General features: G+C 35.2%; 3 protein-coding genes and 1 long non-coding RNA gene across 18 annotated transcripts; 3 read left to right on the forward strand and 1 right to left on the reverse strand.

Moving 5' to 3' along the window:
- Positions 1-21,872: 21,872 nt before the first annotated feature.
- On the forward strand, positions 21,873-87,449 carry LOC110622548 (CASP-like protein 2B1). 3 transcript variants are annotated; one of them, XM_021767098.2, is made up of 4 exons: positions 21,873-22,609; positions 22,697-22,829; positions 77,509-77,756; positions 87,397-87,449. In XM_021767098.2, coding segments are annotated over exons 1-4 (606 nt in total). In that variant the 5' UTR covers positions 21,873-22,385; the 3' UTR covers positions 87,398-87,449. The 3 variants fall into 3 exon arrangements, with proteins under 3 accessions (XP_021622790.2, XP_021622791.1, XP_021622789.1); XM_021767099.2 differs by lacking the exons at positions 77,509-77,756; positions 87,397-87,449 and adding an exon at positions 24,255-25,685; XM_021767097.2 differs by lacking the exons at positions 77,509-77,756; positions 87,397-87,449 and adding an exon at positions 27,419-27,670 and having other exon boundaries at positions 21,875-22,609.
- Positions 35,290-38,734, reverse strand: LOC110622551. 3 transcript variants are annotated; one of them, XR_006352044.1, is made up of 2 exons: positions 38,326-38,734; positions 35,290-38,074 (listed from the first exon to the last, which is right to left on the reverse strand). It is a non-coding gene; the product is annotated as an uncharacterized LOC110622551 (long non-coding RNA). The 3 variants fall into 3 exon arrangements; XR_006352045.1 differs by having other exon boundaries at positions 35,290-38,169; XR_006352046.1 differs by having other exon boundaries at positions 38,149-38,734.
- On the forward strand, positions 39,475-75,026 carry LOC110622546 (probable serine/threonine-protein kinase PBL24). 8 transcript variants are annotated; one of them, XM_021767092.2, is made up of 17 exons: positions 39,502-41,649; positions 41,781-41,910; positions 42,146-42,597; positions 43,271-43,354; positions 43,469-43,539; positions 43,730-43,812; positions 52,760-52,895; positions 58,977-59,138; positions 59,905-59,977; positions 60,967-61,323; positions 61,442-61,531; positions 61,609-61,679; positions 62,468-62,544; positions 62,612-62,737; positions 64,362-64,506; positions 74,192-74,353; positions 74,591-75,026. In XM_021767092.2, exons 2-17 carry the CDS (start codon positions 41,864-41,866, stop codon positions 74,678-74,680), a joined length of 2,226 nt encoding a protein of 741 aa, XP_021622784.1. In that variant the 5' UTR covers positions 39,502-41,649; positions 41,781-41,863; the 3' UTR covers positions 74,681-75,026. The 8 variants fall into 8 exon arrangements, 7 of the variants coding, with proteins under 7 accessions (XP_043815874.1, XP_021622784.1, XP_021622783.1 ...); XM_021767091.2 differs by having other exon boundaries at positions 39,528-41,649; positions 41,781-41,921; positions 42,148-42,597; positions 61,448-61,531; XM_021767087.2 differs by having other exon boundaries at positions 40,093-41,649; positions 41,781-41,921; positions 42,148-42,597.
- Positions 87,450-88,912: 1,463 nt separating the features above from the next.
- Positions 88,913-115,985, forward strand: LOC110608280 (proline-rich receptor-like protein kinase PERK15). 4 transcript variants are annotated; one of them, XM_043959940.1, is made up of 14 exons: positions 88,916-89,650; positions 89,874-90,290; positions 90,890-90,973; positions 91,354-91,429; positions 92,420-92,555; positions 100,334-100,495; positions 101,263-101,335; positions 102,470-102,826; positions 102,945-103,034; positions 103,112-103,182; positions 103,515-103,591; positions 103,674-103,818; positions 115,183-115,344; positions 115,584-115,985. In XM_043959940.1, the coding sequence occupies exons 1-14, from the start codon at positions 89,593-89,595 to the stop codon at positions 115,671-115,673; spliced, it is 1,998 nt and encodes a 665-aa protein (XP_043815875.1). In that variant the 5' UTR covers positions 88,916-89,592; the 3' UTR covers positions 115,674-115,985. The 4 variants fall into 4 exon arrangements, with proteins under 4 accessions (XP_043815877.1, XP_043815875.1, XP_043815876.1 ...); XM_043959941.1 differs by having other exon boundaries at positions 102,951-103,034; XM_043959942.1 differs by lacking the exon at positions 100,334-100,495 and having other exon boundaries at positions 88,913-89,650.
- Positions 115,986-144,179: the final 28,194 nt, after the last annotated feature.

Genomic DNA, 144,179 nt, shown 5'->3' on the forward strand with positions numbered 1-144,179 from the left:
CAATAATCTTCTCCATATAGTCAGAAAAAATACTCATCATGCAACGTTGGAAGGTGGCTGGTTCGTTGCAAAGGCCGAAGGGCATCCTCCTGAATGCGAATGTACTAAATGGATAGGTGAAAATTGTGTTTTCTTGATCTTTAGGGGCAATAGGAATTTGATAGAATCCCGAATATCCATCTAGTCAGCAGTAATGGCTTTTTCCTGCAAGTCTCTCAAGCATTTGGTCCATGAAGGGCAAGGGAAAGTGGTCATTTCTTATGGCTGCATTGAGCTTCCTATAATCCATGCACACTCTCCACCCATTTTGCACACGAGTAGGTACTAGCTCTCCTTTAGAATTGGGAACAATGGTGATCCTAGTCTTTTTTGGAACTACGTGGATAAGACTCACCCATTTGCTGTCAGAGATAGGATAGATGACCCCAGTGTCTAAGAGCTTCACTATTTCTTTCTTCACAACCTACATCATTGGGGGATTCAACCTTTTTTGAGCTTCACGGACAGGTTTGCACTCTTCTTCCATGAGTATTCAATGCATACATGTTGATGGTGAGATGCCCTTTATGTCCTCCAAGGTCCATCCTATGGCTTTCTTGTGTTTTCTCAAAACTTGCAGGAGGCTTTCTTCTTCTTGTTGGCTTAGCTGATTGGACACTATGACTGGTAGTGTCTTTCTTGCCCCCAAGTAGGCGTATTTGAGGTGCCCTGGTAGAGGTTTCAGATCTGGTGTAATTGTTGTCTGATTAGTAGCTTGCTGTTTGTTCATCGAATTGGGCAGATTTTTTGATGCTTGTCCTGGTGATTTGGTCAAATTGCTTCTGGTTATGTCTAGCTATTCTAGTGATTTGGGCAAGTTAGGGTTTGATAGATTTGGGCAAATCATCCGTGGTCAGTAAGGTGCAAAATGCTGTCTCCCCTGCATCTATCTTAGTGCTACTAGTCTTGTCGTCCATGTCCTCTTGCCTGCATAGACCAACATTAAGTAAATTATCTTGATCAAAATCAAAAATTTCTTGACTTAAATAATCAATAATATCAAGACCATAAACGAGGAACACATCATTGGAAAATTTTATGGCATCATAAACATTAAACTTGATTACTTCCCCTTCAAATTCCATGGTCAATGTGCCATCATGCACATCAATTTTAGTTCTGGTTGTGCTAAAGAATGGTCGTCCAAGTAGGATGTCCGAGGTGGTGTTGCTTGTCCTCCTCCATGTCAATCACATAGAAGTCTGCTGGGAAGACTAGCTGGTCCACTTACACTAACACTAACACATCTTCTAGGACTCCTTTGGGGTAAACAACATATCGGCTGGCCAACTGAATCACTATGCTGGTGCCCTTGAGTGTACCTGCATTTAGTAAGTTATAGATGGAAAGGGGCATAACGTTAATTGATGCCCCAAGGTCACACATGGCCTTCTTTATCCCCACATTGCCTATTTTGCATGAAACAATGAACATTCCTCTATCCCTGCATTTGGCTTGAAGCTTCCTTTGAATGACAACGGAGACACACTCTCCCACACTTACTTTTTGACGTTCAGCAAGTTTCCTTCAGTTGGTGCATAGCTCTTTGAGAAATTTAGCATACCTCGATATTTATTTGACAGCATCTAGTAGAGATATGTTGATTTCCACCATACGAAGTGTCTCAAGTATTTCTCTTTCCTCTTTTTCTTTTTGAGATCTTGCAAACCTTTTTGGAAAGGTGGGAGGTACCTTAAATTTTTCCACTGGTTGCTGATCTGCCTTGGTCTATTTGGGTCTGGATTATGCATAGGTCATCAATTTGGGCAAATCGATTTCTGCCTTCTCTGGAGATTTGGGCAAATCGTCTCTGTAAGGCAGTACTGTCTGTCCATTGATTGGGTTTGCGATTTGGGCAAGTCGACATCCTAGATCATTTTTCGGCAATTTCTCCTCAGTACCTTGTTTATGCATTTGGGCAAATTGCTGCTCAACCCTGATGTCTTGAAACTCTTTCCCACTTCTTAATGTGATGGCACTAGCATTCTGTCTTGGATTAATCTCAGTTTGGGAGGGTAGCTTCCCTTGTGATTCAAGTTTACTCACGGATGTGGCTATTTATCCCACTTGTTATTCAAGGTTTTCCACCGTGTTTGCTAAAGACTTCATGATCTCTTCAAGGGGTGTATTGGATTTCTGAGGTGCTGCTTGGGCTGGATTTCTTTGCTGATAGCTTGAGTATTGATTGGCCCTTACATAACTGAAGTTCGAGTGATCCCTCCAACCCAGGTTGTAGGTGTTAGAATAGGGATTGTACCTCTTTTGCCCATTAAACCCTTCAACTGCAATAACTTGTTGGTCCTCTTCTTGAAGGGAAGGACATAAGTCAGTTGGGTGGCTCATGTTTGCACATATCCCACATGGCTTTGGTTGCTGAATTTGCTGGGCTTGTTGGGCTTGCCCTACAACAAGGCTACGGATAGCATTTGTGAGTGATGGTGCTGTTGTCGAGGCCGGTCAAAAATAACCTTCTTGGTTACCTATAATTTACAACTGCAGATAGTGGTGAAGGATCGTATCCACAGAGAATTGATTACCTATTTATTTATCTCAATCAAGACCAATAGAACTAATTGAAAGCACAAGTGAAAGCAAGTAATCAAAGAGAAATAGAAACAAGTGCAAGGAAAGTAAAAAAAAGGGGGGTTTTGAGATTGATTTGTCTAACAACTATTGAAAGCAATTAAAACAGCAAGTAATCAAAATAAAACAAGAAATCTATATGAGAAAAGTCTAGTTGAAGATATGGATCCACTTTGGTTGTTTGGGTTGATCATTGAAACATAGTTATCTTGATTGATTCAATAGGTTGGTTATGGGGGTGAAAGACGCTTCTCACCACCATGTCTTTCCTTACGAACAAACTGATTAGGGAATGTCCTCTAACCAATTACTAATCAACAAATTGCCAAGGAACGTTCTTGGGCCATAGGCATCAAAACAATTGCCAATTGCATGAAGAACAAGAAAGATCCAAATCCTAGCTACTCAAACGCATGAGATGTTGCTAGATCATACAATTTCTTGGGTTTTTACACCAAGTGTTCAAAGATCAGAATATTTCCAGCAATTACGGACTAATAAATATCCTAATCCAACAATCAATTAACTTTGCAATCAAGAATCAAGTGGCCAATTTGATCAAAACAACAAAGCAATCTTAGATTTAAGCACAATTGCATGAATATTGAATAAACCAAAAATAAATACTTTATGTTCAGATCTCACAACCTTTTAAACAACCTTAGTTTCAACAAAACTTCAACTAGAAAGAGGGTTTCAGCCACTCATGGCTGAACCAAAACAGAAAATTAAAGAAAAGAAGAAAGAAGATGAAGAACTAAGGAGAGAGAGCCTTGGAGAGTGGCTGCCGATTCTTGGAGAATTCCTCTTGATGGAAGATGATTCTTGGTCTTCTTGAAGGCCTTTAAATAGATCTTGAGAGGCTGCTTATTTCCTCTTTAGTGTCCATGCATCTTTTAGAGTTGTTTGCCCATAGTGCCCTTGAGTTTTCTTTGTGCATGTGTGGAGTTGCAAGCCCTTTTTGGTCTTTTAATTGATGTCCAAGGTGTGTTCAAGAAGATTCATGCACTAAAGAGGAAGGTGGAGCCTTGATTTGAATTTTGAATGAGCATGGCACTATGTAGGAAACATGTGATCTTCAAGATTTGGCTCATTGAATGAGGAGGAGACTGTTCGGGGGCAGGTTCGGCCGCCTAAGTTAAGTTTCGGGGGCAGGACTTTCGTCTCTGGAGCCAAGGTTCGGCGGCCGAAGGTGCCGCCGAAGGTGCCGCCGAAGGTGGTCGACTTTCGTCTCTAGAGTCCTCTTCCGGCCGCCGAAGGTTGCCGCCGAAGGTTTTTGGCTTCCGAAAGTAGCCTTCGAAGGTTGCTTTCCTAGTTTTGGCTTCCTTTGGCATTTTTAAGAGTTTTTTCTCCAATTTATTTCTTCACACCTAATATTTGCAAAACATGATTAAAACCACAAAATTAGGTAGAATAGGTGCAAATAAACATTAATAAGATCATGAAAATATGGACTAAAATATGCTCTATCAAATGCCCCCATACTTAAGCTTTTGCTTGTCCTCAAGCAAATAAACATAGTCAAATAAGTTTTCTTCCTCTAGATCCTTATTACCACTTAAGCTCATACTCTAGACACTTATTTTAAAGTATTGCAGTGAAGAATATGTGCATGAAGATTACTTACCCCCTTTCCTTGTTTCCCTTTGCTTACCATGGCTAGGATTTGTTTTCCTTAAAAGAGACATGCACATTAATTTGTTAAGACTTTTTCTAGCTTTTGGATTGACTTGTCCTTACCTTGAAGTACTTTATTCAGACTTTTGCACTTTAGATCTTGCTTGGAAAGGTCACCAACTTATTTTTAATGTCATGGTTTATATTTTTCAGTTGGTCACCCATCCAAATGGCTACTAGCCTTGTTCATAGTCTTTTGACTATTGGAACAGTTTTTTTTTTATTTATGCTTTTGAGGTCTTTTTCTTTCTCTCAATGATTTGGGCAAATCAATACCAATTGCTAAATCAAGTCACATTAAGTTCATTCACACAATTTCAATTTATTCTCAATCAATTGAGGGTCATCAATATATTTTTCACCATAGGCAAACTCAAAGATTCAATTTAAAAGGCAATTCTCAAACATGAATACAACTCACTGCAATTGATTCAACATAAGTTTAAAGAGTTATCACATCAATGGGGTCATGGAAAGAAAAACTCATTCAACATAGTTCATCAGTTTGAGTAGAGCAAAACAAAAAGAAGAAGGTTGTGGTTGTGTGTGTTTTATTGAAAGCATAAACAAAATAACAAATTAAAATTCAACTGTGGCTAATTAACTTAAGACTGAAAGGAAAAAGAAAAAAAATTTTGCAATCTGAAATCATGAAAAATAACAGAAGAGAAGGGGAAAAGAAGAAGAAAAGAAGAAAAGAGGAAGAAGGAAGAAGAAGAAGAGAGAAATATGCACCCCCACACTTAAATCATGCATTGTCCTTAATGTAAAAGAGAAGAGAAAGAGAACAAAGGAATTTGAATACTCCCCTGGGATGTGGTGTGCATGGCATGATTCTCTTAGGCAGAACGAGTGACGAACAGATGTTCATCTGGGAACTCTTCTTTGATTGGACAAGGCGTAGAGCTAGATGGAAGCCGGCTGAGATGGTCGGCCACAAGATTTTCTTTGCCCTTTTTGTCTCTTATTTCCATATCAAATTCTTGTAGGAGAAGGATCCACCGAATGAGTCTCGATTTTGCTTCCTTTTTCTTGATCAGATATCGCAAAGCTGCGTGGTCAGAATAGACAATGACTTTAGTTCCCAAGAGGTAAGGTCTGAATTTCTCCAAAGCAAACACAACTGCCAAGAGCTCCTTTTCAGTTGTTGTGTAGTTGCTTTGTGCAGCATCCAGTGTGCGAGAAGCATAGTGAATGACATGGGGTGAGTTTCCCATGCGTTGCCCCAAGACTGCCCCTACTGCATAATTGCTTGCATCACACATGATTTCAAATGGCAAGTTCTAGTCAAGTCCTTGAATAATTGGGGCAGTCACAAGCAATTCTTTAATTAAATCAAATGCCTTTTTGCAATCTGCATCAAAATCAAATGTTACATCTTGTTGGAGCAATCTGCATAATGGCAAAGTAATTTTTGAGAAATCTTTGATGAATCTTCTATAGAATCCTGCATGGCCAAGGAACGAGCGGATGTCTCTAACATTTGTGGGGTAGGGCAGATTTTTTATGGTATCCACCTTGGCTTTGTCCACTTCAATGCCCTTAGCTGAAACAACATGACCTAAGATCATACCTTGATTAACCATAAAATGACATTTTTCATAATTAAGCACAAGGTTAGACTCAATGCATCTTTGTAAGATCTTTTCCAAGTTAGTAAGGCATTCATCAAAGGAGTTACCATGTACTGTGAAATCATCCATGAATACTTCAATTGTCTTACCCACATAGTCAGAAAATATGCTCATCACGCATCGCTGAAAAGTGGCAGGTGCATTGCATAGTCCAAATGGCATTCTTCTAAAGGCAAAAGTGCCAAAAGGACAAGTGAAGGTAGTCTTCTCTTGATCTTCTGGAGCAACTGGAATTTGGTAAAAACCTGAGTAACCATCAAGACAACAATAGTGAGATTTACCTGCAAGCCTTTCTAGCATCTGATCAATGAAGGGAAGTGGGAAGTGGTCCTTTCTTGTTGCAGCGTTGAGCTTTCTATAGTCCATGCATACTATCCATCCATTTTGAACTCTTGTGGGAACAAGTTCTCCTTCAGCATTTGGAGCAATGGTAATTCCAGTTTTCTTTGGAACTACATGTACAGGGCTCACCCATTTGCTATCAGAGATTGGGTATATGATGAGGCATCAAGGAGTTTGACTATCTCTTTTTTCACTCCCTCCATCATAGGTGGATTCAGTCTTCTTTGAGCATCTCTGACTGGCTTGCATTCATCCTCCATGTGAATTCTATGCATGCAGGTGGAGGGAGAAATACCTTTGATGTCATCAATGGTCCATCCTATGGCTCCTTTGTGTCTCTGTAGTACCTTCAGGAGGCTTGCTTCTTCTTGTTGGCTCAATTGCTTGGACACTATTACTGATAGTGTCTTGTTGGCTCCCAAGTACATGTATTTCAGATGGTCTGGGAGAGGTTTGAGATCTGAAGGTTGTTGTAAAGATGGATTTGAGGAGCTTGCTTGTGATGGAGATTGTTGTGAGAGGTTCAGCGGCCGAAAAGGTTCTGAGTTCGGCGGCCCAATTTCTTCAGTTTGCAGAACGAGCTGTGGCGATGGATTCGGCTTCCGCAAGTCAGTGGGGTTTGGCGGCCGAAAGATGTTCGGCAGCCGAAGGACGTCTTCTTTTTGCGTAATGTTTTGCACAAGCAGGGCAACAGATTCGGGTTTCTGAAGGGCAGTGGGATTCGGCGGCCAAAAGTGGGCTGTGTTCGGCGGCCAAATGTCTTCTGTCTGCTCGATCTCAACTTGCTGAATGCTACAGATTGTTTCTTTTAGTTTCTGGGTTTCAATCCTGCAAAGATCATCATCTAAAATACAATCTTGATTTTTATTAAACACATCTTGGCTCAAACAATCAATAATATCAAGACCATAAACTGGGGACATATCATGTGGATATTTCATGGCATCATAGACATTGTACTTAATGACTTCCCCTTCAAATTCCATAGTGAGGGTACCATCATGCACATCAATTTTAGTTCTAGCAGTACTCAAGAAAGGACGTCCGAGAAGAATATCAGAACTAGTATTGCAACTATCTTCCTTAGTATCGATTACATAAAAATTAGCAGGAAAGACAAGTTCATCTACTTGGACTAACACATCTTCTAGAACACCTATGGGGTACACCACAGATCTATCAGCCAATTGTATCACAACTTTTGTTTCTTTTAGTGCACATGCATTGAGAGATTTATAGATGGAGAGAGGCATGACATTAATGGATGCACCAAGATCACACATGGCTTTCTTGATACCAACATTCCCAATCTTACAAGAGATAGCAAACATACCTTTGTCCTTGCATTTGGTAGGGAGTTCTCTTTTAATAACAACAGTAACTACCTCACCTACACTTACTTTTTCTCTTTCAGCAAGCTTCCTTCTATTGGTGCAAAGCTCCTTCAGGAATTTTGCATACCTAGGAATCTGCTTGACAGTGTCTAGCAGTGGTATGTTGATCTCTACTTTTCTGAAAGTCTCAAGGATCTCTTTTTCCTCTTTTTCTTTTTGAGTTCTTTCAAATCTTTTTGGAAAAGGAGGTGGAATGTGAAAACTTACCTTTGGATCAGCTTTTTGCACAAGAGGTGGTGCAGAGTGTGATGAAGAGGCTTCGGATCGCCTTGGCTCTTGTGCAAGTGTTTCAAATGGTGCAGACTTTGGTTCGACTTGCTTTTCCTCCTCATATCTTGTATCTTGAAGCTCTTTCCCACTTCTCAAAGTAATGGCACTTACATTTTATTTGGGATTTGCCTCAGTTTGGGATGGCAACTTTCCTTAAGCTTCAAGCCTATTTATGGAGATGGCCATTTGTCCCATCTGTTGTTGCATCATTTGCAAGGTCTTCATTACCTCATTATTAGTGTCCATTGGTGGTGCTGGTTGGACTTGGCTTCTTTGGTAACTTTGGTGATTCTGATCATTGTTGCCCTTTCCATAGTTGAAGTTGGGATGGTCTCTCCAACCTGGATTATAGGTATTGGAGTATGGATCATATCTGGGCTGGTTGTTGTACCTCCCAATTGCATTGGCTTGGTGATGGTCTTCTTGGAGTGTGGGGCATTGATCAGTTGGATGTCCCACATATGAACAGATACCACATGGCCTAGGGGGCTAGGATGCTTGGAGTTGTTGCACCAGTCCTAAAGCAAAATCTTTCATGACAGATGTTAGTTCAGAAACAATAGGTGAGCTTACCTCATTGGCTCTTTGTAGTTGTTTCTCCTCTCCATATTGTCTAGATGAGGCTGCAAGAGTGGAGATCAATTCTCTCAGCTGTCTGGGTGTCTTGTCTTTAATGGATCCTCCACAAGCTACATCAATAAATTTTCTTTCTGAAGGAGATAATCCACCATAGAAGAATTCAATGAGGGCTTTGTCGGTCATGTCATGTTGGGGGCATCCTGTACAAAGTCTCTCAAACCTTTTCCAATAATCATATAGATCTTCAGATGGTTTTTGTCTTATGCTTGTGATTTCTCTTATGATGCCAATTGATTTATGGGTTGGGAAGTATTTGTTCAAAAAAATTTTGACCATGTCATCCCAAGAAGTTATAGATCTAGGTGGCAAATAAAATAACCAATCTTTAGCAAAGTCATCTAATGAAAAGGAAAAAGCTCTTAACTTGATATTATCTTCAGAAACACCCTGAGGTCTCATAGATGAACAAATAATGGCGAACTCTTTCAAGTGTTTGTATGGATTTTTATTCTCTCTACCTCTAAACTTAGGGAGAATATGTATCAAACCTGTCTTTAGTTCAAAGGGAACTGTCAAAGGTGGGTAGGTGATGCAAAGTGGTGCGTAGTCACCTACAGGAGTGGCCAATTCTCTCATGGTTCTTTCTCTTTGTTCTTGAGGCCTATTTGCTGGATTTTCTTGGACTATCTGGCCTTGGACAGCATGTCCACCATGGGCAGCAGCTGGTGCTTGAGGTTCTGCCATTGGTGCAAGATTCGGTTGCTGAAGTGTAGGACTTTCGGCGGCCGAATGTGGGGTTGGTTCGGCGGCCGAAGGTTGAGCAGAATGTTCTTCAGGCGCAGAGGCTTGCTTTCCTAGCCTTATGAGGGTGCGTTCAATTTCTGGATCAAAGGGCAGAGTGTCCCTATGCTCAGATCTGGTCATGAAAGAAAATTAAACAAACAAGTAAGATCAATTCCCCGGCAACGGCGCCAACTTTTGACGGTGCGGTTGTCGAGGCCGGTCAAAAATAACCTTCTTGGTTACCTACAATTTACAACTGCAGATAGTGGTGAAGGATCGTATCCACAGAGAATTGATTACCTATTTATTTATCTCAATCAAGACCAATAGAACTAATTGAAAGCACAAGTGAAAGCAAGTAATCAAAGAGAAATAGAAACAAGTGCAAGGAAAGTAAAAAAAAGGGGGGTTTTGAGATTGATTTGTCTAACAACTATTGAAAGCAATTAAAACAGTAAGTAATCAAAATAAAACAAGAAATCAATATGAGAAAAGTCTAGTTGAAGATATGGATCCACTTTGGTTGTTTGGGTTGATCATTGAAATATGGTTATCTTGATTGATTCAATAGGTTGGTTATGGGGGTGGAAGACGCTTCTCACCACCATGTCTTTTCTTACGAACAAACTGATTAGGGAACGTCCTCTAACCAATTACTAATCAACAAATTGCCAAGGAACGTCCTTGGGCCATAGGCATCAAAACAGTTGCCAATTGCATGAAGAACAAGAAAGATCCAAACCCTAGCTACTCAAACCATGAGATGTTGCTAGATCATACAATTTCTTGGGTTTTTACACCAAGTGTTCAAAGATCAGAATATTTCCAGCAATTACGAACTAACAAATATCCTAATCCAACAATCAATTAACTTTGCAATCAAGAATCAAGTGGCCAATTTCATCAAAACAACAAAGCAATCTTAGATTTAAGCACAATTGCATGAATATTGAATAAACCAAAAACAAATACTTTATGTTCAAATCTCACAACCTTTTAAACAACCTTAGTTTCAACCAAACTTCAACTAGAAAGCAGGTTTCAGCCACTCATGGCTGAACCAAAATAGAAAATTAAAGAAAAGAAGAAAGAAGATGAAGAACTAAGGAGAGAGAGCCTTGGAGAGTGGCTGCCGATTCTTGGAGAATTCCTCTTGATGGAAGATGATTCTTGGTCTTCTTGAAGGCCTTTAAATAGATCTTGAGAGGCTGCTTATTTCCTCTTTAGTGTCTATGCATCTTTTAGAGTTGTTTGCCCATAGTGCCCTTGAGTTTTCTTTGTGCATGTGTGGAGTTGCAAGCCCTTTTTGGTCTTTTAATTGATGTCCAAGGTGTGTTCAAGAAGATTCATGCACTAAAGAGGAAGGTGGAGCCTTCATTTGAATTTTGAATGAGCATGGCACTATGTAGAAAACATGTGATCTTCAAGATTTGGCTCATTGAATGAGGAGGAGACTGTTCGGGGGCAGGTTCGGCCGCCTAAGTTAAGTTTCGGGGGTAGGACTTTCGTCTCTGGAGCCAAGGTTCGGCGGCCGAAGGTGCCGCCGAAGGTGGTCGACTTTCGTCTCTGGAGTCCTCTTTCGGCCGCCGAAGGTTGCCGCCGAAGGTGACTAATTTTTGACTTCCGAAAGTAGCCTCCGAAGGTTGCTTTCCTAGTTTTGGCTTCCTTTGGCATTTTTAAGAGCTTTTTCTCCAATTTGTTTCTTCACACCTAATATTTGCAAAACATTATTAAAACCACAAAATTAGGTAGAATAGGTGCAAATAAACATTAATAAGATCATGAAAATATGGACTAAAATATGCTCTATCAGTGAGATCAAAGATTTGGGATGCTAAGGTGGATGTACTCACCTCGTTTACCCTTCTTGGTAGCTGTTCTTGGTCCCCAAATTACTGTGAGGCTGCTGCCATGGTGGAAATTAAATCCCTTATGGCTTGAGGTGTCTTGTCTTCAATTGATCCTCCACATGTTGCGTCAATAAAATTTTTTTCCGAAGGTAGCAAACCTCCATAAAAGTATTCAATAAGTGATTTGTCTGAAATTTCATGTTAAGGGCAGCTTGTGCAGAACCTTTTGAATCTTTCCCAGTACTCATACAAGCTTTTAGAATTCTTTTGCCTTATGCCACTTATCTCTCTACAGATGCCGATGGCTTTTGAGGTTGGGAAGAATTTGCTCAAGAATGCTCTTACCATACCAGCTCATGATGTGATGGATCCGGGTGGTAGATAGAACAGCCAATCCTTGGCATAGTCATCAAGGGAAAAAGGGAAGGCTCTAAGTTTATCATATTCTTCTGAAATACCTTGGGGTCTCATGGCTGAGCATACAATGTGGAATTCCTTTAAGTGCTTATGGGGGTCCTCATTTTCTAGACCTCTAAATTTGGGAAGGAGATGGATCAGGCCTGTCTTTAATTCAAAGGGTGCTGTCAATGGGGGATAGGCAATGCATAATGGTGACTGACCTCCTGCTGGTACAGTTAGCTCGCGAAGCATCCTCTCCCATGGCTGTGGGGCACGGATGGCTACGTTTTCAGCTTCAACTCCCTCATATGCAGCAGGTGGTTTGGCCATTGTTTGATTTTCTGGTGCAGCAACCTGTATCTTGGTTCCTGGTATAAGTACAGCAGTAGAAGGTGCGTTAGTAGGTGTTTTAGTTGGTTCGGCGGCAGACTGAATGGTGGACACCAGATTCACTACCGTCACCGATGAGGATGGTTTTAAGGCTTGGTTCCTCAAGTTTGCTTGCTTTCTAAAGCTCTTGGCAGTGCATTCAATTTTCGGATCGTAAAGAAGAGTTCCTTTACGACTAGCCCTAGTCATAAATGGAAAATACGTTAGTTAGATCAAATTCCCGACAATGGCGCTAATTTTTTATAGTGATTGTGGAAGCCGTAAAAAATAAACCTATTAACAATCAATAATAAGAACTTGTAGATAGTGGCAATAGGGTCGAACCACAGGGATTTGACACTAAGGACTCTCCTAAATATGACTTGGTCAAATCAATAACAAAAGTAAAATAAAGAAAAAAGGGTTTTGTAGTAGATGATAGTGAACTAAAATTAGGACTTCAGTAATAAAAGAAAGCAATAAACAAAAGATGAGTAAATCAATGGTAGAAGGACTCTAGTTGAAGCATAGGATCCATTTCAGTTTTAGAATTGATCATTGATTTGTTGATTCTTCTATTTATTTCAATAAATTAGTTTAAGTTGTGGAAGACACTTCTCACAACCAAATTCCTCCTTAGTTTTAGTTTGATTAGGAAACGTTCGCTAATCAAACACTAGTTAACAAGTTGTCAAGAAACGTCCTTGGAGTTTTTTACTTTTCAACTGTTAACTGCATTAAGACATAGAGAAACCTAATTCTAACCTTGCTAATCGCATGGTCAAGTTTAGATCATGCAACCAATTGTACTTGTGTTCAAATAACCTAAGCAGTTACGGACTTAAATCATTCAAACTAACAATATATTACACATGCAATTAAGAGCAACAGGCCTTAATTGATTCTAATAGCAAGGCAATAATAGGCATAAAGAACAAGTTGCATAAATATTGAAAAATAGAAGTTTAACAATGGAGTTTTAGATCTCCCAATTCATCACAAACTGAAATTTCTCCGACTTCAACTAGGGACAAAAGTGTTTATCCACTCATGGTGGACAAAGAACACATAAAAGAGAAAGAAGAAAAGGGGAGGAAAAGTTGCTGCCGAAAATCTGATATGATTCTGAACATATCTTGCTGTTGGGTTGCTGTCCCCTTTTATAGGTGAGAAATCGTAATCCTTTTTGGAGTTGGAATCCTATTTTGACTTAGTCTTTGATGGTCTTTGATTCCTTCTTTATCTTGTATTTTAGCATAAATAGATCTCCTTTGGTGAAGGACTCCCTTTGGCGCGGTTTCTGAGGTGTCATAGGATTAGTCTTGTGGCATTTGAAGTAGGATAGAACTCTTAAACTTTTAGAATTTTGAATTTCTGCAATTTCCAGCGCTTCTGGATTTTCTTGCTGGGAACAGTCGATTAGGGCAGTGATTTGGGTAAATCACTCGCCCCAATCGTGTCTGCGAGATGCTTCCGGGTTTCAATCTGTTTCTGTCTTTCCTGTGATTTGGCCAGCGATCTGGGCAAATCAACTTGGGCATATCAAGACTTGAATCCTACCTTCTTCTTTCGCAGCTTTCTTGGTCATCCTTTTAAGGCTGATTTGGCCAAATCATTTTGACCAAATCGATTTTTCAGCTTTTTCTGTAGATTTTCTCCAATTTTCCATTTTTCTCCTTTTCTGCAAAAAATATCATAAAAAAATAAATTAAACTAGAGAAATGTATATTTAAACAGCAATAATGATAATAAAAATGAGGTTAAATTATGCTTGATCACCAATCATAGCTGAAGTTCGGGTGCTCTCTCCAACCTGGGTTGTAGGTGTTAGAGTAGGGATCATATCTTCTTTGGCCATTAAATCCTCCAACCGCATTAACTTACTGGTCCTCTTCTTGAAGGGAAGGACATACGTCAGTTGGGTATCTTATGTTTGCACATATTCCACATGGCCTTGTTTGTTAAAGTTGCTGAACTTGTTGGGCCTGTCGTACAACAAGGCTACGAATAGTAGAGATTAGATAAAAAATTTGGGAAGCTAAGGAAGATGTATCTACCTCGTTTACTCTCCTTGGTAGCGGTCTTTGGTCTCTATATTGCTTTTAGGCTACTACCATTGTAGAAATTAGGTCTCTTATGGCCTGAGGTGTCTTGTCCTCAATTGATCCTTCACACGCTACATCAATTAGTCTCCTTTCTGAAGGTAACAAGCCTCTATAGAAATATTCAATAAGGGATTTATCAGAGATGTTATGTTGAGGGCAGCTTGTACACAATGGTTTGAATCTTTCCCAATATTCATATAACTCTTCATAATCCTTTTGCTTGATGCAACTGATCTCTCTTCTCATGACAATAGCTTTTGAGGTTGGGAAGTATTCGTTCAAGAAGGCTCTCACCATCCTAGCCCATGAAGTGTTGGATCCGGGTGGCAAATAGAATAACCAATCTTTGGCAAAATCATCAAGAGAAAAGGGAAAAGCTCTTAATTTAATATGCTCTTCGGAAATACCTTGAGGCCTCATTGTTGAGCACACACTGTGAAATTCTTTAAGGTGATTGTGTGGATCTTGTGTGGATCTTCATTTTCCAAACCTCTGAATCTTGGAAATAGGTGAATTAATCCAGTTTTAAGCTCAAAAGGGGCTGTCAAAAGTTGGATAAGTGATGCACCATGGTGCTTGATCACCCACAGGTATTGCTAGTTCGCGAAGAGTCCTTTCTTGTACCATTGGAGCGCTTACCTCATCTTTTTCAGCTTTAAATTCAGTAAGGACAACAACTGGTTGAAGAGCAGCAGCAGTTGCATTTTCTGCCTCTTCAGGTGCTGCTGTGACTACCTTTATAGTAGCTGATTCAGCTACTATTTTAGGGGCTGGTTCTAAAATTTTTTCAGCAAAAATTTCTAGTTTTTGGGCTGGTTCTTGGTGCAGCAGCTTGTGTATCAGTTATGGATGAATCTATCGCCTCTGCAACATGTTGTGTAGCAGATTCTATTTGCATCCAGCCCTGGTCATGAAAGGAAATACGTGAGTTTAAATCAATTCCTCGAAAATGGTGCCAATTTTTGATAGCGGTTGTCTAAGCCATAAAAAATAACCTATTAATAATCAACAATTAAGAACTGCAGATAATGGTAATAGGGTCGAATCCACAGGGAATTGACACTATAATTTTCCTGACAATAACTTGGGTAAATTAACAATAAATGTAAAATAAGGGGGGAGGGGGTTTTGATGATGATGAACTAAGACTAAAACTAAAGTAAGAAAGCAATAATTGAAAGAAGAGAAAATCAATGACAAAAAGACTCTAGTTGAAGTGTAGGATCTATTTCAGTTTGAGAATTGATCATTAATACTTTGATTCTTCTATTTCTTTCATTAAATTACTTTAGGCTGTGGAAGATGTTCAACACAACCAAATCTCTCCTTAGGTTTAGTTTGATTAGGAAATATTCACCAATTAAACACTAGTTAACAAGTTGCCAAGGAACGTCCTTGGGTGTTTTTACTTTTCAACTGTTAACTGCTTTAAGAAATAGAGAAACCTAATTCTAACTTGGCCAACCGCATGGTTTAGTTAGATCATGCAACCTCTTAGTTGTTACACTAATTGTTACTTGTGTTCGGACAATCTAAGCAATTATGGAGCTAAATCATTCAAACTAACAATATATTACTTTACAATTAAAAGCAACGAGCCCTATTGATTCTAACAGCAAGGTAATAATGGCATGCAGAATGAAATTTCTTTCTTTGATTAAAACCATAAAAACACTAAAATATTTTATGAAAACCTTTATTTTTACCCTTCTAAGGGATTCCGACCTCGGAATTCCGGATTCCAACGGAGATTCCATCGAAAGGTTGAAATTCAGATGCCGGAGCTTAGCCGGGTATTACAATTGCTTCTGATAAAGATAAGCCGAGAAATATAAAAGAGGCTCTTAAACGTTAGCTAAGGACAAATGGATTAAAGTAAAGAAGAAATAAAGTCAATGAAATCAAACAATATTTGGGAACTAATAGAGTTATTATAAAGACGTAAAGCGATTGGGAATAAATGGATTCTCAAAATTAAACGTAAGGCTATAGAAGTATCGAAAGATAGAAAATATGTTTGGTAGCTAAAGGAAATACACAATATGAATTAATTAATTATGAGAAAACTTTTTCGCCTGTTGTAAGGTTTTCTTTGATAAGATTAATTTTCGATTTAGTTGCTTAACTTACATTAAACGGATGTAAAGACTACTTTTCTCAATAGAAAATTAAAAAAAGAAATTTATATAGAATAACCATGAGAATTCATTGTGAATGACTAAGAACACAATATATATATATATATATATATAAACTCTTAAAGTTGATCTATGGTCTTAAACAGTCTTCGAGGCATCATGATTAATGAAGTCATTGTGTTTATACCAAAAGATCTAAGGAAAAATTTGTAATCTTATCATTATATATAGATAACATATTATTAGCTGGTAATAATATTGAGTATATTAAAATTATAAAAAAATGATTGTCATCTAATTTTGAGATGAAAGACATAGGGAAAGCAACATATATCTTTGGAGTCAAGATTTTAAGAGCACTCAAAAAGTTATTGTCTATTTCACAAGAGCAATATAGAATGAAAGTTTTGCAGCGATTTAATATATAAGATTGTAAATCCATAGATACTCCTATTGTCAAAGGCGAAACTTTAAGTTGAAGGTTATGTCCTAAGTCCCTAGAAGAAAGAGTTCAAATGAAAAATGTTTCATATGTTAGTACAATTGGGAGTCTAATGTATGTTATAATGTGTACTAGACCTAATATTTTTTATGCAGTAGGCATTGTGAGTAGATATCAATTTGACCGTAGACTAGTTCATTGAAAAGCAGTAAAAAAATATTAAGGTATCTTAAAAACACATTAGACTTCTCGTTTATTATCAAGGAGATAACTTGTAGTTGAAAGGTTATACAGATGCAAATTGGGGAGGAGATTTAGATGAATGTAAATCTACTTCGACTATACTTTCTTAATGAACAATGGTGCAATATCATAGAGTAGTAAGACGCAATCTTGTGTAGCACTGTCAATGATGGAAGCCGAGTTTGTATCATTCTCAATTGCGGTATAAGAAGCTGTTTGGTTGAAGTGATTTCTAAATCACTTGGGAGTTTCAGAAGGTGCTATACAGCCAGTGATAATTTATTATGACAGTCAGGTAGCAGTAGCTTATACGAAGAATCCCAAATATCATGGAATGACCAAATACATTGACATTAAGTATAATTCTGTAAGGGACATGGTTGCACATAAAGAAGTAAATATGAAATATATTTCTACGCATGAATTGATTATTGATCCTCTAACGAAGTCTATAACAAAAGATGTTTTTTATAGGCATGTAAAGTCATTGGACTTGTGTAGGACTTAATTTTCGGTTTTTCATATTAAAGTTGTAATCTTTTTAATATTTTATCATAATAGTGTAATTCATACATACTATTGTCATTTGTGGAGGATTTTATTATAAATAAATATGTTGGACAGATAAAAAATGTCTCCTTATACGACATTATTTTGTTATCACATGGAATGATAAAATATTGGATAATTATAAGTTTTTATTTTTTTATTTATAGATAAAAATTTGAGAGCTCAAACACTTATAAAATAAAGTGTTATCTTAAAAGGTATTGAGAGTATATAATAACGATTAAAAAAATTACTACTTAGTCCCTATAATACGAAAAAACTCACTAATAGGTCTGTCGATTTTAAAAATATATTAAAATATCATTAGCGTTTTAGAAAGTCTACTAGTTGTTTCCTACGTTAATATGAGCGGTTAAATATTTTACTATTTAGTCCCTATAGTTTTAAAAAATTTATTAGTTAATCGCTCAGATTTTTAAAAAGTCTACTAATTAGTCCTTCCGTATCAAGAGTATTTTAGACTTTTTTTGTAATACCTAACAGCTAAAATTAATTGAGGGATAAATTAAAAAACTTTTTAAAACGTTAGGGACATTTTAATGTATTTTTAAAAATCAAGAGACCAATTAGTGAGTTTTTCCATACTATAGGACTAAGTAATAATATTTTCTAGAGATTATTGTTAATCTTATGTGAACAAGTCACATTATTTGTCTTATAAGCCAAATGGAGTTATGATTATAAAATAAAAAAAATAAATAATGAGTAGAAAAAAGAACTCAAAATTTGAGAATGAAGTATACTCAAATCATCATATATAGGATACTTTGAATAAAGACATACACTCCGTTAAGAATAGATAAAATATCATAGCATGTGATTCATACCACATGTGCTCCTGATCTATTTAGGAATACAAATAATGATCTCTACTTGTAAGAAGTGTGAGATCCTAATGGTTATGAGTAACCATAATATTAATACCCTTAGAACTCAAATCAGTTACTTGAGATGTAATTTAATATTTTCTAACTTAATATATTATCATATGATCATGCATGATATAATCTAACGAGATATTCCTAGAAAAGCAAATAGAATTATGGTTAAAAGCATCTAATTAAGGGAAAGATTATATGGTAAAATCACATTGTTTTGTATTCATTGACCGATCAATTATATTTATCTATGGATAGAATATAATCATGAACTCAAAAGAAATTAAAATGAAATCTTGTGAGAAGTTAATTGTGATAAATGATCTAGGGTATTGCATACTATTTTTACACAAGAAATTTCACTATTTCAAGCGGTTATATTGCTCTAATAGACATATAACATTCGAGCTCTCAAAGTATGTTTTGGTCATACAATCTATTTGTTGAGTATGAAAATTGCAGTGTATATATAGCATCATACCCTATCATGTGTGAGTGGGAGATGAAAGAAATTAATGCATCCAAGAAAGAGCCCAAAAAAAAAATAAAGCTCGTAGTAAGATTCAGTGCCTTATTTATTATAGCCTAATTTTTACTTTATTTTATAGAGATTAAAATAAATTAAAAGTTAAATTAATTGAGAAAATCAAATAATGTAGTTACACGACCGAATGTCATGCAATTACATATAGTGGGTGATGTGCATAAATGCTTAACAACTTTTTGATGTTTAAAATTTTTTCTTGCTCTCTCTCCTATCGTGACTAGAATTGTTTTCTATGATAATTATTGACTCATTTTCTCTGATTGAGAGTTTTTTTTTTTTCTAGAAGTCTATCAAGAATTAAATTTTCTTTTGAAAAAAATTTTGTTCTTTCGATTAATTTATTTTTGAGCTATCTCTTGTGTGGGTGTCGGATATCTCCTATATATGTCGGATGACCTTCTGTATCTAAAAAGAATGAAAGGGTATTAGTCATCGATATCTAGGTGCGTTCTTGGGTTCTCAATAAGTTGAAGTTCACTTCTTGTAGAAATACACTACATTTGAGATAATTCTTATATTGTGATTAAAATGCATAAATCAATCTTGTGATTATACACGAGATTATAGGATACATGGTGTTTTTTCGGTCTTAAAGAATTAAGATTTTTTCAATAGGTAGAGAGGTTAGATTTTCAAAGTATAGGGTAATTTTGAAATTTAAAAAAAAATAAAATATTGATTAACAGTTAAAAAGTCTTAAATTGAATGATTGTCCTCTATGATTAATCGAAATAAATTATATGGGCATTTCAATCTAATTTGTAAACTATAAAGAAATTTTAATTAGTTAAGATTATACTATAGAGGTATAATAGTAATTATTTCTATTATATATTTAATAACTGCTATTATACTCAATCAAAAGTTATTTATAAAATTCAATAACTTATTTTTTTCTCCCAAAAATAATTTCATTAGAACAAGACCAAAGGCCAAGATACATGAAACCTAATATAAAGAGGAATAGGGACTAAGGCCAAAAAGAAAAAAGACAATAATTTGAAACTCATTGAACCCTAAAATTGAAAAGCAACCCTGAGATTTAAACCTAGTTGAAATGCTTCTACAACGTCGAAAACTCTTCTCCTCTCAGAACCACCAGCCACCCAAGGTATAGATCGGCATTTATACCTAAAGAATCTCTAATACTAGCCTAAAAGTCCTTACAAACCAACTAAAAACCTTAGAGAAGAAACCTTCAGACAGCCCACAACTTCCTTTTGGAGAAGGAGCCATAATGCAAATAATACAACCACTTGGGTCACAAAAGCACCATTGCCCACCAACAACAGGATTGCCCACCTCCATCGATGAACTCCGATATCACAGAAAGGGAAGGGACTCTCCCACAATCAAGACGAGGAACCATCATAGGTCCAGCATGAAACTCCATATCAAAATATACTAACAATAGAAGAGAAACTATTCCATGAGCCACCATCGCTTCTCCCTCCATTGACATTCAATCTATACAAGGCCAAAGTTGGATGGACCAAAAAAGAAATAATAAAAAGAAAAATATAGAAAATAGGCAAGAAGAAAAAGATTCTTTCATTCAGCTCATCCGCTAAAGGAAATAAAAGAAACAACAAAACAACCCCATTCGGGAGAGGGAAAAGAAACCCACATTTGGGTAGGATGGCAGTGTTGTCCCTAACCGGGACAGTGGCAGCCAACGATTTTAACAGATCAAAAGTCTTCTTGTCTTAAAAAAAATACTCACGCGTAAAGAAAAAACTCTCTCTAAAAATTTAAAGTAACTATGGGGAAGGAAGCTTTCAACAAATTCATCATATTGTCACCCTCAATTATAGCATTAAAATTGAAGTTTTTTAACATCTACTTAGGACCCTTCAATGGCTTATATTATATATTCCATAGGAATAGCGGCTAACACTTTATTAGAAAAGAAGGTTATTTACCAGGGATATAATTTTTTGAAAGTTTTAATTAAAATCTACAAAAGCTCTAGCTTTTTAATTTGTTAAAGTAATGAATTGAAATGGTTTTGATTTTTTTTTTTTAAAAAAAGAAATTTTATTTTTTTATTATTTTACCATATCTTATTTCCTTTCACCCATCCAAGCAACTAATCTCACTAAGCTATGGCATTAACTAGATATGAATGGTCCTTTAATAATGGCATGATTTTTTTTTTGTCAGAATAATAATGGAATGATGACTTTGCTTTAAAGAGAACAAAAAAAAAAAGTTGATACAAATAATGATTGATTGTCCTTTGTTTTTTGAACTGAGCATTGCGTGTTCACTTTGGTGATAAGAGATCTGAGAAAGCTAAAAATCAATATGAAAGTGGTAGTTGGCGTAAACACGCAATCGATAGTGGAATTAAGTAGTTGGCAGTGGCAATACTGACCCACGCACTTCCCCCATTCCACCATTGGATTGTCATTGCATGCCCTCTCCAGCTTTTCATTGTAATTATACAAATAATAAAGTATTCCTCAAATTCAAACTGCATCAAAATTAAATCAATAATTTTAAGTTCAACTCTTCTAACCTCTTTACTCCTTAATTCAATATAAAAATAAATTTTTAATAACCTACAATAGTAGGCTATTCACTAAATGCATAGATTACTCATTAATCATTGTAAATATATAACTAATTTAATTATTATTTATAATCTAAATAAAAAAAATCAAATGAGATATTAACCGATAAAAAATACCTCCTCCGTTCTCATTATAATTATCATTCTAGAGATTTTTTTTTATTTCAAATTATTTGTTATTTTAAATATTTTAAAATAATATTAATTTTTATTTTTTATATATACTTTACTAGTATTTGATGCATTTGATACTAATATATAAAAGAATATAATCATCTAAAAAATATTTTGAACAAATTATTATAAATTTTTTTGAAATTAAGATTATTACTTAATTAATTTGAGTGCATAAACTTAAATCATAAATATTGTGGTAGGGAGGTAATATTTTATGATTAGAACAGATACAAAATGCAATTAATTAACATAATAATCCTACTCAAGCACCATTCTCCTTCATTCAATTCTTCTATGGACAAGACAAAAAAATGGCCTCACCGTATCTGAGCCTTTCCTTGGGGCAAGCAACAGTTGCCTCTTCCTATACAAAAAAGAAAGAGCTCTGAAGAAACGCTGAACCAGAGTCCCCATTTTTAACTCTTCCCCAGTGGATTATAAATGCAGTGTTAAAAAATGCATTCAATATACCTTCTCACTTTTTTGTACGGTTCATGCGTTTGCCCATTTGGTAGCCTTAGCAGCGTTCCCCCCTGCAGTCCAACATTCTCATCATTTCATAAGTAGACAATTCACAGAAAATGAAAAACCCAAAAAGCCTAAGAAAGTGACAGAGCAACACCTTTCGTGGTCTGCCTATTTAAGTGGTGTGGAGCTTTCTGGCTTTGTGGGTTCAAGCTAGAAATCTTGTCTCTTGGGTATTATCTCTTTCTTTCTTTTTTTCTTTTTTTTTTTTTTTAATTTTTTTTAAATCTTTGGTTAATTTTGGCTTTGTGGGTTCAAGCTAGAAAATGAGTTACTTGGGAGTTGGTGTTAGTCCTGGGAATGTGCCTGTGTATCATGGTACCAATTTGAAAGTTATTGATCGGAAGGTGAGGCTTGCGGAGCTGGTTTTGAGGTGTTTGATATGTGGCTTGGGAGTTGCTACTGCTGTTCTTATTGGGACAGATACTCAAGTTAAAGAGATCTTTACAATTCAAAAGAAAGCTAGATTCGCAGACATGAAAGCTCTGGTGTAAGGTCTTCATCGACGGTAATTCACTGGTTTCAATAGTCGTGAAAAACCAAACTCTTCTTGCTAATTTTCTCATTTTTTTCCCAGGTTTTTGGTGATTGCAAATGGGATAGCAGCTGCCTATTCCTTGCTTCAAGGAGTGCGATGTGTTGTAGGTATTGTTACAGGAAGTGTTCTCTTCAGCAAACCATTATCGTGGCTAATCTTTTCTGGGGATCAGGTATTGACGGCTTGATTTTCTGTATGTGGTTAATTATTGTCAGGTTCCTTTATTTCATCAAAATTAACTGCTTAACTCTTATTCTTAACTACTTAACTCTTATTTCTGAGTCAACTTTTCATATATAAGTTGATTAATAGGTGCACTAAAAATTTTGATTTTGCTAATACATGAACATTAATTGAGTGATTAAGGGATAGGGACTAAGTAGTTAATTTTGACAAAACATAGGGACCTGATAGTAATTTTGCGTCCTTGTACTTGAGAATCAGATAATTGTATGCATGTAATTCCTCCACCAACTGGTACTCAAACTTGTTTTATTACTGATGTTTAGAATGAAGTAAATCCTAAACTTTCCCTACCTGGGAGTTATTTCTGAATTGGTAAAAGAGGTGGTAGGTCCAAGCTGACCAGTACCATTAATGCCTCAAACTTGTGTCGTTCTCTTTAACTGCTCTTTGTCAGGGTCAAGTTCTGTCAGTAACTTTCCAACTACTAACTAGTTTTAGTTATAAATGTCAACATTAATTTTAGCAAATCGTGTGAATCATGCTATATATATAGCTAAATAGCAGTGTCTTGAAAATAATTTCTCAAGTTAATGCTGCAATACAATGTGATATTCTGTTTGTGCATTTGCTAATATATATATATTTGTATATCTAATCAGTCACATTCATCAACTTCAAGTTTTTGGCAATATTGAAATATGGTAAAGTTTTATTAATAGATGGAAGTAATTAATTATTTCCCTAAGCAGTTACATGCAAAAAATGATTTTTAGCTTTAATGGATTAGAACTAAAATCAGTCAATGCAATGCAACACCACCTTATATGGGAAGCACATGTTTCCTTGGTAGAAAGATATCTCACAATGCTTCTAAAATCTTGCCCAAAGGTCTAACAAGTTCCATCATCCATGGCCTGTTTCTAATTTAAGTAGCTGGTTTAACAATGACATCAAAAAATTCACATAGATAATTAAGGTGAACATTGTTAAGTTGTAAAACTAAATTTAAAATTATTTTCAAATGCATTCTTCACCCAACAAATATAAAATAAAAAAAACCGCTAGGACTAATTTTTATTTATTATTGTTTATAAAATTTAGTTTCAAATAAATGTAATTTTCATTGAACTTTTACTGGTTTTTCCAGTTCACAATTTCTTGCAGTTTTAACTGTGTCTAGGGTTGATAAACAAATGAAAATACACTGGAACATTGTCTTGATTGGTTTCTGATTTAGCACGGTAGAACCAGTTGATCTGGTCCAGTCTTAAGAACATTGGGATGTTTGGCTCAAAAATCAGATTGGTCATTTAGTGTTGCATGCTTGTTTGGTGTTGCATAATTAATGTTCCAATTTTTCCAGTTCACCAGTATGGTTTAGCCAACTTGTCAATAGAGCAAGTCAAATAAGCTTCTAAACCTTCCTGGCGAGGCGCCACAATTGAGAAGCAATTATGAGGCCACCTCATGCATGTGGATAGTAGATTTCATTAAAACTCCTCTCCATTTCTTTATAGGTATACTCTTCTCCATTCCGTACCAGATGGGTAGAGTGTGTTCCTTTTCTGCATGTATATTAGCTGTATTTGCATGTGGATAGAACAAATTCATGGGATGAAGTTTGTCTTACTCATGGATAACTGAGACTCAAATATGAGCTATCCAGGATCCATTTAATGTGAAGTGTAGACACTAGTTATTATTGTAGAAAAGGTAGCCCATTTGCCCAATAGCACTCATAACTTCCATCAGTACAGTTATTTAGACATGCATCTTCCCATGTACATTCAATGCACAGGATCTGCATATGACTCCGATATATATAGATTGCATGGACCATATGAATTTGATGGCAGAAATGAAAATTTCCAAGAATCAGCTGATTTTTTATCTTGAAACATGCATGGAGGGGTTGTGGGTGTGGGTTTGGTTACTCAAGTCTCTCAGGATTCCTTGAGAGTGATGTAATCTCAAAAGTCATCCTAGAAGTATATATATAAACTACTAGGCCATTGATGTTTGCTCATGCTAAGAAGTGGCATCTAGGTTTTAGTTGAGCCCATTCAAAGGAGATGCCATCAATACATATCTTAGGAAGACTTGCATATTCAAACAAAATAGACATCACATCAACGTCATACCAATGCTGGGCAATAATGAAAAAATGTCTGCTTTATTGAAGGTTAGAAATGAACTATAAATGGAGCTATAGTTTGAGGAGGAATTTTTGCTTATGAAGTTCTTTAACATGTACAGAATTATGCTAGTATTGGAGCTTCTGCAATGAGATTGGTTCTGTTCGCTTTGTATGAAGTCCCAATATCTTTTTTAGTTTCTTGATTATTGATTCGGTCATATTGATTTAATCTTGGAACTAAGTAAATAATGAGTTGTTAGGTTTAGAAATGATGAAATCAAGTTTGAAATGCATGCAGTATCTGTTTGCTTTATGCATCGATTTATGTATACCATGCATATCTTGTCAGGAAGTATTACTCTGTTTTTTCAGAGTAAGTTACACTTTACTTCGAAAATACTTCCACAAACACAAATATTAGATATATGATCTAGACACCTTGCAGCTCAGTTGTAGTGCGATTTGGTCCATACTCGTGGTTTTCTTTTATCTTATCTTGTCGTTGGACATAATTTGCTTGCATCCTCAACTTCAAGTCTGATCCTGCTTCAACAATAATTGAACAAGTATCCAAAAAATCACCCACTCAGTCTCCCTTGTAACTAAATTGCTGGACCTACTTTCTGATGGAATTATTAGCTGCTTCTCAATCTTAAATGTAACATGATGATTTATATTAATGAACTAGGTATCCTCTTCTCTACACCTTATATATGTTAATGACAAATGGTTTGAATCTGTATATCCACTGTTGTTAGAATCTTACGATTCTCAATTTGAAACTTACGATTCAAATTTATTTTCCACCATATCGATTTGAATCTATACGGCGAATTTTAAATATAATTGAATCTTATGATTCTTGATTCAAATATTATGATTCTCAATTCTATTCCACAATCAAGCGATTCACATCTACGACGCAAACCCCAAATATACCTAAATTGAGACTAAATTGAAAGAATTGATAATGAATCAAGTGAATCATTATGAAAAGACCGAATTTTCATTCAATTCAAGGGATTATTTTTCAAAGGTTATTAGTTTCAGAATTCATTTATTTTTGCTATAAAAAGTGCACATAAACTTTTTGCTAATCTATTTTTCTTCCATCACCCATTTTTTTCCCTTTCCCTCTTATTTTTCTTTCATTTTTTTTTAGTTCATTTACTTCTCTAATTATAGTTGTCAAGTTAATATTTTATATTAATATATTGTAATCTTTCAATGTAACATATTATCTTTTTTTTTATTATTTAGTTATTTGATAAATTTAAATGAGAGTTTCAGTATACACATAATGATAATCATTATTTATAATTCAAGAGTTTCTAATTTATAATATAAAACTATATAATATAATAAAAATATATTATTATAAATAATAATTCTATATTTATTAAAATGTGATTATGATAATTTTTATTCTTATTTTTAGAACATATATTATTTTTAATTAATTTTTAAATATGTTTTTCTGAATCGTAAGATTCGATTCTTGATTCAAGATTCACAAAATGAAAATTTCAATTCTCAATTTTACAACTATGGTTATACGCCTTGTATATTTTGTCAACCACATAACTGTAGAATTGGCTAAAGCCCGGTTAACTTGCTGGAGTAGTTGTACTTTTAGCCTCGACTCTTTTATTCTCTTCTGTCTCACATTCTTCTTTTAGATTTCAACTTAAGATCTTGAAGTAATTCAGTCTTGTAATAGGAATCATTTTGAACAGCCATCTTCATAATAAATTCTAGTATCTTTCCATTTTCAATTTTTTGTTTTATTAGTGATGAATGTCATCCGGATCCTATCCGGCTCCTTTCAGTTTAAACACAGTGATCAAATTATGGAGCGAGTATAACTTGTATGCTTTTTGCAGTAGAAAAAGAAAGAAAAAGAAAAGTCAAAGATGAATCTGTAGTGCTTGTTGTTAACTCAGAAATGGAGAAGTTAGTTGTCTAGTAGTGGAATCAATGTTATGTAGTGAAAAAGTTAAAGGATTCTGTTTATAGAGAGAGTAGTAGTCTAGTAGTGGGATCTATTATTTATAATACAAATGATTCATTTCAGCATTCTTTTCCTTTAAAAGGTTTATGATAAATCTGAGCTAGAGGCTTGGAAAGGCTCCATAATGTTGAAGTACTAAATGCTGTAAAATACTTTTGAGAAAAAATATAAATATATATACATATTTTTTTTCCCATTTTTTGACATTTAAAGCATTCAGAAAAATTAGTTAATAATTTTTAAAGAAAATGACTTGCTCTTTTTTTTAAAAAAATCAATTTTTTGGACTTCTAAAATCTTATTACTATAAATTTGTTACCTGCATTTATTTTTTCACGTTGCAACTAAAATTTTTGAAAAATATTTTCTGGACTAATTTTTGAAACATAAGGCCACCTAATTCTTACTCATTAAGCCATTTGTGCAGGTGATGGCATACGTAACAGTAGCAGCAGTTGCAGCTGCTGCAGAGTCTTCAGTATTTGCGAAGTTAGGACAACCAGAACTACAATGGATGAAGGTATGCAATATGTATGGAAAATTCTGCAACCAAGTTGGGGAGGGAACAGCAAGTTCACTGTTGGTAAGTGTTAGCATGGTGGCACTGTCTTGTATCTCTGCTTTCAGCCTCTTCCGCTTGTATGGAGCCAATAAGGGCAAGGGCAGCACATGGTGGTAGGTTTATGTATCTGCAATCTCTGATAATTCAACCACCTATGCCCTTTGCACCATCTACTAAGGTTTTGGTCCTTGTTAGCAAAAACAGAGAAGACAGAGCTAAACCCCACACAATTCATTGAAAGAAAATACTGTTTAAATACAAAGTAAAAATAACTGATGAAAGATCATGGCCCATAATTCTACCCATAATCAAAACATAGAAACAAACATGCTTAACAGAAAAAATAAATAACAAATTTCCTACAACTTGGTTACAGGTTGTAAACCAAGTCATTTAACAAACCACCTAAACAGAAAAATAGGAACTACACAGCACGTTTAACAACTTTAGCAAATCAGTAGTATCTAAGACAATTTCTAACACTCCTCCTTGTGTTTGATGCTGCAAACTCCCATTTTATTTCTTGAATCTTCAAATTTAGCTTTAGGCAAAGCTTTAGTAAAACCATCAGTGACCTGGTCCTCAGTTCTACAATAAACTAACAACACTTCTCTTTATTTTTGAATTTCCCTCAGAAAGTAGAACTTAATCTTAAAATGCTTTGTTTTCCCATGAAATACTGGATTAGATGAGATTAATATGGCTGCCTGATTATCAACAAAGATTGGCATTAGCTCTAGCTGTTCTTCATTCAAATCTTTGAGAATTTTCTTGAGCCACAAAGCATGGTTTGCTGCAGTAGTTGCAGCAACAAATTCAACCTCTGCAGTACTTTGAGCAATGTTTTCTTGCTTTCTGGAACACCAATTGATCACACCTAATCTAAAATTAAAGTAGAAACCTGTAGTACTTTTCATATCATCTATTGAACTTGCCCAATCACTGTCAGAAAAACCAACTAACTTGAAATTTTGACAGCAAGCATATTTTACTCCAAAATCAATTGTTCCCTTTGTGTATCTCACAACACGTTTTGCAGCTTGTAAATGTTCCTCACTAGCCCAATGCATAAATCTAGAGAGAAGGCTAACAACATGCATTATATCAGGTCTGGAGGCGGTGAGATACATGAGACAACCAAGTAAACTTCTATAATGATTTTCATTCACTTTGACAGCACCATTATCTTTATAGAATTTTACTCTAGGCTGCATAGGAGTGTCAATTGGCTTACACCCTTCCATATGAAACTTCTTTAGGATCTCTTTTGCATATTTGGTTTGATTGATGAAGATCTCATTCTTCCTTTGTCTTACTTCCAAACCAAGAAAATAAGACATCAATCTAAGGTCTATCATTTCGAATTCTTTGAACATTTCAGCCTTAAAACAGTCAATAAGCTCCTGTTTGCTTCTTGTAACAAGAAGATCATCAACATAAATAGAAACAATGGTCAAATCAACACCATTTTTCTTTATATATAAAGTTGATTCACTAAGACTTTTTACAAAGTCTAAGCTTAGCAAGTGATCATTCATACGACTGTACCAAGCCCTTGGTGCTTGCATAAGGCCATACAATGTCTTTTTAAGCAAATACAGTTTATCTTCATGCCCTTGCACAACAAAACCTTCTGGCTGCTCGACATTAATTTCTTCCTCCAAAAGACCATTCAAAAACGCAGACTTGACATCTAACTGAAACACCTTCCAGCCTTTTTGGGCTACCATAGCCAACAATAATCTAATAGTATCAAGCCTTGCAACAGGAGCAAAAGTCTTCGAGAAGTCCACACCAAAGACTTGTGCATAGCCCTTCACAACGAGCCTTGCCTTATGCTTATTTATTGATCCATCAGCATTAAGCTTTGTTCGGAAAACCCATTTCACCCTATAATTTTCCTATTTTGAGGTCTCTCAACAAGCTTCCAGGTTTGATTTTTTTCAATAATTTGCATCTCTACTTCCATGGCAAACTTCCATTTTTACTCCATCATTGCTTCAACAACACTTGCTGGCTCTAATAATGCTACATTGCATCTTGCATAGATTTCATATAGCAACTGTGTACCACGAACTGGTTGTTCATCAACATCCTCCACAGTAGGCTGCTGCATACTCAAATGTTGAATATCGTCACATGCACTCCAATTCCATTGGTCATCCTCCATAAAAACAACATCTCTACTTATTATGATATTCTCATTTTGTGGCTGAAATATTCTATAGGCCTTTGAGACACTGCTATAGCCTATGAAAATTCCAGGCTCAGATTTCTTGTCCAATTTATCTCTTTTAACTTGAGAAATATAAGAGAAACAAAAACATCCAAACACCTTCAGATTTGTGAGAGAGGGTTTGTGACCATACCATGCTTCGTAAGGAGTATGCTTCTGGAGAGCTTTAGTAGGCAATCTATTCAATAAAAAAACTGTAGTATTGGCTGCTTCTGCCCAAAACTTTTTAGGAAGGTTTTTCTCATGCAACAAGCAACGAGTCATCTCCATTATAGTTCTATTTTTTTGCTCACTTACTCCATTTTGCTAGGGAGTATATTAAGTAGTCAATTGATACTCGATCTCTGCCTCTTCACAAAATTTATTGAACTGATATGAGGTATACTCTTTTCCATTATCAGATCTTAACACCATCATCTTACATTTACTTTGATTTTCAGTCCATGTATTGAATCTCCAAAACACTCCAGCCACTTCTGATTTGAATCTAAAAAAATATATCCAGCACATTCGAGTTAAATCCTCAATAAAGGCAATATAATACTTACTGCCTTTAAGTGATGGTGTTTGATATCACCCTCCAAGTTCAGTATGAACAAGTTGAAGCTTTTGTGAGGTTCTCCAAGCTATTTTGGCAAAAGGCAATCTGATTTGTTTGCCAAATTGACAAGCATTGCAACTAGATATTTCCTTTTCAAGTGAACCCATGCCCTGTACCGGCCCATGTTTTTGCATAAACAATAAAGCAAAATGATGATAGTGACCCAACCTCTTGTGCCAAAGGTTAGTGGTTTTGACAGAGACTTGATGAGCTGAATACTCCTCCTCCATCAAATCAAAAGGGAAGCTTTTCCCCTTTATTTGATTGTAAATACCTCCAATCCTTTGGCATCTTTAATGATACAGCTTCTATTCTCAAAACACACCTTAAAACCTTTTTCAAGTAATTGACCAACACTTAAAAGATTTTGGTCAATATCTGGAACATACAACACATCAATAATGACTTTAGTTCCATAAATACTTTCAATTGCAATTGAACCTTTACCTTTTGCAGAAATATATTCTCCATTTCCAACACGAATTTTTGAGATTGATGTCTTATCAAGAACCTTGAAGAGTTCGATATTATTAGACATATGATTTGTGCAATCGCTGTCAACTAGCCAAGTATCAGCCGAACTAACAGAACAAGATGCCACAAATAATTGTTCTTCCTCCTCCTAATTCACAGCTTGAGCCTCATTCACTGCCTGATTGCCCTTGTTTTTGCAAATTTTGTCAATATGCCCCATTTGATTGCATGTGTTGCATTTTGCATCAGGTCCGCTCCAACATCTAAAATGAGGATGATTGGTTCTACCACAATGTTGACAAGGGTGATAAGTTCTTCCTTTGTTGCTTGTTGCACCATTGTTACTTGCTCTAAGAAAAGAATTGTTTCCAACACCTGCACCTGGATTGTCTTTGCTCCTTTCCTTATTTTTTCTTATTTTTCTAAGAGTCCTTAAGTTGCAACTTGGCTTGCATTGTGCCTTCAATTGAACCATCTTCTCTAATCTTCCTTCTTTGCTCTTGTGCATGAAGAGCATTTAGCAACTCAGCCAAGGAAATTTCTATAAGGTCACGAACCTCCTTTAGTGCAGAAATTTTGGCTTCAAATCTTTCTGGTAATGTTACCAGAATCTTCTCAACTATTCTGCTATCTGGAATATTTTCACCAAGAAGCCTAAGCTTGTTGATAATATCCAGCAGCCTATCAACATACTCTTTCACAGTTTCAGAGTCTTTTATCTTTTGTAGTTCAAGTTCCCTTTTGAGATTCAAGATACACATGCTTTTGGTACGTGCATTACCTTGAAACTCTGCCTTGAGATACTGCCAGATGTGAAAGGCAGTCTCCAAGTTCATAATATTGGTAAAAAGTGATTCAGACATAGCTGAATACAAACATGTTTTAGTCTTAAACTTCTTTGTAGTTTTCTCTTTGTGTGTTTTGATCTGCTGCAGAGTTGGATTCTCAGGCAGTTGATCAATTTCAAGGTCTTCAGCCACTGCTTCCCAAAGATCTCATGCTGACCATGATTGATAATTTTCTCAGGTGAACACTGGAGGTGGAACAGGACAATCATCTTTTGAAGCGATTTGAATCAAGATTTGAAACTTGGAGAGGGTTAGTATTTCTGTTAACCCTTAACGAAAAAAAAAACTCACACTCAAATTATCACAGGTCCTTTAAGATAAGGAGCTTTGATACCAAGTGTTAGCAAAAACAGAGAAGGACAGAACTGAACCCCACACAATTCATTGAAAGAAAATACTGTTTAAATACAAAATAAAAATAACTGATGAAAGATCATGGCCCATAATTCTACCCATGATCAAAACATAGAAACAAACATGCTTAACAGAAAAAATAAGTAACAAATTTCCTACAACTTGGTTTAAAGTTGTAAACCAAGTCATTTAACAAACCACCTAAACAGAAAAATAGGAACTACACAGCATGTTTAACTTCTAAGACAATTTCTAACAGTCCTTCAGGAGGATGCTGGCTTTCTTCTCTATGTATGAGATGATAGAAGAAAAATAGGCTCTTTATGACTGCCATCTTTGTAGTTACAACTTATTCTCCGTAAGATTAGTTAATATTTAGTTTTTAATATTTAATTCTATATTTTGAATTAACTCATTAATTCATCATATAGTTTTCTCATACTTCTTCCATTCTCCATGCAATGCAGAAAAGACTGTGACAATTTCCCTTAAAATAAGATTTTTAATATTATTATTTCATCACCTTCTATTCCATAGGCTAAGATTGGTGAAAATGAGGAGGGAATTGAATTCAAAGAATTTGAAATCCTCGTAGCATTGCCAAATTTGGGGTATTGAAGGTATCGTTGCGTTGAAGAAGAAATTTAATATTGAAGAGAGTATTTTAATAATGGTAACGGGATCTCCAATGCACAGCTGGGGTGAAAATATTTGGCTTCAAAAGCGGTGCAAATCTTAGCGATACATTTGATGAAAGCTTGGAGAATGTGTTTCTATCTTCTCTCTCTTTTTTGTTTCTTTCTCTTAGGACTTCACCTAAGTTTATCTGCCTAAGTTATTTGTCCCGAGCGACTACTTTCCCCACCTGAAGTCTCCATCCCTCATTCGGATATGGATTCTGCTCTCCTCCATCTGGGTGAGTCGTAGATTTTTTATTTTTATCTAGCTACCCAACAGTTTGAGCATATTGAGAGAGCACCTATCCTTTGATCTGCATGTTTGGATTTGTTTGTGTGTTTTCCTTATTTTCCTTTTTTGTATGTGTTATTGGAAGAGTTGAAAGTCTTTTCTTGGAGAGCTTAGGCATTGATGAAGTTACTTTACGGTCTCCTCCCTTAAAATCTTTGGGTTTCTGTTGGTTTTGGTATTTCTGAGGATATTAGAGATTCCACCCTCCTTGTGATGCATTCGGTCTCTCAAATGGTTATAAGAGATTGATAATGCTAAAAGAGCTTTGCTTTACCGCCTGAAGACGTGTTTGGTTGTTGCTGCTCTTTGTTCCCTGTTTTGGCTCTGAACTTTTTGGCTTTCGTCTGGTGGAACCTCCAGTGCGTATGGTTATGTTTGTTTACTTTTGAAGCCTTGCTGGAGGTTTGCTTGCTCCTTTGGGTGTTGGACAATGACGACAACATCATCAGTTGTGCTCTTTCACCGGTTCTTCTCATTGGAAGAGATCGCAATGCAGCGTTGCTAAGTTTAGAGATTAGAGCTCCTTCTCGGATTTGTCAACCCATTAGAATTATGGTTCCTATATTTGGCTTCTAGCCCTTTCTTTTTTAGACCCCCTGAGTCTAGGGTTTTTGTTCCTATGGACCTATTTGTTTTTCGGCTCCTTATATATATATATATATATATAATATACACACACATATACACCATTGTAATCTCATATATGTCTATATATCTATAACCTACTACTGTGCCTTTTCCCAATATCAGGCAATTATTTAATTTCCCTCCAATGCCATGTGGACACAATTCTAGATGTGTACCAATTCTGTATGTGTAGGGGTCTATTGTTCCACTAACCCATCAAATCAGTTGAGCTGGATTTTCCTATGATGGATCAGAGTCCTGTTCAGCTTATTTGCACGAGGTCAGGGTCGCGCGCTAGTGGGTGGACTCGCGTAGCTGGCTTTGACGAGGCTACAATCCGGCCTCCCTACATGGGCTTAATTATTCTTGGGTATCTGCGAACCAATAGTTATCAAAGTCTAAGAAATATAGTGACATGAAATGATATATAATTGTTCTATAAAAGATAACATTTTACTTGAAGTATATACTCATCCAAAGTAGGTAACCAAATGGAATGGTATCAATGAGCACAGATAATAAGCAGAAAGCCATTACCCTCAAAATGCAGAAGAGTATAGTAAAGATCAACTCTAACTGTCAGTAGGAGCACCCTAAAGGGAGTAACTCGAGTTCAATCAGCTGGCAAAGATGGTAAAACAAATAAAAGGTGTAGAACCATCAAAAGCATCAATTGAAAAACTTAAAAGGTGCGGTCTATTTATTTAGCAACTAAAAAAGAGGATGACTAAGCTGTAGTAGAAGATGAACTAAAGAGGACTAAAGGATGTTTTTGTCTCTTCTTTAGGCTAAAGCCTACTAATGCTGGAAATCCATTATCAATCACCTGGAAGCACTATAGGAAATTACTTTGGAGCATTTCATGAAGAAGTTCAAAGAAGCACATATCTTATACGACTAGATATAAGAGATGAGGAGTCCTATCTACTTGAAAGAGGCATGACAATAACAGAGCATGGGAGAGAATTCATCAAATGTAACAAATATGTTGATTTCATCAGAAAAAAGAGAGATGCATACACTACAAAAAAACAGTGATTTAGCGACCAAAATTTTGATCGCTAAAAAGAAAGATTTGATCGCTATTATGAAATAGCGACCATTTAGCGACCAAAACGAAATGGTCGGTGTTTGGCCAATCGCTAAAGTTTTGGCGACAATCTGAAAATTAGTCGCTAAAATAGCGACCAATCAGCGACCATTTTTTGGTCGCTAATTTGGTGTCATGACAAATTAAGTATTAGAAATATTAGTCGCTGGGTGGAAGTAAATTGATCGTTAAATTTTGGTTGTGAAATGGTCGCTAATTTGATCGCTAATTTAGTCGCTATTTCGTTGTTATTTGATCGTCTCAGGGAAGAGCATTTGGTTGCTGTATGGAAGTAAATTGGTCGTTAAATTTTGGTCGCGAAATGATCGCTGTTTTGGTCGCTAATTCATTGTTATTTGATCGAAAAGCATTTAGTCGCTGCGTGGAAGTAAATTGGTCGTTACATTTTGGTCGCGAAATGGTCCCCGTCACTAATGCCCCTGATAGCTTTATGGTATTCGTGTTCTAAATCTAAATCAGCCCTTACAAAATATATCTATGGCTAACCAGGAATAGTATAAGCAGGAAAAACAAGAATTGCACACTAAAATATCATTCCTTTTCTTTCTATTATCAACAAATACAAAAGAATTATTTGAGGTTAATGTACAAATAAATCTACTCGTCTCCACCTTTAAAACATAATCCCCATGAATGATTTACATCTTTGTTTTAGAAAGAATAAATACCCTAAACATAGACTACTATCAAACCCACCACTAGCTTCTGCAAGTCTTTGGTAATCCCCTCATCATTGTGTATTACACTTCTAGTATCCTTTCAAAAAGGAACCTGAGAAAAGAAAAATGGAAAACTGTACAAAAAGAAAAAGTCGTAAACAACTTCATTGCAAACCTTTTACCTTGTGCTTCTTAATGATTTGGCAACAAATATAGATACTGCATCAAAAAGAAGCTCCTCTCCAACAGCAAACATGGTCCAAGCTTACTGGTCAAATTAATGTAAGGTACTTGGGCTTCTTCTAACACAGTATCTGGAGGTAAAATGCAGTCCCTAAACAGGTAGCAATATGCAACATCCGAGCTATTTCACACGGAATTCATGCCTGAAAACAGTCAGATTCTGAGTAAACCTGTCCCTGTTCTTTGCATCCAAGCTTCGAGTGAATAAAATTGGCAAACAGCCAAAGACACGTAGAAAAACCCCAACTGTTAGTATTCCAAGTTCACCCATTCATGGGAAGTAAATCCATCTATTTCACTACTAAATACATAACCCCTAATAGTTCTTTTGGCCCCAATGCTTCAATGTTGTTTTACATCCAACCCAACAATACTTCAACTGTCTAGCATAGAACTTGAGCAAATTCAAAATTAAAAGAAAAGTAATAAACCTTTCAGAATTGTTACCTACACATCTCCCTAGTAGTTGTTTTTGTTGTTGCAGTATCACATAATGAGACACAACATACAAGCATTATCGGACTCCACTGTTCAGTTTAAAGGTGTTAAATTTACAACAAGAAGTGCAGGCAAAAGAACATTTACCTGTGCAGCTAAAATTTGAGCTTTCAAATCAGAGAATATTTGAAAGGACATGGAAATTTTCTCAATTAAACAGATATACAGTGAAAGTGAAACCCAGCGAGCAAGCAAATATTAATAAAAGAGATATCTATAATGTTATCTAAATCAAACTGCACCGAGAGAACCTGAGCAGTTCCTAGCAATCAAAGTGATGATGCAACATTCATGATATCAGTACGTGGCTAATTTTTTTATCAGAAGTGATGCAGGAAAATTATAAATCAAAATGTGGCTGTACTTACTTGTAAATGTCTTTGTGATAGCACTTAATGATGTTCCAAGTAAAATATCAATATTAAAATCACATAAAACACTAACATTAACAGAAATCATACCTCAGATTTGTCAAGGTAGCTTTAGTGATGTTCCAAGTGTCTTTGTGATAGCACTTACTTGTAAGCAACGTATATGTATGCTGTATTTGCATATGAGTGGACTGTATAGGGACAGGTGCAAGCAAAATGTTGCCTCTTTTACAAGACAAACACATGGAATGGTGCAGTCAATTCACCCAAAATGCATATGAAACATTTCCTTTTATGTTAAAATTGCTTTCGGGAAAGCTTCTTTGTGACTGTTAATCAACTAAACTCAATGCTTTTGTACAAATAGCAAATAAAATAACATCCACACAACTAACTATATTAACTTATATCATCCTTATTTTTTAAAAAATTAGTTAGGACGGTTTTTTTTAAATTTATTATAACTATAAAAAATAAAGAGAATTTAAAAAAAAAAGAACTTTGATTAATGTAAAAGTGCGAGAAAGATATCGGTCTATGGACAGTTATGTGGGGCTTTCACTTTCATTTTTTTCCACTTCTCTCTTCAATAACCTAACCCAGTCACTTTCTTTCCAAGCAAACTTCCACAAGCAACCACAAGGAATCTCTAGCAAAAACAACCCCCTTCTCTTTCACCATAGTTTGATAAGTGATCATTACTGTTGGCCAAGATTTATCCAAAGTAACACTATAGCAATCAAACATACAGATTATAAAAATCTAAAAGAAATCACAACAGGAAACCTATGAAACAAGGCATGCTCTTAAGTGGGTCCATCTGGACCCACACCCTAATTGTCACCTTTTGCAAAGATAAGATCACAAGCCATGCATCATATCATACTTGTTAAGTGATATCATTAGGGCTTAGTGCTTAATAATTGCTAGTGCTTACAAATATTCAGTAAATAGTCAAAGAAATCAGTAGGAACCTACTTGTGGTTTACCATTTGCCTAATTTGTTAAAGAAATTGAATTTGACTAGATTGCAGTACATTTTCTTGAGCTGGAGCACAGCTCTTATGAAACCAATTAGAGTGGCTAATACATTGTTTTTTTCTGGAATAGCAAGCACTTCCAATGACATTATATTGGGTATGAGAACTAGACATGAAAATGAATTGTTTGTTCCCATGTTGAAGTTGAACAGACATATTAACTTGATAACAGATTTTTATGCAGTGTTCATAGTTATGGTTAGCAAATTGTCTTTATAAAGTGCTAATGGGGCAGCAAGGGAGTTATTTGGTTGCCTTTAAGCTAATCCTCAACATAACTTGTTTTTGGATGGTTTAATTCTTGACTGAAAACCAGCTATATATGTGTCTAGGATAACATGCTAAAAAGCTGCATAAATAACACTATAGTAAATTTCAAAAAAAAAAAAGAAGAGAAATTAAATGCACCTTAAATGCTAACACAAGGGAGCAAGGTAATCAAATGCAGCAGATGACAAACAGTGACTTCTTCAGTTTCACATCAAAGCTTCTGTAGAAGTCGTTCATAATCAGGTAAGCCAAAAGTGATGTATCTAAGACTCTTAGTACAATAGCTGGACTCACCATATTGGCTTCTCAAAATTCCTAATTTCACACAATTCTTGGAATCACACTCTTTCAACACATTTATATAAAAAAAAAATCAAATATAACTTCTAAATTTAAGAAATAGAAAAAAAAATCAAAGGAATCAAAGTGATAAAGTAAATATTCAAATTTACAAAGCAAGGATTCACTTACAGAGTTAAGGAGAGAGAAGCAATAGAAATCCAAGAGAGAAAGCGAAGGAGTGAGCGAGCGAGCGAGAGAGACCGAGCGAGAGAGAGAGAGAGCAGGGAGGAGAGGAGAAGGGGGAGAGAGCACAAGTGAGTCAGAGTAAGGGAGAGGGATGTCGGTCAATAGGATGTGAGTAAGGGAAGAATTGTCGGTCAATCGGCACAATGAGTGAGGGGAAGGGCTGTCGGCAGTAAGGGTGAGTGAGGAAAGTGGCTGTCGGCAGTAAGGAGAGTGAGTGAGGGATGCAATGTGATTTTAGAATTAGGGTTTCAATATAAAATTGTATTTTTTAAAATTAACTTAATATAATAGATAATAATAATTTAAATTGAGTAGAATTAATAATAATAACTTAATTAGATATCCATATACACTGATAAAGATATATAATAATAAAAAAATAGTTTACAACTTAACTAAAAAATATATTTAAAAAAACTATTAGGACTTTTTATTTTAGAAATGTATTAGTTTTCAATTAAAAATTAAGTAATTTTTTAAGTTATTAATTTTTTAAGTTAATTTTTCAATTAAAAATTAATTACTTAATATTTTAAGTTAAAATAAATTAACTAATTTTTTACGTTAAAATAAATTAATTAATTTTTTACGTTAAAATTAATTAATTAATTTTTTTAGTTAAAATAATTAAAGATTTAGTCGTGTTTTGTTCCTCTTTAATCATAGTTTATATTATTTAAAATGTTTTATATTATATGTTTATTAATTTTGTCTTTAATGGTATAATTTTTTTAAAGATAAATAATATAGTTTTATTGTATTAAAATATTATACTGTATTAATTTACAATAACAATATTTTAAATTATTTTTTAAAATAAATTATACTAAAAATAAGAATATACGTAAAATTATAAAAAAATATTTTAACAGTATATTTAATCTTAAATTAAAATTTTAAATAAAATAAAATTTAATTAAAAATTAAATTAAAATTTTAAAAATAAAATAGTCGCTGATTGGTCGCTGTTTAGCGACTAAACTAATTAGTCGCTAGATATGGTCGCAAATTATAATATTATATTTCCACTCAAAAAATAGTCGCAATTTTGTCACAAATATAGTCGCAAATATCTCGCGTTATTAATTCTCGCTAAATTTAGCGACGATTTAATATTTGGTAGCTAAATAGTGATCAAATAACGATTAATTTTTGGTCATTGAGCTTTTTATTAAATAAAAATATTATTTTATTTATATAGTAGCAGAATGATCGCTGATTGGTTGTTATATAGTAATCTAGTCGCTAATTTTGGTGGCAATTTTACAGTTATTTTGTAGTGAGAAGATTTGAGGACATATTAAATGATTTCATCAAATTACACATCACAGCTTTATAGATATTAGACTTTGTTCAGCTAGTATTAGTAGCCTAGAATTTAAAAAGGTCAAGCAAAGAGTAATCAAGAAAGGAGTAGAAAGCAAACAAGTGGCGGTAGGATCGTCTATAGCAAGAAGGGTCAAACTTTTTAGAGCAGCCATCTCTTTGAAGTTCCTTCTTGAAAAGTGGATCTCAAAATAGGCCTTAGGTTCTATCGCTGGTGCTCTAGCCCTTTCCACTAAAAGGTTTAGTCCTATAGAAATATAAATATTGTGGTAGACGGTTTAGTTTAAAATTAAAATGAGTTTAAAAAAATTAAAAAATAAAATTTAATTAAAAATTAAAATCAAATTGAATTATATATATAACTGAACTAAATTAAATCAGAATAATTGGATTTAGTCTAGTTTACATAGTCAATTCTTTTACTTTCAAATTATAGATATATACAAATCACAATCTCTATGCCTCCTATATCAACAAAATTAAAAATAAATTTAGTTAATAGATTTAAATGAAAAATCGCAATTATCCAAATCAACTATCAAAATCAATATAAATGTTAAAGAAAATAAATTATAAAAATAGAAGAAAACAAAAAATCATCCAAATAAAAGATCAACATTACATGTTCAAAAAATGAATTGAAGAAAAAAACAGAAATGGAGTTGTGGCATGCGGGGTTGATGCTGCGATGATGTAGGGCTGCGACTTTATTGTGACTCTAGTATTATGAGCACTGCTATGGTGGTGGTGCCATTAATTGCTGTGTTGGGCTTCAGTGAACGAGAGAGTAACATGGACAAAAGGAGACTGGAAGATTAAGAGGGGCAAGAAATCAAGACGAGGTAGAAAATAAAAATAAAGAAGATACAAAATAAAAGAAGATGATAAGAGAGAGAAGAAGGTGAGCGGCCATGTGAGAAGGAGATCTAAAAGATAGGGTCTTGGAAAAGAATGTTTATATATTCGAGATTGAATGGCTGAGATTATTTCAAGAAGATGAAGGGCTAAGATTAAGTTAAATGTTTAGAGAAAAAAAAAAGTAAAGGAAAGAAAAAGTAAATAAAGGAAGAAAAGAGAGAGGACTCAAAGCCAAAAGATTCAGGTCCTTTAAGATGAGTACTGCCTCCAAGCTATAACTAAGGATGAAGTCTTATTTTACTTTTAAAAGCAATTTATATTGGTTCAGTTGAGTTTATCAAAAATTTTATTTTTAAAAATTGAACTGAATCCTATAAATTAGAATTAATAATTAAAATAAAATCTAATGATTTTTAAAAAATAAACTAAAATTTTAAATTATTTGTATTTTTTCATTTGAACTTGCTTACCTATATATAGAAAACTGTAGGAAGCTCACTAAGGCCTATTTTAGGTGTGGAACCACAAAACCTCTTCAAAGAGATTTTCCCAAATTAGGGAATGTAGTACCACCTACAACTCAAACATGGCCTCCAAACACAGGTAGAGGCGGAAGGGAGAGTAAAAGGAACCAGTAGACTAAAGTTAAAGAGTCGTATATGAGACGACCAGAGACACCTAGAGGAAGAAGGAGCATCCCATCTTCTAAATGTATGAGACAGTCGTATATGACTGTTTTGATGTTTATATATATACTAAACTATTCCCCTGCCCAGAGCCCACCCTAAAGACTAAGCTCTCTTTTCTCTTCCGTAGTCCACCCTCTCATCTTCTCGTTCTCAACTTTGTCGCATCCCATCGCTGTCGCTCATGCTCATCCCGTAACCATCGCCGTCGCTTCTTCTCTTCCCCTATCGCCATCATCGTCGTTTATGCTTGCTCCCATCGCTGTCGCTTGTCTGCCGGTCATAGCCATCGATAGTCTGCTACTTCGTCGTCGCAACAGCAGCTCCTCGCCGCTCGGTCTGTCCATCGTCCCTCAACCTTCCATGAGCAATAGAGACTTGATTTGGGGTTTCTCAGGTTTCTCGGATCTGTTATTACTATTTTATAACTTTTAATTTTGATGTTTAGATCTACTGTTTTGTTGTATTCAATTGATTATGACCAATGAGCACTTGGCCTTGGTCTATGTCCGTCGACCTCGTTTACAGAGATGTCCCCCCTTCACCCAATTGCTGGAGACATTTGTTGAAGTGGTCAGAAAAGAAAAACTGCAGCTACTCCGCAGGTTTTGATGGGCTGTTTCTTGAGCAAGAGCAATGCGCAGGCAGATCGCCTCAATGACATTAAAGGTATACTGTTTTAGCTGACACTGTACAATGAATCCAAAGTAATATGAGAGCCGTAGAGGCTCTTGAATTATGTTATTTCTTCCATAACTAAACTGATGCTCTTTTTTGTTGGGTTCCATGAAGGATTCATTTCATTTCTTACTAGAAGCTGTACTTGGGGATAGTATCTTCACTGTGATTTTTGCTTTCTCCTCTAACTAATTCTGGCATGTTACAACTTGGTTAGATAATACAGCACCGTTGCCTCAGCAGTCATTGGTTACAGATCCGGCTGAATATAGACCATATTCTGATAAGAATGGAAGTCGTGATGCACCAGCAACTTCTGAGAATGCTCCAAGATATGCACCAGCAGCCTCGGAGATTGCTCAATCATATGGATTTAAGAGATACGAATACAAAAAACTAGCAATCGCAACAAATTATTTCTCCAATAAATGCAGCATTGGCGAGGGTGGTTTTGGGATAGTCTATAAGGCATTCTTAGATGATGATGATGTTGCTATAAAGAAACTTAAAATAATAAAGCTGGAGAATAAATTGGAGGAGATCGAGTACCTTAGCGTTGTGCGCCATCCAAATATCGTTAAGATGATTGGATACTGCAGTGAAGGAGATGATAGATTGCTTGTTTTAGAGTTTGTTCCCAACAAGTCTTTGAGACATCATCTACATGGTGAGTGCCTTTTCATGCACTGATATTGGGCTGAGTTTATTTCAATTGTAATGAAGAAATTGAACCGACGGATTCAATTTTTACCCGATTCATTTTTTCAGAAAATAATTCAAAAGAATTGTTACTAAAATATACATAATTTCATTTCTTTTGAAAATTAAAATTACCCGAGTCCAAAAAGAATGAATTCTTCCATTCTAATTAAAAGAATTGATTGAAAAAAATTGAATTATTATGAAAATTTTTATTCCAAACTTGCTGCCCCTGAAATCAGAGGCCAAATACTGCTAATCTCTTCTCATCCATCAGTTAAATCTTTTCGATTGTATGCCTTAGTAGTACGGATGATGATTATTATTATTATTAACTTTCGATTGTAAATTCTGGATGAAATTGAACTTTGATTCTTAATTTTATTGATGCAATTGTCATGAGTTTATATATATATATTTTTCACTTCCCAAAAGAAATTCCAGATAATTAATGCTTCTTGGATAAAATAGAAACAAAATCAAGAATTGAATGGGATTGAATAAAATGATTTATTATTTTTTGACTTGGTTCAATTTTGAAGTAAACCAACCTTGTACACTCTTAGTTAACATATTCACACACACATAGCTATATATAAACATAAAATGAGTTTTTACATATATTTATATATTTTTAACAGATGAAGACAAGTTTTTGGAATGGCCGAAAAGAATAAAAATCGCAATAAACTCTGCCAGAGGATTGCTTTATCTGCATGAAGAATGTGAGTAATTTCACTACTTTGAAACTATAATTAGCTATTGAGACTAATTAAAATAATTTTTTTTTTTATGTGTTGACAATTTATTTAATGTTTCAATTTGAATTATTTTTTCAGGTAAACCTAAAATTATACATCGAGATATTAAAGCAGATAATATTCTTCTTAATGATAATTTTGAACCAAAGGTATGGTACTCTCGTAATAAATATAACTTCAGCATTTATACAATAAGGTAAATGCGAGGAGATATTGAAAAACAATTGTGCGACTTTAATAATTTGATATCTTTACGTAAGTTAATTTTATTATGTTGGATTTTTTAATGTTAAATTATATGCCAAAAAATCTACTTAATTGTATAAATCATTGTTTTAGATTGCAGATTTTTCACTGGCGAATTTTTTGCCTGATACGGGTAATATTAACCATATCAGCAGCATACTGAGGGGAACCAACATGTAAGAAAATTTTCTTTTCTTAGTCATTATTTATTGAAGTATAACCACTTGGTAGTTGGTAGTTGGCAACGGCGGATTGAAAATCGAACCGAATTAAATAAACTAAAAATTAAAATTTTAGTATTTATAAAAATTAAATCGAATTGATTTTGATTAGAAATTGAATTGAACTAAATTAGTTTGATTCGATTCGATTCGATTTGATTTGAATTTTTAATAATTTTATTATTTTTTATCTTTATTTTTAGTATTTTTAAATTTAATTAAAATATTTTAATTTTAATATAATTTAATCTCTCTAAATTATTAAAAATAATATACTATTATCACTAATTGATTCGGTTTGATTTTTTAATTTTTTCTGATTAAAATCGAACCGAACCGAAATATTCGAAAATTTTGAAATTAAAAATCAAACCGAACCGAACTGAAAGGAATAAAAAATTAAATTGAATTTTCAAATTAATTCGATTCGGTCGGTTTTTTCAATTTGAATCTAATACCGCTAATAGATATAGAGCAAAAGTCTCTAAATTTTTTCAAATTCTAAATAAATAAGAATAAATTATTATTAAATTTCAAAATTCATTAATTTATTTTTATTTGAAAATTATATAATTAAAATTTTTTTATATTTTGTAGAATTAAATTTTTTATTTTATTTTTATAAAAAATCCATTAATTTATTTATATAATTTTAATTATATATATTATTTAATATTTATAAATTTAAATATTCATACAATTTAGTCTTTAATCAAGATTAAAATAAATTTTCTTAACATGTATTTTCAATTACTTACTAAACAATTTAATTTTATAAAATATAGAGATGATTTACTTAAATAATTTTGATATAGAGACAAACTAATAATTTTTTTAAAACTTCAAACCTAAATAATAATTTTCTCATAAATAAAATTACAATTCCAAATATTATTTTTACAGTAACTATCCTAATTTTTTATTACTTTTAATCCAAAAAAATTGTTTCTAATTTTCAAGACTTAAACTTCAACCACATTTTTTTAAAAAAATATTTAGAGGGTAATTATTTATTAATTCATTGTTTAATATATTTTTTAATACAATTACTTTTTATGGTTAAGAAGTCATGATTATTTTGTTTACCTCTATTTATAAGATAAAAATTATGTATTAGACTATTTAAAATTTATAAAAATTAATTTATTAAAAAGAATTATATGAGTAATTGTTAGATTATTCAATGTGGTTCTAACTATTTAGATTTTAAAACAAAAATCTAAAAAAATGAGTTTAATAGATTATGAATTTTTTAAAGAAAATCTTAAAAATAGATAAAATTAAATAGTTTTTATATGGGTAATAGGTAAAATTATTCAAATTTGATAAATCTTTTTTCCTCTGGGCTCCCTGATGGGTCTGGTTTTCTTCTTGGTCCATCATATGGGTCCGTCAAATGGGTCTCTCAATGTTCTATTTGACGAAGAGACCTGCAAAATATGAAAAAATGGTCAGGGGTCTACCGGGAATGCCCCCGATGGAGACCCTCCAATGTTCAAGTCAGAATTTATGGATTAGAGTAGTATATTTAAGCAAGAGTTGTAGAGAGAATGTAAAAAATGGAGTCTAGGAATGAGAGAGAGGAAGAAGAGAACCCTGAAAGAGAAGACCTCTCCATTTTATAGTGCTACCTGTCCATGTCACTCAGGTCCGTACGAACGGACGTGTCAGACCCCTTCTCCATGCCAAGTGGCCATTTAATTCTCCTTGTCACGCATGCGAACAGGGTTGGTGAGTGACTGGGCCTGGGTCCGTATCTGATTCGAATTGCCCTGGGTTGTTGGTCCCGAGCTTGTAAAGTTGGGCCGTCTTTCGAGCGTATGATCTGACGGGCTTTGGACTTGTGGCCTTCTCTTGGATCCGTCCTTATTCCTGGGCTAGGAAAGCCAGGAGGTTATCAATTGCCCCTTTACCTCCTTGGCAGTTATTCCATGACTGGTGAGGGGGTAAATCCTTAAACTCTATTCATGACCGTGTGGTCTGAGAACTGCTCTTGTCGAAAGTATCCTTTCCTTGCCTTTTTATTATTTTTGTCTCTTTACTTTGATGTTCGAATGTATGGCGATATGGAGATGTTTGTTCGATGATGAATGATATTTCACCTCGGCATGTACCTCATCATTATTTTTCTCTTAGACTGTCTTCTGGCTTTGTCAATTTTACTTAATTGATGGTCCAGGCTAGCTCTACTGAGACTTTGATAGTCGGACTGATCCGGGCTAAGAGCTCGGAGTCTGATTAAGGTTCTTACTTGCAAGTTTTTCTTATTCTTATGAGGGCATTTCTGTTTTTGGTTCATGACCTCGTCAATGCTATGAGCTCGGATATATAATACCTAGAGAAATGTCTTATTTGCATGCCTGCCCCGTTTTAGACAATTTTATAAATCTTGTTCTCGCTACGAGCTCAGACATCTTATCTCTCTGGATGTAACCTTTTGGCGATTAGGGTAGTCTGAGTTGTGTGCTCCACTAGGATAGGGAGCTCGGTCTTTTGTCGTTTTCCTCTCCCAGAGTCATCTTTGCTAAGTGTTTGTTTACTGTGAGTTAATCCGAGCGGTGAGCAGGGTCTCTCGCTTTCATTTAGTCCTTTGTGTTTTTCTGCATTTGCAGGCCTTTTCATGTAGGGAGCTCGGCTTTCTGGTATGTCCTCTATGCTCAGCTTTATTCAGCTTGGTTGTTTACTTGTCGTGAGTCCGTCCAGACCGCGGATTAAGGAGCTCGGATTTTTGTTCTTTGCTTAGGCTTTTACGCCTATGACTTGTGATGCTGCCTGTGCTACGGGCTCAGGAGTTCGGAATTTCGCCTTCCTCACTTTGGTGCCCCGAGCTCTTCTGTGAAGTCAGACTTAATTTCTTGTTTTCTTGTCGAGCCTTGTTCGGGCTGTGTTTCAGTCTGACTGCTTTTTTGTTCGGTTTTAACTTTTTCTTTTATAGGCTTATAGCCTTGCCGATCCAGGTATGAGGTCCCTCCAAGCTTCTGGGGAGATCGACCCTAGATTGAAGAGGTCGGACTATCTGTTTTGGATTGGACCGTCCTGCCTCCTTGATTCTTTATCTGAGCATTGGGCTCTCGTGTATGTATCGGTTGGTTGGGTTTTTTGCCCCCGAGTGTTTTATGGGTTGTCTGCCCTCGAGCGTTTTGCGAGCTCTTTGCTGCCTGGATCTCTTTCTAGGCCAGCTGAGTTAGTTCAGTGCTAGCGGTCAATTCTCGAGGTCGGTGCCTTTTATGATTGTCCCTGATTCTTTATTTGGTTCTGTATTTTGGTATGCATTTTGCTTAGGACTCGCCTTGCCTTAATTCGGTTTGTCTATTGAATTTACCAGTACTGAGCTCATTTTCTTGAGATCGGCATGGTGCTTTGGCGCTTTGGCGCCGCTGTGAAATCAAAGTCTCTTTACTTTATGACTCGAGCTCCTTTGGGAGGTCGGAGTTTAGCTTTTCATTTATGGTCCCTCGCCCCCATCTTTTATGTGGGGTCGGAACTATGTTCTTATGAGTTATTTTTGCTTATGTCACCAAGAGATCTTGGGGATCTCGGCCGTTTGATGCCAGAAGATCTTGGGAATCCTGGACTTGTAGCTCCGGGAGATCTTGGGGATCCCGGTCTTCTACCTCCATGAGGTCTCTATGTCTTAAGGAGGTCTTCTGATGCCAGGAGATCTTGGGGATCCTGGTCTTGAATCTGGGAGATCTTGGGGATCCCGGTCTTCTACCTCTAGGAGGTCTCTATGTCTCAGGGAGGTCTTCTGATGCCAGGAGGTCTTGGGGATCCTGGTCTTGAATCCGGGAGATCTTGGGGATCCCGGTCTTCTACCTCTAGGAGGTCTCTATGTCTCAATGAGGTCTTCTGATGCCAGGAGATCTTGGGGATCCTAGTCTTCTACCTCCAGGAGGTCTCTATGTCTCAATGAGGTCTTCTGATGCTAGGAGATCTTGGGGATCCTAGTCTTCTACCTCCAGGAGGTCTCTATGTCTCAAGGAGGTCTTTTGATGCCAGGAGATCTTGAGGATCCTGGTCTTCGACCTCCAGGAGGTCTCTATGTCTCAAGGAGGTCTTCTACCTCCAGGAGGTCTCTATGTCTCAAGGAGGTCTTCTGCCTCCTGGAGGTCTCTATGTCTCAAGGAGGTCTTCTGATGCCAGGAGATCTTGGGGATCCTGGTCTTCTACCTCCAGGAGGTCTCTATATCTCAAGGAGGTCTTCTGATGCCAGGAGATCTTGGGGATCCTGGTCTTGAATCCGGGAGATCTTGGGGATCCCGGTCTTCTACCTCTAGGAGGTCTCTATGTCTTAAGGAGGTCTTCTACCTCCAGGAGGTCTCTATGTCTCAAGGAGGTCTCTATGTCTCAAGGAGGTCTTCTGATGCCAGGAGATCTTGGGGATCCTTGTCTTGAATCCGGGAGATCTTGGGAATCCCGGTCTTTCTACCTCCAAGAGGTCTCTATGTCTCAAGGAGGTCTTCTGATGCCAGGAGATCTTGGGGATCCCGGTCTTGTGCTTGCCTGAGGTCTTTGAGCGAGATTCAGGATTTTTCTGCAAAATAAAATATTGCACAGAGCATATATAACGAGGATGCTCGTTGTTAATTCAATAATATTCATCAATAATGTGTCGCACATGTCACTTAGTTTCATATTTCAGATGAACGTAAATATTAGCTCTAACTAACAATATTAACTCATGCAATTCAAAGGTTCAATAAATAATATTTGCACGTGTAAATTTCTCCAGAATTTTTCGATCTATAAAATGTAAGCAATTATCAGGATATCTAAACTCATAGAGGTATATTTTAGTTAAATTTAGTCTTACTATTTACATGCGAAGCATGCCTTTTAATAATCTATGAAATCATTTGTGTTCAATAATGTTTAATTAAAAATAATTGCCAATAACTAAAGACATTCTTGAAATTCTGAAGCAAAATAATAAATATACACAGCAAAGTACGATTTGGATAACTGGAGCATACATATATATCATGAGTATTTAAGATAAGTAATTAAGGGCTTGTAAATTTCTCCAATAGCAATTATGCTAATGACACGTGGCAAGATATATGTACCTTATTTCAATCATCAGACAGCATGCAGTTATGCAGGATTGGTTGATGAAGGAAAATCACTATTTGACAGCATGGAGAAAGTTCATAGCTTGGACCCAACAGTAGAGCACTATGGATGCATGGTTGATCTACTCAGTCGAGCAGGTTTGCTGAAGAGAGCAACAGATTTGATTGAGCGAATGCCAGTAAAACCAAATGCTGTCATATGGGGAGCACTACTAAATGCCTGTCAGATTCATGGAAATACAGAATTAGGTAAGCAGATAGGGAAATTCCTAATTGAATTGGACCCCGATCATGGTGGCCGGCACATTCACTTAGCAAACGTTCATGCTGCTGCTGGGGAATGGAATGAAGCAGCTGAAGCAAGAAGGCATATGAATGAATACGGAGTATCCAAACTTCCAGAGGACTGTTCATGGATTTTTGGCTGGGGATGGGTCCCGTCCTCAAATGAAAGAAATTTACTGCATGCGGTACAACATTGCTGTGCAACTTGGCATTTTCAACACAAACAAAATCTCGTAACATGCTTCCATCTGTACGTGTGGGTTCCACAGCATCTGACCAATTTCTTTTCTTGATGGTTATTACATCACTCAAGCCATTGTCAAGTTGCAGCTTGTCAGGGCATCAAGGTAAATGCAGTCTACAAAGCCAGGGAAAGTGACCACATCCCTGACTAAGTAAAAAAAATATTTTTGAGAAATGACCTGAGAGTTTTCAACTCATGTTGCTTCCTCCTTATTTCAATCATCAATCGGCATGCTTATCCAAAATGTGGCGAGCAGCACTTCAGATGAGTGCAGGTTCATTTTCTCATTAATTTTGCTCCTCCTCCTCTTCCGGCTTACTGATCCTCCACCCGATCCTCTCTGCAAACTCCATCATTTTATCCTTCTGTCCTTGAGTGAGTTTGGTCCTAAACCTTTTCTTGTATAAAACATATGGTGGTGGTGGTGGCATTTGAAGGACGAACGAACTTCTTTGCGAACTCGGACTAAATTGAGTCTCCCCATTCACCTCTTTCCGGTGGAAGTTACGGTGGCAGTCACAAGCCGCACATTTTAAAGCTTCGATTGTGCCTTCTTCTCCCCCAGGCATGAACTCACCACAGCCGTCAAAAGCATTGCCGCCGATGCTGGCCGCGTGGTTCCTTAGACATTCTCAATACCTGACATTGGATGTCTTGGAGTTGGATCCTTTTGAAATGGTTGAAAGTCGATCTAGGTTGGGAGATCTTGCTTGGGAAAGTGATGATTGTCTGTTTTGATCTAGGGTTTGATTGTAAGCAAGAGATGAATTGCCATTGTGACTCCCATCTTGGGAGCGGCCAAATAACAATTCAGTCGGAGGTTTAGTCTGTGTCGGCAGCGGCAGCGGGGGAGAAGGAGAAGAGAGAGAGCATGGTGCATGAATTTAGCAGAGGGAGAGGAAGAGGAGGAATTGTGAAGGAGTTGGTGAAGGAAGGAGGAGATTTCTTCAAGCTCCGGAGCTGTCCAGCTCTTGGGTGTCCGACCTACGGGTTTGACCATATAGATTCCTCGATGCTTCGATCAAGCGTCCTGGTGCTAAAGCAGGTCTGTTCAATCAGAGGTTGAAGGAGTGCCAACCTCGTAACCCAACCGACCTCATCTTCAAGTTGGACGGCATACAGAGTTTGAGTTCATCCACCTCGATCAGTCTAGACATTTGATCATTTCTTATTGTCTCCATGTTGCCCCGATACTTGAGGGACGTTGCTGTGCAATCCAGTTAGATGGCCATGGATCGTGCTCCATCCGACCTCATGCCCTATCCGACCTGAAATGTTAGTCTGACCTCGTCTATTTTTCACTTATTAATTTTCTCTCTAACATGCTAACCTGGAATTTTACAGCCGATCTGCCCCTATTATCTTGACAATATACACACGGCCACCTCACAATTTCAACAAATATATGTATTACTCACTCTTTTTTCCTTTTACAAAAAAGATTAGAATTTATACTTATAAACAAGTACTTCGATCTGAAATTTTGCTTCACCAGATTTCAAAGAAAAAAATCAGCCGTAATAAAACCTAATAAATATTAAAACAAACTATCTGAAATATTATCAAAATATTTTTTAACACGATGAATCTTTCTCTTCAGCTGGGTTATTTGCACAAGCTTTCATACCTTATGTGAATCTCAATGGGTGGATCTGGAAACTTTAAAGAGAGTAAAATCCCTTTCGTTTCCCACAGACGGCGCCAATTGATAAATCTTTTTTTCTCTGGGCTCCCTGATGGGTCTGGTTTTCTTCTTGGTCCATCATATGGGTCCGTCAAATGGGTCTCTCAATGTTCTATATTTGACGATGAGACCTGCAAAATAGGGAAAAATGGTCAGGGGTCTATCGGGAATGCCCTCGGTGGAGACCCTTCGACGTTCAAGTCAGATTTTATGGATTAGAGTAGTATATTTAAGCAAGAGTTGTAGAGAGAAGGTAAAAAATGGAGTCTAGGAAGGAGAGAGAGGAAGAAGAGAACCCTGAAAGAGAAGACCTCCCCATTCTATAGTGCTACTTGTCCATGTCACTCAGGTCCGTACGTACGGACGTGTCAGACCCCTTCTCCACGCCAAGCGGCCATTTAATTCTCCCTGTCACGCATGCGAACAGGGTTGGTGAGTGACTGGGCCTGCTTCCCTATTGGGCCTGGGTCCGTATCTGATTCGAATTGCTCTGGGTTGCTGGTCCCGGGCTTGTGAAGTTGGGCCGTCTTTCGAGCGTATGATCTGACGGGTTTTGGACTTGTGGCCTTCTCTTGAATCCGTCCTTATTCCTGGGCTAGGAAAGCTAGGAGGTTATCAAAATTAAAAAAAAATTACAAAGTGAGAAATTGATTCAATTTGTAAAATTTTATTTATGTGAATTTTCCTACTTATTTAGAATTTCAACTTGAAAACTTCGTCTTTAATAGCTAAATGGATAAAATTCTTTTGAAAATAAGAGAAATTAGAATTCTTGTTAAAAAAAATAAAATTAGGCCTCTTTGACTTTAATTTCTAAATTCATATAGAGTTTATTTTTGAGGAGTTAAGAATAGAAAAAATTATTACTTAATCTTTATTATATGGAAAAACTTATTAATTGAACTTTTAATTTTAAAAAATATATTATAATTTCTTTGATATTTTAAAAATTTTTCTATTTAGTTTCTTTGTTAATTTTAACCGTTAAATATTTCACTATTTAATCCTTATAGTTTAAAAAAAATTTATTAATTGTTCCTTCATGTTTATAAAAAATCTACTAATTAATTCTTCCGTATCAACGGCATTTCATACTTTTTTACAATATTTAATGACTAAAATTAACGAAGGGGTTAACTAATAGACTTTTTAAAATGTCAAAAACGTTTTAGTATATATTTCAAAACTGAATGATCAATTAATGAGTTTTCTTATACTATAAAAGATAAATAGTAAATTTCTCTTCAAAAATATGAATTAAAATAGTAACTAACAGTATTTGAGTGCTTTTCTTGCAAAGATTTTTTACTTTCTAAGAAAAAATAAATAATGGTATACTTTTTTTTTTGCCACACAAAGTCCCGTAGTGTCTTAACTTTTATTTAACTAGTAATTAACATGCATAATTTATGAAAGTGTAACTATTAAACTATTATATTTTACAGAAGTATAACGAACCTCAAAATAGAGGAGTTAAAGAGTAATATTTTTTATATAGATTATTTATTAAATGTTAACTAAAAAAGGTTTAGATGTCCACTGGTTTTTTTATATCAAAATCAAAGATGAAATGATACATTAGATAATACAAAATCTTAGTGAATTTTTTTATTATAGTTATGCAGATCCAGAATATGGCGATAAACAAAGAGTGTCAGAAAAATCAGATGTCTATTCTTTTGGCGTTGTACTCCTAGAGCTGATTACCGGAAGAGAACTTTCAGATGAACAAGGCAATACTATTGTTAATTGGGTATGATACTTATATATACACGTGCATACACTAAACTTGTATATATGTTTTTAGTTAAACATAGATGATATGAGAGGTTTATTTTTCAAATAGATGTGTAGGATTTAAGAAATAAAATTAGGATCAACTGACACATTTATTAAAACTGGATAACCATCTCGACCAAAAAAATGGTGAAATGTGCTATGTGGAAGAAAACATTGATAAATTTTAAACAGTATTCCTAAATTTAAGGGGTTTGCAATACTATGACCTAAATTTTAGCATCATCCTGCATAATAGCTCATTGAACAATGAAGTTATACCTTAAGTAACTACTTGCTAACGTATCAATTCTACATTTATCTCTCCTCTCCTTTGTTTCTAACACTTTATTTGAAAAACAAAATTACTAAAATTAAATTCAATTGATTTTTTTTTATCAATCTTATTATTAAAATGGAAGAATTTAACTATATTTTAACTAAAAAAATTGATTCTAAAATAAATTAAAATCATGCATAATTCATTTTATTTTATTTCTATTTGTAAGATGAGTAGTTCAAAACGAACTATAACGGATTATATAATACCTCTTATGCTATATGGAATCTCTTTCTGTAAACTACTTCTCTTGATTACATCTTTAACTCTCTTTAAGCCTCTATCGTAATTCTTCTTTACCAAAACTTCAAGCACCATTCACCTTAACATCAGTTTAGTCTTGTCACCACTAAATCCTTTAGCACCATTCACCATGACCATTGTCTCCTTCGCACGCCCTTATCCTTTTGCTCTCTTTGTAGCTTTTGATTAATTGAGACATGAGACTTTTAGAGGAAGAAGGCACATATGGGTTTTCCCTTACCTATCAACACTTATCTCCTTACTTATCTTATATCTAGATCATAAAGATTGTATTAACTATTTACAAAAAAAAAAAAAATAGGGAGATTTACAATTTAGTCCCTGGGTATTGCCATTATTAACAAGTCAGTCCCTGTATTTTTAGAAACCTATTAAAACGTCCTTATATTTTCTCTCCGTCAAAAAAGTAGTCCTTCCGTCTATTTTTACCGTTAAAAATATACTTAAAGACTAAATTACCCCCCATTATTTTTCTCCTCTTTTTCCTCCTTCCTTTTCTTCTTCTGCTTCTTCTTCTTCCTTCTGCTTCTTCTTCTTTCTTCTTCTTCTTCTTCTTCTTCTTCTTCTTCTGCTTCTTCTTCTTCTTCTTGTCCTTCTTCTTCTCCTCCTCCTCCTTCTTCTTCTTCTTCTTCTTCTTCTTCTTCTTCTTGTCCTTCTTCTTCTCCTCCTCCTCCTTCTTCTTCTTCTTCTTCTTCTTCTTCTTTTTCTTATTTTTCTTCTTTCTCTTCTTCTTCTTTTTCTTCTTTCTCTTCTTCTTCTTCTTCTTCTTCTTCTTCTCCTCCTCCTTCTTCTTCTTCTTCTTCTTCTTCTCCTCCTTCTCTTTCTTCTTCTTCTTCTTCTTCTTCTTCTCCTCCTCCTTCTCTTTCTTCTTCTTCTTCTTCTTCTCCTCCTCTTTCTTCTTTTTCTTCTTTCTCTTCTTCTTCTTCTTCTTCTTCTTCTTCTTCTTCTTCTTCTTTTTCGGAGGAGGAGGAGGAGGAGGAGGGGGAGGAGGAGGAGGAAAGAAAAGATAGGGACTATTTCGTTGATAAAAAGAAACGATAAGGACGTTTTAATAGATCTGAGAAAAGATAGGGACTATTTCGTTGATAAAAAGAAACAATAAGGACGTTTTAATAAATTTCTAAAAATATAGGGAGAGACGATTTCGTTGACAGAAAGAAACGATGAGGAGGGACTATTTCGTTGACATAAAGAAACAATAAGGATGTTTTAATAGATATGAGAAAAGATAGGGACTATTTCATTGACGAAAAAAAATGATAAGGACGTTTTAATAGATATGAAAAAAGATAAAAATATTTTAATAGATTTTTGAACATGTAAGGACTAACTTATTAATAATTGCAATATACAAGGACTAAATAAATGGTTTTATTTGAGGGTAAAATTGAATTTTAAAAATTTTCTCTCTCCTCCTTTATCTAATTTTAACGGAAAATAGGACGGAAGGACTATTTCGTTGATGGAAATAAAATATAAGGACGTTTTAATAGGTTTCTAAAAATACAGGGACTGACTTGTTAATAATAGCAATACTCAGGGACTAAATTGTAAATCACCCAAAAAAATAATAATAGAAAAAACTTCACCTTATGTGTGTATATATGAAAATGCACAATGGAGAGCGCATGCATAAAATAATGTAACTTAGTTAATCTAGACTGTCAAGCTCATTGCCAATTCAATTTCCATGATAAAATAGTTTACAAATACACAACTAGATGCAACTCTTATGTCTTTCGAATTGAAACTTAAGCCCATCAACCATTTTGAGAAATGTAAAAGAGAGAAAACCTATTTTATAATTAGAGGTCTATTTATCTCTTGTTGTATAGAATCATTTCTCTCAGCATGAGAACCGAGAGCCTCAAACGTTGACCTTTGATCCACACGAACGCTCATCAACAAAGTACTTTTAAGCCATGTAGTGCAACCTTCTTCTAGCCGTTTAATGGTTGATCACTAAAACAAAGATGGAGTTGTCTATCAAGCTAGATAGACGAGTAATTTTAGGTTCCAAACAATTTGATGCACCAAAATTATTGGATGATAACTTTGGTAGATGGAACCTAGGTTGTTGGGCTCATGGTGAAGAAGGGTAATGGATCCTGCAAGGAACAAGTTGCCACTATGTCCTTTCTTCTAAATCTATCATAGTTATTACTTAGGCAATGACTTTTCTCCTCTGCCTTTATGGTGAAAATATTCAGAGTAATATGATTGTATTATTGGAATATAGAACTTTAAAATTTGGTCAAATAGTTTTTTAGCCAATCACACGTTAAAGGGTAAATCGTGATTAGGGGTCAATTTTTCGACTCTTGCTTGATACTTTTAAAAAATTGAGGCTAAAATCAATTAAGTGTGCTTAATTGTGGTAGATTTGCCAAGCACTTCAAACAAGCATATATATTTCACAAGATGTTCAATCTAGAATATGGAAGCAACCTAAAGCAGCACAAAACAATATGAACTAAGATCAGTATGCTTAACTCAATGAAGTTTTCACTAAAGCATCCAAATCTAATTACAGTCAATTCTTTAATCTCAATATAACTCAATAAAATGAAATAAAGTAAAGAGAGTAGGGCTTGGAGAAATGAACACAAAGATTTTCATATTGTTTATGCTATAACTAGCCTACGTCCACTCTCTCAAAGCTTCACTTTGAATCTTTGCTTCATTATATTCTCTTTTCATTGGATAGGATATCCCTTTTACATTAATAAGCCTTCACTAGGTGCTCGCAACCCTTTGTAAGTGTCTTCTAACTCACTCTTTTTCAATTTCTCTGGGTGCTTAAACAACCCTCATAAATGACATTGTAGATTAATTTTCACTCAACTCACTCAGTAAAATCATCAATTATGAGGATGAGACAAAATAGGTTTGCTAATGAAGCTCAACAAACAAAATTGAAACACTTTGAACGGATCCGATGATCTCAAAGAATAGGACCATTTTAAGACTTTGATTAAGCACAAAATGATGTAAAATTGAAGTATTTATAGTCCAAGAGCATTTATGACCATTTGTAGGACATTTGGATAATGGTAAATTTGTGTAGAGATAGAATTTTAAGACAGTAGCAAACTACTTAGCAAACAATTAATAGTAGCAATTTAGTTAGCAAACTAAGAGTTTAATTGTCAAGTCCAAAGAGAAAATGTTTTTGACTTTAAAGGCTTCAAAACGGGTTCAAAATACTTGCTAAACGGATCAAATTTGAAATTTGAGGTGCTAACATATCATTGGCAATCCTTTCTGTTACCTTTATACATTAATCCTATCACTTATGGACCTATTTTTTAAGGTTCAATAATCTTTAATGTAGCTTTAAAGATATCTTTCCAGCTTCTTTTGATTTTGGTTCTTGTATTTTTCTTAAAAATCCTTTACTTGTAGTCAACTCCAACATGATATCAAGAATTCAATTATACCTAGGAAGAATCTTTGCGCACAATTTGAGATATTGTTAGATAAATTCTAGTTGAGTTTTATTATTATCTAATTTGATGCTTAATTTGAGGTATGATATTAATAGGCAAGGAATTTTATTACTATAATATATAGAAAAAGGTTAGCATACAATATCCTACTAAGATTTTAGTAGACCTCTATACACTCAAACTCAGATGATGCATGTTAGGTGAAAAATATGGAAAAACATATCAATAACACAATAAACAACAAAACAAGACTATTAAAATAGATAAACAACAAAACAAGACTATTAAAATAGAAGGATGGAATAATTCTTTACGAAAAAATAGAAAAAGGATATAAGAATACGTAGAAAATTACTTGAGAAGAAAATACTAGCTTCACATAAATGCCTCCCAACTATTGTGGCATAACCAACCAATTGCAAAGAAGTGAGCAGCATAAAATGCAAAAGCTATTTGATGCATTATGTAACCATAGACTAGTCTATATTCATGCATCTAAAAATTGCAAAGTATTTATTATTTAACAGAGCTATGCTCATTTATAACTCGAATTGAGTATTAATAAGTTCAAACTTGATTTATTTAGCAAATGAGTTTAGATAGCCAAGTCTCGAATACCTTACAAAAAGTTCGATTCATTTACAACCTCAACAAGTTTTAATTTAAACATAATTAGTTTCAAACTAAATAATTTCAGTTAAATATGTATATTTATGAGTTGACTTGTAAATCTATAAACAAATGAGCTTTCGAGTCTTAATGAGTTGAATATTTAAAAGCTCGATTTTAGCTAGTTTATTAAACGAGTCTAAAACTTAAGTCTTCAACTTGGCTTACTTAGAAAAAGAATCAACTTAAGTCAAATCTTTATTGAGTCAAGCCTTAAATAGCTCACAAGGAGTTTTATTCAGTTACAACCCTAGATAATAACTTTATTAGAATATTGGCCAACTAGTCTTGCAAGGAGATGTATTGAAATTGTAGCTCCCTTTATGTTATCTTAAGTTGAACCTACATTATCACATACTGAAGTTTCATTTGATTGCACAAATATTTCATGGATCAACTATTGTATCCAAGATACCGTTGTTGTGGCAGTCAAAATAGCCCAATTCTCAATTTTTATAAACGAACTACAATGGTTTTTTCTTCTAAATCCTAGATGGCCATGACACAATATTATTTTTTAAGTATATGGAGTACCTTGTTGTAAATTTGTCATCGTCAAGACAAAAATCGCAATCAGCATCTATATAAGTAGGGATCCAGGGGATTGATGATTTAATTATGTGCAACCTATACTCTGGAGTTGCCTAAAGGTAGTGCGACATCCTCTTCATAGTAGTCTAGTGCACTTTTGTTGCACAATGAACAAACTAGAAATCCTCAATCACAAACTTTCACATGTCAAGCCTGGTAAGTGTGAGGTATTGCAAGTCACACATGATTGTAGAATACAAACTAAGCCCTCTCCATAGTTTGTGTGTAGCTTTTCACTTGGAATAGCGAGGGTTGTAATCTCATTGCTATATTGCATGTGTGCTCTTGATAAGAAGCCTATCTCCTTTGTTGATATATTCATTTTGCAAAAAAATAATTCAAATGAATTCTTATAAAATTATGTATGATTTTATTTTTCTTTGAAAATGAAAATTTTGTAAGTTAAGAAATAAATAATTCTTCCCTTCCAAACAAGAAAATTGTAGAAAAGAATTGAATTGAATTGAATTGATTTCTTATGAAATTTTTTATTCCAAACAAGAGGATAATGTTTTTTTTTTCTTTTTTGAAAAACATGTAGTCCCATTTTCATTGGTGTCAACTCTATGCCAAAGAGTGGCATATACATTTCTATTCATATTTTAATATATTGTAAATAGTTTATAAAATTTTTCAAATTCATCAAATCGTATATTGCTCTTGACATTAGACTAAATATGCATTCAAAAAAACCTTTTATTGATATAAAAAAAATTAACAAATACTTTCACTTATCAACATTTAGGCTAGATCTCAGATTGGACAAGCTTTGGACAACGATGATTATACCGATCTTGTCGATTCAAAATTGGAAGATATGTATAACAAGAAAGAAATGATAAGAATGATTTACTGTGCAGCAGCTTCGGTATATAAACCTTCGTACTCTCGTCCAACAATGAAACAGGTAAAGTGTGTATGTATATAGAGATTTAAAAAAATTAAGGGATTATTAACAAAACTATTCATATAGTTTAGAAAATTTGTTAAAAAAATATTCTTAACTTTTGATTTCGATAAATAGTTTAATTATTTCATCTATTTTTTAAGTATTTCTTAAAAAATTTCATCAGTTAAATTTCAAATAATTAGATAGCAATTTAATTCTTAAATTTTATCATTATTGATATTTTTAAAAGTGAACCTCCTTTTATTATGGCATTTTAAATTTTTTTCTTAAGTATTAGTGGTTAAATGGATAGAAAGACTAAAGTATTTAACTTTAATAAAGGTGTATTATGTTGAGATTCTAAAAGTACTGGATTAGCTTATGAATAAAGGTGTAGGTATATACACACATGTACCAGGTTATGATAAAATACATTATAAATTTAATTGATAAAAATTACACTTGTAGAATTATTATTTTTTTTGCATAACTTTTTTTACATGTTTCTTTTCTTATAATAATCTTTTAACAATTTTTATTCTATTTTTTATATTTAATTCATTCAAATTATTATTGGTTTGCTTTTCTTTATCCTAAATATTACACATATGCACAATCATTATCATTTTTTATTTTAAAAATGTTCTTTCATATTATGCAAATAAATAATTTTACACGTAAATATATTTGGTCTTTTGCTGAAATTTGATAAAATTATAAGCTATTTTATTTTTTTAATATAATCGTATTTTGTTTCATTCATGAATTAGTTTATCTCATGCAGATAATTGGAGTTCTTGAAGGAACTATTTCGCATGAGAAGATAATAGACAGGAAAGACATTGAAACTATACAGGGTAATTGAAATTATATATGCGACTTTATTACTTTTAATTAGTGACTTTTCATTAAAATTATAAATTTGCAAAAAGTTATTTTTATTTTCAAATTTTACTTAAGTAATAATATAAAGTTTACAAAATTAGAGATATGACTATTTTTTACTGTTTTTTGAAAATATTAACACATGATAAATTAAAATGCATAAATTTAAGGATAAACAGATGCATGAATTTAATAATATATATAAATTTTGGATAATTTATACTCAGCTTTTCAAATTTAGAGTTTGTTACACTTTGCTCCTTTATCTTTAGTATGCTAACATAAAAATCTCCATCTTTGAAATTACATAAAATTCCTCATCTTTACATATATTTTCTAAAAATTCCTTAAGCCATTTTCCATTCATTTATTAGATATATTTTCTAAAAATTTGTCGTATACTTAGATACTTTCGTCCATTTTGCGTTAGTATTTTACGAAATTACTATATAGTCCCTTAATATTATAACTATTTCCAATTTCATTCTTTAATTTTGAAATTATTCATATTTCATTCATCTACTTTATCTCTTTTCTCTTCTTTGTCATAGAGAAGAGACAGATATATAGATGGAGGGAGTGATAAAGAAAGTGAGAATGGTAAAAGAGATAAATATGAGGGATAAAATTATAACTAATTACAAAATTAAGGAATGAAACTGTAAATAATGACAAAATTTAAAAATTAAATAGTAGTTTATTTTTAAAAACTAACAGCACATGACAGAAGGATTCAAGTGTGTGGCTGAAGTAAAATCAAAAGATACACTAATTTCAAAATACGGAATCAAATTGTTATTATTGATGCAATTGAGGGAGTAAATATATTAAACTTAAATGTATATTGGATTCATGTTGTTTATCCAACCCATGATTAATAGGGTTGTAAACCCAACTAGAACTCCATATATCAATTTATGTCTGCTTATATATTTGTATAACATTTCTACTGCACATACAGGAAGGCCTACTACTAGTCTAGAATCTCTACTTGGCATTGAGAGGGCACAAATTTTTTCGCCGAGAATGTTTTCTTTTGAAGAACTAGCAATTGCAACTCAATTTTTCTCCAACAATTGCATGCTTCGCGATGATAATTATGCTAGAGTTTACAGGGGGGAACTCGATGGAATGGCTGTTGCCATTAACAAGCTTTATCTTTGGGAGGGTGAACAGATGGAAGTTGAACAAATGGTTAATCCCATCAATCACAATTACCAATATCTAAACAAGCTGATTGGATATTGCGATGAAGAATATGATAAATTTATTGTTTATGAGTTTGTTCCTAACAAGTCATTGAGATTTCATTTACATGGTGAGTCCTTGACTATACGTATCATACAAAAATTGATAGATAATTATGTGAAGGATTATCCAAATGCCTTCCATTTATCTAAATAGAAAAAGGGTACTCATTTATAAGATTTGATTAGATGCAGGACACAAGAAAACAATCGATTGGTCTAGAAGAAAGAAAATTGCCATAGGCTGTGCGAAAGGATTGGCATATTTGCATGAATTTTGTGAGTGTAAATCAAATTCTATTTTCATGTTTGAGATTGCATGTTTTACTTTAATTTTATGATTCGTGTATTTTTAGGTACTCCTATGGTCATACATGGAAATATCACTTCTCATAATATTCTTCTTGACAATAACTTTGAACCAAAGGTAAGTTTTAAGAGAGATAAAACTTGATGTATGCTCCTATAATTGTCGCTAATATCTCTATATACATGTCGTATAATTTCTTTCGAGAATCTTAATCATATACATATATATGTTTCTGAAATTTGAACTAGATTGATGGAATATAGAAGGTATGAAGGCAGTCCAATTTGAATAAATGAAAAATAAGCTTGTTAGAATTATGATAATATTGTATTCTTTTATGTTAATGTTCAAATTTTAAACTTGTAAATCTTTTCTATATAATCACCTCTATTCATTCATCAGTCGATACAATAGTATTTGTATCTTACCAGCTTACACAAATCTTTCCAGAGTTAACCTTAATAAATTAAATGTAAGCTTAGGGTCTGGCTTCACCAAAAAAAGAGACTTAGTCTTTTCTTTAACTAAAATATCATTTACCTACTTTTTAAATGGCTTAAACCTTAAATATATCAAATATATTTTGAGGAAAATATTTTCCAAAAAAAAAAAAAAGACATTAAAAGTTTGCTTTGTTAATGATGTATTCTACAATATTATTGTATGAAACATTTAGTATAAATTATTTTAAATTTTTTTCAGCCGAGTCTAACTGTATATTGTTAAAATATATAATATGGTTTTCATTCTCAATAATTAGAATAATTATAATAAGTTTCTTTTATAGTAATTCTTATCAATTATAAACTCATTAAGTTCAATTTGAAATATAAAATATAGCCAATAATTTGATTTTTATGCTATTTGAAAAAATAATTGGACTTGTATAAATTCTTTCATTCCAGATTTCAGGTTTTGAACTTGGCCAAGTACTTTCAAATTTTGTTGCCCGTATTTCTACTAAGGCAATGGAAAACCGTGGGTAAGGTGCATATATATATCCATTCACTATTTATTGAATAGGTTCTTCTCATGCTTGTGTTCCCCAGGCCTGAGATTCTCAAAGATGGCAAGATCAGTGAAAAAGCTGATGTCTTTTCCTTGGGTATGGTTCTTCATGAATTGATTAGCGGAAAACCAGGGAAGGCAACTTTTCCATGGACTTGGTTGGTTGGGTACGTGTATACATTTGTTCCACTATCCAGAGTACTAATTTATAACGGTTAATACATTCTTGATTACAAAAATCCATGCATCATTGCAATCATTAAATCATTCACATATTACATTTTATTTGGTTCAGACAGACATGTTTTTATACTTTTTTATAATTCATTCTGACAAAATAAATCACGGTTACATTTTAGAGGTTACATTTAGAGTTTAGACAACAACAGTGGGTGTAAAATTATCTCTTAAAATCATTATAAAAAAAATTTATAGTTTTATTCTTAGTAATTTATTTTAATATAAAGTTAATTTTATATTTAATAAAATTATAATTTTATCCATATTTTTTATTCATTATAAAAAAATAAGTAAATCACCGTCTTATATTCAGTAGCAGAGGTAGATATAGCAATTCTCAAACTCTTGTTATTAACCTATGACTATAGTTAAAATATATAAAGTAACAATATACAACTAGTATAAACTTTTTTTTTAATAATGAATGTTTGCTATAATGTTATTTTCATGAACCTTTATTTTTAATATTTTATTCACATATTTTTATATATATCATCTTAACTAGGAAAAAAAAAAAAAATCATGTCCCTCTCAACCCTTCCTCCAGCATCACTGCCAACCTAGTCTCTCCACACCTTCGTATTGCACCCTTGGTCCATCCCAATTAGCCGGTTGTTAGCAAGTTAAGGGAGATAAAACTTGATGCATGCTCCTATAATTGTTGCTAATATCTCTATATACATGTCATACAATTTCTCTTGAGAATCTTAATCATATACGTATATATGTTTCTGAAATTTGAACTAGATTGATGAAATATGGAGGGTATGAAGGCAGTCCAATTTGAATAAATGAAAAATAAGCTTGTTAGAATTATGATAATATTATATTCTTTTATGTTAATGTTCAAATTTTAAACTTGTAAATCTTTTCTATATAATCAGCTCTATTCATTCATCAGTCGATACAACAGTATTTGTATCTTACCAGCTTACACAAATCTTTCCAGAGTTAACCTAATAAATTAAATGTAAGCTTAGAGTCTAGCTTCACAAAAAAAAGAGACTTGGTTTTTTCTTTAATTAAAATATCGTTGACCTACTTTTTAAATGGTTTAAACCTTAAATATATTAAATATATTTTGAGGAAAATATTTTCCAAAAACAAAAGACACTAAAAGTTTGCTTTGTTAATGATGTATTCTACAATATTATTGTATGAAACATTTAGCATAAATTATTTTAAATTTTTTTCAGCCGAGTCTAACTGTATATTGTTAAAACATATAATATGGTTTTCATTCTCAATAATTAGAATAATTATAATAAGTTTCTTTTATAGTAATTCTTATCAATTATAAACTCATTAAGTTCAATTTGAAATATAAAATAGAGCCAATAATTTGATTTTTATGCTATTTGAAAAAATAATTGGACTTGTATAAATTCTTTCATTCCAGATTTCAGGTTTTGTACTTGCCCAAGAACATCCATATTTAGTTGCCTATATTTATAATAAGGCAATGGAAAACCGTGGGTAAGGTGCATATATATATATATACACACTATTTATCGAATAGGTTCTTCTCATACTTGTGTTCCCCAATTGTAGTTATCTGGCTCCTGAGTTTCTCAAAGATGGCAAGATCAGTGAAAAAGTTGATGTCTTTTCCTTCGGTGTGGTTCTTCTAGAATTGATTACTGGAAAACCATCTGTAATAAGGGAAGGCAATTTTTCCATGAACTTAGTTGCTTGGGTACGTGTATACATTTGTTCCACTATCTAGAGTACTAATTTATCACGGTTAATACATTCTTGATTACAAAAATCCATGCATCATTGTTAGAGTAAATAAATAATAGTATTTATTTACTCTAACAATCATTAAATCATTCACATATTACGTTTTATTTGGTTCAGACATGCATGTTTTTATACTTTTTTATAACTCATTCTAACAAAATAAATCACGGTTACATTTTAGAGGTTACATTTTAGAGTTTAGACAACAATAATGGGTGTAAAATTATCTCTTAAAATTATTATAAAGAAAATTTATAGTTTTATTATTAGTAATATATTTTAATATAAAGTTAATTTTATATTTAATAAAATTATAATTTTATCCATGTTTTTTATTCATTATAAAAAAAAAATAAGTAAATCACCGTCTTATATTCAGTAGCAGAGGTAGATATAGCAATTCTCAAACTCTTGTTATTAACATATGGCTACAGTTAAAATATATAAAGTAACAACATACAACTAGTACAAACTTTCTTTTAGTAATGAATGTTTGCTATAATGTTATTTTCATGAACCTTTATTTTTAATATTTTATTCACATATTTTCATATATATAATCTTAACTGGAAAAAAAAAAAATCATGTCCCTATCAACTCTTCCTCCAGCATCACTGCCAACCTAGTCTCTCCTTCATATCATACCCTTGGTCCATCCCAATTAGCCAGTTGTTAGCAAACCCTTACTAATATACACGAGTTTCACACATGGAGGAAGAAGAATATTGAAATACAAGACCGGGTCAAAGCCACTAAACAGGGCAATTCAGAAATTCTTGTTTTCTTGCAACATGATTGAGCTGCTGCCATATTCTGTGGGTTTAGTTCAACCATATTCTCCAGATAATTAGTTGTTGCTTTTAATTCCTTAATCGTAGGAAGGTGTTCCTCCATGTTTAGTTCATACTTTTGAGTTTCCTTATATGTAAGATGAGGTTGTCTTTTGCCTTGGCTATTTAAGTGCAGTAAATTAATAAAGGAGATATGATAGAATTTTTCTAAAAGTTATTGAGTACTTAACTCAAAAGATTTTCAAGTTCTCTCTTAATGAGCTTGTATTACCTTTATCGTAGATCGAAAAAAGAAAAACTTGATTCCTTACTTATCTATTAACTCCATTTTTCCACTCAATCGTCCCATAATGGTCATCTCAACCCCTCCCTTAAGAAGACTTTTTCCCACTATCTATCTTGAAAACCTACCTAGTTTTTGTGACTGCCTTGCTGTGCAAGATTATCTTCAAGTTTGCTCACGTTGCAGATATTTTTGTCCTAAGAAAGTTAAACAAGAGTGGGAAGCATTTTTCTTTTATAAAAGTCCATACTATCTCAGTAATGTGAAATCTTATTCGAACCTTAATCTTCTTTGGATCAACACCTTTAAATTACGAGCTTTCAAGTCATACTTCAGCATTACTACCAAGAATGGTAAGATCGGTAACTCAAAACTTGATTATAACGGTAGCCATAATCAAAATCAATGTGGAGCTTCAAATACAAACAATTTTTTGTTCCTCGAACAAAGATAGATAGAGTTGTCCCACCTTTTGATATTTGTCTTGAGATGAGATCCTTCACTGGCAGTTCATATATTGTCTGTGGTAGGTATGAGATTTCGGAGAACATAAAATCTTTTAATAGTGAATGGTTACCAAAATCTACTCTTGCAAAATGATAAAAACCTCATCCCTATTATGCATGAGCTTTTTGCTGAGGAAGGAGTAGGTGGAGATCATGTACTTCTAAGCTTTGAGAACACAGAGGTTATGGAAGGTTACCTCTGCAATGGAGCCTCCTAGTTGAAATGTTAGTTCCATGATATTGGACATTACAATAATATTTTTGTCCAAAATAAAAATATTCTACCTTCTTAATACTATGGTCCTAGATACGAGCTCTATCAAGAATCAGTTTCTCACATTTTTCTCCATTGCCATCTTTCTAGGGAGATTTGTACATGATTTCTCAAATGATGGGGCATTCACTTTTACTAACCAAGTTCAGTCCCTTTGCTTTTATCCGAATAGAAATTCTTGGCTCATGGGAAGTTCCAAACTAAGTTTTGCTTGTTACTAGCTAATGCTATAATATGGTCTCTGTACTTGACTAGAAAAGAGAAAATTTTGATGGAAAAGATCTTAATATGGATTTCTTACGCCCTCCTATCCTCCATCGTGCGTCCATTTGGATGAAAGCTTTGGACGCTTCTTTTCCTTCTTCTAGTTTAAATCTTCTAATTTCTTTTGAAGCTATCAGATGTGGTCATCTTATTGCTCTAGGCTAGGCCTAGGCCTAATTTCTTTTGGGTTAAGCTTGATCCTTTTTGGATTAAATGGAATGTTGATGGTTCCTCCATTTGGAAGTCAGGTCAGCTGCTATTGGAGGTGTGCTATGTGAGTCACATAGTATGTTTATATGTGTTTTCTCATGTCCTGTTGGTATTGTAGACTCAAATGTAGCTGAACTTCTTACAATAGAAAAGGCCTTAAGTATTCTAGCTCCTCATTGAGATGTTTGGTCCTTAATGCATGGTGTCTTGTGGAATCTAATTCTATTGTTGCAGTTTCTCGGGTGTCTCCCCAAGATAAATATCTTTGGAGGTTTTCTCAATGCACAATTCTATCATTAGCTTATCTAAAGTCTTTCTTACCTTTCGTATTCAACATGCTCACAGAGAAGTGAATTTGATATATGATACCTAGCCAAGCAGGAAATCTATTGTAGCAAAAAATTTGTGGCCTGTTGTAACTAGATTTATTTTTGCTTATTTTCCTTCCTTTTAGCAAATAGGTGAGAAGATTGAAAGGCTCCGCACAGATAATGGACTAGAGTTTTGTGATAGTGAATTTAACAAGTTCTGCAAAGATGAAGGCATTTTTAGGCATCTCAAAGACAGAGGGACTCCACAGCATAATGGTGTTGCAGCGCACATGAACAAAACTTTGTTAGAAAAAGTTAATTATATGTTGTCTAATTTTAGCTTGTCTCGGGATTTTTGGATAGAAGCAACTATTATAGTATACTATTTGGTGAACTATTCTCCATCCACAACTATTGAATTAAAGACTTCCAAAGAAGTATGGTCTAGTAACTCTCCTGGTTATTCTATTTGAGGGTATTTGGTTGTCCTGTTTATTTTCATACCAATAGTGAAAAATTGGAGGCTAGATCCATAGAAGGTATTTTTATTGGTTATCCATCTGGTGTCAAGGGATACAAAGTATGACTTCTAGATCATGATCTGTCAAAATCAGTGATCAGTAGAGATGTCGTATTTAATTTAATGAATATGAGATGTTTAAGGAATCGTTTGCTTCTTCAGATTCAGGTTTAAAAGATTCGATTGTGGAGCTAAACACGAGTTCAATGGATCTAGTTAATAGGATTGAGTTAGAGGTGGAGTCTGCACCTACACATGATAATTCTTCACAACAAGTCCCTGTTCAGTTATCTTCTCCTGTTCAGACTGAAACATTACAACAAGAAGAAAGTCTAAGACCCAAAAGATAGAGGAAATTACCTAGCAAGTTGCTTCATACAAATTATGTTTCTCTTGTAATGTCAATGACATAAGAAATGGAAGCTAGTGGTGAATCTTTCACATGCTCATATTCAATCTCTTGTGATGATTAAGCTAGATGGTTAGTTGCCATGAAATGGGAGATGAAATCTCTCTACAAGAACAGGATTTTGGAATTGGCCAAACTACTAAAAGATAAGAAAATTGTTGGATGCAAATGTGCCTTTAAGAAGAAAGAGGGAATTTCAAGTATTGAAGATGCTAGATACAAAGCACGATTGATAGCAAAGGACTATAGTTAGGTTTGCGAGATTGAATTTAATGATATTTTCTCACATGTTATTAGACATAGCTTTATCTATGTCTTGCTTGCATTAGTTGCCATATGTAATTTAGAGCTAGGGCAACTGGATTGGTGACCTGAAAGAGACGATTTAAATGTTACTTGAGGGTTTTGAAGTTGAAGGGAAAGAAGACCATATTTGACTGCTGAAGAAGTCATTGTATAATTTGAAACAATCTTTTCGATTGTGGTATAAATGATTTGACTCTTTATGGTTTAATATGACTATTCGAGGAGCCAATTTGATAGTTGTGTGTATTTCAAAAAATTTATTGATGGTTCATTCATTTATTTATTGTTTTATATTGATGATATTCTCATTGCTGCCAAGAATATGTCTAAGATCAATAAATTAAAGAATGAGTTGAGTGGTGAATTTGAGACGAAGGATTTAGGAGCAACAACAAAAATTTTAGGTATGCAGCTTCAAAGAAATAGAACTATGGGTATATTATGTCTAATTTAGAAGAGTTATATTAAGAATGTCTTAGAGCATTTTGGTATGAAAAATGTGAAACTTATAAGTACTCCACTTGGTGGTCATTTTAGATTATCAGCTGCTTTATCACCTCAGCCAGAAAAAGATATTGAATAAATATCAAATGTTTCTTACCTCAATGCTGTTGGTAGTGTTATATATGCTACAATCTGTACTTGTCCTGATATTTCACATGCAATTAGTGTGGTTGGTAGATTCATATCTAATTTTGAAAAGAAAATTAGCAAGCATGAAGTGGATTTTGAGATATTTGTAAGGCAATATTAATTATTCTTTACACTTTGAAAGGAGTAAGAACAATGTTGTCGGTTATGTTAATTCAGATTATGCAGGTGATATGGATAAAATAATATCCATTACAGGCTGTGTTTACTCTTGGCAATACTGTTATTAGCTGAAAAACTACTTTACAGCCTATAATTGCATTATCTACTATTGAAGCAAAGTACATGGTAATAGCTGAGGCTATAAAAGAAGCTCTTTAGTTAAGAGGTTTATTTGGTGAGCTCAATACAAGTCAATAGGTGACTATCGTCCATTGCGATAACTAAAGTGCTATTCATTTGACAAAAGATCAAATGTTTCAAGAGAGGACGAAGCACATTGATGTGAGATACTATTTTGTTTGTGATATTATCAGTAAGGGTAATATTTTTTATTAAGAAAATTGATATTGTAGAAAATCCAATTGATATGATGACTAAATCTCTCATTGTGAGCAAGTTCAAGCATTGTTTGGACTTAACTAGTATCTTAAAAGGACATAGTGGAAAAGTAGGGAAAATTCGATAGATTTACAATAAAATCTATTTCTTTATTAAGAAGTTTAGTGGTAATTTATCGGAAGATAAAGAAGAATTATACATGTTATTCATCGACTTAAAAAAGCATATGATAACAATATCATCCACATATGTTACAAGCAGAATTACTCTATTATTAGAATTTCTATGAAACACTAAGTGATCACACTTACTCATCTTCATTTCAAACTGTTGGACTACCTCACTAAACCTGCCAAATCATGCCCGAAATCTCTGTTTCAAGCCATAGAGGGATTTTCGAAGTCTACAAACCTTGCCTAACTTCCCCTGAGCAATAAAATCAAGTGGTTGCTCAATATAAACCTCCTCCTGAAGGTCATCATGGAGAAAAATATTTTTAATATCCAGTTGATGCAAAGCCCAATCATGTGTAGCTGCCAAGGAAATAAATAATGGAACAAATGCGAGCTTGACAACTAGAGAGAATTATCAAAATAGTCAACTCTATAAGTTTGAGCATAATCCTTGACCATTAAACGGGCCTTAAGGTGAGCAACAGATCCATCAGACTTTACTTTCACTGCAAACACCCATTTACACCCAATAGCCCATTTCCTTAGGGGCAAGGATATCAACTCCCAAGTACCATTAATGTCTAGGGCCATTATTTCTTCTTCCATCGCAGCACGCTAACCAGGATGGGATAAAGTCTCAATAATAGTTTGGGGACTGAAATAGAATCTAAAGTAGTGGCAAAACAATGAGAAGAAGAGGATAATTGACTATAAGAGACAAAAGATGAAATAGAATGAGTGCAAGTACATTTACCTTTGCGAAGAGCAACGGGTAAATCTAAATCAGACGGTGAAGGATCAGTGAGAGCAAGGTCTGTCGACGAAGAAGCTAGTAGTGGAGCGGAGTCAGAGTCCTCTAAGCATCTAGAATAAACATGAAAAATGGGAGCGCGACCAAGCACATGAGCGGAAGGTGCAGGAAGAATCTGAGGAGTCAGAGAGCGAACAGTGCATAACAAGAGGTTATTTTCCTTTCCTTGGGTGTCATAAACAGATAATAGTCAAAAGAATAGAGTGGAATCAAAAAATGTTACATCAACAGACACAAAGTACAGATTAAGATCAGGAAAAAAATAACGATACCCTTTTTAAAGTCGAGAGTAGCCAAGAAAGACACATTTAAGTGATTTGAGATCTAATTTAGTAACCTGTAGACAAACATCATGAACAAAATAAGTACAATCAAAGTTACGTGGCTCAATAGGAAATATTGATTTAGTTAAAATAAAATATTATAAGCGATATCACCATGAAGGACGGAGGAGGACATGCGATTGATAAAAAAAAAGCAGTGGATACAGCATCAGCCTAAAAGTATTTAGGTACTTTCATTTGGAATAAGAGGGCTCTAGCTACTTCAAGAAGATGTTGATTTTTTCTTTCTGCAACCCCATTCTATGAAGGAGCGTCAACATAGAAAAACTAATTAAGAATCCCTTTTTGTAACAAATAAAATTGAAATTCCACATAAAGATACCCTTTAACATTATCACTTTACAATATTCAAATGAAAATATTTAATTGAGTTTGGAATTTAGCATACAAAGCACAAAAGATAGAGAATAATTCTGAACGACTCTTCGTTAGAAATAACCAAGTAGTGCGAGAGAAATCATCAACAAAAGTAATAAAGTACTTAAAGCTAGACTTAAACACAATAGGACAAGAACTCCAAACATCTGAATGTACTAACTCAAAAGAGAATGAAGCCCGTTTATTGACTCGAGACGCTATAGGTAAACGGTGACATTTGGCAAATGATAAGACTCACAATCTAAAACAGACAAGGAGTGAAGCTATAGACATAACTTCTTCAAAGCTGAGAGAGAAGGGTGACCCAAATGACAATGAACATCAAAAGACGTTACACTCGTGGAACATGCAAGAGATCTAGGTAGTTATTGATCCAGGAAGTAAAGACCATCTGATTCACGCCCTCTATTAATAATCTGCTTTGTTGAAAGATCCTGAAAAACACAATGATCAGGAAAGAATGAGACACAATAATTCAGTGCACGAGTAAGTTTACTAACGGAAAGCAAATTAAAGGAGAACTTAGAAAGACATAACACAGAGGATACATAAAGAGAAAGGGTTAAGTTGACATGTCCAGAACTCATGATAGAAGATTTAGTGCTATCAACAAGAGTAACATAAGAAGTAACATAAGAAGATGATGCATGAGACTTAAGATTGGACAAAAGTGTAGAATTACCTGACAAAAGATCGGTAGTGCCAGAATCAATAATCCATTTGGAGGATGAAGATACAAGACATGTAGTAGAGTTACCTGACTTAGTAATTGCAGTGATAAAAGAGTTGGAGGATTTCAGAGGTGCCTAGTATTGAGTGAATTGTGCATACTCATCTGCAGATATCAAAATTTCTTGATCAGAAGAGGCCTCAACTACTATATGCACCATTTGTAAGCGCTGATTCTTATTTTGAAGTTTCAGGCATGTCTTCTTAGTATGTCCAGGTTCACGGCAGTAATAACAAATGATTCCACCGGAGTCAGAAGTAGGAATTGCTTTCCAAGGACGCTCAGATCCCCTACCACCGTTAAAATCTCCCTTGTACCTACCTCTGTTATTTTATCTTCCACTGTCATTGTGACTAACAAAAGTACTAGTGGTGTGTGAAGGAATTGGAGACTTTGTATGCAACACTCTAGTGAAAATATCATGTAACAATGATATTTTAGAGTAAGAAATAATTTGAGATTTAACTATCTCAAACTTTGGAGGAAGACCTGCAATGAAGCTCATAACAGCCATTTGCTCTCGTTGAGCTTGTTAAGTTTTCACATTTGTACTGAAAGGCATCAAGACATTAAGTTTCTCATACACTCTTTTAAAATTCATAAAATAGAAGGTCAGAGTTCTATCATATTTCTCAGCTTGATAAAATGCCTTACACATATCATAAATACGAGAAATATTCTCTTTGTCAGAATATAAAAAATCCAAATAATCCATTAATTCTTTAACAAATTCATACTAATTAATGAGGCTGATTACCTTACTATGAATAGAATTTTGGATCTGCAAAAATTATCGAGTACCATCCCTTATCCTATCTTTCTTAGTTTCATCAATTGGAGGATTCTTGGTAAGATGATCATCCATTCTAATACTTTATAAATAAATACGGATAGTTTTACTCCAATCCATAAAATTAGATCTATTTAATTTGTATTCCGTGATTTTAGTCATCACCAAAATTACCTTAGCTACGGTGTTTTTAATTACAGCCATAAGAACAACCAACCAAAATAATGGCAATCATAAGAAATAAGGCGTGAACAGTACCAGAGAATGGAGGTGAATAGTGCCAGAATGCGATCCAAACCTAAAAACACCTATACTCAATACCTAATCGGCAAACAGACTGCAGAACTACTGAGGGGGCTTCGAGGCGACTCCGGTGAGGGTGACCAGAGTAGCAACGGACATGCGACGCACCTCCACGTGCTGATGAGTGGGACCGTCAGAAATCTTACCGCGGTGTGTGAAACTCACTCGCTGGCCGGACAACCGTCGGCTCTTTAGGGACGCTTCGCCAGCGCTCCCGCGTCTTTCCTGGGTGAGCGGTGAGAGATAAATGTTACCCTCTATAGATAACCTAAAAGAACAGGAGTCCCGAGTCTCCAAATAGAACAGGAAAAAAAATTCAAATCTCACATGAGAGGCTCTGATACAATGTAGAAAGGTAATATTTGTTATTCTTCTTACAATAAAGATTACAACATATTTATACATGAGAAATCATATCTAGAAAGGAAAGAAAATCAAACTTATGTTTATGAAATTCCTAAGATTAAGCAACTAATACATTTATTAATATTTATTTCCTATATTAGAATATTTACTTCCTATAATCTATAACAATTACTAAGGACATGTACGAGAGAATAATGTTAGGTTTACCTTAGAGATCAACTTTAAGTCTCGATATAATAATTTTAGTTATGGTTAGACATTTTAAATATGATGTTCCATGATGTATATTATTTATAATTTTGTTGTCTCAGTGGATAAATTTAATCAATGAGTTAATTTTGGAGTTATGGATAAGGATTCTCAAGAGTAAGGGCCTCAAGATAAGCAAAACTAAGATGAAATATACACATTAAGTTTAGATTCTTGTATACCGAATAGAAATATGTTTGATTGGATAGAATATTAGCATTACAGTGTTGTTAATTTAAGAGTAATATAATTTTTATGTTATCTTTTTTTTTTTCAAAACAAAATTAGTTCTGCCATTTTAATGTTGTAATTGATTTATTTTGAAATTAAACATGTAAACAAGCATGAAATTTTTTGTTATGTTAGTATTGTTTTAATTATTTTTATATTAACGTTTGAATAAAATTATATATTTCTATGATAAGAGATATATAATTATCGCTAATACTTTTTATCTTAAAATTTCAGGTGGCACCTCAACTCGCAGAAGCTTTTAATACACATAATTACAACAGTATTATTGATGTCAAATTGCAGAACAATTGTGAAATAATTGAAATGATTCAAATGATTCATTGTGCTGCAGCTTGTGTATACAAACCTGCGAAAACTCGTCCAAAATTAAGTCAGGTATGATAAAATCAATAGACCTACCTTTAATTATTTTTTAAGTATTGGCTAAATATATTATTACTATTTTTTAAATTACAGGATTCATATATACGGAAACAATTATACATAATTTGCAAGTTGATGCAAAATTATTAATATTTAAAAAATCACAGAAATTTGAAAAAAATAATTTGTTTAAGTTAATTATCATCCATGTCATCCCTAGTTGTTAACTAATATTGCTACTTGATACAGATTGTTGAAGTCTTACAAGGGAATATGAAATCAGAAAGTATATGGATACACAGTGACAACACTTACCTTAAGGATGGGCCACAATATTAAGTGCATAACAAGTTAATATAAGGATGCAAATGATCTGCAAACGAAGATGATCAAGTCTCCTTAGCCTTGGCTGCGATTAATATATTCAACTATTTGTTCCTGTTTCCCATATGTTGATACTATTATCAAGTCTTACTATGCTCTTATCTCTCTTCAATTTTCTCAACTGAGAATACTATTGATTTGTTGCTAAGCTTCGGCATTTGTATTTGCCTCAAGTTTCTGATATTCTCTCTCATGGAAATTTAAGTTGGCTAAGAGAGGATGAGGTGTACTAAGTATATGTTTGGGTATAAGAATATATTTGTCATAAGGGATTCTAATTCGGATGGTGGTTTGGCTTGTTTGTGGAATGATCTTCTCTCATTGTGACTTTTATCTTATTCTCACCATCATATTGATTTTGAGATTAGTGCAGCTTTGTACAGGTTTTAATAGTTGGTATCCATGGGACTAGAAACATTTATCATGGCAGTTACAAGGCTCGAAGGTAACCCAAGAAGGGAGTAAATTATGTTTCTGAAAAATTTGACACAGATATAATAAGATCTTCTAAAGATAATTTCCTATTAATACTCAGCGACCACAGTATAAGCAACGCATGCACAAGTTCAATAAAAATAGACAGTATTGTTAGAAAATATTGCAAATAGAAGTTTAGAGGTTTAGCCCTTTCCCACCTACATTCTTTCGTTCCCCTAAAAGTTTCTTCAAGGTGAAGACCAAACCCTCTTTACACATTGATTTTTAGATATTTATAAAATTTTTGCAAAATCCTTCTTTTCACACGAAATCTCCTTTTACTCGAACTCTAGCTACAATCTTTGGCTAATACGGATTAAAATACTAAATTCTTATAAAGATATGAAAATACTTCCACAAACACAAATATTAGATATATGATCTAGACACCTTGCAGCTCAGTTGTAGTGCGATTTGGTCCATACTCGTGGTTTTCTTTTATCTTATCTTGTCGTTGGAGATAATTTGCTTGCATCCTCAACTTCAAGTCTGATCCTGCTTCAACAATAATTGAACAAGTATCCAAAACATCACCCACTCAGTCTCCCTTGTAACTAAATTGCTGGACCTACTTTCTGATGGAATTATTAGCTGCTTCTCAATCTTAAATGTAACATGATGATTTATATTAATGAACTAGGTGTCCTCTTCTCTACACCTTATATATGTTAATGACAAATGGTTTAATCTGTATACCCACTATTCTCAATTCGAATCTTATGATTCAAATTTATTTTCTACCACATCGATTTGAATTTATATGGCGAATCTTAAATATAATTGATCTTATGATTCTTGATTCAAATATTATGATTCTCAATTCTATTTCACATTCAAGCGATTCGCATCTATGACGCAAACCATACCTAAATTGAGACTAAATTGAAAGAATTGATAATGAATCAAGTGAATCGTTATGAAAAGACCAAATTTTTATTCAATTCAAGGGATTATATTTTGAAAGGGTATTAGTTTCATAATTCATTTATTTTTGCTATAAAAAGTGCACATAAACTTTTTGCTAATCTATTTTTCTTCCATCACCCATTTTTTCCCTTTCCCTTTCTCTCTTATATTAATATATTGTAATGTTTCAATGTAACATATTAACTTTTTTATTATTTAATTATTTGATAAATTTAAGTGAGAGTTTCAGTATATACATAATGATAATCATTATTTATAATTTAAGAGCTTCTAATTTATAATATAAAACTATATAATATAATAAAAATATATTATTATAAATAATAATTCTATATTTATTAAAATATGTGATTATGATAATTTTTATTCTTATTTTTAGAACATATATTATTTTTAATTAATTTTTAAATATGTTTTTCTGAATCGTAAGATTCGATTCTTGATTCAAGATTCACAAAATGAAAATTTCAATTCTCAATTTTACAACTATGGTTGTACGCCTTGTATATTTTGTCAACCACAGAACTGTTGAATTGGCTAAAGCCCGGTTAACTTGCTGGAGTAGTTGTACTTTTAGCCTCAACTCTTTTATTCTCTTCTGTCTCACATTCTTCTTTTAGATTTCAACTTAAGATCTTGAAGTAAATCAGTCTTGTAAAAGGAATCATTTTGAACAGCCTTCTTCATAATACATTATAGTATCTTTCCATTTTCAAATTTTTTTTTTATTAGTGATGAATGTCATCCAGATCCTGTCCGACTCCTTTCAGTTTAAACACAGTGATCAAATTATGGAGCGAGTATAACTTGTATGCTTTTTGCAGTAGAAAAAGAAAGAAAAAGAAAAGGCAAAGATGAATCTGTAGTGCTTGTTGTTAACTCAGAAATGGAGAAGTTAGTTGTCTAGTAGTGGAATCAATGTTATGTAGTGAAAAAGTTCAAGGATTCTGTTTATAGAGAGAGTAGTAGTCTAGTAGTGGGATCTATTATTTATGATACAAATGATTCATTTCAGCATTCTTTTCCTTTAAAAGGTTTATGATAAATCTGAGCTAGAGGCTTGGAAAGGCTCCATAATGTTGAAGTACTAAATGCTGTAAAATACTTTTGAGAAAAAAATATAAATATATATACATATTTTTTTCCCATTTTTTGACATTTAAAGCATTCAGAAAAATTAGTTAATAATTTTTAAAGAAAATGACTTGCTCTTTTTTTAAAAAAAATCAATTTTTTGGACTTCTAAAATCTTATTACTATAAATTTGTTACCTGCATTTATTTTTCCACATTGCAACTAAAATTTTTGAAAAATATTTTCTGGACTAATTTTTGAAACATAAGGCCACCTAATTCTTACTCATTAAGCCATTTGTGCAGGTGATGGCATACGTAACAGTAGCAGCAGTTGCAGCTGCTGCACAGTCTTCAGTATTTGCGAAGTTAGGACAACCAGAACTACAATGGATGAAGGTATGCAATATGTATGGAAAATTCTGCAACCAAGTTGGGGAGGGAACAGCAAGTTCACTGTTGGTAAGTGTTAGCATGGTGGCACTGTCTTGTATCTCAGCTTTCAGCCTCTTCCGCTTGTATGGAGCCAATAAGGGCAAGGGCAGCACATGGTGGTAGGTTTATGTATCTGCAATCTCTGTTAATTTAACCACCTATGCCCTTTGCACCATCTACTAAGGTTTTGGTCCTTGTTAGCAAAAACTAACAAAAACAGAAATGGACAGAACTGAACCCCACACAACACAATTCATTGAAAGAAAATACTGTTTTAAATATAAAACAAAAATAATTGATAAAAGATCATGGCCCATAATTCTACCCATAATCAAAACATAGAAACAAACATGCTTAACAGAAAAAATAAATAACAAATTTCCTACAACTTGGTTACAGATTGTAAACCAAGTCATTTAACAAACCATCTAAACAGAAAAATAGGAACTACACAGCACGTTTAACAACTTTAGCAAATCAGTAGTATCTAAGACAATTTCTAACACTCCTCTTTGTCTTTGATGCTGCAAACTCCCATTTTATTTCTTGAATCTTCAAATTTAGCTTTAGGCAAAGCTTTAGTAAAACCATCAGTGACCTGGTCCTCAATTCTACAATAAACTAACAACACTTCTCCTTCTTTTTGAATTTCCCTCAGAAAGTAGAACTTAATCTTAAAATGCTTTGTTTTCCCATGAAATACTGAATTAGATGAGATTGATATGGCTGCCTGATTATCAACAAAGATTGGCGTTAGCTCTAACTGTTCTTCATTCAAATCTTTGAGAATTTTCCTGAGCCACAAAGCATAGTTTGCTGCAGCAGTTGCAGCAACAAATTCAGCCTCTGCAGTGCTTTGAGCAATGATTTCTTGCTTTCTGGAATACCAATTGATCACACCTGATCCAAAATTAAAGCAGAAACCTGTAGTACTTTTCATATCATCTATTAAACCTGCCCAATCACTGTCAGAAAAACCAACTTGAAATTTTGATAGCAAGCATATTTTACTCCAAAATCAATTGTTCCCTTTATGTATCTCACAACACGTTTTGCAGCTTGTAAATGTTCCTCACTAGCACAATGCATAAATCTAGAGAGGAGGCTAACAACATGTGTTATATCAGGTCTGGAGGCAATGAGGTACATGAGACAACTAAGTAAACTTCTATAATGATTTTCATTCACTTTGACAGCACCATCATCTTTATAGAATTTTACTCTAGGCTGCATAGGAGTGTCAATTGGCTTACACCCTTCCATATGAAACTTCTTTAGGATCTCTTTTGCATATTTGGTTTGATTGATGAAGATCTCATTCTTCCTTTGTCTTACTTCCAAACCAAGAAAATAAGACATCAATCCAAAGTCGGTCATTTTGAATTCTTTGAACATTTCAGCCTTAAAACAGTCAATAAGCTCCTGTTTGCTTCTTGTAACAAGAAGATCATCAACATAAATAGAAACAATGGTCAAATCAGCACCATTTTTCTTTATATATAAAGTTGATTCACTAAGACTTTTCACAAAGTCTAAGCTTAGCAAGTGATTATTCATACGATTGTACCAAGCCCTTGGTGCTTGCTTAAGGCCATACAATGCCTTTTTAAGCAAATACACTTTATCTTCATGCCCTTGCACAACAAAACCTTCTGGCTGCTCGACATAAATTTCTTCCTCCAAAGGACCATTCAAAAACGCAGACTTGACATCTAACTGAAACACCTTCCAGCCTTTTTGAGCTACCATAGCCAACAATAATCTTATAGTATCAAGCCTTTCAACAGGAGCAAAAGTCTTCGAGAAGTCCACACCAAAGACTTGTGCATAGCCCTTCACAACGAGCCTTGCCTTATGCTTATTTATTGATCCATTAGCATTAAGCTTTGTTCGGAAAACCCATTTCACCCCATAATTTTCTTGTTTTGAGGTCTCTCAACAAGCTTCCAGGTTTTATTTTTTTTCAATCATTTGCATCTCTACTTCCATGGCAAGCTTCCATTTTTGCTCCATCATTGCTTCAGCAACACTTGTCGGCTCTAATAATGCTTCATTGCATCTTGCATAGATTTCAGATAGCAACTGTGTACCACGAACTGGTTGTTCATCAACATCCTCCACAGTGGGCTGCTGCATACTCAAATGTTGAATATCATCACATGCACTCCAATTCCATTGGTCCTCCTCCATAAAAACATCTCTACTTATTATGATATTCTCATTTTGTGGCTGAAATATTCTATAGGCCTTTGAGACACTGCTATAGTCTATGAAAATTCTAGGCTCAGATTTCTTGTCCAATTTATCTCTTTTAACTTGAGAAATATAAGAGAAACAAAAACATCCAAACACTTTCAGATTTGTGAGAGAGGGTTTGTGACCATACCATGCTTCGTAAGGAGTATGCTTCTGGAGAGCTTTAGTAGGCAATCTATTCAATAAAAAAACTGCAGTATTGGCTGCTTCTGCCCAAAACTTTTTAGAAAGGTTTTTCTCATACAACAAGCAACGAGTCATCTCCATTATAGTTCTATTTTTTCGCTCACTTACTCCATTTTGCTAAGGAGTATATGGAGTAGTCAATTGATGCTCGATCCCTGCCTCTTCACAAAATTTATTGAACTGATATGAGGTATACTCTTTTCTATTATGAGATCTTAGTCCATTTTGTCTTGATATTATTGATGATTATTTACATGATTTCTGCTTAATTTAGTGCTTCTGATATTATTTTGCAAATATTAGTGAAAAAGGACATTCTGAAGAAAATACCCTTAAAACTGCCTTAAATGGAGCAAAAGGGAGCAAGCCCGCCAAGTTGAAATCAAGTGAAGCTAAATAAGGAAAGTTCTAAATAAGGAAAGTTCTAAATAAGAAAAGTGGCAAAGAAGGAAAAAACATTCAGCTAAAGCAATTTGAAATTCAAATTTCAAATCTCCAAGTAGCCTTTTCCTCTTTCAAGAAGCCAAGTCTCAAGTTGCCATGAAAGAAGAGCCAAATAAGGAAAGTATTTTGAAATTCAAATCTTCAAGATTTATATTCAAATTTTGAATTTCAAGATTCAGCTTACCAAAGAAGCCAAAGAAGTCACACATGCCACACATACTTTGCACATTCAAAATTCAAATTGCAAAGGAAGGCTCCACCTTCTTTATTTATAAATGGGCGGCAAGAATGGTGTGAAGGCAAGTCTTGGGCACCTTGGGCAGCATCTTGAAGACACAAGGGCAGCAAGCAAAGACCAAAAGTTCTACTCCTTGCAATTGAAAACAAGCCACACGCCACACCCTCACACATGTGCATGGGCGGCAAGGTAAAGTGCAAGCAAAAGTCAAGGGCAATTTGGGCAGCCTCTTAAAAAACTCATGGACAGCCAAGAAACCCTAGGTCAGCATCTTGAAACATATTTAAAGATTCCTAAAAGGCCAGCCACGGCAGAATCCATTCATCCCCTTCCATCTCTCCCATTCGGCCAAGGCTAGGAGCAAGCTTCTCCACCAATTCGGTTCATCTTCTCTAGTTCTTTCCTTTTATTTTCTGTTTTGTTTCAGCCATGAGTGGCTGAAACCTTTAATTCTAGTTGAAGATTGATTGAAACTAAGGTTGTTTTATGGATTGTGAGATCTGAACATAAACTATTTGTCTTTGGTTTGTTCAATATTCATACAATTTGGTGCTTGAATCCATTGTTACTTTGTTGTTTTGATCAAATTGGTCACTTGATTCTTGATTGCAAGGTAATTGATTGTTAGTTTGGATAATTTTTAGTCCGTAATTGCTGGAATTATTCAAACATAAGAACACTTGGTATAACAACTAAAGAATTGTATGATCTAGCAACATCTCATGCGTTTGAGTAGCTAGGATTGGATCTCTCTATTTTTTCATGCAATTGACAATTGTTTTGATGCCTAAGGCCCAATGACATTCCTTAGCAATTTGTTAATTAGTAATTGATTTAATCATAAGTAGAGACATGGTGGTGAGAAGCGTTTTCCATCTCCATAACTAATCTATTGAAACAATCAAGAGAACATAAGTTTCAATGATCAATCCAAACAACCAAAGTGGATCCATCTCTTTAACTAGATTTTTCTCATATTAGATTTCTCTTTTATTTTAATTACTTGCTCATTTAATTGCTTTCAGTAGTTTGCTAATCAAATCAATCTCAAACCCCCACCTTTTTACTTTTATTGCACTTTATGTTTGTTCCGCTTTCAGTTACTTGCTTTCAGTTGCACTTTGAGTTAATACTCTTGGTCTTGTTGAGGAAAATAGATAAGTTATCAATTCTCTGTGGATTCGATCCTTTACCACTATCTGCAGTATTAATATTGTTGATAACCGAAAATGTTATTTTTGACCGGTTTCGACAACCGCGAGTCAAAAATTGGCACCGTTGCCGGAGAATTGTTCTAACTTGTTTATTTTTCTTTCATGACCACTCTCAGAAGACTAGGAAAGCAAGCAGTCCCGCTTGAAGAAGCTCCCATCGCACCTGAAGGAGTGCCCTGCGCAGAAGCTTCATCTGAAACACTCCAACCGCACCATCAAGCCACACCAATGGCTGAACATCGTGCACAACATGCTGCCCATAATGGACATGCTGTCCAAGACCAAATAATTCAAGAAAATCCAACCATGAGAACACCAATGCCAAGAGAAAGAACCATGAGAGAATTGACAACACCTATAGGCGATCAAGCACCACTTTGCATCACCTATCCACCTCTGACAGTTCCCTTTGAACTGAAAACAGGTTTGATTCATCTCCTCCGTAAGTTTAGAGGATTAGAAAATGAAAATTCACACAAACACTTGAAAGAGTTCAATATTGTCTATTCATCTATGAGACCTCAAGATATTTCTGAAGATCATGTTAAGTTAAGAGTTTTTCCTTTTTCACTTGATGATTATGCTAAGGATTGGCTGTTTTACTTACCTCCTGGATCTATTACTTCTTGAGATGACATGGTAATAACCTTCTTGAATAAATATTTCCCAACTCATAAAGCTATTGGTATAAGAAGAGAAATCAGTAGCATTAGATAGAAACTATCTGAGGACTTTTATGATTATTGGGAAAGGTTTAAAAGTTTGTGTACAGGTTGTCCTCAACATGATATTTCATATAAGGCACTCATAGAATTCTTCTATGTAGGACTGCTTTCTTCAGAAAGAAGATTCATTGATGTAGCCTGTGGAGGATCCATTGCAGACAAGACACCTAGGGAGATGAGAGAGTTGATCTCAACACTTGCAGCCTCATCTAGGCAATATGGAGAAGAAAAACAACTGCAGAGAAGAGTCAATGAGGTAAGTTCACCTTCTATCTCTGAACTGACATCTTTTATGAAAGACTTTGCCATTGGACTAGTTCAACAGGTTCAAGCATCCCAGCCACCTAGGCCATGTGGGATTTGTGCATATGTAGGACATCCAACTGATCAGTGTCCTACTCTTCAAGAAGACAACCAGCAAGTTAATGCCATTGGAGGATATAACAACTAGCCTAGACATAATCCATATTCCAACACATATAATCCAGGCTGGAGAGACCATCCCAATTTCAGCTACGAAAGGGCTAACAATAATCAGAACTATCAAAACTACTACAGGAATCAAGCCCAACCAGCACCTTCAAGTTCAAATCAACACCTCGAAAAGATGATGGAGACACTTACAAGCTCTGTGCAGACTCTCCAACAACAGATGGGACAAGTAACCGCATTCATGAGCAAAGTTGAATCCCAAGGTAAGCTTCCTTTTCAAACTGAAACTAACCCCAGACAGAATGTCAGTGCCATTACTTTGAGAAGTGGGAAGGAGCTACAAGAGGTCAATACTAATGGAAGAGCACCACCTGCGCAATCTGAAACACCATTTGCACAAGAACCAATGCAACCTGAAGCCTCTCCAGCGCAATCTGAAACACCACCTGCGTGGAAGACTGATAAAAAAGTAAGCTTTTGCATTCCACCTCCTTTTCCAAAAAGATTTGAAAGAACACAAAAAGAAAAGGAAGAAAAGGATATCCTTGAGACTTTCAGAAAAGTGGAAATCAACATACCTCTGTTAAATGCTGTTAAGTAGATTCCCAGGTACGCAAAATTTCTGAAAGAACTGTGTACCAATAGAAGAAAGCTAGCTAAAAGAGAGAAAGTAAGTGTAGGTGAAGTTGTTACGGCTGTTATTAAGAGAGAGCTCCCTACTAAATGCAAGGATAAAAGTATGTTTGCTATTTCCTGCAATATAGGGAATGTAGGAATTAAGAAAGCTATGTGTAATCTTGGTGCATCCATAAATGTTATGCCTCTTTCCATTTATAATTCTTTGAATGCGTGTGCACTGAAAGACACAAAAGTTGTGATTCAACTAGCTGATATATCTGTGGTATATCCCATAGGTGTTCTAGAAGATGTGTTAGTTCAAGTAGATGAACTTGTCTTTCCTGCAGATTTTTATGTGATTGATACTAAGGAAGAAAGTTACAATACTAGTTCTGATATCCTTCTTGGACGTCCTTTCTTGAGTACTGCTAGGACTAAGATTGATGTGCATGATGGTACATTGACTATGGAGTTTGAAGGGGAAGTCATTAAATTTAATGTCTATGATGCTATGAAATATCCACATGATATGTCCTCTGTTTATGGTCTTGATATTATTGACTGCTTGAGCCAAGAAATATTTGATGAGAATCAAGATTGTATTCTGAATGATGATCTTTGCAGGAATGAGAGCCAGAAAGAGCCAAAATTGAAAGAGACAGTCTGTAGCATCCAACCGGTAAATTGCAGTCAAGCACAGATTGAAGAAAACTCTGTCGCACCACCTCAGAAAGGCCTTGCGCAGACTGACTCCACCACCAACACACCCTTTCAGCTTCCGATCGCACCTCCTCAGTCGCCAACGCAAGCGAGCTCTTCCAGTCCCCCTTTGCAGTCAAGCCTTGCGCAAGGTAGAGCTAAAACATATCCAACGCAGAAAACAAGTCAGAAAGCATTAAAATCAGATCTAAAGCCTCTTCCAGGCCATCTGAAATACATGTACTTGGGAGCTGACAAGACACTACCAGTAATAGTGTCCAATGAATTGAGCCAACATGAAGAAGCAAGCCTCTTGAAAGTACTGCAGAAACACAAAGGAGCCATAGGATGGATCATTGATGACATAAAAGGCATTTCTCCTTCCACATGCATGCATAGAATATACATAGAAGAGGAATGCAAGCCAGTCAGAGATGCTCAAAGAAGATTGAATCCACCTATGATGGAGGTAGTGAAGAAAGAAATAGTTAAGCTCCTTGATACAGGTATTATCTACCCAATCTCTGATAGCAAATGGGTGAGTCCCGTGCATGTAGTCCCAAAGAAAACTGGGATTAGTATTGTCCCAAATGCTGAAGGAGAACTTGTTCCCACAAGAATTCAAAATGGGTGGAGAGTGTGCATGGACTATAGGAAGCTAAATGCAGCCACAAGGAAAGACCATTTCCCTCTACCTTTCATTGATCAGATGCTAGAAAGACTTGCAGGTAAGTCCCATTACTGTTGTCTTGATGGTTATTCAGGTTTTTATCAGATTCCAGTTGCTCCAGAGGACCAAGAGAAAACCACCTTCACTTGCCCTTTTGGCACTTTTGCCTTTAGAAGAATGCCATTTGGATTATGCAATGCACCTGCCACCTTTCAGCGATGCATGATGAGCATATTCTCTGACTATGTGGGTAAGACAATTGAAGTGTTCATGGATGACTTCACAGTGCATGGCAACTCCTTTGAAGAATGCCTTGCCAACTTGGAAAAGATCCTACAGAGATGCCTTGAGTCTAACCTTGTACTTAATTATGAAAAATGTCATTTTATGGTTAATCAAGGTATGGTTTTAGGACATGTTGTTTCAGCTAAAGGAATTGAAGTAGACAAGGCTAAGGTAGATACCATTAAAAATCTGCCTTATCCTACAAATGTTTAAAAATCCGTTCTTTCCTTGGTCATGCAGGATTCTACAGGAGATTCATAAAGGACTTCTCAAAAATCACTCAGCCTTTATGTAAATTGCTCCAACAAGATGTGACATTTGATTTTGATGCAGGTTGCAAAACAGCATTTGATCTGATAAAGAAATTGTTTGTGACTGCCCCAATTATTCAAGCACCTGATTGGAATTTGCCTTTTGAAATCATGTGTGATGCAAGCAACTATGCAGTGGGAGCAGTCTTGGGACAACGTGTGGGGAACTCACCCCACGTCATTCACTATGCCTCTCGCACACTGGATGCTACACAAAGCAACTACACAACAACAGAAAAGGAGCTCTTAGCTGTTGTATTTGCTTTAGAAAAATTCAGACCATATCTCTTGGGAACCAAAGTCATCGTCTATTCTGACCATGCAGCTTTGCGATATCTGATCAAGAAAAAAGAGACCAAACCAAGACTCATTAGGTGGATACTTTTATTACAAGAGTTTGATCTGGAGATAAGAGACAAGAAAGGGAAAAAAAAATCTTGTAGCCGACCACCTCAGCCGGCTTCCATCTAGCTCTACACCTTGTCCAGTCAAGGAAGACTTCCCAGACGAACATCTGTTCATCACTCATTCTGCCTAAGGAATCACACCATGCTTACCACACCCCAGGGGAGTACTCAGTTTCCTTTGTTCTTTTATGTTTTTTTTACACATTGAGGATAATGCATGATTTAGGTGTGGGGGTGCATATCTCTCCTTCTTCTCTTCCTCTTTCTTCTTCTTTTTCATTTTAGATCTGTGAAATTTTTTTCTTTTTCTTTAAGATTTGCGACTTCTGCTTTATTTTATTTCAGTTCATGCAAATTTTTGCTTACAGTTTTCCCTTTAGTTTGTTTTCATTCATGCTTTCAATAACACACACATAACCACAACCTTCTTCTTCTTTTTGATTTGCTCTACTCAAACTGATTAACTATGTTGGATCAGCTTTTCTTTCTATGACCCCATTGATGTGATGACTTTTTAAACTTATATTGAATCAATTGCAGTGAGTTATATTCATGTTTGAGAATTGCCTTTTGAATTGAATTTTTGAGCTTGCCATGGTGAAAAATATATTGATGACACTTATTAGAGAGAATAAATTGAAAATTGTGTGAATGAACTTAACATGACTTTAGCAATTGGTGTTGATTTGCCCAAATCATTGAGAGAAAGAAATTCAACGAAGGCTTAGACTTCAAAAGCACAAAAAAAAAACTGTTCCAATGGTTGAAAAACTATGAACAGAGCTAGTAGCCACTTGGAAAGGTGACCAACTGAAAATATATACCTTCGCATCAAAAGGTTGGTGATTTTTTCAAGCAAGATTAAAGTGCAAAAAGGCTGAATAAAGTACTTCAAGGTAAGGGCAAGTCACTCTGAAAGCTAGAAAAAGTCTTATCTGAACAAATAATATGTGCATGTATGATCTCTCTCTTGAGGAAAACAAATCCTAGCCATGGTAAGCAAAGGGAAACAAGGAAAGAAGGTGAGTAACCTTGATGCATATATTCTTCACTGCAATGATTCAAAATAGGTGTCTAGAGTAAGAGGTTAAGTGGAAATAAGGATCAAGTAGCAAAGAAAGCTTGTTTGACTATGTTTATTTGCTTGAGGACAAGCAAAAGGCTAAGTGTGGGGGTATTTGATAGAGCATATTTTAGTCCATTTTGTCTTGATATTATTGACGATTATTTACATGATTTCTGCTTAATTTAGTGCTTTTGATATTATTTTGCAGAAATTAGTGAAAAAGGACATTTTGGAGAAAATACCCTTAAAACTGCCTTAAATGGAGCAAAAGGAAGCAAGCCTGCCAAGTTGAAATTAAGTGAAGCTAAATAAGGAAAGTTCTAAATAAGAAAAGTGGCAAAGAAGGAAAGAACATTCAGCTAAAGCAATTTGAAATTCAAATTTCAAATCTCTAAGTAGCCTTTTCCTTATTCAAGAAGCCAAGTCTCAAGTTGCCATGAAAGAAGAGTTAAATAAGGAAAGTATTTTGAAATTCAAATATTCAAGATTTATATTTAAATTTTGAATTTCAAGATTCAGGTTACCAAAGAAGCCAAAGAAGTCACATATGCCACACATGCTTTGCACATTCAAAATTTAAATTGCAAAGGAAGGCTCCACCTTCCTTATCTGTGCATGGGCGGCAAGAATGGTGTGAAGGCAAGTTTTGGGCACTTTGGGCAGCATCTTGAAGACACTAGGGCAGCAAGCAAAGACCAAAAGACCCACTCCTTGCAATTGAAAACAAGCCACACGCCACACCCTCACACATGTGCATGGGCGGCAAGGTAAAGTGCAAGTAAAAGTCAAGGGCAATTTGGGCAGCCTCTTAAAAACTCATGGACAGCCAAGAAACCCTAGATCAGCATCTTGAAACATATTTAAAGACTCCTAAAAGGCCAGCCACGACAGAATCCATTCATCCCCTTCCATCTCTCCCATTCGGCCAAGGCTAGGAGCAAGCTTCTCCACTAATTCGGTTCATCTTCTCTAGTTCTTTCCTTTTATTTTCTGTTTTGTTTCAGTCATGAGTGGTTGAAACCTTTAATTCTAGTTAAAGATTGGTTGAAACTGAGGTTGTTTTATGGATTGTGAGATCTGAACATAAACTATTTGTCTTTGGTTTGTTCAATATTCATATAATTTGGTGCTTGAATCCATTGTTACTTTGTTGTTTTGATCAAATTGGCCACTTGGTTCTTGATTGCAAGGTAATTGATTGCTAGTTGGGATAATTTTTAGTCCGTAATTGCTGGAATTATTCAAACATAAGAACACTTGGTGTAACAACTAAGGAATTGTATGATCTAGCAACATCTCATGCGTTTGAGTAGCTAGGATTGGATCTCTCTATTTTGATGCCTAAGGCCCAAGGACGTTCATTGGCAATTTGTTAATTAGTAATTCATTAGAGGACGTTCCCTAATTGATTTAATCATAAGGAGAGACATGGTGGTGAGAAGCGTTTTCCATCTCTATAACTAATCTATTGAAACAATCAAGAGAACGTAAGTTTCAATGATCAATCCAAACAACCAAAGTGGATCCATCTCTTCAACTAGACTTTTCTCATATTAGATTTTTCTTTTATTTTAATTACTTGCTCATTTAATTGCTTTCAGTAGTTTGCTAATCAAATCAATCTCAAGCCCTCCCTTTTTATTTTTATTACACTTTATTTTTGTTCCGTTTTAAGTTACTTGCTTTCAGTTGCACTTTCAGTTAATACTCTTGGTCTTGTTGAGGAAAATAGATAAGTTATCAATTCTCTGTGGATTCGATCCTTTACCACTATCTGCAGTATTAATATTGTTGATAACCGGAAATGTTATTTTTAATCGGTTTCGACAACCACGAGTCATTAACATCATCATCTTACATTTACTTTGATTTTCAGTCCATGTTTTGAATCTCGAAAATACTCCAGCCACTTCTGATTTGAATCTGAAAAAATATATCCAGCACATTCAAGTTAAATCATCAATAAAGGCAATATAATACTTACTGCCTTTTAAGTGATGGTGTTTGATATGGCCCTCCAAGATTAGTATGAACAACATTACATGTTCAAAAAATAAATTGAAAAAAAAAACACAGCAATGGAGTTGTGGCATGCGGGGTTGATGCTGCGATGATGTAGGGCTGCGACTTTATTGCGACTCTAGTATTATGAGCTTACAGCACGGCTATAAAAGATAGGGTATTGGAAAAGAATGTTTATATATTAGAGATTGAATGGTTGAGATTATTTCAAACTATTCCCCTGCCCAGAGCCCACCCTAAAGACTAAGCTCTCTTTTCTCTTCCGTAGTCCACCCTCTCATCTTCTCGGCGCTCATGCTCATCCCGTAACCATCGCCGTCGCTTCTTCTCTTCCCCTATCAGTGGTCAGAAAAGAAAAACTGCAGCTACTCCGCAGGTTTTGATGGGCTGCTTCTTGAGCAAGAGCAATGCGCAGGCAGATAGCCTCAATGACATTAAAGGTATACTGTTTTAGCTGACACTGTTCAATGAATCCAAAGTAATATGAGAGCGTAGAGGCTCTTGAATTATGTTATTTCTTCCATAACTAAACTGATGCTCTTTTTTGCTGGGTTCCATGAAGGATTCATTTCATTTCTTACTAGAAGCTGTACTTGGGGATAGTATCTTCACTGATTTTTGCTTTCTCCTCTAACTAATTCTGGCATGTTACAACTTGGTTAGATAATACAGCACCGTTGCCTGAGCAGTCAGTGGTTACATATGCGGCTGAATGTGGACCATATTCTGATAAGAATGGAAGTCGTGATGCACCAGCAGCCTCGGAGATTGCTCAATCATATGGATTTAAGAGATATGAATACCAAAAACTAGCAAAAGCAACTCGTTTTTTCTCCAATGTACACCGCATTGGCGAGGGTGGTTTTGGGATAGTCTATAAGGCATCCTTAGATGATGATGATGTTGCTATAAAGAAACTTAAAATAGTAAAGCTGGAGAATAAATTGGAGGAGATTGAGTACCTTAGCGTTGTGCGCCATCCAAATATCGTTAAGATGATTGGATACTGCAGTGAAGGAGAAGATAAATTGCTTGTTTTAGAGTTTGTTCCCAACAAGTCTTTGAGACATCATCTACATGGTGAGTGCCTTTTCATGCACTGATATTGGGCTGAGTTATTTCAATTGTAATGAAGAAATTGAACGGACGGATTCAATTTTTACCCGATTCATTTTTTCAGAAAATAATTCAAAAGAATTATTACTAAAATATACATAATTTCATTTCTTTTGAAAATTAAAATTACCTGAGTCCAAAAAGAATGAATTCTTCCATTCTAATTAAAAGAATTGATTGAAAAAAATTGAATTATTATGAAAATTTTTATTCCAAACTTGCTGCCCCTGAAATCAGAGGCCAAATACTGCTAATCTCTTCTCATCCATCAGTTAAATCTTTTCGATTGTATGCCTTAGTAGTACGGATGATCATTATTATTATTATTATTAACTTTCGATTGTAAATTCTGGATGAAATTGAACTTTGATTCTTAATTTTATTGATGCAATTCTCATGAGTTTGTATATATTTTTTTCACTTCCCCAAAGAAATTCCAGATAATTAATGCTTCTTGGATAAAATAACAACAAAATCAAGAATTGAATGGGATTGAATAAAATGATTTATTATTTTTTGACTTGGTTCAATTTTGAAGTGAGGTTTTACATATATTTATACAGATGAAGACAAGCTTTTGGAATGGTCGAAAAGAATAAAAATCGCAATAAACTCTGCCAGAGGATTGCTTTATCTGCATGAAGAATGTGAGTAATTTCACTACTTTGTAAATTATAATTAGCTATTGAGACTAATTAAAATAATTTTTTTTATGTGTTAGACAATTTATTTAATGTTTCAATTCGAATTATTATTTCAAGTAAATCTAAAATTATACATCGAGATATTAAAGCAGATAATATTCTTCTCAGTGATAATTTTGAACCAAAGGTATAGTACTCTCATAATAAATATAAGTTCAGCATTTATACAATAAGTTAAATGCTAGGAGATATTAAAAAAAAAATTGTGCTACTTTAATTTGATATCTAGACGTAAGTTAATTTTATTATGTTCCGATTTTTTAATGTTAAATTATATGCCAAAAAATCTACTTAATTGTATAAATCATTGTTTTAGATTGCAGATTTTTCACTGGCGAATTTTTTGCCTGACACGGGTAATATTAACCATATCAGCAGTATACTAAGGGGAACCAACATGTAAGAAAATATTCTTTTCTTAGTCATTATTTATTGAAGTATAACCACTTGGTAGTTGGTAGTTAGCAACGACGAATTGAAAATTGAATCGAAGCGAATATATCGAAAATTAAAATTTTAATATTTATAAAAATTAAATCGAATCGATTTTGATCAGAAATTGAATCGAATTGAATTAATTTGATTCGATTTGATTCGGTTCGATTTAAATTTTTAATAATTTTGTTATTATTTATATTTTATTTTTAATATTTTAAAATTTAATTGAAATATTTTAATTTTAATATAATTTAATCTCTTTATATTATTGAAAATAATATACTATTATTATTAATCGGTTCGGTTTGATTTTTTTAGTTTTTTTTTATTAAAATTGAACTGAATCGAAATAATTGAAAATTTTAAAATTAAAAACTAAACCGAATCGAACCGAAATGAATAAAAAATCAAATTGAATTTTTAAATTAATTTGATTCGGTCAATTTTTTCCGTTTGAATCGAACACTACTCGCACCTAAATATAGAGCAAGAGTCTAAATTTTTTCAAATTCTAAATAAATAAGAATAAAATTATTATTAAATTTCAAAATTCATTAATTTATTTTTATTTGAAAATTATATTATTAAAAATTTTTTATATTTTATAGAATTAAATTTTTTATTTTATTTTTATAAAAAAATCCATTAATTTATTTATATAATTTTAATTATATATATTATTTAATATTTATAAATTTAAATATTGATAGTATTTAGTCTTTAATCAAGATTAAAATAAATTTTCTTAACATGTATTTTAAATTATTATATTTTACAGAAGTATAACGAACCTCAAAATAGAGGAGTTAAAGAGTAATATTTTTTTATATAGATTATTTATTAAATGTTAACTGAAAAAGGTTTAGATGTCCACTGGTTTTTTTATATCAAAATCAGAGATGAAATGATATATTAGATGACACAAAATCTTAGTGAATTTTTCTATTATAGTTATGCAGATCCAGAATATGGTGATAAACAAAGAGTGTCAGAGAAATCAGATGTCTATTCTTTTGGCGTTGTACTCCTAGAGCTGATTACTGGAAGAGAACTTTCAGATAAACAAGGCAATACTATTGTTAATTGGGTATGATACTTATATATATACATGCATACACTAAACTTGTATATATGTTTTTAGTTAAACATAGATGACGTGAGAGGTTTATTTTTCAAATAGATGTGTAGGATTTAAGAAATAAAATTAGGATCAACCGACACATTTATTAAAACTGGAGAAACATATCGATCAAAAAAATGGTAAAATGTGCCATGTGGAAGAAAACATTGATAAATTTTAAACAGTATTCCTAAATTTAAGGGGTTTGCAATACTATGACCTAAATTTTAGCATCATCCTGCATAATAGCTGATTGAACAATAAAGTTATACCTAAAGTAACTACTTGCTAACATATCAATTCTACATTTATCTCTCCTCTCCTTTATTTCTAACACTTTATTTGAAAAAGAAATTACTAAAATTAAATTCAATTGATTTTTTTTTATCAATCTTATTATTAAAATGGAAAAATTTAACTATATTTTAACTAAAAAAATTGATTCTAAAATAAATTAAAATCATGCATAATTCATTTTATTTTATTTTTATTTGTAAGATGAGTAGTTCGAAACGAACTATAACGAATTATATAATACCTCTTATGCTATATGGATTCTCTTTCTCTAAATTGCTTCTCTTGATTACGTCTTTAACTCTCTTAAGCCTCTATCTTAATTGTTCTTTACCAAAACTTCAAGCACTATTCACTTCAACATCAGTGTAGTCTTGTCATCACTAAATTCTTTAGCACCATTCACCATGACCATTGTCTCTTCGCACGCCCTTATCCTTTTGCTCTCTTTGTAGCTTTTGATTAATTGGGACATGAGACTTTTAGAGGAAGAAGGCACATATGGGTTTTCCCTTACCTATCAACACTTATCTCCTTACTTATCTTATATCTAGATCATAAAGATTATATTAACTATTTACAAATAAAATAATAATAGAAAAAACTTCTTCTTATATGTGTATATATGAAAATGCACAATGGAGAGCGCATGCATAAAATAATGTAACTTAGTTAATCTAGAGTGTCAAGCTCATTGCCAATTCAAGTTCCATGATAAAATTGTAACGACCCGAAAATCGGACCGCCACCGACGCTAGGATCCAGGTCGGCTTAAGGCCGCCGAAACCCGTAGCAAGCCTACTAAACACTCTGTGCACCTGATAAATCCCATACATGATCAAACAAACATAATCAACAATCCTGTAAAACTACCAGGCTTAACTACTATCACTCAGATATATAAATCTGAAACAGCCCTCAGGGCCTACACCAGTGACTACTGACCGCTGTGGATCAAGGGATTGAAACCCTTTCTTCCCTCACGGTTGGGTCAAGGGATCATAAAACTCATACTATAAAACACTAGAAAACATACCTCGTGAAGACCAAAGGCTGGTGTGACCCCAAACTTGAAGTTATGGAGATCCAAGCTCCAAAAGTCTCTAAGCTCTAAACTCTTACACAAAACTTACTTACAACTTGCTTAACTTTGAAAGATTTGAAGAAAAACCATGAAAACCATCCAAGGAGAACAAGAACTCACCTCTGTTAGTGAAAGGGAAGCAACTCTTATCCATTTCATCGACTGAGGGTCCTTTATAGCTGGCTGACCGCCTCTCCTTCGGCGGCCAAACCTGCATGCAAAATCATACAATGTTCGGCAGCCAAATTTTTCCTTCGGCGGGCGAAACCATGCAATGTTCGGCGGCCGAACCTGCACTTTGTCCCCTTGGTCTTTTCTTTCAAAACTCCAATCCTTTGCATTCAAAACCATAGAACACTTCTAACACATTTTGAAAAAAAACTCTTTTTAACCCTTTTTGACACCTCCGACATCCTCAAATTCCATATTCCAACGGCGTTCCGCCGGAAAGTCAGAATTTCGATGCCGGTGTCTAGCCGGGTATTACAAAAATAGTTTACAAATACACAACTAGATGCAACTCTTATGTCTTCCAAATTGAAACTTAAGCCCATCAACCATTTTGAGAAATGTAAAAGAGAGAAAACCTATTTTATAATTAGAGGTCTACTTATCTCTTGTTGTATAGAATCATTTCTCTCACCATGAGAACCGAGAGCCTCAAACGTTGACCTTTGATCCACACGAACGCTCATCAACAAAGTACTTTTAAGCCATGTAGTGCAACCCTCTTCTAGCCCTTTAATGGTTGACCACTAAGATAAAGATGGAGTTGTCTAGCAAGCTAGATAGACGAGTAATTTTAGGTTCCAAACAATTTCATGCACCAAAATTATTGGATGATGACTTTGGTAGATGGAACCTAGGTTGTTGGGCTCATGGTGAAGAGGGGTAATGGATCCTGCAAGGGACAAGTTGCCATTATGTCCTTTCTTCTAAATCTGTCTTAGTTATTATGATTGTATTATTGGAATATAGAACTTTAAAATTAGGTCAAATAGTTTTTTAGCCAATCACACGTTAAAGGGCAAATCGTGATTTTGAAGAGTGACTTGACCCTTGACTTATTATTTATTGTCCAAAATCATCCTTATTAAGGAAGTATTTTTCCTTTCACCCATTTTGTTGAAATATTTTTCTCAAACTCATCTTATTAGAAGAAAACTCCAATGAAACTACTTAGGGGTCAATTTTTCAACTCTTTATTGATACTTTTAAAGAATTGAGGCTAAAATCAATTAAGTGTGCTTAATTGTGGTAGATGTGCCAATCACTTCAAACAAGCATATATATTTCACAAGATGTTCAATCTAGAATATGGAAGTAACCTAAAGCAGCACAAAACAATATGAACAAAGATAAATATGCTTAACTCAATGAAGTTTTCACTAAAGCACCCAAATCTAATTACAATCAATTCCTCAATCTCAATATAACTCAATAAAATGAAATAAAGCAAAGAGAGTAGGGCTTGGAGAAATGAACACAAAGACTTTCTTATTGTTTATGCTATAACTAGCCTATGTCCACTCTTTCAAAGCTTCACTTTGAATCTTTACTTCATTATATTCTCTTTTCATTGGATAAGATATGCTTTTTACAATAATAAGCCTTCACTAGGTGCTCACAACCCTTTGTAAGTGACTTCTAACTCACTCTTTTTCAATTTCTCTAGGTGCTTAAACAACCCTCATAAATGACATTGTGGATTAATTTTCACTCAACTCACTCAATAAAATCATCAATTATGAAGACGAGACAAAATAGGTCTACTAATGAAGCTCAACAAACAAAATTGAAACACTTTGAACGGAACCGATGATCTCAAAGAATAGGACCATTTTAAGACATTTATTAAGCACATAATGATGTAAAATTGAAGTATTTATAGTCCAAGAGCATTTATGACCATTTATAGGACATTTGGATAATGGTAAATTTGTGTAGAGATAGAATTTTAAGACAGTAGCAAACTACTTAGCAAACAACTAATAATAGCAATTTAGTTAGCAAACTAAGAGTTTAATTGTCAAGTCCAAAGAGAAAATGTTTTTGACTTTAAAAGATTCAAAACGGGTCCAAAATACTTGCTAAAGGGATCAAATTTGAAATTTGAGGTGCTAACATATCATTGGCAATACTTTCTGTTACCTGTATACATTAGTCCTATCACTTATAGACCTATTTTCTAAGGTTCAATAATCTTTAATGTAGCTTTAAAGGTATCTTTCCAGCTTCTTTTGATTTTGGTTCTTCTTGTATTTTTCTTAAAAATCCTTTACTTGTAGTCAATTCCAACATGATATCAAGAATTCAATTATACCTAGGAAGAATCTTTGCACACTGATGTTTTGAGATCCAAAAAGTAGGGTTTACAGTGGTAGTGTGAGCTTGGAGGGAGAAGAAGACGTTCCTCCCCTTTTATCCCTTTTCCTTTAGTCAGCTAGTGATGCCTAACCGCTTCTCTGCTATAGTGCCATATGTCCCTATCACTAAGATCGTACATACAGGTGTGTCAGGGTCCCTCTTCATACCAAGCAGCCATTTAATTCTCCCGACGTGCATGCGGGTAGGGCTGCAAAGTGACTGGGCTAGCTTTTCTCCTTCACGTCACATCACTGGGCTGGACTACTTCCTGTTGGACCCGAGTCTACGATAAGCCCGGCTTGCCCCGCATGTCCGGATTAGAGCTCGAGACGCTGGGTCGGTCTGCTTAAGGTGGGCTTGATGGGTTTTGGGCTAGTGTTCTTCTCTTGAGCCCGGCCTCGCCCCAGGTAGAAGAAGTCCTGCGGTTATCACACACAATTTGAGATATTGTTAGATAAATTCTAGTTGAGTTTTGTTATTATCTAATTTAATGCTTAATTTGAGCTATGATATCAATAGGCAAGGAATTTTATTAATATAATATATAGAAAAAGATTAGCATACCACATCCTACTAAGATTTTGGTAGGCTTCTATACACTCAAACTAAGATGATGCATGTTAGGTGAAAAATCTGGAAAACCATATCAATAACACAATAAACAACAAAAGAAGACTATTAAAATAGAAGGATAAAATAATCCTTTACAAAAAAATAGAAAAAGGACATAAGAATACATAGAAAGTTACTTGAGAAGAGAATACTAGCTTCGCATAAATGCCTCCTGACTATTGTGGCATAACCAACCAATTGCAAAGAATTGAGCAGCATAAGATGCAAAAGCTATTTGATGCATTATGTAATAAATGAATACAAACTTATGTAGAGATTTTTTTTGGAAGAAACTTAACTATATGGTTAAAATGTCTATAAAAAAATACACTAGTTACGTAGGTGAGTTATCCTTATCACCTTATTATACCTCTCTTAATGTGTAACTATCCAATATTAGAAATGTTAACTTGGTTTAAAGAGTAGTATACCTTAATTCTTGATAATGGTAGAGGTGTAAATGAACTAAGCTTAGTTAAGATTTGAAGAGTTTAAATTAGATTCACCTTAATATTTCTAAGATCAAGACAAATTTGAGCTCGTTAGGAAAATAAGATAGGCTTTATTACTAATTTCTTAGAAATGCTTTGATATCACTTTGTTAGAGAGAGAAAACCTCTTATACAACTTTATTGAAGAGGGAAGAGATATTACCCAAGGAAATATTAGGAAGAGAAAGGAAATATGAAAGCATATATATGTTACAAGCAATAAGAACACTCTCTATTAGGCTCCACTCTTTCACCAAAACACAAATATGATGGGGTATTTATAGGCATACAATAGTGGCTCTTGAATGCTCCTAATGTTTGATATTCTAGGTGACTCTTGATATTATAGGACGTTAACTATATTTACGACACAAATAACTTAACCACACAATACGCTACATTCATATATCTAGAAATTACAAATTATTTATTATTTAATACTCCTCCTTAGTTTGGAATTTCTCCATCTCAAGACATGATTTCAACCTTTGAAAATCTTCAAATATGAGAGGCTTCGTCATAACCTCCGCAACATGGAAGAAAAACTTAGATTGGAAATGCTACTCTTCTTTCGGCTTAAATTGGCAACACCTCTTTATTACTTTTCAGATTCCTCTGATTCTCTTTCTTCTGTTTTTGCCTTCAATTTATGTAGCTCAGTCATAACTTCATCCAAAATTTTCATTAAAGCCTTATTTGCATCTTTCAAATATTTCAAGTTATTTTTTGCTTCGTATAATTGCATTTCATTTACATTATTAATGACCACTTTATAGAAACATTTTAAATATCTTACCACATGCAAAACTACTTCATTTTCAACTTCTTTCTTGGTGTGTGCCTTGAAACCATGTTGTTCATGCCATCCAAATTTGTATTCAAATATTACCTTTGCCAGAAAACTTAGTTGATGATTTTGTTCAAATTTTTCACACACATACTTTGCTAGAGTTAATCTTAACTTTTCTAGAATTTCTTTAACTATTGCCTTAAATTAAACAATCATAACAAGGGGCTCTTCATTCTCCATTGGTACTGCAAATACTTTGGAGGTTCTCTTTTTAACCTCATTTTTTACTAAGTTATGGAGGTATTTATAGGTTCATAATAGTGACTCTTGAGCACTTCTTACTCTTGATATTCTAGGTGACTCTTGATATTTTAGAACATTAATCGTATCTATGAAACCACATTAATAGCTAGACACAAAGAACTTAACCACAGACTAGTCTATATTCATGCATCTAAGAATTACAAAGTTTTTATTATTTAACAGAGCTATGCTCCTTTACAACTCGAATTGAGTATTAATAAGCTCAAACTTGATTCATTTAGCAAATGAGTTCAGATAAGCCAAGTCTCGCATACCTTACAAGAAGATCGATTCATTTACAACCTTAACAAGTTTTAATTTAAAAATAATTAGTTTAAAGCTAAATAATTTCAGTTAAATATGTATATTTATGAGTTGACTCGTAAATCTATAAACAAATGAGCTTTCGAGTCTTAATGAGCTGAATATTTAAAAGCTCGATTTTACCTAGTTTATTAAACGAGTCTAAAACTTAAGTCTTCAACTTGGCTTACTTAGAAAAAGAATCAAGTTAAGCCAAATCTTTATTGAGTCAAGCCTTAAATAGCTCACAAGTAGTTTTATTCAATTACAACCTTAGATAATAACTTTATGAGAATATTGGCCAACTAGCCTTGCAAGGAGATGTATTGAAATTGTAGCTTCCTTTATGTTATCTTAAGTTGAACCTACATTATCACATATTGAAGTTTCATTTGATTGCACAAATATTTCATGGAGCAACTATTGTATCCAAGACACCGTTGTTGTGGCAGCCGAAATAGCCCAATTCTCAATTTTCATAGATGAACTGCAATGGTTTTTTTTTTTCTAAATCCTAGATGGCCATGACACAATATTATTTTTTAAGTATATGGAGTACCTTGTTGTAAATTTGTCATCGTCAAGACAAAAATTGCAATCAGCATTTATATAAGTAGGGATCTAGGGGATTGATGATTTAATTATGTGCAACCTATACTCTAGAGTTGCCTAAAGGTAGTGCGACATCTTCTTCATAGTAGTCTAGTGCACTTTTGTTGCACAATGAACAAACCAGAAATCCTTATTCACAAACTTTCACATGTCAAGCCTGATGCGTGTGGGGTATTGCAAGCCACACATGATTGTAGAATACAAACTTAGCCCTCTCCATAGTTTGTGTGCAGCTTTTCACTTGGAATAGCGAGGGTTGTAATCTCATTGCTATATTGCATGTGTGCTCTTGATAACAAGCCTATCCCCTCCATTGATATATTCATTTTGCAAAAAAATAATTAAAATGAATTCTTATAAAATTATGTATGATTTTATTTTTCTTTGAAAATGAAAATTTTGTAAGTTAAGAAATAAATAATTCTTCCACTCCAAACAAGAAAATTGTAGAAAAGAATTGAATTGAATTGATTTCTTATGAAATTTTTTATTCCAAACAAGGGGATAATGTATTTTTGTTTTTTTGGAAAAACATGTAGTCCCATTTTCATCGGCGTCAACTCTATGCCAAAGAGTGGCACATAATCCAAATTATCAAAATTTTGCCTCTATGAGTGAATAACTTATGATTTATGCAATTACCGTATTCTTTATAATTTTTTCTCTGAACAAAAAAAAAAAGAAAAAGAAAAGAAAAGTAAGAAAAAAAACTAGTTTATATAAGATCAGCCATAAAGGCTATTTATTAAATTTATTTTGTAACTAGTTTATAAAATTTTTCAAATTCATCAAATCATATATTGCTCTTGACATTAGACTAAATATGCATTCAAAAAAGCTTTTATTGATATAAAAAAATTAACAAATACTTTCAATTATCAACATTTAGGCTAGGTCTCAGATTGGACAAGCTTTGGACAATGATGATTATACCGTTCTTGTTGATTCAAAATTGGAAGACATGTATAACAAGGAAGAAATGATAAGAATGATTTACTGTGCAGCAGCTTCGGTATATAAACCTTCATACTCCCGACCAACAATGAAACAGGTAAAATGTGTATGTATGTAGAGATTTACAAAAATAAGGGATTATTAACAAGTTTATTTATATAGTTTAGAAATTTTGTTAGAGAAAACATTCTTTTGATTTCGATAGATACTTTAATTATTTCATCCATTTTATAAGTATTTCTCAAAAAATTTCATCAGTTAAATTTCAAATAATTAAATAGCTATTTAATTTTTAAATTTTATCATTATTAATATTTTTAAAAGTGAACATCCTTCTTTTATTATGGCATTTTAAGTTTTTCTCTTAAATATTAGCGATTAAATAGATAGAAAGACTAAAGTATTTAACTTTAATAAAGGTGTATTATGTTGAGATTCTAAAAGTACTGGATTAGCTTATTAATAAAGGTGTAGGTATATACACACCTAAATTTAATTGATAAAAAATTACACTTGTAGAATTATTATTTTTTTTTTTTGCATAACCTTTTTTTTACATGTTTCTTTTCTTATGATAATCTTTTAACAATTTTTATTGTATTTTTTATTTAATATTTTTTATATTTAATTCATTTAAATTATTGTTGGTTTGCTTTTCTTTATCCTAAATATTGCACATATGCACAATTATTATCATTTTTTATTTTAAAAATGTTCTTTCTTATTATGCAAATAAATAATTTTACACGTAAATATATTTGGTCTTTTGCTGAAATTTGATAAGATTATAAATTATTGTATTTTTTTAATATAATCGTATTTTGTTTCATTCATGAATTAGTTTATCTTATCCATGTCATGCAGATAATTGGAGTTCTTGAAGGAACTATTTCGCATGAGAAGATAATAGACTGGAAAGACATTAAAACTATACAGGGTAATTGAAATTATATATGCGACTTTATTACTTTTAATTAGTGACTTTTCATTAAAATTATAAATTTTCAAAAAGTTATTTTTATTTTCAAAATTTTACTTAAACTAATAATATAAAGTTTACAAGATTAGAGATTTGACTAATTTTGACTATTTTTTGAAAATATTAACATATGATAAATTAAAATGCATGAATTTAATAATATTTATAAATTTTGGATAATTTATACTCATAGCTTTTCAAATTTCCCTTATCTTTAGTTTGCTAACATAAAATCTCTCATCTTTAAAAGTGTTTGTATAAAAATCTCCACCTTTGAAATTACATAAAGGATTTTGTGGTAATGTTTTCCAAGATAAAGGATTTTGTGGTAACAAATTAAAAATGAATGACTGACTTGTCCCCTAAATTTATGGTTATTGATTTTTTTTTATCTATTTTTGAATTTTAAAACGTTAATTTATTCTAATGACAATTTTCCAATTTAGAACAAATCAAAGTTTGTAATTTAATCAAGTTTAATTAAATTGGTAATTTATCCTCTAAATTTATCACTAAAAAAATTTGTCGTATACTTGGATACTTTCGTCCATTTTGTGTTAGTATTTTACAAAATTACTATATAGTCCCTTAATATTGTAACTATTTCCAATTTCATTCTTTAATTTTGAAATTATTCATATTCCATTCATCTATTTTATCTCTTTTCTCTCCTTTGTCATTGAGAAGAGAGAGATATATAGATGGAGGGAGTGATAAAGAAAGTGAGAAAGGTAAAAGAGATAAATATGAGGGATAAAATTATAACTAATTACAAAATTAAGGAATGAAACTGTAAATAATGACAAAATTTAAAAATTAAATAGTAGTTATTTTTAAAAAACTAACAGCACATGACAGAAGGATTTAAGTGTGTGGCTAAAGTAAAATAAAAAAAATACACTAATTTCAAAATACGGAATCAAATTGTTATTATTGATACAATTGAGGGACTAAATATATTAAACTTAAATGTACATTGGATTCATGTTGTTTATCCAACCCATGATTAAAAGGTTTTAAACCCAACTAGAACTCCATATATAAATTTATGCATGCTTATATATTTGTATAACATTTCTACTGCACATACAGGAAGGCCTACTACTAGTCTAGAATCTCTACTTGGCATTGAGAGGGCACAAAATTTTTCGCCGAGAATGTTTTCTTTTGAAGAACTAGCAATTGCAACTCGATTTTTCTCCAACAATCGCATGCTTGGCGATGGTGATTATGGTAGAGTTTACAAGGGGGAACTCGATGGAATGGCTGTTGCTATTAAGAAGCTTTCTCTTTGGGTGGGTGCACAGATGGGAGGTGAACAAATGGTTAATCGCATCAATCACGATTACCAATATCTAAACAAGCTGATTGGATATTGCAATGAAGAATCTGATAAATTTCTTGTTTATGAGTTTGTTCCTAACAAGACATTGAGATTTCATTTACATGGTGAGTCTTTGACTATACGTATCATACAAAAATTGATAGATAATCATGTGAAGGATTATCCAAATGCCTTCCATTTATCTAAATAGAAAAAGGGTACTCATTTATAAGATTTGATTAGATGCAGGACACAAAAAAACAATCGATTGGTCTAGAAGAAAGAAAATTGCCATAGGCTGTGCGAAAGGATTGGCATATTTGCATGAATTTTGTGAGTGTAAACCAAATTCTATTTTCATGTTTGAGATTGCATATTTCACTTTAATTTTATAATTCGTGTATTTTTAGGTACTCCTACGATCATACTCGGAAATTTTACTTCTGGTATTATTCTTCTTGACAATAACTTTGAACCAAAGATAAGTTTTAAGGGAGATAAAACTTGATGCATGCTCCTATCATACACTAAAAGTTTGCTTTGTTAATGATGTATTCTACAATATTATTGTATGAAACATTTAGCATAAATTATTTTAAATATTTTTCAGCCGAGTCTAACTGTATATTGTTAAAACATATAATATGGTTTTCATTCTCAATAATTAGAATAATTATAATAAATTTCTTTTATAGTAATTCTTATCAATTATCAACTCATTAAGTTCAATTTGAAATATAAAATATAGCCTGTATTTTGATTTTTATGTTATTTGAAAAAATAATTGGACTTGTATCAATTCTTTCATTCCAGATTTCAGATTTTGAACTTGCCCAAGAACTTCCAAATTTTGTTACCCATATTTCTACTGAGGCAAAGATATACCGTGGGTAAGGTGCATATATACATATATATATATATATATATATATCTCGAATAGGTTCTTCTCATGTTTGTTTTCCCCAATTGCAGTTATGGGGCTCCTGAGTTTCTCAAAGATGGCAAGATTAATGAAAAAGTTGATGTCTTTTCCTTCGGTGTGGTTCTTCTAGAATTGATTACTGGAAAACCATCTGTAATAAGGGAAGGCAATTTTTCTATGAACTTGATTGCTTGGGTACGTGTATATCTTTGTTCCATTATCCAGTACTAATTTATCGCGGTTAATACATTCTTGATTACAAAAATCCATGCATCATTGTTAGAGTAAATAAATACTATTATTTATTTATTCTAACAATCATTAAATCATTCACATATTAGGTTTTATTTGGTTCAGACATGCATGCCTTTTATACTTTTTAATTTAATTACTCATTCTGATAAAATAAATCATTTTAGAGTTTAGACAATAATAGTGGGTGTAAAATTGTTCAATTAAAATTATTATAAAGAAAATTTATAGTTTTATTATTAGTAATATATTTTAATATAAAATTTATTTTATTTTTAATAAAGTTATAATTTTAACTATATTTTTTATTCATTATAAAAAAGTAAGTAAATTACTATATATCTTATATTCAGTAGTAGAGGCAGATTCTCAAACTGTTGTTATTAATCTATGGATGCAGTTAAAATATATAAGGTAACAATATACAACTGCTACAAACTTTTTCTGTAGTAACGAATGTTTGCTATAATGTTACTTTCATGAACCTTTATTTTTAATATTTTATTCACATATTCTCATATATATAATCTTAGCTAGGAAAAAAAATTCATGTCCCTCTCAACCCTTTCTCTAGCATCACCTCCAACCTAGCCTCTCCACACCTTCGTGTTACACCCTTGGTCCATCCCAATTAGCTAGTTGTTAGCAAACCCTTACTAATATACACGAGTTTCACACATGGAGGAAGAAGAATATTGAAATGCAAGACCGAATCAAAGCCACTAAATAGGGCTGTTATAGATTATAGGAAGTAAATATCTTAATATAGAAAGTAAATATTGATAGATGAGTTAGTTGCTTAATCTTAGGGATTGTATAATCATAGACTTGATTTTCCTTCCTGTTTAGATATTGTCTTTTATATATAAATAGGTTGTAATCTTTATTATGAAATACAACAGCAAATATTATTCTTCTACATGGTATACAACAATAAATATTATATTTATACATGGTATCAGAGCCATTCTCGTAGAGATTTTTTTTCTTTTCTCTCTCGTCAAGTTTTAAAATTTTTTTTTTTGGAGACTTAGGGCTCCGTTCATTTGGGTTATGGGTAATATTTAGAGATTTAGGGCTCTGTTCATTTGGGTTAGGGCTCCGTTCATTTGGGTTATCCATAAAGGGTAACATTTGGAGATTTAGAACTCTGTTCATTTTGGTTACTCATAAAGGGTAACATTTGGAGATTTAGAGTTCTGTTCATTTGGGATAACCCATAAAAGGTAACATTCAGAGACATAGGGTTCTGTTCATTTGGGTTACTCATAAAGGGTAACATTTGGAGATTTAGAATTCTGTTCATTAGGGTTACTCATAAAGGGTAACATTTGGAGACTTAGAGTTCTGTTACTCATAAAGGGTAACATTTGGAGACTTAGAGTTCTGTTCATTTGGGTTACGGGTAATATTTGGAGATTTAGGGCTCTGTTCATTTGGGTTACTCATAAAGGGTAACATTTGGAGACTCAGAGCTCTGTTCATTTGGGTTACTCATAAAGGGTAATATTTGGAGACTTAGAGCTCTGTTCATTTGGGTTACTCATAAAGGGTAACATTTGGAGACTTAAGGCTTTGTTCATTTGGGTTATCCATGAAGGGTAACATTAGAAGATTTAAGGCTCTGTTCATAAGGTATTGTTCACGGGAATTATTCATCGGGTACTGTTCATAAGTACTGTTCACGAGTACTGTTCACGAGTCACGAGTACTGTTCATGGATTCGAAATTCTATTCACAGTAAGGCGTTTTACCAAGCTAAGAAAATGTGGTCTCCCGTTCTACTGCTGAACCTGAATGTCGAGTTATGGCAAAAACCGTTTGTGAAGTTTTGTGGGTACGTCAATTATTGGAAGAAGTTGGGTTCACAAATTCGGTGTCTGCTAAGTTGTATGGGACGAGTTAATTATATATGTAGCAAGTTGGACATGATTAACATTTATGCTCCAACTTGATGGGGAGTGTTATAGATTATAGGAAGTAAATATCTTAATATAGGAAGTAAATATTGATAGATGAGTTAGTTGCTTAATCTTAGGGATTGTATAATCATAGACTTGATTTTCCTTCCTGTTTAGATATCGTCTTTTATATATAAATAGGTTGTAATCTTTATTATGAAATACAACAACAAATATTATTCTTCTACAAGGGCAATTGAGAAATTCTTGTTTTCTTGCAACATGATTGAGCTGCTGCCATATTATGTGGGTTTAGTTCAACCATGTTCTCCAATTGATTAGTTGTTGCTTTTAATTCCTTAATCGTAGGAAGGTGTTCCTCCATTTTTAGTTCATGCTTTTGAGTTTTCTTGTTTATAAGAAGAGGCTATCTTTTTTTTTTCGCTATTTAAGTGCAATAAATTAATAAAGGAGACATGATAGAATTTTTTCAAAAGTTATTGAGTATTTAACTTGAGGGATTTTCAATTTCTCTCTTAATGAGCTTGTATGACGTTTATCATAGATCAAAAAAAAAAAAAAAAAAACTCAATTCCTTTCTTATCTATTAACTCTATTTTTCCTTTCAATCGTCCCATAATGGTCATCTCAACCCCTTCCTTAAGAAGACTTTTTCTCACCATCCACCTTAAAAACCTACCTATTATGACCGCCTTTTTGCGCAAGATTATCTTCAAGTTTTCTCATGTTGCAAATATTTTTATCCTAAGAAAGCTAAACAATAGTGGAAAGTGTTTTTTTTTTTTTTATAAAAGTCCATACCATCTCAGTAATGTTAAATCTTATTTGAACCTTTAATCTTCTTTGCATCAACACCTTTAAATTACGAGCTTTTAAGTCACACTTTAGCATTACTACCAATAATGGTAAGATCGGTAACTCAAACATTGGTTTTAATGGTAGCCATAATCAAAATCAATGTGGAGCTTCAAATACAAACAATTTTTTATTCCTCGAACAAAGATAGATAGAGTTGTCCCACCTTTTGATATTTGTCTTGAGATGAGATCCTTCACTGGCAGTTCATATATTCTCTATGGTAGGTATGAGATTCCGAAGAACATAAAATCTGTTAATAATGAATGGTTAGCAAAATCTGCCCTTGCAACTGCAAATGATAAAACCCTTATCCCAATTATGCATGAGCTTTTTGCTAAGGAAGGAGTTTTTTCCATTGAAACAGTACCTAGGTGGAGATCATGTACTTCTAAGCTTTGAGAACTTAGAGGTTATGAAAGGTTACCTCTGCAATGGAGCCTCCTAGTTGAAATGTTAGTTCCATGATATTGAACATTACAATAATATTTTTGTCCAAAGTAAAAATACTCCACCTTCTTAATACTGTGGTCCTAAATACAAGCTCTATCAAGAATCAGTTTCTCACATTTTTATCCATTGCCATCTTTCTTGGGAGATTTGTACATGATTTCTATGGGGCATTCACTTTTACTAACCAAGTTCAGTCCCTTGACTTTTATCTGAATAGAAATTCTTGGCTCATGGGAAGTTCCAAACCAAGTTTTGCTCGTTACTAGCTGATGCTATCGTATGGTCTCTCTAGTTGACTGGAAAAGAGAAAATGTTCATGGAAAAGATCTTAGTATGGATTTCTTGCTCCCTCCTATCCTCCATCGTGCATCCACTTGGATGAAAGCTTTGGACGCTTCTTTTCTTTATTCTAGTTTAGATCTTCTAATTTCTTCTGAAGCTATCAGATGTGGTCATTATTGCTCTAGGCCTAGGCCTAAGCCTAATTCGTTTTGGGTTAAGCTTGATCCTTTTTGGATTAAATAGAATGTTGATGGTTCCTCCATTGGGAAGTTAGGTCATCTGCTATTGGAGGTGTGCTACATGAGTCATATAGTATGTTTATATGTGTTTTCTCCTATCCTGTTAGTATTGTAGACTCAAATGTAGCTGAACTTCTTACAATAGAAAAGGCCTTAAGTATTCTAGCTCCTCATCGAGATATTTGGTCCTTAATGCATGATGTTCTTATGGAATCTAATTCTATTGTTGCAGTTTCTTGGGTCTCACCCCAAGATAAATATCTATGGAGGTTTTCTCAATGCACAATTCTGTCGTTAGCTAATCTAAAGTCTTCCTTGGCTTTCGTATTCAACATGCTCATAGAGAGGTGAATTTAACAGATGATGCCTCTATTGTAACTCGACTTATTTTTGCTTATTTTCCTTCCTTTTAGCGAATAGGTGAGAAGATTAAAAGGCTCCGCACAGATAATGGACTAGAGTATTGTGAAGTGAATTTAACAAGTTTTTTAAAGATGAAAGCATTATTAGGCATCTTAGAGACAAAGGGACTCCACAGCATAATGGTGTTGCAGAGCACATGAACAAAACTTTGTTAGAAAAAGTTAATTATATGTTGTCTAATTTTGGCTTGTCTCAGGATTTTTGGATAGAAGCAACTATTATAGCCTGCTATTTGGTGAACCATTCTCCATCCACAACTATTGAATTAAAGACTTCCGAAGAAGTATGGTCTAGTAACTCTCTTGGTTATTCTATTTGAGGGTATTTGGTTATCCTGTTCATGTTCATACGAATAGTGGAAAATTGGAGCCTAGATCTATAAAAGGTATTTTTATTGGTTATCCATCTAGTGTTAATGGATATAAAGTATAGCTTCTAGATCATGATCCATCAAAGTCAGTGATCAGTAGAGATGTCGTATTTAATTTAATGAATATGATATGTTTAAGGAATTGTCTGCTTCATCAGATTCAAGTTTAAAAGATTCGGTTGTGGAGCTAGACGAGTTCAATGGATCTAGTTAACAGGATGGAGTTAGAGGTGGAGTTTGTACCTACACATGATCATTCTTCACAACAAGGCCCTGTTTTGTTATCTTCTTTGAAACATTACAACAAGAAGAAAGTCTAAGACCCAAAAGACAGAAAAAAAGTACCTAGCAGGTTGCTTCATACATATTATGTTCCTCTTGTAATGTTAGTGAGATAAGAAATAAAAGCTAGTGGTGAATCTTCCACATACTCATATGCAATCTCTTGTGATGAATAAGCTAAATGGTTAATTGCCATGAAATGGAAGATGGAATCTCTCTATAAGAACAGGATTTTAGAATTGGTCAAACTGCTAAAAGATAATAAAATTATTGGATGCAAATGTGCCTTTAAGAAGAAAAAGGGAATTTCAAGTATTGAAGATGCTAGATACAAAGCACGATTGGTAGCAAAGGACTATAGTCAGGCAATATTAATTATTGTTTACAGTTTGGAAGGAGTAAGAACAATGTTGTTGGTTATATTGATTCAGATTATGCAGGTGATTTGGATAAAATAATATCCATTCGGTTATGTGTTTACTCTTGGCAATACTGCTATTAGCTGAAAAACTACTTTATAGCCTATAGCTGTATTATCTACTATTGAAGCAAAGTACATGGTAATAGCTGAGGCTATAAAGGAAGCTCTTTGGTTAAGAGGTTTATTTGGTGAGATTAGTACAAGACAACAGGTGACTGTCGTCCATTGCAATAACCAAAGTGCTATTCATTTGACAAAAGATCAAATGTTTCAAGAGAAGAAAAAGCACATTGATGTGAGATACTATTTTGTTTGTGATATTATCAGTAAGGGTAATATTTTGATTAAGAAAATTGGTGTTGTAGAAAATCCAATTGATATGATGAATAAATCTCTCGTTGTGAGCAAGTTCAAGCATTGCTTGGACTTAATTAGTATTTGTCTTCTAAAGGGCATAGTGGAAAAGTAGGAAAAATTCCATAGATTTACAATAAAATCTATTTCCTTATTAAGAAGTTTAGTGGTAATTTATAGGAAAATAAAGAAGAATTATACATGTTATTCATCGACTTAAAATGGCATATGATAAAATTTCAAGAAAAATTTTTTAGTGAGTGTTAAAAAAGAAAGGAGTTAATATCAACTATGTAATGTTACTGTAGAAAGTTAATATTTGTTGTTCTTCTTACAATAGAGATTACAACATATTTATATATAAGAAACCATATCTAGAAAGGAAAAGAAATCAAACCTATGATCATGCAATTCGTAAGATTAAGCTACTAACATATCTATCAATATTTACTTCCTATATTAACATATTTACTTTCTATAATGTATAACAGTTCCCTTTAAGTTGGAGCATAGATGTTAATTATGTCCAATTTGTTACATATATAATGAACTTGAGTCCTATTTCGAGTTTTAGTGAAGATATCTCCTAATTGTTCTCCAGTTTTGATATGTCCGATTGAGAGTATCTTTTATTGGACTTTCTCACGAATAAAATGACAGTTAATCTCGTCAATATGTTTAGTTCTTTCATGAAATACTGGATTAGAGGCAATGTGGATAACTGCTTGATTATCACACCACAACTTAGCAGGCACCAAATTTATGAACCCAACCTCTTCCAACAGTTGATGCATCCACAAGACTTTACATACGGCTTGTGCCATGCCTCGATATTCAGATTCAACACTAAAATGAGAGACCATATTTTACTTCTTACTTCTCTATATGACCAAGTTACCTCCCACAAAAACACAATATCCAGTGGTTGACCTCCTAACAACCTTCAAACTTGCCCAATCAGTATCAGAAAAGTATTAATATTTGAGTGCCTATGGTTACCATAAAAAAGGCCTCGTCCTGGAGCCTCTTTTAAGTAGCAAAGAATCTGTCTCAGAGCATCCCACTGAGTAACAGTAGGAGAGGACATAAACTAACTTATCACACTCATTGAATATGCAATATCAGGATGAGTCTCTGTCAAATAATTCAGCTTGCCAACTAATATTCTATACATCTCAGGATCTACAAATGGCTCATTGTCTTTTGTAGTAAGTTAAAAATTAGAGGTCATTGATGCACTACAAGGCTTAGCACCCAATTTTCTTATTTCTACTAATAAATCAAGCATATATTTTCTTTGAGATAAGAAAATACCTTTCATACACCGCATAATTTCAATGCACAAAAAAATTTCAAGGAGTCTAAATCCTTTGTATGAAACTGTATTTTGAGAAATGTTTTTAGGGATATAATGCCAGCAACGTCACTTCCTGTGATAACAATATCATCCACATATACTACAAGCAGAATTACTCCACTATCAGAATTTCTATAAAACACTAAGTGATCACACTTACTCATCTTCATTCCAAACTGTTAGACCACCTCACTAAGCCTGCCAAACTATGCTCGAGGACTCTGTTTCAAGCCATAGAGGGATTTTCAAAGTCTACAAACCTTGCGTAACTCCCTTTGAGCAATAAAACCAGGTGGTTGCTCAATATAAATCTTCTCCTGAAGGTCACCATAGAGAAAAATATTTTTAATATCCAGTTGATGCAAAGGCCAATAATGTGTAGTTGCCAAGAAAATAAACAATCGAACAGATGCGAGCTTGGCAACTGGAGAGAATTATCAGAATAGTCAATTCCATAAGTTTGAGCATAACCTTTGGCCACTAAATAGGCATTGAGGCGAGAAGCAGATCCATCAGAGTTTACTTTCAGTGCAAACACTCATTTACACCCAATAGTCTGCTTTTCTAGGGGCAAGGACATCAACTCCCAAGTACCATTAGTGTCTAGGGCCATTATTTCTTCTTTTATCGTAGCACGCCAACCAGGATAGGATAAAACCTCAATAACAGTTTTAGGGACTAAAATAGAATCTAAATCAGTGGAAAAACAACAAGAAGAAGGGGATAATTGATTATAAGAGAAAAAGATGAAATAGGACTAGTGCAAGTATATTTACCTTCGCGAAGAGCAATGAGCAAATCCAAATCAGATGGTGAAGGATCGGTGGGAGTAGGGTTTATCGACAAAGAAGCTTGTAGTGGAGCAGAGCCAGAGTCCTCTAAGCGTATAGAATAACATAAAAAATGGAAGGGCGACCTGGCACATGAGCGGAAGGTGCAGGAAGAGTCTGAGGAGACAGAGAGCAAACAGTGTATAATAAGAGGTTATCTTCCTTCCTCTGGGTGTTATAAATAGATGATGGTGGAAAGAACAGAGTGAACTCAAAAAAAGTTACATCTTCAGACACAAGGTACCGATTAAGTTCAGGAAAAAAATAAGGAAATCCTTTTTGAAGTTGAGAGTAGTCAAGAAAGATACATTTCAGTGATTTGGGATTTAATTTAGTAACTCATGGACGAACATTACGAACAAAATAAGTACAACCAAAGACACGTGGCTCAATAGAAAATAAATGTTTAGTGGGAAATAAAATGTTATAAAAGATATCACCATGAAGGACGGAGGAGGGCATGCGATTAATAAAAAAACAAGCAGTGGATACAACATCAGCCCAAAAACATTTAGGTACTTTCATTTGGAATAAGAGGGCTCTAGCTACTTCAAGAAGATGTTGATTTTTTTTCGGTAACCCCATTCTGTGAAGGAGTGTCAACATAGAAAAACTGATGAAGAATCTCTTTTTGTAACAAATAAGATTGAAATTCTCCAGAAAGATACTCTTTAGCATTATCACTTTACAATATTCAAATGAAAATATTGAATCGAATTTAGATTTTAGCATAAAAAGCACAAAAGATAGAGAATAATTCTGAATGACTCTTGATTAAAAATAACCTTGTAGTGCGAGAGAAATCATTAACAAAAGTAACAAAGTACTTAACGCCAGACTTAGACATAATAGGATAAGGACTCCAAACATCTGAATATACTAACTCAAAGGGGGACGAAGCTCGTTTATTGACTCAAAACACTGTAGGTAAATGATAATGGTTGGCAAATTGATAAGACTCACAATCTCAAACAGATAAGGAGTGAAACTGTGGACATAACTTCTTTAAAGCTGAGAGAGAAGGGTGCCCTAAACGACAATGAACATCAAAAGGCGTTAAACTCATGGAACATGCAAGAGATGTAGGTAGTTACTGATCCAAAACGTAAAGACCCCTCTAACTCATGCTCTCTACTAATAATCTGCTTCATCAAAAGATCCTGAAAAATACAATGATCAGGAAAGAATGAGATACAACAATTCAATGCACGAGTGAGTTTACTAACGAAAAGCAAATTAAAGGAGAACTTAGAAAGACATAACACAGAGGATACAGAAAGAGAAGGGGTTAAGTTGACATGTCCAGAACCTATGACAGAAGATTTAGTGCCATTAGCAGAGTAACATAAGAAGTAACATAAGAAGATGATGAAGATACAAGACATGTAGTAGAGTTACATGAGTTAGCAATTGCAGTGATAGAGGAGTTAGAGGATTTCAGAGATGCCTGGAATCGAGTGAATTGTGCATACTCATCTACATATATCAAAATTCCCTGATCAGAAGAAGCCTCAACTGCCATATGCACCATTAGTAAGCGCTGATTTTTATTTTGAAGTTTCAGACATATCTTCTTAGTATGCTCAGGTTCACCGGTAGTAATAACAAATGATTCCACTGGAGTCAGAAGTAGAAACTGCTTCCCTAGGACGCTGAGATCCTCTACCACCATTAAAACTTCCCCTATGCCTATCTATGTTATTCTGTCTGCCACTGTCATTGCGACTAACAAAAGCACTAGTGGTGTGTGAAGGAATTGAAGACTCTGTACGCAACACTCTAGTGAAAACATAATGTAATGATGATATTTTAGAGTCAGAAGGAATCTGAGATTTAGCTGTCTCAAACTCTAGAGGGAGACCTGCAAGGAAGCTCATAACAACCATTTGCTCTCGTTGAGCTTGTTAAGTTTTCACATCTGTACTAAAAGGCATCAAGACATTTCTTATACACTTTTTAAAATCCATAAAATAGGAGGTAAGAGTTCTATCATATTTCTCAGCTCGATAAAATGTCTTACATACATTATAAATACGAGAAATATTTCCTTTGTCAGAATATAAAAACTCCAAATAATCCATTAATTCTTTAACAAATTCACAATGATTAATAAGGTTGATTACCTCTATGAATAGAATTTCGGATCTGTAAAAATAATCGAGCATCATCCCTCATCCAATCTTTCCTAGTTTCATCAATTGGAGGATCCTTCCAATACTTCATAAATAAATACGAATAGTTTTACTCTAATTTATAAAATTAGATCCATTTAATTTGTGTTCTGTGATTTTAGTCATTATCGGAATCACCTCAGCTACAGTGTTTTTAATTTCAGCTATGAAAACAACCAATCCAAAAGCAATAGCAATCAGAAGAAATAGGACATAAACAGTACCAGAGAATGGAGGTGAGCAGTACCAGAATGCGATCCAAACCCAAAAACACCTCTACCCAACACCCAATCGGCAAACAGACTACAGAATTGATGAGACGACTTCCAGACGACTCCAGCGAGGGTGACCGGAGTAGCAACGGATATGCGATGCGCCTCCACGTGCCTGCGAGTGGGAAGGCATTAGTAACCTTGTCGTGGTACATGAAACTCACTCGCCTGCCAGACAACCGTTGGCTTTTTAGAAAAGCTTCGCCGGCGCTCCAGCGTCCTTCCTGGGTGGGCGGCGAGAGATAAATGTTACTCTATGAGTAACCTAAACTTGAGTCTCCAAACAGAACAAGAAAAAAATTCAAATCTCACAGGAGTGGCTTTGATACCATGTAGAAAGGTAATATTTATTGTTCTTCTTATAATAGAGATTACAACATATTTATACATGATAAACCATATCTAGAAAGGAAAGAAAATCAAACTTATGATCATGCAATCTCTAAGATTAAGCAACTAACACATTTATCAATATTTACTTCCTATATTAACATATTTACTTCCTATAACCTATAACCGTTACTAAAGACATGTATGAGAGAATAATATTAGGTTTACCTTAGAGATCAACTTTAAGTCTCGATATAATAATTTTAGTTATGGATGAACTTATTTGACATTTTAAATATGATGTTCCATGTTGTAGATTATTTATAATTTTGTTGTCTTAGTGGATAAATTTAATCAATGAGTTAATTTTGTTGTTATGGATAAGGATTCTTAAGAGTAAGGGCCTCAAGATAAGCAAAACTAAGATGAAATATACACATTAAGTTTAGATTCTTGTATACCTAATAGTAATATGTTTGATTGGATAGAATATTAGCATTACAGTGTTGTTAATTTAAGAGTAATATGATTTTTGTGTTATCCTTTGTTTTTTAAAACAAAATTAGTTATGCCATTTTAATGTTGTAATTGATTTATTTTGAAATTAAACATGTAAACAAGCATGAAATTTTTTGTTATGTTAGTATTGTTTTAATTATTTTTATATTAACGTTTGAATAAAGTTATATATTTCTATGATAAGAGATATATAATTATCGCTAATACTTTTTATCTTAAAATTTCAGGTGGCACCTCAACTCACACAAGCTTTTAATACACATAATTACAATAGTATTATTGATGTCGAATTGCAGAACAATTGTGAAATAATTGAAATGATTCAAATGATTCATTGTGCTGCGGCTTGTGTATACAAACCAGCAAAAACTCGTCCAAAATTAAGTCAGGTATGATAAAATCAATAGACCTGCCTTTAATTATTTTTTTAAGTATTGGCTAAATATATTATTACTATTTTTTAAATTACAGGATTCATATATACGGAAACAATTATACATAATTTGCAAGTTGATGCAAAATTATTAGTATCTAAAAAATCACAGAAATTTAAAAAAAATAATTTGTTTAAGTTAATTATCATCCATGTCATCCCTAGTTGTTAACTAATATTGCTTACTTGATTCAGATTGTTGAAGTCTTACAAGGAAATATGAAATCAGAAAGTATATGGATATACAGTGACAACACTTACCTTAAGGATGGGCCACAATATTAAGTGCATAACAAGTTAATATAAGGATGCAAATGATCTGCAAACGAAGATGATCAAGTCTCCTTAGCCTTGGCTGCTATTAATATATTCAACTATTTGTTCCTTTTCCCATATGTTGATACTATTATCAAGTCTTGCTATGCTCTTGTCTCTCTTCAATTTTCTCAACTGAGAATACTATTGATTTGTTGCTAAGCTTCGGGATTTGTATTTGCCTCAAGTTTCTGATATTCTCTTTCTCATGAAAATTCAAGTTGGCTAAGAGAGGATGAGGTGTAATAAGTATATGTTTGGGTATAAGAATATATTTGTCATCAGGGGTTCTAATTTGGGTGGTGTTTTGGCTTGTTTATGGAATGATCTTCTCTCACTGTGACTTTTATATTATTCTCACCATCATATTGATTTTGAGATTAGTGCAGCTTTTACAGGTTTTAATAGTTGGTATCTATGGGACTAGAAACATTTATCATGGCAGTTACAAGGCTCGAAGGTAACCCAAGAAGGGAGTAAATTATGTTTCTGAAAAATTTGACACAAAACATATAATAAGATCTTCTAAAGATAATTTCCTATTAATACTCAGCGACCACAGTATAAGCAAGGCAATCACAGTATATATAAAGCAATACATAAGTGCAATAAGAATAGAGAGAGTATTGTTAGAAAATATTGCAAATAGAAGTTTAGAGGTTTAGCCCTTTCCCACCTACACATTGATTTTTAGATATTTATAAATTTTTTGCAAAATCCTTTTCACACGAAATCTCCTTTTACTCAAACTCTAGCTACAATCTTTGGCTAATATGAATTAAAATACTAAATTCTTATAAATATATGTAAAACCCAGTCCATCGCCATTTTAAAAGGAGGGGGCTTATTATTAGAAAAAAAAATATGATGAGGATTTATGTGTAAAATTTGTAAGTGCATAGAATTATTTTAAGTAATAAAGTTAAAATTTATAAGTGCATAGAATTATTCTTAGAGTTCTTTGTAATTTTAAATCATTACAAATTTGTAATTCTTCTTTTTGGATTATACTTACAATCTGTCCGTATGTCAATTTACTATAAGGTATTGGGTTTCCATAATGGTATTTTATATTATTCCTAACTTTTTCTCCTAAGAAATAAGAAAGTCCTGCTAGAAATTTTTCTTTCCAAAAATCTTGGATTGAATCATCTCTTAACATTAATTTAGTTAGAAATGTAATTTTATAATACTGAAAATCACTTAATTTTTTACATTTTAAATTACTCAATAGTTCAGCATTTTTTTCCTTTAAGTGTGATGGGTCTCCTATAAAATGTAATGAAATTGTTTAAATTAATGTTAATACTGCATCTTGAATAGTTTATCCTAATTCGTTATATATAGGTTCACCCTCGCTATTTACTTGGATTGAGTTTAAAATTTCTAATTACTGCCTATCTGCTAGATGATAATACCATCATTCTTTTAACTGTCCTGTGAAACCTGCTATAATTATTTAGCTATTGCCCTATCTGAAGCAAAAGACTGGGTTTTATACACGTTAGCTGTCATAGTCATATGTTGTAATAAACTTAAAATATTATACTCAGACAATCCATCTATATTTCATTCATAGACTGTCGAAGCATTATTCTTAAATTGAGAAGTATTATTTAGTTTATCTAATAATCTTAGATTTGGTGCTCTACTTACTATTTCTCTATGTGATATGAGATTTCTTTCAAATTGTTTTATATCTTCTGACTCTGGTTGACTTTGCTTAGTTTCAGATTCTGACTCTTCTTCTTCTATTACATTTATATTTTTAGACTGAGGTATTTCTGAAGCTACATTCTTTGTACACTCTGAAGACTCATATAAATATATATATATATATATATACACCATTGTAATCTCATATATGTCTATATATCTATAACCTACTATAACCTACTTGAGTCTGTCTCAATTTCTAGTAAGTATCGATTAAAACAATAGTGTATAATGTACTATAAGCAAAGAACAAATTAGATTTCATTAATAACAAACGTAAAATGCCAAATCTAAAAGATCATAAAACTTTTATGAATCAACCTTTGCTAGATTCTCTTCTATTTGACAGGGTTAGTGTTGGAGAAATGGAACAAATCTCACATTGTTATAAGATAAAAGAAAAAAAAAAAGGATTTATAAATTAAAATGAGAGCAAATCAAAATGCATAAGGGTATTTTGAAGAAGGCCATCACAAGAAGTCCAACACTTCACATTTGTCATGGATCGAACTGAGTCAAATTTTCTAATATGGTGGCATTTTGTAAAAAGCCATCATAATAAATCCATCAAGCTCAATTGGAGTTTTAGTTCTTCAAAAGATATAATTCTATGTCCAAATAGGACTTAATAAATAGAGCTAATAGAGCTAAAATTTTGAAGACACATTCTAGCTTAATTTCAATTGAAATTTCTAAAAGTATAAATTAAATAAAAATAAGTGAAAATAGACTAAATTGGAACTATATAGCTAAGACACATGCAGTTGTTATGTAGAAGTCCTAAATATGATTGTATCTGTATGATGTCCAAAATTGACATTAAATTCATATAGAAAATTATCTAGAAGTTAAGTTGCTGATTGAAACATGGAAAAAAAAGGAGATGATTATGCTAAAGGTGAATTGATTAATTACAAAATTTTGCTGCATATGCATCAATAAATTTGGGTAATGGATGCATTATGGGAATTGCAATTATGAATATAAAATTTTGCTACATTCACATTTCACTTGCATATAATAAAATAAAAAAACATGATTATAAGCTCCCCTAACTCATATTTAAGATTAAGTATTGGGGAACTGACGTACTAATAAGGAGATATAATATTGGTATCCAATGTTTACGCAAGATGGCGTCTGAAAGAAGGCGTCACTGCTCTCGAACTTATACAAGCCAAGTGATGTGCTACACTCTTTTCATGGCATAGTGCGACATTTGGAAAAAAGTGTCGCAGCCACCTCGTTTCCTGTCCATCAGTGAAGTGAACCCCTAATTTATAATAAAATTAGATAATATCACTGCATTACCACATTTCTTTCCTTATTGAAGCATATTACATGTGTTTTGAATTTCTCTAAGTTATTTAATATTTGCACTCAATTGTTTTATGAATTTATTGTTGGAAAAATATGATAAAATGATGAAACACGAATCGTGTTGAACACTGTCCTTAAGGATTTATTTTGTAATCTTCATGATTAAACAGATTCTTCTGAGATTTAATTTTCAAGATCAGAATAACTAGAATTTATCTCAAATTTAGAACTCAGCAGAAAACACAAAGGAAAGAAAGAATAAAGTAATGAATGGGAGTTCTTATCTTTGTAAAGATGAAGACTATTTATAGTAGAAAAATCGACCGTTATATATGGTTATAAAAATCTCGAGACAATATAATAAAATCATAACAGTCAGATTTAATATTATATTTAAATCTCATAAATAAAATATTTAATGACCATAAAATCTTTAACAACCATAAAATATTTAATGACCATAAAATTTTCAACGACCATAAAATGTTTTGAAATCTAAACTAATTTTACAACAATCCCCCACAAATTTCAAAAGATTTTTTATTGCTGGATTTAGAAATTTAGTTTATATGTTTAGAATCTGGTGTCTTTTAGATTATGAAGCAGACCTAGATTAATAAGACTTAACATACATAGTAATTGGTGAAACTTTTGTTTCTATGAACTAAAACTCTTTTTTGTATGCTAATTTTTCATCAATCTCATAACACTACACAAATCTTGTTGTCAACGCTGTTTTGCGCTAATAGGTCATGCACGCGCCTGGTAGTTCATAAATGCTCTAGAGATTATGCTATAATCTCATAGAAGCGGCCCCATTCTACACTTATATAGGTGATATCATCAAGTGTATACTACAATTTATACACCACCCATAAGGGATATGAATATCATTAAGAGCTTCCATCTCATCCTCTCATTAATGCAGTCTAGCACTTCTCATACCATAGAAAGGGACAATAATAAATAATGTTATTAAAATTAACAAGTGACTTATTATTACCCATATGAACATTTTTAATGGAATCTCCAATCACAAAGGTTGGGTTTTCATCACTGTTAATTTCAAATTGGCTCAAGTCCCATTTCCCTCGATGTTTCATCTATTAGTTTTTTCCCTAAAGGTTTAGTCAGAGGATCGGCCAAATTCACTTCTGACTTCACATAATCAATGGAAATAGTTCCATATTTCAGCAGCTGCTTAACACCATTATGTCTCAGACGAATATGTCTATTTTTATCATTGAAAGTTTTATTCTTTGCAATGATTATTATCGCTTGGCAATTACAATGCATTGATACAGATGATATTGGTTTTATTCCTAACGGAGTATTTACTAAGAAGTTTCTTAGCCACTCAGTTTCAGTTCCAGCTAATTTCAGAGCAATAAACTCTGACTCCATAGTGGATTTAGCAATGATATTTTATTCGGTTGATTTCCATATAATTGCACCACCTCCTTGAGTGAATACATAATCACTGGTGAATTTTATCTCATCTGAATCTGAAATCCAGTAAGCATCACTGTATCCTTCTAATACAGCGGAAAATCCACTATATAAGATATCATAGTTCATGGTACCTCTCAAATATTTCATTAGTCTAACTAATATAGCCCAATGATCAGCATAATCTATAAGCATTCAATTAGACGTTTTAGAACTTATTTTTCATTTCTTAGGATGAGGAAGATTTACTTTAACAAGACACTCCCACACTTTTAAATATTTTAATTTAAGTGTATAACCTTTCCAAAATTCATAGGGTATCCTATTTTGTAGATAACAAGCAGATAATAAAGCTTTCTCTCAAAGGTTATTAGGTGAAGAGGAACTTATTAATAAAGCATTCATCATTTCTTTTATTGTTCTATTTTTTCTTTCCGCTACTCCATTGGATTCAGATGAATAGGGTGGAGTAAAATCATGAATTATTCATTATTTCTCACAAAAGTCATTAAATGAGATATATTCTCCACTTCTATCTGATCTAATTCTTTTTATTTTCCTATTTAATTGATTTTCTATTTCAGTTTTATATACTTGAAACATATCAAATGCTTCATCTTTGTTTCTAAGTAAATATACTTTAGTATATCTAGAATAGTTATTACTAAAAATTACATAATATTTTTTACCACCTCTAGTCATAGTTTGTTTTAAATCCCCTAAGTCTGTGTGTATTAAGCTAAGTAATTCAGATTCTTTATGTGTAGTTGAATATAATTTTTTTTGTTGACTTAGATTCTACACAAATCTCACATTTATTTAAACATGTATTATCAGTGCCAGATATTATACCAATATATTAGCATATCCTAATCTAACATGCCATAAATCAAAGAATCAAACAAGTAAGCAGAAGAAGATACATTTCCATTTGTTATTGTAGAAATATTGAGAACAAAGAGTCCCTGATTACAATAACCTTTTCCAATAAAAATGTCATTTTTAGTCAGTACAATTTTATCTGACTCAAAAGACACCTTAATCCCAGTCTTTCTCAATAGAGCTACAGAAATTAAATTAGCTCTTATATTAGGTACATAAAATATTTCATTAAGTGCCAAGGTCTTGCCAGATATAAGTTTGAGAAGAACTTTCGCTTTACCAATGACACTTGTAGTCCTAGAATCATCTAAATACACATATTTTTCTCCTTCCCTCACTGTAGTGTAAGAGGTAACTGTATTTTTGTTTGCACAGATATACCTAGTAGCACCAGAGTCTACTACCCATTCTTGCACATTAGCTACAAGAAAAGTTTGAGAAATGACCGCAACAATAATGTCATCTCCTTCAACTAAATTTACTTTTGGTTTAAGAGGATTGTCATTTATTACTCTTTTCCTACACTGAGGTGCATGATGACCCGGCTTACCACATACAAAATAATGTCATTTCTTTTTAAAGGTGGGATTATTAAACTTAGATTTGTAATCAGATTTCTTATTTTCGTACCTGTTATTTGATTTGTGCACTTTTTCTTGTACAAGATTTGCTTTTGTAGTTAGCTCTTTACCTTTTGCAGCTTTAAGTTCCCTCCTGTTTGTACCTTCAATAATAATATGGGTGATGAGTTATGACAATGTCAACTATTTGTGCTTGTGTTTTAGTTGTTGTTTGTAGTCACTTCAGGAATTTGATAATTTTTCTATCAGCACTCCAATCACAAATTCATCTTGTAAAGTGATGTTTTCTGCTCTAAGATCTTCTAGAAGTTTATGGTACTCATTGATTTGCATTTTGATGTCTTTTTCTTCAATCATTTCCCATTTATAAAAATTGCCAATTACAAATTTTTGTTTTCCAGCATCCTTAGCACTATATTTCAGGTTTACTGAATCTCATATTTTGTTGGCTTCCTTGTAGGAACAGTAGACATCAAAGAGATCGTTAGAAAGAGTACTGATAATTGTATGTCTACATACCTTATTAGAATAGACTAAGATTTCATGTAACTTTGGATCAACAGCGGGTACAGGTCTTGATTTTGTGAGTGTTGAAGCAACTTGAGGGAGATTTTCCTAATGGTAAGCCATCTTCCATTCTTGAGGGTATTTTTAACTTCTTTAGCTTTTTAACTTTATTTTTCCGTGGTAAGCCTTAAGGGTATTTCTGGTAATCGATGTCCGAAACCGGTCTTTTCAGAGCTTGGTGGAGCAGCGCATTGCTGAAGAGTGCTGGGATGAAAACATCATTGTCACTAGTGAGGCCCGCAGACGGATCATTGAGTTCCAAAAGGTTATTAAAGACCTCACTAAACAACTGAGAGAGATGAAGGAGGAGGTTGCCCAGGCCTCCCAATGAGTTTATGCAGTTGAGTCTCAGCGAGACGAGGTCTTAGCGTAGCTGTTCTCTTTAGAGAAGTCCTACTATCAACATGATGAGACAAGGGCCAACGTGATGAGGCTTTAGCTCGCATGTTGTCCTTCTGCATGAACTCAATAAGCACATTGAGGACCTTGATAGAACCAAATTCAGACCACTTTATAATGATACTATTAATGTTTATTTACACTTTTTATGCCTAATTTTGTGATTTTAATCTTATTTTGCAGAAAATGGTGTAAAGAGACAATTTGGTGAAAATGCCTCTAAAACTGCCTAAAATGGAGCAAGGAAGAGCAAGCATGGCAAGTGCAACTTGAGAGGAGACAAATAAGGAAAGTAGTTTGAAATTCAAATTTCAAATCCTCAAGAGCATTCAAAATTCAAAATCAAGATTCAGCTTATTATGGAAAGTGCTAAATAAGGAAAGTGGCAAATAAGGAAAGTGCATTCAGTAAAGCAGTTTGAAATTCAAAATCTTCAAGAATCCTTTTCCTTTATTGAAGAAGCCAAATCTTTAGAAGATGTACATTCAAATTTGAAATTCGAATTCAGCTTCTCAAGGAAGCCAAAGGAGACACGCATGCCACCTCAAGTCTTGCACATTCAAAATTCAAAATTCAAAAAGAGGCTCCACCTCATCAATGCAAGGCATGGGCGGTATGGGTAGCACCTTGGGCAGCAAGGACATCAACTTGGGTAGCAAGGAAGACCTAGGGCAGCATCTAAATCCTATATAAGCATCTCTTCAAGGCTACTGCACCTCTCTTCTCCCTTCACTCTTCAATCCGGCGCTCTCCTCTCTTCTCCACCACCATTCGGTTCTTCTTTTTCTTCTTATTTTGAAATTCTTCAAGAATCCTTTTCCTTTATTGAAGAAGCCAAATCTTTAGAAGATGTACATTCAAATTTAAAATTCGAATTCAGCTTCTCAAAAAGAGGCTCCACCTCATCAATGCAAGGCATGGGCGGCATGGGTAGCACCTTGGGCAGCAAGGAAGACCTAGGGCAGCATCTAAATCCTATATAAGCATCTCTTCAAGGCTACTGCACCTCTCTTCTCCCTTCACTCTTCAATCTGGCGCTCTCCTCTCTTCTCCACCACCATTCGGTTCTTCTTTTTCTTCTTATTTTCATTTATTTTCTATTTTATTTCAGCCATGAGAGGCTGAAACCTTTAATTCTAGTTGAAGATTAGGTGAAACCTTGGTTGTTTTATGGATTGGGAGATCTGAACATATATTGTTATCTTTGATTTATTCAATATTTATGCAATTTCATGCTTGATTCCATTATTGCTTTGTTGTTTAGATCTACGTTGATTCTTGATTGCAAAGTAATAATTTGTTAGTTTGAGTACTTTAAGTCCGTAATTGCTTAGATTATTCAAACATAAGAATACTTGGTGTAAAAACTAAGGAGATGGCATAATTTGGCAATATCACCATATGTTTGGGTAGGTAGGATTAGATCTCTCTATTTCTTAATGCAATTGACAGTTGTTTTGATGCCTAAGGCCCAAGGGCGTTCCTTGGCAACTTGTTGATTAGTGATTAATTAGAGGACATTTCCTAATTGGTTTATGATTAAGGAGAGATATGGTAGTGAGAAGCGTTTTTTATCTCCATAACTAATCTATTGAATCAATCAAAAGAACCTAAGTGTCAATGATCAATCCCAACAACTAAAGTGGATCCGATTCTTCAACTAGAGCCTTCTCATTATTGATTTGTCTTTACTTTTATTATTCGTTTACTTTATTGCTCTCTCTATTAGTTTAACTGAATAAATCTCAAACCCCCTCTTTTTTCCTTTACTTGCTGATAGAGCATAATTTAGCCCATTTTATCATGATATTATTGATGTTAATTTACATGTTTTCTGCTTAATTTAGTGCTTTTGATATTATTTTGCAAAAAATGGTGTAAAGAGACATTTTGGAAAAAATACCCTTAAAATTGCCTTAATTGGAGCAATAGAGAGCAAGTATGCCAAGTTGAAATCAAGTGAAGCTAAATAAGGAAAGTGGCAAATAAAGAAAGTGCATTCAGCCAAAGCAATTTGAATTTCAAATTTCAAATCTCCAAGAAGCCTTTTCCTTACTCAAGAAACCAAATCCCAAGTTGCCATAAATGAAGAGCCAAATAAGGAAAGTATTTTGAATTTCTAATCTTCAAGATTCATATTCAAATTTTGAATTTCAAATTCCAGCTAATTAAGGAAGCTAAATTCAAAGATCACATGCTTGCCAACTCATACTTTGCACATTCAAAATTCAAATTGCAAAGAGAGGCTCCACCTTCCTTATTTGTGCATGGGCAGCAAGGAAAGAGTGAAGAGGAAATTGGGCAGCAACTCAACACATGGGTAGCATCTTGGAGACAAATGGGCAGCAAGTAAGAGCAAGGACCCCACTCCTTGCTTTTGAAGACCAAGCACACGCCTCCCCCACTTCACATGTGCATGGGCGGCACAACTTGTGCAAGCAAACGTGGACAGCACTTGGGCAGCCACTTGAAGACACTTGGGCAGCAAGCAAGAAGACCTAGGCAGCATCTTAAATCCCATATAAAAGCCTCCTTAAGTGGCCGGCACCAAGGACTCCTCTCTTCTAAGATTCGGCCACCATCTCCACAAGGCTCTCCATCTTTGGTTCTTCTTCATCTTTTGTTCTTTTCTTTTATTTTCTGTTTTGGTTCAGCCATGAGTTGCTGAAACCTTTTTATCTAGTTGAAGATTGGTTGAAACTAAAGTTGTTTAATGGATTGTGAGATCTAAATATAAACTGTTTGTCTTTGATTGGTTCAATATTCATGCAATTTCATGCTTGATTTTATTATTGCTTTGTGTTTTGATCAAATTGGCCAATTGATTCTTAATTGCAAGGTAATATACTGTTGGTTTGGATAATTTTAAGTCCGTAATTGGTGGAATTGTTCAAACATAAGAACACTTGGTGTAAAACTAAGGAAATTGTGTGATCTAGCAACATCTCATGCGTTTGAGTTGCTAGGATTGGATCTCTCTATTTCTTCATGCAATTAACAATTGTTTGATACCTAAGGCCCAAGGACGTTCCTTGGCAATTTGTTAATTAGTAATTAATTAGAGGACATTCCCTAATTGGTTTAATCATAAGGAGAGACATGGTGATGAGAAGCGTTTTCCATCCCCATAACTAATCTATTGAATCAATCAAAACAACATAAGCTTCAATGATCAATCTAAACAACTGAAGTGGATCCAACTCTTCAACTAGACCTTTCTCATATTTGATTTATCTTTATTTTAATTTTTCGCTATTCAATTGCTTTCAGTAGTTGTTTAATCAAATCAATCTCAAACCCCCCCTTTTTTACTTTTATTGCACTTTACTTCTATTCCGCTTTCAGATAATTACTTTCAGTTTCTCATTCGGTTAAGTCTCTTGATCTTGTTGAGATAAATAGATAAGTTTTCAATTCTCTGTGGATTCGATCCTTTACCACTATCTGCAGTAGTAATATTGTTGATAACCGAAAAGGTTATTTTTGACCGGTTTCGACAACCGTGAGTCAAAAATTGGCGCCGTTGCTGGGAAATTGATTTAACTTGTTTATTTTTCTTTCATGACCAGATCTGAACGTAGGGAAACTCTGCCTTACGATCCAGAAATTGAATGCACCATCAGGAGACTAGGTAAGCAAGCCATTCGGTCTGAAGAGCCAACCGAAGCTGAACCTGCGCCTGAAGACCATCCTTGTGCAGAACCTTCATCTGAAACACCTCAATCGCACCACCAAGCCCCTGAAATGGCAGAAAACGTGGCACAACCTGCTGCCCCTAATGGACATGCTGTCCATGAGGAAATTATACACCAAAATCCAGCTATGAGAGCCCCAGTGCCAAGAGAAAGAACCATGAGAGAATTGACAACATCTTTAGGTGATCAAGCACCTCTTTGCATCACCTATCCGCCTCTGACAGTTCCCTTTGAACTGAAAACAGGTTTGATTCATCTTCTTCCTAAATTTAGAGGATTAGAAAATGAAAATCCACACAAGCACTTGAAAGAGTTCAATATTGTCTGTTCATCTATGAGACCTCAAGGTATTTCTGAAGATCATGTTAAGTTAAGAGCTTTTCCTTTTTCACTTGATGATTATGCTAAGGATTGGTTGTTTTACTTACCACCTGGATCTATTACTTCTTAGGATGATATGGCAATAACTTTCTTAAACAAATATTTCCCAACTTCTAAGTCCATTGGCATAAGAAGAGAAATCAGTAGCATAAGACAGAAACCATCTGAAGATTTATATGATTATTAGGAAAGGTTTAAAAGATTGTATACAGGTTGCCCCCAACATGATATTTCAGATAAGGCACTCATAGAATTCTTCTATGGAGGATTTCTTTCATCAGAAAGGAGATTCATTGATGTAGCCTGTGGAGGATCCATTGTAGACAAGGCACCTAGGGAGATGAGAGAGTTGATCTCCACACTTGCAGCCTCATCTAGGCAATATGGAGAAGAAAAACAACTGCAAAGAGGAGCCAATGAGGTAAGTACTTCTGACCTAGCTCCTATACTTTCTGAACTGACATCTGTTATAAAAAATATTGCCATAGGACAAGCTCAGCCATCCCAGCCACCTCGGCCATATGGGATTTGTGCATATGTGGGACATCCAACTGACCAATGTCCAACTATTCAAGAAGACAGCCAGCAAGTCAATGCCATTGGGGGATACAACAACCAGGTAAGACATGATCCCTATTCTAACACTTACAATCCAGGTTGGAGAGACCACTCCAACTTCAGCTATGGGAGAGCTAACAATTATCAGAACTACCAAAGAAATCAAGTTCAACCAGCGCCTCCAAGTTCCAACATTACCCTTGATGAGGTAGTAAAGACTTTGCAAAGCCTCCAACGGCAGGTAGGGCAATTGGCCACCTCCATGAGCAAGCTAGAATCCCAAGGTAAGCTCCCTTCTCAAACTGAAACTAATCCCAGACAGAATGTGAGTGCCATTACATTGAGAAGTGGGAAAGAGCTTAAAGATGCCAAACATGAGGAAGAGAAGCAAGTTGCGTATGAGCCAGAGGTTTTAGCTAAAACCATTCCTATACAAGCTGAAACCATTCCTGCGCACCACCCACCTGAGCCAACTGGCCGAACTTCATCTGACACCTCTCTTACGTAGAAGGCTGATCAACAGGTACATTTTCTGATTCCACCTCCTTTTCCAAAGAGATTTTAAAGAACACAGAAAGAAAAAGAAGAAAAGGAGATTCTAGACACCTTCAGAAAAGTGGAGATCAATATACCTCTGCTAGATGCTATTAAGTAGATTTTCAGGTACGCAAAATTTCTAAAAGAACTGTGTACCAATAGAAGAAAGCTTGCTGAAAGAGAGAAAGTAAGTGTAGGTGAAGTTGTTACTGCTGTGATTAAAAGGGAACTCCCAACTAAATGCAAAGATAAAGGCATGTTTGCAATTTCTTGTAAAATAGGAAATGTTGGAATAAAGAAAGCTATGTGTGATTTTGGTGCATCCATAAATGTTATGCCCCTTGCCGTTTATAATTTTTTGAATACAGGTGCACTGAAAGACACAAGAGTTGTGATTCAACTAGCTGATAGATCTATGGTTTACCCCATAGGTGTTCTAGAAGATGTTCTAGTACAAGTAGATGAACTTGTTTTTCCTGCAGACTTTTATGTGATTGATACAAAGGAAGACAGTTGCAACACTACTTCTAACATCCTTCTTGGACGTCCTTTCTTGAGTACTGCTAGGACTAAGATTGATGTGCATGATGGCACCTTGACTATGGAGTTTGAAGGGGAAGTCGTTAAATTTAATGTCTATGATGCTATGAAATATCCACATGATATATCCCCTGTTTATGGTCTTGATATTATTGATTGCTTGAGTCAGGATATCTTTGATGAGAATCAAGCTGAAATGCTAACCAATGATTTTTGCAGGGAGACTGACCAAGTAAATGTAGAGAGCTAGAAAGAGCCAAAACTGAAGGAAACAGTCTGCAGCATCCAACAGGTGAACTACAGACAACCACAGGAAGTACAAAAATTGATTACACCACTTCAGCTTGGTGCGCAAATCATTCCTGCGCAGAAAGATGAGCCTGAAAGCCTTTCAGGCGCGTCTCTTCAGCTTCCATCGCAAATAAGCCCTTCCAGTCCTCCATTGCAGTCCACTCATGCGCAAGATGAAGAAACTGAACCCAATTCAGCCATGAGCCCAATGCAGACTCCTTTGCAGCACCTTTCAAAATCTAAAAAAGGTGAGACTGACTTCTTTAAATAGATCTTTCATGCCCAAGCTGATGATCCATGGTACGCAGACATGGTGAACTACCTGGCCACAGGTAACTTGCCTTCTGACATGCCCAAGCACACCAGAGATAAAATAAAGAAAGATTCAAAATACTATGTTTGGGATGAGCCATATTTGTGGAAACATTGTACTGACCAAATGATAAGGAGATGTATTCCAGACCAAGAAATAGCTTCAGTTCTTACATTTTGTCATTCATATAGTTGTGGTGGGCACTTTGGCCCAAGAAAGACTGCTCACAAAATACTTGAAAGTGGCCTGTTTTCGCCCACTATTTTTCGAGATGCTTTTCTGTTTTGCAGATCATGTGCTAGGTGCCAACAGACTGAAAATTTGAGCAACAGAAATCAAATGCCACAAAACCCCATCATGGTCTGTGAGGTATTTGATGTGTGGGGCATAGACTTCATGGGACCATTTCCACCATCCTTTGGATACACCTACATCATCCTTGCAGTAGACTATGTGTCCAAATGGGTGGAAGCCAGAGCAACAAAGACTGATTGTAATACCCGGCTAGACTCCGGTATCGGAATCCCTACCGTCTGGTGGGACCTCGGATGTCAGAAACCTCTAGAAGGGTAAAACTATGATTTTATGAAATGTTTTCATGTATTTCATGTTTTTAAGTAAGAAATTAAATGAGTTTTTGCATGAAAATTCTTTAAAGGAAAACCCAGGTTCGGCCGCCGAAAGACAAGTTCGGCCGCCGAACATGCATGTGATTAGGAGGCACGTTAGGCCCCCGAAAGCATGAGTGAGGGAAGTCCAGGTTCGGCCGCCGAACATGGCATGCATGCGGAGGCACATTCGGCCCCCGAACGTGGCCTGGCCAGCCACTATAAAAGGGTCCCTTAGGTCCGCACGGGCGAGCTTTTTTCTCCTTCGTTGTCGGCCAAGGTGAGTCTCTGCCGCTCCTCCCTCGATCTTGAGTGTTTTCTCTAGATCTTTCATGGTTTTAACGGGTTTTAACTACTGTTTTGAAGATTTGTGAGTAAAGAGCAAGTTTTGGGTATTTGGAGGTTCAAAGAGTTTAATCTCTCCATCTCCAAGCTAGGATCGCCTTTCCTCTCGTTTCTTCAAGAGGTAAGCTCGGATCCACCCTAGTTATGTGTTTTAAACAAGCTTTAGGTTGATTTATGGGTAGAAATGCATGTTTAAGCTTATTGATGAGTTTATGGGTTTTGATGCTTTGATGAACAATGTATGTTGATGTTTGTGTGTTTGGAGTGTTGTAGTTGGGGTATGTGATAGTTTGAGACCCCTAGGTGAGAAGTATGAGGTGTATGCATGTGTAGAAACAAGTTTATGCATGTTTTGAGGCATTTTGGAGGCTGTGGACACAAGGGAGCCGAGTTTCTGCCCTTCGGCAGAAACTCAGGTTTGGCCGCCGAAGTAACTTTCGGCCGCCGAACCCCCTTGTGGAGGCAGTTTCGGCTGCCGAAGCCTGCCCCCGAAACTCAAGTTTCGTCTCTGTCTGGGAGGTTCGGCCGCCGAAAGTGCCGCCGAACCTGCATGACTTTCGGCTGCAGAGGGACTTTCGGCCGCCGAACCTGCCGCCGAAAGTGCCCTGTTCAGCCATTTCTTGCATGTTTTCATGTGATGATTTCAGGATGTTTTAGGGGGTTTTTGGGGAGTATTTTAGAGTCATGTTCATGTATGTTTGGTGCCTCATTTGAAGTCCACCTGTGTAGGTTCGGACCCGAGGAACCGAGACCCCCGGTTGTGAGATAGTTGTTCAGAGTTCGTTGCTAAAGCTTCAGTTACCATGTGAGTGGAACACCCCCTTAAGTTTTAAAGTAAATGAATAAATGAATGAATCATAAAGCATTGCCCATGCATCATTATGCCATGCAATATTAGGTTGTTTGCATTAGAATTCACGAATATGTTGCATTGCATACTTTGTTGTTGATGTGGATGAATGTTGAATGATCCATTAGCTCTTGCATGTCATGATAGCCTATGTGAGTCCAGGTGTGCCTGCTACGGCTCTACGCCCCTGGCACTATGAAAGATTATGGAAGTCCGGGTGTGCCTGCTACGGCTCTACGCCCCCGGCATGTATAAGTAAGAAAGATAGGGGCTAAATGGTGACAAGTTCATCCTTGTTGTGAAATGTTTGTGTTATGGCGCATACATGAAAGCATGAATAAGAAAAAGAAAGAAAAAGTTATATGATAATAACAATAATAAAAAAATGAATAATAATATACCTAAAAATGGAGGAATTAAAACAAATGTTTTTAGTTTCTGCTCACTGGGCTCTAGTAGCTCACCCCACTCCCTTTATCCCCAGAGTTGCAGGTACAGGATAGATCAAGAAGTCGGCTAGAGTGAAGTCAAGCCTTGTACGTTGTAATAGATAGTAGTGGACATGAACATGATGTAATGAGTATTTATGACCATGTACTGTAATGAATGATTTGATGATGTATTGAGGATTATAGTAGTGCTTGACCTAGAGGTGTGTGAATCCCCATTATGTACAGAGTGTTTAATGAGTAATGATGTTAATGACCATGATTATCCAAGCTGATATGTATGATGATGATACCCCATTGGAGTATTTGATGAGGACTCCAGTGTGGGGTTTATGTATGATTTTGTGCATGCACAGGTTTTGCTTGGATAAGAGAAAAGAAAATTTTTTTACAGATCATGTATATGTTGTTATGTATGGGATTCCACAGGTTTACAGGAGGTATGTAGGCTTGCTACGGGTCCCGGCGGCCTTAAGCCGATCTGGATCCTAGCGCCGGTAACGGGTCGGATTTCCGGGTCGTTACAGAGTGGTATCAGAGCCCTAGGTTCATATGATCGGACCTAGAGTGTCGGGCTCATAGAGGTTATAGAAGGTCAAGCACAATAGGAAAAGATCATGTCCACTAGGATAGGATGTGGAGTCCTGTCTTGCATGATGATATGATATGCCATGATGATATGCATGTGCATAAATGCTATGATGTGATGCTATGTATGTGATGAGGGTTCATGTGTTTCCACATGAACCATATGATGCTAATGATTGTTTATGCTATGTGCTGTTTTTCAGAAGATAGAATGAGAGGAACTCGTCGATCTGCACGATTGACTGGAGTGCCACCTCAGGACGAAGGCGCTGATGCCCGTCCTTCAGCTTTGCCTAGGGCAATGTCCAGTAGGTCCAACAGAGACAGAGTAGCTAGAGACCCTAGAAGGTCTCTGGATCTGGGTAGAAGCAGATCAGTAAGGGGAACAGTGCAGGGAGGAATGTCTGAGGATATGGAAGTAGATCAGAGGAGGGATGGCAGTCTCGGTGTGAGCATGCCGGAAGAGGGCATGGGAGAATCAGAAGGAGGCACTCAGGCCTCGAGTTATGTCCAGCCACATCACTACCCACCCTATTCACACCATCCAGGGTATTCGATGGGAGGTACATCGGATTACCCCAGTTTTAGCCCTTATCCTCCACATATGCCATACCCACCTTACTACCCACCATACTCTCAGTACCCCATGTACCCACCTCCACCTCCCTATACCAGTACAACAAACCCTACCCCAGGGGATGTTGTACCTCCACCACCACCAGTACCTACTGTCCCGGAAACACAAGTACCCAAACCTACCTCATCTGGAGGGAGCAAGGTCAAGATGACCGATTATATGAAGCTGGGTGCTCCCCAGTTTGAAACCGGTGATGATCCGTTCGTGTATTTGGAGCGGGTCAAGGCAATTACAGATGAGATAGGGGCTGATGACAGTAGAGCCATTCAGATGGCCGGGTTCACGCTTAAGTGCAAGAAGGCACGGGAGTGGTTCAAGAATTATGTGAACCCGAGAGTGGACAGCATGAATTGGGAAGAGTTTGCAAACGAGTTTGCAGGATGGGCTTTCCCTGATAGTTCAAGGGAATTGAAGATGATAGAATTCGAGCAGTTGAGGCAAACTGATGACATGAGTATAGATGAGTACACAGACAGGTTCCTGGAGTTGTTGCCATATGCTGGGCTGAATTTGGACACAGATCAAAAGAAGTCAAGGAGATATATTATGAGGCTGCACTCCAGGTATTCCTCTTTGATACAGTCAGCAGAGAGGGAGAGTTTCCATGCCATAGTAGATATGGCTAGGAGAATGGAGGCTAGTGCTATCGTTGAGGGGAAGGTAAAACAGTCAGTGGCACAGTCTTCTGGTTCCAAGACCCCAGGTGGGGAAAGGTTAGACTCTTCTTCTCTGAGTGCAGCAGTTGCAGGCAGTAAGAAGTGGGACAGATGCCACAGAAAATCTAAGAAGAATAAATTCTGGAACAAGATCAAGTCAGGTCTGGGTTTAGGCAGTGGCTCAAGCTCTGGCGCAGAGGTTACAGCATGTATGAGATGTGGGAGACCACACAAGGGAGTATGTCTGGCAGGGACAAACACATGTTTCAGGTGCGGACAGGCGGGTCATTTGGCTCGAGATTGTCCTAGAGCAGCCTTTGCAGCACCGTCTCAGCAGACAGCCTCCGGCAGTGTGGTGCAGCCAGTAGCTCCAGCCGCAACACAGGCCAGTGGCAGAGGCAGAGGGAGAGGGTCAGCCTCTTCATCAGCAGGATACAGAGGTGAAGGTCCATCAGCTCCGGCACGGATCTTCACTATGACTCAGCAGGAGGCCAACACATCCAACACCGTGGTGGCAGGTAATCTCATCATTGGTTGTTCTGATGTGTATGCCTTAATGGACCCGGGTGCATCTCATTCTTTTATTGCTCCGAGAGTCGTGGAGAGGGTAGGATTGATGGTCTCTGGGTTAGAGTGTCCCCTATGGGTCAGTGGACCCAAGTGTGACCCGTCAGTGGCAGAGGCAGTCTGCCAATGTAGTCCAGTTTTCATAGAGGGAAGATGCCTTTCCGCCGACCTCGTGGTTCTAGATTTGACAGATTTTGACGTCATTCTAGGGATGGATTGGTTATCGACCCATGGTGCTACCTTGGACTGTAGAGACAAGGTAGTCAGATTTAGAGATCAGGATGGGTCAGAGGTCGTCTTCAGAGGAGACAAGAGGGGTACACCTAGAGGTCTGATCTCAGCTCTTCAGGCTCGTAGGTTGCTTAGGAGGGGATGTCAGGGGTTTCTAGCTCATGTGAGGGAGTTAGATAGTCATGTCAGAGAGCCCGCCTCAGTGCCTGTGGTGAGTGAGTTCTTAGATGTTTTCCCAGACGAGGTGCCAGGGTTACCACCTGCTAGGGAGATAGAGTTCGAGATTGAGTTAATGCCTGGTACCAGACCGATCTCTATCCCTCCCTACAGGATGGCACCAGCTGAACTGAAAGAACTGAAGGAACAGTTGCAAGAGCTGGTAGATAAGGGTTTCATCCGACCGAGTACTTCACCTTGGGGTGCTCCGGTTTTGTTTGTGAGGAAGAAGGATGGATCCCTCAGACTTTGTATCGACTACAGACAGTTGAACAAGGTCACTACCAAGAACAAGTACCCTTTACCGAGGATCGACGATCTATTCGACCAGCTAGCAGGAGCAGGTTGTTTCTCCAAAATAGATCTGAGATCAGGGTACCATCAGTTGAGGATAAGGAATGAAGATGTATCGAAGACAGCTTTCAGGACCAGGTATGGGCACTATGAGTTCCTTGTGATGCCGTTTGGGCTGACCAACGCCCCTGCAGCATTCATGGACCTCATGAACAGAGTATTCAGTCAGTATCTGGATCACTTCATTATTGTCTTCATAGATGATATCTTAGTGTATTCCAGAAATGCAGAGGAGCATGCCCATCACCTGAGGACAGTTTTGCAGACCTTGAGAGAGCATGGCTTGTATGCCAAGTTCTCCAAGTGTGAGTTTTGGCTTAGGAGCATTTCATTCTTGGGGCACGTTGTGTCAGAACAGGGTATTGAAGTAGACCCCAAGAAGGTAGAGGCTGTAGCTAACTGGCCTAGACCCACCACAGTGACCGAGATCAAAAGTTTTCTGGGTTTAGCAGGTTACTACAGGAGGTTCGTTCAGGACTTCTCAAAGATTGCTGCTCCTATGACCAAATTGACAAAGAAGAATCAGAAGTTCATATGGACCGATCAGTGTGAGGAAAGCTTTGAGGAGCTAAAGAGGAGGTTGACTTCAGCACCGGTGTTAGCTCTGCCAAGAAGTGATGATGACTTCTCAGTATATTGTGATGCGTCCCGTGTGGGACTGGGTTGTGTGCTAATGCAGAATGAGAGGGTGATCGCTTATGCTTCTAGGCAGCTGAAGAAGCATGAGCTGAATTACCCCACACACGATCTTGAGATGGCAGCAGTCATCTTTGCACTCAAGATGTGGAGGCATTACCTCTATGGGGTAAAATGTGAGATCTTCACAGATCATAAGAGCCTGCAGCACATCTTGAGTCAGAGAGATTTGAATTTGAGGCAGAGGAGATGGGTAGAGCTGTTGAGTGACTATGATTGCAAGATTCAGTACCATCCGGGTAAGGCGAATGTTGTGGCAGACGCCCTAAGCCGGAAATCACTCGGCAGTCTATCCCACGTTTCAGCAGAGAGGAGGCCGGTGGTGAAGGAGTTCCACAGACTTATGAGTGAGGGATTACAGTTGGAGTTGTCGGGCACAGGTGCCTTAGTGGCTCAGATGAGAGTGACACCCGTGTTTCTGGAGCAGGTAGCTCAGAAACAGCATGAGGACCCAGAGTTGGTCAGGATAGCCAGAACGGTTCAGTCAGGCCAGAGTAATGAGTTCAAGTTTGATGATAAGGGGATCCTCCGCTACGGGAACAGATTATGTGTGCCAGATGACATTGGTCTGAAGGGAGATATTATGGGGGAAGCCCATAATACCAGGTATAGTGTTCACCCTGGAGCCACCAAGATGTATCAGGATCTGAAGAGAGTGTATTGGTGGCCAGCTATGAAGAAGGACGTGGCACTGTTCGTGTCAGCCTGCGATGTGTGTCAGAGGGTGAAACTAGAGCATCAGAAGCCGACTGGAATGTTGAATCCACTACCGATTCCAGAGTGGAAATGGGAGAATATAGCTATGGACTTCGTAGTGGGGTTACCGGCGACGTCCAACAGATTGGACTCCATATGGGTGATTGTGGACAGACTCACCAAATCTGCTCACTTCATCCCTGTCAGGAGTGGTTACTCTGTGGACAAGTTGGCGCAGGTGTACGTAGATGAGATTGTCAGACTGCATGGGGTCCCGGTATCTATAGTGTCAGATAGAGGGCCCCAGTTCACCTCCAGGTTTTGGCGGAGTCTGCAGAACGCTATGGGTACCAGATTAGACTTCAGTACTGCTTTCCACCCACAGACAGACGGACAGTCAGAGAGGACCATCCAGACAATAGAGGATATGCTCAGAATGTGTGTGCTAGATTTTGGCGGTTCTTGGAGGCAGCATCTACCTTTGGTGGAGTTTGCCTACAATAACAGCTATCATGCTAGCATAGGGATGGCTCCATATGAAGCTTTGTATGGGAGGAAGTGCAGATCACCTATCTGCTGGGAGGAAGTAGGAGAGAGGACTCTTGCGGGTCCGGAGTTAGTAGAGCTTACCAGCAGGGTGGTACCCATAATCAGAGAGAGGATCAAGACTGCTGCTAGTCGGCAGAAGAGTTATGCAGATGTCCGCAGAAGACAGCTAGAGTTTCAGGAGGGGGACTTGGTTTTGCTCAAGGTGTCTCCTATGAAAGGAGTGGTTCGGTTCGGGAAGAAGGGTAAGTTAGCTCCACGGTACATCGGTCCTTTCGAGGTGCTTCAGAGGGTCGGTAATGTGTCGTACAAGCTAGACTTGCCTGCTTCGATGGAGAGAATCCATCCGGTTTTCCATGTTTCTCTGTTACGGAAGTACGTGTCAGATCCGAGCAAGGTTCTTAGTGAGCCTGATGTAGAGATCCAAGAGGATCTCACCTATGTAGAATAGCCAGTGCGGATCCTAGACACTCAGATCAGAAAGCTGAGGAACAAGGAAATTCCGATGGTGAAAGTCCTTTGGAACCACCACAATATTGAAGAATGCACCTGGGAGACACGGGAGTCCATGCTCCAGCAATACCCCCATCTGTTTTGAGGTGAGTGTTAGTTGTTCTATGTGTTGCATGTATGCTATGTTGTATGTTATGATTGATGCCATGCTTTGTATGTTAGTTGAGGAACATTCGGGGACGAATGTTCTTAAGGGGGGGAGAATGTAATACCCGGCTAGACTCCGGTATCGGAATCCCTACCGTCTGGTGGGACCTCGGATGTCGGAAACCTCTAGAAGGGTAAAACTATGATTTTATGAAATGTTTTCATGTATTTCATGTTTTTAAGTAAGAAATTAAATGAGTTTTTGCATGAAAATTCTTTAAAGGAAAACCCAGGTTCGGCCGCCGAAAGACAAGTTCGGCCGCCGAACATGCATGTGATTAGGAGGCACGTTAGGCCCCCGAAAGCATGAGTGAGGGAAGTCCAGGTTCGGCCGCCGAACCTCATGTTCGGCCGCCGAACATGGCATGCATGCGGAGGCACATTCGGCCCCCGAACGTGGCCTGGCCAGCCACTATAAAAGGGTCCCTTAGGTCCGCACGGGCGAGCTTTTTTCTCCTTCGTTGTCGGCCAAGGTGAGTCTCTGCCGCTCCTCCCTCGATCTTGAGTGTTTTCTCTAGATCTTTCATGGTTTTAACGGGTTTTAACTACTGTTTTGAAGATTTGTGAGTAAAGAGCAAGTTTTGGGTATTTGGAGGTTCAAAGAGTTCAATCTCTCCATCTCCAAGCTAGGATCGCCTTTCCTCTCGTTTCTTCAAGAGGTAAGCTCGGATCCACCCTAGTTATGTGTTTTAAACAAGCTTTAGGTTGATTTATGGGTAGAAATGCATGTTTAAGCTTATTGATGAGTTTATGGGTTTTGATGCTTTGATGAACAATGTATGTTGATGTTTGTGTGTTTGGAGTGTTGTAGTTGGGGTATGTGATAGTTTGAGACCCCTAGGTGAGAAGTATGAGGTGTATGCATGTGTAGAAACAAGTTTATGCATGTTTTGAGGCGTTTTGGAGGCTGTGGACACAAGGGAGCCGAGTTTCTGCCCTTCGGCAGAAACTCAGGTTCGGCCGCCGAAGTAACTTTCGGCCGCCGAACCCCCTTGTGGAGGCAGTTTCGGCTGCCGAAGCCTGCCCCCGAAACTCAAGTTTCGTCTCTGTCTGGGAGGTTCGGCCGCCGAAAGTGCCGCCGAACCTGCATGACTTTCGGCTGCAGAGGGACTTTCGGCCGCCGAACCTGCCGCCGAAAGTGCCCTGTTCAGCCATTTCTTGCATGTTTTCATGTGATGATTTCAGGATGTTTTAGGGGGTTTTTGGGGAGTATTTTAGAGTCATGTTCATGTATGTTTGGTGCCTCATTTGAAGTCCACCTGTGTAGGTTCGGACCCGAGGAACCGAGACCCCCGGTTGTGAGATAGTTGTTCAGAGTTCGTTGCTAAAGCTTCAGTTACCATGTGAGTGGAACACCCCCTTAAGTTTTAAAGTAAATGAATAAATGAATGAATCATAAAGCATTGCCCATGCATCATTATGCCATGCAATATTAGGTTGTTTGCATTAGAATTCACGAATATGTTGCATTGCATACTTTGTTGTTGATGTGGATGAATGTTGAATGATCCATTAGCCCTTGCATGTCATGATAGCCTATGTGAGTCCAGGTGTGCCTGCTACGGCTCTACGCCCCTGGCACTATGAAAGATTATGGAAGTCCGGGTGTGCCTGCTACGGCTCTACGCCCCCGGCATGTATAAGTAAGAAAGATAGGGGCTAAATGGTGACAAGTTCATCCTTGTTGTGAAATGTTTGTGTTATGGCGCATACATGAAAGCATGAATAAGAAAAAGAAAGAAAAAGTTATATGATAATAACAATAATAAAAAAATGAATAATAATATACCTAAAAATGGAGGAATTAAAACAAATGTTTTTAGTTTCTGCTCACTGGGCTCTAGTAGCTCACCCCACTCCCTTTATCCCCAGAGTTGCAGGTACAGGATAGATCAAGAAGTCGGCTAGAGTGAAGTCAAGCCTTGTACGTTGTAATAGATAGTAGTGGACATGAACATGATGTAATGAGTATTTATGACCATGTACTGTAATGAATGATTTGATGATGTATTGAGGATTATAGTAGTGCTTGACCTAGAGGTGTGTGAATCCCCATTATGTACAGAGTGTTTAATGAGTAATGATGTTAATGACCATGATTATCCAAGCTGATATGTATGATGATGATACCCCATTGGAGTATTTGATGAGGACTCCAGTGTGGGGTTTATGTATGATTTTGTGCATGCACAGGTTTTGCTTGGATAAGAGAAAAGAAAATTTTTTTACAGATCATGTATATGTTGTTATGTATGGGATTCCACAGGTTTACAGGAGGTATGTAGGCTTGCTACGGGTCCCGGCGGCCTTAAGCCGATCTGGATCCTAGCGCCGGTAACGGGTCGGATTTCCGGGTCGTTACACTGATGATGCAAAAACAATAATAGACTTTGTGAAGACCAACATTTTTGCCAGACATGGAGTACCAAAGGCAATCATCAGTGACAGAGGGACCCATTTTTGCAATAAGATAGTGGAAAACCTTCTCAGAAAGCATAATGTGATACATAGAACATCCACAGCCTATCATCCTCAGACAAATGGGCAAGCTGAAGTGTCCAACAGAGAAATCAAGGCCATCTTAGAAAAGACAGTTTCCCCCAACCGAAAGGACTGGAGTGCACGTCTGGAAGATGCCTTATGGGCCTACAGAACAGCCTACAAGACCCTCATAGGTATGTCTCCTTACAGATTGGTCTATGGAAAAGCTTATCATCTTCCAGTTGAACTTGAACACAAGGCATATTGGGCTATAAAGAATTGCAACATGGACCTTAAGGAAGCTGGACACCATCGCAAGTTGCAACTGCAAGAGCTAGAGAAAATAAGACGAGATGCATATGAGACCTCTTGGAACTACAAAGCAAAAACTAAAGCCTCCCATGACAGTCAGATTTCAAGAAAACAATTTGAGGTTGGTGATAAAGTCTTACTCTTTGACTCTCGTTTGAAATTATTTCCAGGAAAGCTACGGTCTAGGTGGATTGGACCATTCATTGTAAAGCATGCTTATCCCTATGGAGCTGTAGACATTCGCAGTATAGAGACAGGAAAGATCTTCAAGGTGAATGGCCATCGCCTAAAACCTTTCTATGAAGGATTCGCAGTGCAAGTAGTAGAAAAAATTCCACTACATCTGTAATACCCAGCTAGACTCCGGTATCGGAATTTCTACCGCCCGGTGGAATCTCGGATGTCGAAAACCTCTAGAAGGGTAAAACCATGTTTTCATAAAATGTTTTAATGTATTTTATGGTTTTAAGCAAGAAAGGAAATTGAGTTTTAAATGAAAAAGACCAAAGAGACATTTCCAGGCTCGGCCGCCGAAAGTGGGATGGTTTAGGGGGGCAAGTTAGGCTTCTGAAAGTTTCAAAGATTCAGCCATCGAACCTCATGTTCGGCCGCCGAACTTGCATGAGTTTTATAGGCACTTTAGGCTGCCGAAAGGTGGTCTGCCAGCCCCTATATAAGAGCTCTATGGCCGAAACGGGCGAGTTTTCTCCCCATTTTCGGCCACGGTGAGTTCTTGCTCTCCCATGGTTCATTTTAGATGTTTTTCCTTCGATCTTTCATGTTTTAACAAGCTTTATGTTGATTTGAAGATATTTGAGCAAAAGAGCGAGTTTTGGAAGCTTGGAGACCAAAGAGTTGAGATCTCTCCCATCTCCAAGTTGGATCGTCTCTCCTCTCGTTCTTCAAGAGGTAAGAGTAGATCCATAGTTCCTTTAATGTTTTAAGTAAGTTTTATGAAGTTTCTTGGGGTAGAAATGCATGTGTAGGTTTATGTGGAGTTTATGGGTTTACTGTGCGTTTATGAACAATGTATGTTGGATATGCATGTTTGATGTGTTGTAGATGGGGTTTAGGATAGTTTGAAGCCCCTAGGAGCTTGTATGCTTGAGTATGCATGTTGTAGAATAGGAAAATGCATGATTGAATGAGTTGGGAGGCGTTTATGCATGTTGAGCTGAGTTTCTACCCTTTGGGAAGAACTCAGGTTCGGCAGCCGAAGGCTCTTTCGGCCGCCGAACCTACCTTTGGTAGCATGTATTGGCTGCCGAACTCTGCCACCGAAAGTGGACTTTCGGCTTTGGAAGGGAGTTTTGGCCGCCGAAGGTGCCGCCGAACATGCATGAGTTTCGTCTCTGGAGGGAACCTTCGGCCGCCGAAAGTGCCGCCGAAGGTGCATGACTTTCGGCTCTGGAGGGCCTTTCGGCTGCCGAACCTGCCGCTGAAAGTGCCCTGTTCAGCCCTCCTTTGCATGATTTATGTGATTATTTTAAGGTGTTTTAGGGGGTTTTTGGGAAGTATTTTAGAGTCATGTTTATGTATGTTAGGTCCCTCATTTGAGTCCACCTGTGTAGGTTCGAACCCGAGGAACCGAGGACCCCAGCAGTGAGTTCAGCTGCTTCTGAGTCTGTTAGAGCTTCAGCCAGAGGTGAGAGGAATAACTCTTTATGTTTTAAAGTAAATAATAAATAAATTCTGAGCATGATACACGCATCATGAATGCCATGAGATATACTAGGGTGCTTGCATTAGAATTCACGAATATGTTGCATTGCATAATATGTTGTTGATGTGGATGAATGTTAGATGATCCTTTAGCCGCACTACATTATGATACGATGTGATACGGTATGGAAGACCAGTGAGGCCCATTCTACGCCCCTGGCACTATGTAAGAGAAAGACCAGTGAGGCCCATTCTACGCTCCTGGCATATTGGAATGTTATGTTATGCATGTAATGTAAGAGAAAGACCAGTGAGGGCCAGTCTACGCCCCTGGCACTATTGGAATGAGTAGTGGGCTATTGGTGACAAGTTCATCCTTGATGTGAATTGTTTGTGATATGTTGCATTTCATAAAAGCATGAAATTTAAATTGAATGTTTAATTATTCTGCTCACTGGGCTTTATAGCTCACCCCTCTCCCTTAACCCTCAGGTTTGCAAGTACAGGGTAGACCAGGAGGTCAGCAGGAGTAGAGTCATGTGTTATGTAATAACTAGATGTGGACATGAATATGTTGTAATGTAAAAGTATGATATAGAAATGTTACGTAATAATGTTTATGGAAGTTTAGAGTTGTGCTTGACCATAGTATTATGTTAATCCCTTTCTAGTACATGATCTTAATGTTTAATGATGATTATTGAAAACCAAACTTAATGTATGTATGTTACCCCATTGGAGCATTTGTTGAGGACTCCAGTGTGGGTTGATGATTATGATTATGTATAGTGCATGCACAGGTTGAGTTTGGTGAATGAATGAAAGAAAAGTTTAAAATTTTTATGTATGTTGTTGATCATGTATGGGATTAAACAGGTTCACAAGATGAATGTTTGGCTTGCTACGGGTCCCGGCGGCCTTAAGCCGATCTGGATCCTAGTGCCGGTAGCAGTCCGATTTTCGGGTTGTTACAGATTGGTATCAGAGCCCTAGGTTCATATGGTCGGACCTAGAGTGTTGGGCTCATAGATATTCTAGAAGGTCAAGCACAATAGGAAAATCATGTCCACTAGGATAGGATGTAGAGTCCTGTCTTGAATGATGATGTGAAATGCCATGATTATATGCATGTGCATTAACGATATGCTATGTATGTGATGTATGTGATGTGGGTTCATGTGTTTACACATGAACCATTTGATGCTAATGTTTATGTGATGTGTGCTGTTTTTCAGTAAACAGGATGGGAGGAACTCGTCGATCTGCACGATTGACTGGAGTACCACTCCAGGATGAGGGCACTGATGCCCGTCCTCCTGCATTGCCTAGGGCAATGTCAAGTAGGTCCAGTAGAGAAAGAGCAGTAAGAGACCCTAGAAGGTCTTTGGATCTGGGTAGAAGCAGATCAGTGAGGGGAACAGTGCAAAGGGATATGTCAGAGGATGTGGGGGATCAGATGGATGTGGACCAGAGGAGGGATGGCAGTCTCGGAGTAAGTATGTCGGAAGAGGGAATGGGAGAGTCCCAAGGATGCACTCAGGCCTCAGGATTTGTTCAGCCACCTTACTACCCACCCTTTTCACATAATCCCGGGTATTCGATGGGAGGTACATCGGATTACCCCAGTTTTAACCCTTATCACTCTCAGATGCCATACCCACCTTTCTACCCACCGTACCCACAGTACCCTATGTATCCACCCCCACCCTACCATCCAGGTACAACAAACCCTACCCCAGGAGATGCTGCACCTCCTCCACCACCAGCAGCACCTACTGTCCCAGAAACCCAAATGCCTAAACCTAGCTCATCTGGGGGGAGCAAGGTCAAGATGACCGATTACATGAAGCTGGGTGCTCCCCAGTTTGAAATCGGTGATGACCTGTTTGTGTACCTTGAGAGGGTCAAGACAATTACAGATGAGATAGGAGCTGATGACAGTAGAGCCATTCATATGGCTGGGTTCACACTAAAATGCAAGAAGGCCCGAGAGTGGTTTAAGAACTATGTGAACCCGAGGTTAGACAGCCTATCATGGGAGGAGTTTGCAAATGAGTTTGCAGGATGGGCTTTCCCTGACAGTTCAAGAGAATTGAAGATGATTGAGTTCGAGCAGCTGAAGCAGACGGATGAGATGAGTGTGGATGAGTTCACAGACAGGTTTTTGGAGCTGTTGCCGTTTGCCGGGCAAAATCTGGATACAGATCAGAAAAAGTCAAGGAGGTATATCATGAAGCTCCATTCCAGGTATTCCTCCTTGATTCAGTCAGCAGAGAGGGAGAGTTTCCATGCCATAATGGATATGGCTCGGAGGATGGAGGCTAGTGCTATCATCGAAGGGAAAGTCAAGCAGTCAGTGGCACAGCCTTCTGGTTCCAAGACCCCAGGTGGGGGAAGGATGGACTCTTCTTCTCTGAGTTCAGCTAGTAAGAGGTGGAGCAGTACCACCAAGAAGCCAAAGAAGAACAAGTTCTGGAATAAGATCAAGTCTGGTCTGGGATTAGGAAGTGGTTCGAGCTCAGGTGCAGATAATGCAGTATGCAAGAAGTGTGGGAAGCCGCACAAAGGAGTATGTCTGGTTGGGACGTCAGCCTGCTTCAGATGTGGATAGGAGGGACACATGGCACGGGAGTGTCCTAGGGCAGCTTTTGTGGCACAGTCTCAGCAGACAGCTTTTGGTTGTAATACCCGGC

The sequence above is a fragment of the Manihot esculenta genome, chromosome 9 (genome assembly GCF_001659605.2).
Source record: "Manihot esculenta cultivar AM560-2 chromosome 9, M.esculenta_v8, whole genome shotgun sequence".
NCBI lineage: Eukaryota > Viridiplantae > Streptophyta > Magnoliopsida > Malpighiales > Euphorbiaceae > Manihot > Manihot esculenta.

Excerpts from the sequence above, each read along its gene's own strand:
- LOC110622548 (XM_021767097.2), top strand. The coding sequence starts at position 22,386 with ATGAGTTACTTGGGAGTTGGTGTTAGTCCTGGGAATGTGCCTGTGTAT. Across the intron at positions 22,610-22,696 it reads GCAGACATGAAAGCTCTGGT|GTTTTTGGTGATTGCAAATG; the intron begins GTAAGGTCTTCA and ends TTTTTTTCCCAG. Across the intron at positions 22,830-27,418 it reads TAATCTTTTCTGGGGATCAG|GTGATGGCATACGTAACAGT; the intron begins GTATTGACGGCT and ends CCATTTGTGCAG.
- LOC110622546 (XM_021767087.2), top strand. The coding sequence starts at position 41,864 with ATGGGCTGTTTCTTGAGCAAGAGCAATGCGCAGGCAGATCGCCTCAAT. Across the intron at positions 61,324-61,441 it reads ATTGAGATTTCATTTACATG|ATGCAGGACACAAGAAAACA; the intron begins GTGAGTCCTTGA and ends AGATTTGATTAG. Across the intron at positions 62,545-62,611 it reads AAGGCAATGGAAAACCGTGG|GCCTGAGATTCTCAAAGATG; the intron begins GTAAGGTGCATA and ends TGTGTTCCCCAG.
- LOC110608280 (XM_043959940.1), top strand. The coding sequence starts at position 89,593 with ATGGGCTGCTTCTTGAGCAAGAGCAATGCGCAGGCAGATAGCCTCAAT. Across the intron at positions 90,974-91,353 it reads GCTTTATCTGCATGAAGAAT|ATTTTTCACTGGCGAATTTT; the intron begins GTGAGTAATTTC and ends TTTAGATTGCAG. Across the intron at positions 91,430-92,419 it reads ATACTAAGGGGAACCAACAT|TTATGCAGATCCAGAATATG; the intron begins GTAAGAAAATAT and ends TTTCTATTATAG.